The sequence below is a fragment of the Glycine soja genome, chromosome 6 (genome assembly GCF_004193775.1).
Source record: "Glycine soja cultivar W05 chromosome 6, ASM419377v2, whole genome shotgun sequence".
NCBI classification, from domain to species: Eukaryota; Viridiplantae; Streptophyta; class Magnoliopsida; order Fabales; family Fabaceae; genus Glycine; species Glycine soja.
Genome location: NC_041007.1, coordinates 7,657,436 through 7,768,563, shown reverse-complemented (window position 1 = coordinate 7,768,563; position 111,128 = coordinate 7,657,436). Strand labels below are relative to the sequence as shown.

At 32.7% G+C, this 111,128-nt stretch overlaps 14 protein-coding genes and 1 pseudogene across 21 annotated transcripts in view; 7 read left to right on the top strand and 8 right to left on the bottom strand.

Moving 5' to 3' along the window:
• The first annotated feature begins 2,412 nt into the window (after nucleotides 1-2,412).
• On the top strand, nucleotides 2,413-10,355 carry LOC114415268 (annotated as a pseudogene).
• Nucleotides 10,356-12,134: 1,779 nt separating this feature from the next.
• LOC114415267 lies at nucleotides 12,135-13,102 on the top strand. Its single transcript, XM_028379871.1, has one exon. It carries the CDS (start codon nucleotides 12,276-12,278, stop codon nucleotides 12,942-12,944), a length of 669 nt encoding a protein of 222 aa, XP_028235672.1. The 5' UTR covers nucleotides 12,135-12,275; the 3' UTR covers nucleotides 12,945-13,102.
• A 645-nt stretch (nucleotides 13,103-13,747) lies between these two features.
• On the bottom strand, nucleotides 13,748-19,043 carry LOC114415266 (geranylgeranyl transferase type-2 subunit alpha 1-like). Its single transcript, XM_028379870.1, has 8 exons — nucleotides 18,886-19,043; nucleotides 18,642-18,795; nucleotides 18,366-18,526; nucleotides 18,053-18,157; nucleotides 16,329-17,114; nucleotides 16,045-16,225; nucleotides 15,303-15,486; nucleotides 13,748-14,697 (listed from the first exon to the last, which is right to left on the bottom strand). Exons 1-8 carry the CDS (start codon nucleotides 18,999-19,001, stop codon nucleotides 14,309-14,311), a joined length of 2,076 nt encoding a protein of 691 aa, XP_028235671.1. The 5' UTR covers nucleotides 19,002-19,043; the 3' UTR covers nucleotides 13,748-14,308.
• Nucleotides 19,044-20,035: 992 nt separating this feature from the next.
• On the bottom strand, nucleotides 20,036-23,725 carry LOC114415265 (double-stranded RNA-binding protein 1-like). 2 transcript variants are annotated; one of them, XM_028379868.1, is made up of 3 exons: nucleotides 23,531-23,725; nucleotides 22,854-23,116; nucleotides 20,036-21,168 (listed from the first exon to the last, which is right to left on the bottom strand). In XM_028379868.1, the coding sequence occupies exons 1-3, from the start codon at nucleotides 23,553-23,555 to the stop codon at nucleotides 20,365-20,367; spliced, it is 1,092 nt and encodes a 363-aa protein (XP_028235669.1). In that variant the 5' UTR covers nucleotides 23,556-23,725; the 3' UTR covers nucleotides 20,036-20,364. The 2 variants fall into 2 exon arrangements, with proteins under 2 accessions (XP_028235669.1, XP_028235670.1); XM_028379869.1 differs by having other exon boundaries at nucleotides 20,036-21,156; nucleotides 23,531-23,724.
• Nucleotides 23,726-34,895: 11,170 nt separating this feature from the next.
• Nucleotides 34,896-38,809, top strand: LOC114415264 (protein ECERIFERUM 2-like). Its single transcript, XM_028379866.1, has 2 exons — nucleotides 34,896-35,465; nucleotides 37,691-38,809. Exons 1-2 carry the CDS (start codon nucleotides 35,028-35,030, stop codon nucleotides 38,585-38,587), a joined length of 1,335 nt encoding a protein of 444 aa, XP_028235667.1. The 5' UTR covers nucleotides 34,896-35,027; the 3' UTR covers nucleotides 38,588-38,809.
• Nucleotides 38,810-40,733: 1,924 nt separating this feature from the next.
• Nucleotides 40,734-48,344, top strand: LOC114415263 (NADPH--cytochrome P450 reductase). The gene is made up of 18 exons (XM_028379865.1): nucleotides 40,734-41,311; nucleotides 42,205-42,264; nucleotides 42,464-42,540; nucleotides 42,629-42,686; nucleotides 42,808-42,894; nucleotides 42,971-43,007; nucleotides 43,554-43,623; nucleotides 43,779-43,973; nucleotides 44,049-44,141; nucleotides 44,853-45,078; nucleotides 45,237-45,320; nucleotides 45,430-45,581; nucleotides 45,672-45,768; nucleotides 45,932-46,081; nucleotides 46,698-46,775; nucleotides 46,854-46,976; nucleotides 47,055-47,168; nucleotides 47,872-48,344. Exons 1-18 carry the CDS (start codon nucleotides 41,018-41,020, stop codon nucleotides 47,950-47,952), a joined length of 2,076 nt encoding a protein of 691 aa, XP_028235666.1. The 5' UTR covers nucleotides 40,734-41,017; the 3' UTR covers nucleotides 47,953-48,344.
• A 4,622-nt stretch (nucleotides 48,345-52,966) lies between these two features.
• LOC114415262 lies at nucleotides 52,967-61,936 on the top strand. Its single transcript, XM_028379864.1, has 8 exons — nucleotides 52,967-53,285; nucleotides 53,362-53,554; nucleotides 54,834-54,920; nucleotides 56,050-56,436; nucleotides 57,603-57,759; nucleotides 60,621-60,958; nucleotides 61,068-61,193; nucleotides 61,306-61,936. The coding sequence occupies exons 1-8, from the start codon at nucleotides 53,221-53,223 to the stop codon at nucleotides 61,771-61,773; spliced, it is 1,821 nt and encodes a 606-aa protein (XP_028235665.1). The 5' UTR covers nucleotides 52,967-53,220; the 3' UTR covers nucleotides 61,774-61,936.
• Nucleotides 61,937-63,167: 1,231 nt separating this feature from the next.
• Nucleotides 63,168-63,977, bottom strand: LOC114415260. The gene has a single exon (XM_028379863.1). It carries the CDS (start codon nucleotides 63,898-63,900, stop codon nucleotides 63,331-63,333), a length of 570 nt encoding a protein of 189 aa, XP_028235664.1. The 5' UTR covers nucleotides 63,901-63,977; the 3' UTR covers nucleotides 63,168-63,330.
• Nucleotides 63,978-65,768: 1,791 nt separating this feature from the next.
• Nucleotides 65,769-69,342, bottom strand: LOC114414165 (protein NETWORKED 2A-like; the record flags this gene model as incomplete). Its single annotated transcript, XM_028378494.1, has 2 exons — nucleotides 65,769-66,943; nucleotides 67,564-69,342. Coding segments are annotated over 2 exons (2,805 nt in total), but the record flags the coding sequence as incomplete, so codon positions are not given.
• Nucleotides 69,343-70,853: 1,511 nt separating this feature from the next.
• On the bottom strand, nucleotides 70,854-72,846 carry LOC114415259. Its single transcript, XM_028379862.1, has 2 exons — nucleotides 71,729-72,846; nucleotides 70,854-71,274 (listed from the first exon to the last, which is right to left on the bottom strand). The coding sequence occupies exons 1-2, from the start codon at nucleotides 72,207-72,209 to the stop codon at nucleotides 71,222-71,224; spliced, it is 534 nt and encodes a 177-aa protein (XP_028235663.1). The 5' UTR covers nucleotides 72,210-72,846; the 3' UTR covers nucleotides 70,854-71,221.
• Nucleotides 72,847-74,729: 1,883 nt separating this feature from the next.
• LOC114415258 (argininosuccinate lyase, chloroplastic-like) lies at nucleotides 74,730-77,991 on the top strand. The gene is made up of 6 exons (XM_028379861.1): nucleotides 74,730-75,152; nucleotides 75,225-75,605; nucleotides 75,732-75,880; nucleotides 75,985-76,276; nucleotides 76,416-76,580; nucleotides 77,385-77,991. The coding sequence occupies exons 1-6, from the start codon at nucleotides 74,844-74,846 to the stop codon at nucleotides 77,631-77,633; spliced, it is 1,545 nt and encodes a 514-aa protein (XP_028235662.1). The 5' UTR covers nucleotides 74,730-74,843; the 3' UTR covers nucleotides 77,634-77,991.
• A 1,723-nt stretch (nucleotides 77,992-79,714) lies between these two features.
• On the bottom strand, nucleotides 79,715-85,230 carry LOC114415257 (kinesin-like protein KIN-4C). Its single transcript, XM_028379860.1, has 12 exons — nucleotides 84,935-85,230; nucleotides 84,434-84,550; nucleotides 84,228-84,344; nucleotides 84,046-84,126; nucleotides 83,758-83,829; nucleotides 83,545-83,638; nucleotides 83,414-83,445; nucleotides 82,391-82,464; nucleotides 81,325-81,387; nucleotides 81,056-81,200; nucleotides 80,490-80,930; nucleotides 79,715-80,382 (listed from the first exon to the last, which is right to left on the bottom strand). The coding sequence occupies exons 1-12, from the start codon at nucleotides 85,058-85,060 to the stop codon at nucleotides 80,092-80,094; spliced, it is 1,653 nt and encodes a 550-aa protein (XP_028235661.1). The 5' UTR covers nucleotides 85,061-85,230; the 3' UTR covers nucleotides 79,715-80,091.
• Nucleotides 85,231-89,791: 4,561 nt separating this feature from the next.
• On the top strand, nucleotides 89,792-92,845 carry LOC114415256 (axial regulator YABBY 4-like). Its single transcript, XM_028379859.1, has 7 exons — nucleotides 89,792-90,072; nucleotides 90,179-90,313; nucleotides 90,559-90,685; nucleotides 90,802-90,850; nucleotides 90,927-91,002; nucleotides 91,258-91,365; nucleotides 92,464-92,845. The coding sequence occupies exons 1-7, from the start codon at nucleotides 89,992-89,994 to the stop codon at nucleotides 92,539-92,541; spliced, it is 654 nt and encodes a 217-aa protein (XP_028235660.1). The 5' UTR covers nucleotides 89,792-89,991; the 3' UTR covers nucleotides 92,542-92,845.
• A 5,030-nt stretch (nucleotides 92,846-97,875) lies between these two features.
• On the bottom strand, nucleotides 97,876-99,040 carry LOC114415255 (DNA-directed RNA polymerase subunit 10-like protein). 3 transcript variants are annotated; one of them, XM_028379857.1, is made up of 5 exons: nucleotides 98,918-99,040; nucleotides 98,740-98,821; nucleotides 98,545-98,603; nucleotides 98,277-98,371; nucleotides 97,876-98,191 (listed from the first exon to the last, which is right to left on the bottom strand). In XM_028379857.1, the coding sequence occupies exons 2-5, from the start codon at nucleotides 98,773-98,775 to the stop codon at nucleotides 98,166-98,168; spliced, it is 216 nt and encodes a 71-aa protein (XP_028235658.1). In that variant the 5' UTR covers nucleotides 98,776-98,821; nucleotides 98,918-99,040; the 3' UTR covers nucleotides 97,876-98,165. The 3 variants fall into 3 exon arrangements, with proteins under 3 accessions (XP_028235658.1, XP_028235659.1, XP_028235656.1); XM_028379858.1 differs by having other exon boundaries at nucleotides 98,740-98,818; nucleotides 98,918-99,037; XM_028379855.1 differs by having other exon boundaries at nucleotides 98,740-98,937.
• A 4,677-nt stretch (nucleotides 99,041-103,717) lies between these two features.
• The window catches only part of LOC114415253 (phosphatidylinositol 3-kinase, nodule isoform), a 9,361-nt gene continuing 1,950 nt past the window's right edge, over nucleotides 103,718-111,128 (bottom strand). For 2 of the 5 annotated variants that reach the window (XM_028379851.1, XM_028379853.1), the window contains exons 5-18: nucleotides 110,969-111,128; nucleotides 110,320-110,498; nucleotides 109,453-109,600; nucleotides 109,006-109,101; nucleotides 108,304-108,439; nucleotides 108,095-108,216; nucleotides 107,335-107,529; nucleotides 106,994-107,164; nucleotides 106,683-106,820; nucleotides 105,831-105,985; nucleotides 104,892-105,035; nucleotides 104,644-104,791; nucleotides 104,387-104,567; nucleotides 103,718-104,030 (exon numbers count right to left, since the gene is read on the bottom strand). The exon at nucleotides 110,969-111,128 is cut by the window's right edge and continues 50 nt beyond it. In XM_028379851.1, coding sequence (XP_028235652.1) covers nucleotides 104,430-104,567; nucleotides 104,644-104,791; nucleotides 104,892-105,035; nucleotides 105,831-105,985; nucleotides 106,683-106,820; nucleotides 106,994-107,164; nucleotides 107,335-107,529; nucleotides 108,095-108,216; nucleotides 108,304-108,439; nucleotides 109,006-109,101; nucleotides 109,453-109,600; nucleotides 110,320-110,498; nucleotides 110,969-111,128 — 1,930 coding nt within the window. In that variant the 3' untranslated portion in view covers nucleotides 103,718-104,030; nucleotides 104,387-104,429. Of the gene's footprint in view, nucleotides 104,031-104,386; nucleotides 104,568-104,643; nucleotides 104,792-104,891; nucleotides 105,036-105,533; nucleotides 105,742-105,830; nucleotides 105,986-106,682; nucleotides 106,821-106,993; nucleotides 107,165-107,334; nucleotides 107,530-108,094; nucleotides 108,217-108,303; nucleotides 108,440-109,005; nucleotides 109,102-109,452; nucleotides 109,601-110,319; nucleotides 110,499-110,968 lie in introns of those variants that run through there. The other 3 variants (XM_028379852.1, XR_003667337.1, XM_028379854.1) reach the window with 3 other exon arrangements.

Here is a 111,128-nt window from a genome sequence, read left to right as displayed (position 1 = left end):
TGAAAATGTTAGGAGCAATAAAGGCACAAAAATAATGATGATGTTTGAGAATATTTTAAAAAAGTTGCAAAGATTTTTTTTTTTAAAATAACGTGTTCAAAAATATGAAAAAGTTGAAAGGAATAAAAGCTTAAAAATACTAAAAACTTGAAAAGAATAAAGTTTTAAAACATGAAAACAAAAGAGTAATATGTTGAAAAAAATCAAAATGTTAGGAGCAATGAAAAAATGTTAAAAAATGGTTTACATGTGAATAGAATGTTTAAGAATAGAGCAAATTACAACAATTTTTTCTGAGATTTACTTTAATTTCACGTGCATCTTCTCCTTTTTTTTTTTTTCATTCTACATAAACTCCCTAACTTTTGTCTTTCTATTACATAAGCAACCACTACACCCTTAATGACGTTAGTTTCGTTTAATTCAAGGGTCATGTAACATGCATGTGTATTTTCTTTTTCCTAAAATGTCCCATCTGCATGTTCTTCATTGAGCGTCTCTAAAGCAATTTTTTTGTAGTGAGTGAAATTTTTTCTTTCTCACAGGAGTTAAATATTTTTTTCCTCTAAAACAATTAATTCATCCGTGTCGGCGGTAGAAACATAAGACACTCCCTTCTCCTCTATCATTGCAACCTTTCATGGCTACCACAAGGTTCAAATCCCTTTTTCCTTTCTTCGCATTTCGTTCTGCTTTTGTCTTGCGCATGTTATCGCCCTCGTCATCAGGGTTTAATTTAGGGGTGCTACTGTATTAGGAACTAGGAAGACAAAAGTTAGGGGTGCTTCTTTAGGGCGAAAAAAAGAGAGAAGAGAATGTATGTGTAATTAAAATAAATCTCTTAAAAGGTTGTTGTAATCTATTCTTAATAATTAATATTTTTATTAAAAAGTTCAATGAGAAGGGGGAAGTTAGTGATATGGGAATGGCTTGCAAAAAAAAACTTAAAAAGTAAAAAAGTTTTAAAAAATGTGTATATTAAATGGAAATTTCGTTTTAATTACTATCATAGATAATGCATTTTTACTTTTTATTATATTAGATACATTATATCACATTTTCTGTTATAAAAAATATACAAACATTATTTACTAATATACTTTTTCTTTATTTTAGGTGAGTCTGTTAACTATAACTTAACCCCTAACTTAATAGATCTATGGCGGTCAAACTTAAAATTAAAATGCGTAAAAAAAACTTGAAATTAAAACAAGACAGGACAATAATGCAAACTATACAAAAAGGAAAACAAAATCTATGCATGAAAGAGGACATGGTGAGAGGGGGGAAAAGGAAAGCTTTTGATTAAGTAAATATTTAGACAGGATCACGCATGCCAAGTTAAAATAGACCAAAGGAAAAAAAAAATTGAATACTTTACACAAAAAATACCAAGCAATTTGCCTTTACAGCATGTACATGACTTCCATCAATATCACAGTCCAAACTCCAAACTCGAAACTCCCAACAGTCATCACACGCTGTTATATAAATAAATAGTGAAAAAAGTAAGAGCTCTAGAGTCTTGTATTAATTCCAAACAAATGCATCTATTTGTTTAGCCAAGAAATTTATGTCATCACAGTCGCGTTAATTTTTTCAAGGAAAATATGACGCCAGAAAAACATGAGCTGTGTAGGTTCTTTGCTCTTGGTCGCTTCTGTGGATCATTTTGGTCTTGGCACTTTGTTTAGAGGAAGTACGGAATGAAAATAAACAAATGAATAAAATGAGTGAACTATTATCTTGGTTCATGAAAATGTATTACGATAGTTTTTCAAATTTTTAAACAAGTTTTTCAAATTTTTAGTTGTTTTCATCTAAGTTTTTAAAACCATCCAATTGCTATTATTTTGATTTTTCAATATATATTAATATTATCACTTAAATTGCATCTTCAAGATTTTTTTTAAAAATATCTAAGAACTATTGGGACGCTATACATCTAAATATACTTGCCCAAAATAATTACTAATATAACATGATTAAATGGAGTCGTATTACCATTGCATAATAGAAAAAAATATATTAAAATTAAATAAAAACAATTTTTATCTTGTTTTAAAAGGCATAATATTAATTAGGGTCAAAATAAATTAATGAACGAGAGATCCATTACTTTAGGCGAGGTTTTTCTTTTCTTATAGTAGTACTTATTATCTCTCATCTCTAGACTGAGTGCATGAGTCCCAATTTTAGAACCCGCGGGCCCCATAAGCGCTACATTACACCATGTGCGCAGTGCGCAGCTTCCCCCTTCTTCCCTGCGTGTCTAGACATGTTTGGTCATAAATTTGACGTGTCACCTCAGTAATAAGGGTGCGCAACCATTCCCAAGTGTAGGTTAGCATACCAACTTTATATTATTTCCATTTCTCACTCTCCCTTCCAACTTCATGCTGCAGCTACAACTACAACTACAACTACAAACTTCCACTTGTTGCTGCTTAAAACCACAACTAACGTCGCAACTTCATCAAGATCAAAGATTTTTAACTTTCGGCGACCGCAACTTTATCTGCGATATCAACAAACGCACGAAACCGCAACGCGACCGATAGTTAAAAGTTAATACCTAGCTCTCAGCAAATTACTACGCTTCCTCTTCAATTCCACAACGACAAATTCATAGAAACCACCACGCGCGCTGTAGTTAAAATCGTGCATTGAATCCACTACTTTTCAAGTGCCCGATCGCGGTTTCATTTCCAACGTGGTTTTCAGATACGGAAAGAGTTCAGTGCAATTTAACTACCTATACTACTATATCATCCCTGGTTAATCGTGGAATCGGTTGAAGAACGTAGAATTTTTTGCATTGAGGTTGATCGGAAGGTTAATTAGGCGGAGAACGTACGTAAACGGCGAAGGGAAACGGTGAAGACTGAAAGTAGAGTAGTTTTTGCGATTGGCACCTAATTGGTGCGTGCAAATATTATCTGTTAGGTGCGGAAAGCTCGTGACTCGTGAGAGCGTAAATGCCTCACAGAACCACATACATTTTCCCGCGTCAGTTCCCTGAGCGAGTAGGGTTGGATGAATCTTCGAAACAGAAACAGCTATTAGATCACGAGAAAAAAAAGATCGTCAACTCAATCAAACATGACACGTTTACCGCCGAAAGCGACCCTCCCCAAAAGTCATCACTTCCAACTCCAACCAAAGACAACAACGATGTCGTTCTCTCCACCTCCGGCGGCAAACACTCCGCCGTCTCCGACCTCTTCGCCGCCGGCGAAAAGTTCCGAACAAAGCACAAGCAAATCGCCGCGTTCTGCGATTGGCTGATCGACAAGAAAGCAAGCAGCCACTCCAGCCACTACCACCTCCACGACCGCGACCTACTTCTTCCGCCCGAAACCACCGCCAAGGATGCCGCCGTTGACCAGAGCTTCGACCGTCAGGTTTCTTTGCCGCGGCTATCGAGCGGGAGCAGCTATGCTGGAAGCTTGTTTTCGGGGACGACGACGTTGGATTGCAATTTCTCCAGCGACATTAAGGAGGAAACGACGACGTCTCGCACGCTCATTACTATTCCAGCGCCGAGGCACAAGGATGAGGAGGAGGAGGAACATGGCACGGAGAAGTTGGCGAAGAAGTCGAAAGAGAGCTACATCTTGCAACTCACGTTAGCGAAGAGGCTCACTTGCTTGGCTAGCCTCGTCACCGAACCTGTTCTCACTCCCGGAACCGAAACCTGGGATGCCGAATCCGTTTCTTATCGTTTATGGGTAAAACACTCGCCTCATTGTTTAACACAACTTAGATGTAACTTTCTATATGTTTTACTTTGTTGCAGTTTTTTAATCAGAATTAGAGTTTCATTTTCAAAAATCAAAACTATGTTCATATTTAATATTAAAATTTATTACATTAATTATCCAAATGAAATTCTAATTCTAATTTGAGAATAACTTTAAAAGCATATAAGATTGATGCATCTTGTTCGTCCGTAGACAAGCTAATCTTGTTGTTCATTGCTTGACAATAATGGCATCTGTATCTTTTGCTAGTCCACATTCATTTGATTTCAGTCCAGTTTGTATTGAAACTATTATTTTGCATGAAATTATACGAGTTTTATCTTAAAAAAATGCTGCATCTTAAGTTTTGTCCAATGTTGGATTATATTCAAAGCTGAAGTCTAATTGTTATTATGATTCTTTTTTTGTTGTGTTTAGGTGAGTGGGTGTTTATCATATACGGACAAGATATCTGATGGGTTTTATAACATATTGGGAATGAATCCGTATCTGTGGGTGATGTGGAAGAAGGTAGAAGGATACCAACTTTGATGGCGCTAAAAGCGGTTGAGCCCAGCGAGACTTGTACGGAGGTGGTGCTTGTTGATAGACGCGAGGACTCTCGCTTGAAGCTGCTTCAGGATAAAGCGCAAGAGTTGTATTGTGCTTCTGAGGACACGTTGCTGTTGGTGGAGCAACTAGGGAAACTTGTTGCCATTCATATGGGGCAAGAATGAGGTGTAGCACTGTATCTCTTCTTCGAGGGAGTGTGAAGTGCTTTAATATTTGCATTTTTTTCCCGTTTTATTTATTGTGGTTTTTGAATGTGTGAAGGGGTATGTTCCCGGTGGAGCAAGGAGATCTTCACAAGCGCTGGAAGTTGGCTAGTAAGAAGTTGAGGATTTTTCACAAGTGTGTTGTGCTTTCCATTGGCAGCCTGTCTAGTGGGCTTTGTAGGCATCGGGCCGTTCTTTTTAAGGTAAAGTGTTCACGTGTTTCCGGAATTTATTGTTCTCTAGTGTGTGTAGTATCTATTACCAAAGAACGTTTTAGTTGAGTAAGAATATTGTTGAGCGTGCTTGGATGTATGAAGAGGGTGCATTAGTGTTGTCTGGGATTGTTTTGGATTGAGTTGGATGCATTAATGTTTCTTAATAACCTTGTTACAGATTAGTAATTATTTACTGTTACTTGGGTTTTATGACTGAAGAGATTGGCAGATTATATAGGGTTGCCCTGTCGCATAGCTCGAGGTTGCAAGTATTGTGTTGCAGATCACAGGTCTTCTTGCCTAGTCAAAATTAAAGATGACAAGCAGTTCTCAAGGTTAGCACCACACGGGTTTAGGTCCTCTTTTTTGTTCTGTCTTTTACGTTTTGACCGTAATGACAATGTGAATATTTGTGAATCAAAAACATAATTGCGGGTATTCCGTCAGTAGTTTTGACCATTTTTCTTGTTTCCCCCTGAATTTTCTTGTTATTCTTGTTATTGTTTGTATTCATCTTGATTCCAATGTCCTTGGGCATCATCAACAAGTTATGTTTACCCATATTTTGTATAATTGCATCTACCTTTTTGCTTGCATATCAGGACTTTAGCAGGGAACTGATAACTTCTTGTAGATAAGTTTTTTTAACAGAGGCATCTGACATTTATTTCATACCTTCCAATGTATCACGTTATGTTTTATAATTGGACAGGGAATATGTGGTCGACCTGGTTGGGGAACCAGGAAATATCCATGGGCCAGACTCCTCAATTAATGGAGCACATGTTTGGTCAATGCCTTCCCCATTTCAAATTTCTCATTTAAAAGAATCACAATCACCATATTTGGATGGCACAACAAGTTGTATAAGTTCAAATCTCAGACCTATTAATCCTGAGAGTCTTCCATATTCAGGTATGTTGTGTTTTATGGATTAAGATCCTCTGCAGTTTCAAAATGAATTGCAGAATATGCAGTCCTAAATCTCATCCTTAAAATTTCTTAAATTATATTTTAAAAGATAAAATTTCCATTTAATAAATTAAATCAATGGACTAGGTTGATGCAGTTCTTTATAAAACTGTAGATGATCCTAATTCTGTGTTTTACATACCTGGAAAGTTGATCTTCAAATTGCTTGTTAGTATTTTAACTTCAAGGGATGAATCTGTGAAGCCATCAATATATACTTGGAACCTCAAGATGCATATTACTTACTCATTTGAAGTATGGTCTCAATATTTCCACACATTTTATTTCGTATCAATTATTATAGTTTCTATATTGAATTAATTGTTGAAGTACATGCCACAACCATCATGGGTGCTTATATTTCCTTGAGCTATTCAATTCATTGAATCAAGTTTGAGCCAGATATTTCGTTTTTACTTTCACCACAAAACTGGTGTTTTATACCTTACCTCTGTTCAAGTCCTCTCTTTTCATACTCCATAGTAAATACATGTTAAAGTTTCTTTAAGCTTTTTGCCACCTTCTCAAGCTTGTGAAGCATGTATGTCTCTTAAATTTTAAACCTTTGGGGGACAGGGTAACTTATGCTTTTGCAATTCTGTTAATAGTAAATCTTATAACATTAAGAGAGGATTTCTAGTAATCTAGTTTAAAGTTGGTCTTAGCCATTATTCAATGATCTGCAGGCTCTGAACAGAATGATCAACAACTTAAAGAAACTGATTTGCTGAAAAGTCACAAGGGCTCCATTTATGCTTCAGTTGATCAAATCCGTGAAGGAACAGAACCATCTCTAGTTCCTTTTGGTTTAGAAGGGAATGATGAGGAATGTGCAGTTCATAGTTCAGTTTTGCCTACCATCTATGAAGATGTTTCAAAAGTTCTTCATCCAGCCATTGAAGCATCATTACATGAATACCCAATGCTTAGTGAAGATGTAGTACAAGAAACTTCCAACAATGAGATAATTGTAAATGAAAGTTCTGTGGTGAAAAGTACTTTCCAGCAATCTATGCTTGGTTCATTCTGCCAGTCAGAACTGAAACAGGTAGACATCAGAATTGAAAACCAGGGTTGTTTACCTGCTGGGAGTATTCCAAGATATGTGAATCTCGAACCATCACTTGCAATGGATTGGCTTGAGATATCATGGGATGATTTACGAATTAAAGAGCGTGTTGGTGCTGGTACTTTTTCTGCTTCCCCTGATTTTTCTTCTTGAATCCATGTAACTTTGGCATCATCGACTTGTTTCACCATTAGGTGACTCTAAATGCTGCTGCCTTTTTCACTTTGCAGGCTCATTTGGGACAGTGTACCGTGCTGAATGGCATGGATCAGTAAGTGTTATTACACACCTCTTTTTATCATGTTGAGTTTTATGTAGGATATTCCCATTTGAGTATATAAATGTAGCTTTCTGATTCCTACATACTGTTTACTTTCTTACTTCGTCTGGTTGGAATTGGATGAATGGCACTTATCCACCAAAATGAGTTGATTATATAGTATATTTATTTGAAATATTAATGTGTCTTATGTTGGCTCTATGAATATATTTATTTATTTATGTTTTGGAGATTCTATTTATTTTATAAATTGCAGGATGTTGCAGTCAAGGTTTTAACAGTTCAGGATTTCTATGACGATCAGTTGAAGGAGTTTCTGAGAGAGGTATGTATTCATGAGACAAATGTATCAGGGTGCCTCTTCATTGCACATTGTTTATGATTTGGATTATATTAGCTAAATAGTATATAAATATGGTACTGAAGACCAGGCATATATATTAGTTGATCATCAATTATACTCATCAGAATAATGTATTCCTTTGGCTTAGTGTCTTATACTTTGTCATTTGTCCTTTTCTATTTCAAAATAATTTCTCTTTCCTAAAATTACTATTATTTTTTTCGTCTCATGTTGTGCTAGTGTTGACCATATCTCTGCCTTATTGATGATTGTGTACCTTGTGTTTTCAGTTTCCCTATTTGAATGCTTGTTCCAAGTTTTTTCTCCATCTTGATGGGCGGAAATTATTTATATTTTATTAAGGCACTGCCTTGGTTATTGAATGCAAGATTCTTGCACAACTAAATATACACATGTCTTCCACTCGTTCGTGTATGGCAGCATTTCATTTCATTGGGCGCACACCGGCCTCTTGTATTTCTCTTTTCAGTTCAATATGCACACCTCTTTTCAGTCTATCAGATTTTTGGAGTGTAAAAATCACCTGTCTGGTATTTACAGACACCTCATTTCTCCAACTAGAATAATACTGCTGCATGTCATAAATTCTAATTATTCAAGTTGGCTGCATGACCAGTGGGGCACAATAGTGAACTCTCTGTTGCGCTGACATGCTTAAAACTTGTATATGCAATACTAGTTGTGCACAAAAAGATTTAGAACTTGGTCTATCAAAGCCTCTTCTATTTCCTTTCACCATCAATGGGGTAAAGCAGAAGCTAGTTATGTTGAAGTTGTTATTTGCATTGCTTTAGGTTGCAATAATGAAACGAGTTCGCCATCCAAATGTGGTACTCTTCATGGGGTCTGTTACAAAACGCCCCCATCTATCAATAGTGACAGAGTATTTGCCTAGGTAAGACAAGCAACTGCTTATATCCTTAAAACATTTCACATTCTTGCATAAAGAATTGATTGTCTTACTATGCTGTACAATTTTGTGACAGGGGCAGTTTATACCGCCTGATACACAGACCAGCATCTGGTGAAATTCTGGATAAGAGGAGGAGATTACGAATGGCTTTGGATGTGGTATGTGCCGGTTATTATTATTTTTTTACACTGAACAATTATCTTGTGTATAACATATCATGTGTTTGATTGCAGGCTAAAGGGATCAATTATCTCCACTGTTTGAAACCTCCAATTGTGCACTGGGATCTCAAATCCCCAAACTTGTTAGTGGATAAAAATTGGACTGTGAAGGCAGAATGAAACTGATTTAGCAGTTTATATTATGGGATTTTTTAAACATTTTATGCAAGAAGATAATTTCTTTTTTCTTTTCATGTTCAGGTTTGTGATTTTGGATTGTCCAGGTTTAAGGCAAACACTTTCATACCGTCCAAATCTGTTGCTGGAACAGTTAAGTTTCTACCTCCAGTCTCTCACTATAAACTTCATCATATCAATTCTTGTTATAACTCTTCCAATTTATCTTATGAATAAAAAACCACTTCTTTCCTCATCTTTTGGAGTAGCACTTTCAAGTTTGAAATAAAAACTTCAAAACTTGAACTGTTGTAGCTACTTGTGAATGCATGTTCATTCCCCGTCATTTCTAATTAGCCTTTCAGATACATGGTACCGAGATCAATGATACAATCATGTTATGTTGGTCCAATCTTTTGGATGGGAAGTATGCGCAAGTGAACAAGGGACTTGCTTTCCTGTCTTTGCACTTGGGTTTTGGGTCATTCTTCTAATATCTAATAGGTTGAAATTTTAATTCATGCTACCTCTCAATAAGTGTGTAACTCTCTTGATTTTAATTTTAGCCCGAGTGGATGGCTCCAGAATTTCTTCGCGGTGAACCCTCCAATGAGAAATCTGACGTATTCAGTTTTGGAGTTATCGTGTGGGAACTTGTGACCATGCAACAACCATGGAATTGACTTTAGCCCTGCCCAGGTAAACTCGATGAATTTATATGCTCTAAATTTTAAATGTTTGAAGCCAATTATTTTTACTCGTGTTTATTTATACCGTAGTAGGGACCATTTGCAAGAATTTGTTAGTTTAAAAAGGACATATAATGTAAAGGTATACATGCCAACTTGCATATTTCAAACGACTGCTTGGCATAATGTAACCTCCTCAATAGATTGTAAAGTAATTATCATCATCATGTGAACTCTCAGGTGGTTGGAGCTGTTGCTTTCCAGAATAGGAGGCTTGCTATCTCTCCAAACATCTCCCCGGCTTTGGCCTCCCTCATGGAATCTTGTTGGGAAGTGTAAGTGTTATTCATGTAGTTTCTTTGTAAATTGTGAACATCTGTGTGCCACTTAGTCCAATTTTATTAGAATAGTGCATGTATTTTTATTTTTTTTTGGTTTTCTATGAACACTGATATAAGTATTATTAAAATTATTTGAAAATACAATTACCCTATATTCTGATACCATTTCTTAAAAATGGAATTCATAATTTTGGAAAACCTGGCTTTTATGTAGAGTGACGGAGTTTTCATAGCCAACATGAATTTTGGATCTCTATATTCATGCTAAATTGTCAACATCATTGATTTTTCTTTTGCCTTAGAAGGTGGGAATCTTACCAATTTCAGAAAAATCTGCATAATTCACGTGTTCCTAAACGTTGCTTTTATTTCTGATGCTTGCTTTATTTAACTTGGCAATGACCCTAGTGAACGCCCACCTTTTGGTAGCATAGTTGACTCACTAAAGAAGCTGGTAAAATCTCCAGCAGAGGTGATAAAGATGGCGGATACATAGAGATACGCCGCAGCCCAAAATTGGGTTTTCTTGCGCCTGAAACTTCTTGCCCATTTTATGGAAACGATAATTAACAATTAGCAAGTGTTATTTTTTTTTGTCGTACTTGAGCAAAAAGGATTTCTTTTCAATTTTCTTGGGATATATATATAGTGTACAAATTAGAGTGGGAAAAATTATAATTATTATTTGAGCTGTGGTCTCCCCAAAAGGGGTCGAGACATAACAATTGCTAAATAAGCTGTTAAAAATAGAAATTTAACCCACTTTATTTAGTGCATTCAATTTATCTTAGTTAAATAATCTTTTTTTTTCTTTCAAAAATCTTAAAGAAGGTTATGAAATGATTATTTTTTTCTTTCAAATATGGGCTTAGAAAGCGTTAAAGTTGTATTTATTGCTCGACATCGACTTTTCTCTCTCATAAAAAAGGTAAAATCATAATTTTCATTTTATGTTTCAAAATTTCAATTCTGATAATTATTTAATTAAAGATGATATTTTCTTCTATTTTTATTTAATTAAGTTGTTTTTTATATTAACATATTCTTCTATTTTGTTAATTCACCCTTTGTTTGGTAAAGGGGGTTCAGAGTGAAAATAGAGAGGAAAAGTAAGGAAAATTTAAAAATGAGTGAGTCTCATATTTTACCACATTATTTTAATTAAAATATTTCTCTTATTTGTATTTATTCTATTTCTATTATCTCTACCAAACAGAGTATTAGAGGATATTTGATAATTTATGTAGATGTATTTATAATGAAGATAATTAACGACATTTGTTTGGCAAAAATATTTTATAAGATGGTTAAAACTTAAAAGTTTATAAAATAAAGATGTGTGTTATTGTGGAACACCATGGTTTATATTGGATCACAATAGTTGTTGAGTTAATCCATTTTACATTATTAGGATGTATTTTTAACATTGAACTCATTTTTACTCTACTACTATCTCTCCTTTGCTAGTAAAATTCTATGTAATCACTTTGCAACAAGTTGAAAGTTTGCTACTTCGGCACTGCTATCACAAAACTCTATCTTGCTGGCAAAAACATTAAGAGGATTGATTCCTTGGGGTCACACTCTTATGGTTCAACAAAAAATGAAAATCGAATCGAGTTTCTTTCTTCATTCTCAAGATTAGAAATCCTTCACTAGTGGCTCTGCAACATCAACATTGTTGTCGATGAGATGGAGAACTAATAAGGGAAGTGTCATTTGGTATTATACATGAACGTCGTTGATGGTGGAACACAATGGAGATCCATTTCGTTGACTCAACTTGCAATGTTCGCAACAATGGCGGTGGAAAAGGATCTCAAGACGAAGATAAAATTGAATCTCAAATCATTGCTCAAGGCCAAGTGAGTATTGTATTATAAAAAATTCGGTTGGGTGTGGAAGCGAACTTCCTCCTGTATAGTTTCTCTGACACAGGTGTCAAACTTCATTGTCGCGATGGTTTAACTTCCTCTGCTACGATGTGTACGAAATAGATCTCTCGAGGATTCGTTGCGTTTTGAATTTGAAGTTCCTCCTGATGGAAACATTAATGAGGATGATCATCAGCTATGGAGAATCTAGACCAATTTATAGTCAAAGATACTTTTGTTAGCAAGATTGAACTTTGTGCTACCATTCATGAAGTAGCAAATTTCCAGCCTGACACACGATGAGGTTATCATACCTGCTTGATTAATTGAATAAAAATGTAAAACTTTACATGTATAATTTTTTTCTCATATTTATAATAAATATATAAATTATATATCCCTTCATTTACTCCGATCACACCATCCAACTACACCTAGTGGAAATACTTAATATATATATATATTTTGAAGCAGAAATACTTTTATATAAAATCTCTCCTTTTTTACCTCAATTATTATTTCCGTTAACGAGAATAATAATAATGAGAAAAAAGAAGGAGATAAGTCAAAGGAAGCAAGGCGGCTACGGTATGCATAAAGTCTCTGACGGAACAAGAGCTTCACTACACAACTGAGCCCTTCCTCAACACGTCAAAAATTCATCTCATCTATCTGTAGATCGGAGAAACCAAAAAAAAAAAATGGAGTTCGACGAGAAGAAAGCAATGATCCGCGACGTGGCGTTACAAGTCGTTTTCATCTCGCTCACGATTTTCAGCTTCCTCTGGATGCACGGCATCCCTCAAAACCTCTACGCCAAGCTCCGCCACCGTCCCCCGAACCCACGGGCCGTGCAAGCCAAGCGCCATTTCGTCAAAGGCGCGCAGCTCCTCGCCCAAGCCAGAAGATCCAAAAGCGCTTCCTCCGCAACTTCCCTCGCCAAACAAGCCCTAGCCGAGGCCGAGAAGGCCATCGCGCTCGACCCCAAGGACGCCGCCTCGCACCTCCTCAAGTCCATGGCGCTCGACCTCCAGGGCTTCCGCACCAACGCGCTCGATGCGCTCGACGCCGCGTTGTCTCCACTCGCAGCGGGTTCGCTCGCGGAGGACGAGAGAGGTGACGCGCTTCTGAAGAGGGCGGAACTGAAGATCGCGATGAGCGAGCGGCGCGGCGTTGACTCGGTGCTGGCTGATTTGACCGAGTCGGTGAAGCTGAGTCCGCGAAACGCGAAGGCGTGGTGCATGTTGGGGGAAACCTACGAAGGGAACAAGATGGGAGAGGAAGCGAAGAAAGCTTATAAAGAGGCTTTGGAGTTGGAGCCACAGTTGAATGTGGCTCAAGAAGCGCTCAGCAGGTTGGGATCGTCGTAATTTGGTGTTGAGTGATGTGAGCTTTAAGATGTGATCGATCGCTTTGGTTATTGTATGTTTAATTTATAACTGTTGTTTCTAATCTTCGATTATGGAGAGTAATTGAATGTTAAGTTTGAGCAAGCAATAAAATGATTTTCGCCGAAGGATTTTAATTCTACGCTATCTTAAGATGCGAAATCTTAGAAATTGAAAGGGAACAAAATTTCTTACTTGGGGGACCTCCTTCTGCCAAAGATCTAAGAACCACAACCAGTGGATCATGCAGTCCTGCCTTTTATATAACACAAAATTTCTCTTTCTCTTTCAAAATGTAGTATTCCTTTTTCGCTTATGTTTTGTTTTCTTTTTGCCATGGATTTTTCATCTCACAAGTTGTGGTATGTAGAAAGAGAAAGAGAGGATTTCAAAAGAGTGTATATTCTGGATAAAGAGACTCTCTTAGTAACTGCAAAAGGGTGTGTGCTTTTGACTGAAGGAGGTCTCCCTCACTGACACCTTTGCTGAGGATTGGTTCCCTTTGTTTACAAGGCTCACTTTTTGCATGTTCTCTACTTTGGAGAGTGCCATTTTCTAGAACTTCATCAACTGTGACAATCCAACAACCTCCTTCAAATGTCAAGCCAGTTCTGCCCTCATCAAATCCACCAAGGATTCTATCAAACCGCAGCATTTTTCAGCTGTTAAGATTTTTTTTGCAGGTCTTAAGAAGATCAACTCTAAAAGGGATTGGATTTGTTTAAAAAATGACCGAGATTATTTGTGTGTGTTAATAAATTAGAGAGATTATTAGGGTGTAAATATGATTCCTAAACTTGTCTAGTTGTCTTCTCTATTTTAACAAGGCAACAAGTTACAATCACTGTTTCAAGCATGCAATGTTCAAAAATACAAGGTTAAGATCAAGGAAACATGAGAGAGATTGATTACACAAATGATACTTTTGTCCTTCACGAGAGAATGGACTACACCTTAATGTGTCAGTGCACCAGAATTTGAGAGAAATTCAAGCCTAACAAGGCTAATATCAAAGATCGGGTACATGTTTAAGACTTGTAAAATAAACTGCACCTTCTTCATGACTAAGGCGAAGCACTGAGATTTGAACAAGGAGCTTGTATAACTCATCAAGGACGTCATTTGGTATTTTGTATAGACAGTAAAATATGTTACCCACTTTTATTAGCACAATCCATAGTAGCAATCTAGGATCTTATGCCAGTTAGGACCAAATGATAAATGGGTTAAAAATGTCCTTTGTCAAGGACAAGTTTACCCAATGAATGAACAATCTTCTGGATGAGGAAGTATATTTTCACATTATACCGGTAAGATAAAACTGTATCCCTAAAAGCCAGGATAGGTCAAGATAATTCTTCATCATCTAGCCACTTGAGTGTTGGCAAAACTTTGACAAGAAATGACCTGAAGTTCTCATCAGCTACTGCATTCCCTGTTATGTTTAACTCTGTCAATGTCAAGCTTCCAAATATCAAGAAAGCTTCCCAAAATTTTGTGGCATTAATGCTGTCAGTGAGGATTTCAAAACGGTCCCAGGCAAATTCTTCAGCATGTGATACAGGAGAAGAGCATAAGTATCTCGTGGTGTCAATCGAGTGAGAGCCTAACTCATTGTATGAGATATTCAACACTTTAAGTGACTTAAGCAATCTGACAGGCTCCAAAGCAGTAAAACTACCAAATTTATTATGACTCAGGTTTAAGCAAGATAGAAGTTGCATGGCCTCCAACCCTGTCAAAAGATTCAGTATGAGACATTTGATTTCCATTTTTGGATACAACGTCAAAAGCTAAACTTTCCAAAAGAGATTAAAGATACAACCTAAGCTAGAGACAACCTTTCAGGATTCAGTTTCTCTGCATAACAACTTGAAAATCATGTTTGCTATAATTGGGTAAATATATATTGCAAGAAACAAAAAATATTCAAATCATTAACATTAATTTATTAAATTTTATTAAACTATTAACATCAGTAGTCCTGCTGAAGCTATATAGATTCAAAAGGCGGACAGCTTATGCTTCATTAGCATAGGAAAGAATTGGGGTTAGCTAAACATGGATAGAAACAGAAGGGAAGAAGACTAGTGGTTTGTTAATACAAGCAAAACATCCTGATAAGAAAGTTAAAAAGAAAATAGGAGAGCATAATATTATTCAGTTTAATTAAGAATAAGAAAAATTAAGGGTTCATGAATCTATGATACAGGATTAAGCACGATGACATACAAGAATACATGTTGCTGCACCCACTAAGAAGGAATAAGGATAGACTCTTGTATTTTAAGGGAGGGAAAAGCTAAGTTACTGTAAAATAATCAGATATGCAAGTTCTACCTTCAACGGATTGAAGTTCGTTGTGGCTAAGGTCTAGCATTTGCACCCACAATAAATTCTCAATGGATCCCATCCGTGACAATGATAGATTTCGTAATCGTAGACAGACATAACCAGTGATTGTTTCTGTTGCATCTTTATAGTAGTGGCAGTATGGTAGTAAAGAATCCCTAGTTGAAGTTATCTGCAGAATCATCAAAACATAAAAAGAGAAAAATGATTTATGGTGGAAGAAACAGAAAATTTGCACTAGTGTAATGCTAATAGCAAGTATAAAAATACACAAGCATGGCCAAATAAAAGCTTCCAAAGACTAGCACAATTTTATAGGAAAACCAGCATAATGGAAAAAAAAAACAATAGAAATTGGAAGATTCTTGTATTTTCTAAATGCCTTTTCTCCAGTCAACAGATTTGTCTACAAAGTGCAAGTTTGGTTCTGAAAATATTTTCAGCTTCCACTTTTTTCCCACACCTCAAATGGGAATCCAAGGAAATCCTTTTCAGTTAAACACAAATAAATACATTCTTAGTCATGTTTTCAGTTTTCAATTTGGAAACAGAAAAATAAACACGTTCATTCGAGAACAGATACAAGAATGAAAGGTCTTTTTATTCTAGCTGGCATCATATTATTTAATGTATGCTGATAGAGATATTCACATGAGTATTTGTCATCTTTATCAACAAAAGTGAATGGCAAACAGGATCATGTTACAATAGATATTTAATACTGAATTACCCGCTTTAGTGATATTAGACTATGCTCATCTTTGTAGTATAGATAATGTGTTGGATCCAACTTCATCAGATCAGTGTAAAGTTGAAGAACTTCTTCAGTGTTAGATTTTCTTCCATCATATTGAAATGATAACGAATCAAGAGCACTCAAAAGTCTTGCTAGTGTAAGCTTACCAATTTTACTACAAAAAGAAAAGGGCACACATTATTATCTAATAAAACAGGGACAAAAACATGGGAATAACTTTAAATCATAAGATTATCCATTTAAGAAATCAACCTTACCAGTCATACTCGAACAATAAGTCCCGAACTTTAGTTATTTCTTCACCAATTTCCTCAGTGCACCAATTGGAAGTTGTTGGAATATGGTGATTTTGATCAGCAGGAAGAATGGAATCTGATTCCTGAAAATGGTCAATTTTTTGGAAATTTGTATCCTTCCATGTAGTCCTTTTCCCACCCTGTCCTTCAGTAGGTTCACTAGATGCAGTCTGCACAAACACTTTACAGGAAATTTGGGAAGGATCATCAAAGTGATTTCCATTTGAAGATATAATACCCTTAGAATGTCCAATGTTGATCTCTACAGAGTAAGTTTTTGACGGTTGAAGCTCAAAATTTCCAAGGTTTAGATATACAACCCAAAACTGAGCAGTATTTGAATTGTTCATTGAAAGTGGTTTCCAAATAAGTTCCTCCTTTAAAAGTTCAGATTTAATAGCCACTGTGGATGAGTTTATTCCTTCTACGGCTTGATTGAAATAAAGAATGATTGGAAGTGTTCCAGGGTTTGATAGTGTACCATTCAGAAGAGACAAACCACAACCACGAAGATCATTGTCCCCAATTAGAGTTATATTAGATCCATGGGAAGGCCAAGATGAAACAAGTAGAGGAGCATCAATTTTCACTGTTTGTTCAATGAGCCAAAGATGATAAAACCAGCCACTCTGATCATCTGGATCGGTAAAAATAGCATTGTGGACATGCTCAAACTCCTCTTCCAAAACTTTTTCTTTAGGGAAATATCCTTCAGCCTTTCTTTTCAGCAAATTAGACAAAAGCACACTGAAAAATTCGCAATACAATATGTATTAATAAAATTAGTTAATCCGCCTTTCTTGGCCTTTTGCTTTAGATTAATAAATCATGAAGAGTCACATTTTACCCAATGAAACAAAGTCCTAAAGAATGGTGTTGGTTTGAACCCACCCAAAAAGAAACACTGAAGGAAAACCAAAAAGAAAAAAAGGGTTTCCCACTATTCTAATGAAGGGTAGTATTACTACCTGGTGCATACAGTTACACAAACTTTTTACAACAACATAAAAATATCTCTCATGTTCAAATGATAAAAGTCATTGCATCATGTATCATGATCATTTAAGATGTGGGAAATGGGAATGTTTATATTTCGATAGAACATGGCATGTAACCATATCAAGCACCAAAAGGGTGTCATTTTTAAAGTACATGCAATAATATACTTTCAGTTTGTTTATCCATATGAGAATCATGTAGAATGCTTCAAAGTAGAAGCTAATTGATTATTATTGGCAATACTGAAACAAATATTTGCCAAACAACGAGATGGGTGTAAACATGAAATCAAACCACCATTCTCGACCACAATTGATCAAGCATAGATACCAAAGGTACACCTCCAAGATTCACATTGAAAACATTTAAATATGTAAGGTTGATAGATGGCAATGCTTATTTCAAGAAAATAACATAATAATAAAACAAACATAAGTAGACAAATCAATCTTGACTACAAATATGTCAGCAAGATGCGCAATACAACAACACAACATCATTTCTAACATTGCAATTTCATGCCCTTTCAGAGACACATGCACACACAAGGAAAACAGTCTATGGTCGATTCACAAGTTCTGAAAAAACATATTTATGTAACTCAGGCAATAAAATGAGCAAAGCCATACCGAAAAGGTGCCAGAATGTCCCTTTGAATAAGTAAACTTCAAGCTAACTATACCAACCTACGATTGTGCCATGCAGAGTAATTACTGAAATTAGTCGCTATCACTTCCTCTGTGTATTTCAGCTCATCCTCATCTGATCGTTTCATCAGTTCAGCAACAAACCTGGAAGTAAAATCAACACAAAAAAAGGACACCAACTTAGCCAATTCGGTTTAAAGATTGAACTAGAGTTAAATACTGCACTGGAAACATGTGTTTATTTATTTATTTATAAATGCGAGATTTGATTTTTAACTGTAAAAAACACAGTGGTAAAAAAAACTCTCAATTTGCATAATTTTTTTTTCTCTGGTTGAAAAGAGGGATTAACCTTCGGTAATTCCAGGCATGAAAATTCCGAGGATCCATCTTCTGAAAACCATTCAGAAGGCGCATTTCGTTGTCTATGGACGAATGCCCCTTGTTGAGTACCCATTTTCTATGATGCCACGCGCCGTAAGACTTGAAATTCTTCCTCAACGCATTCTCCACCTAAATAAATAACCAAGCATAGTAATTCATTCAATTCATAGAAAAACAAAATCAAGTAATTATTTATTTTCCAAATTATATTGAATTAAATTAACCGACGAGAGTGAAAACGCACGAGTTTGAGCTCGTCATCGAAGATAGAGTGGGGATCGGAATCGGAGTTAGAGAGAAAATGTTGAACGGCGAGCTTTCTGTAATTCCAAGCTGTGTAGCACTCTGGATTCACTTCTAGAAGCTTCGCGCTCAAATCTAGCGCTTCCTTGCTATATCTGCAGCCAACCAGATTTGCGCAATTCTTGAATAAATCGAGAGAGAGAGAGAGAGAGAGAGAGAAGAAAGTTGAAGGAAGAAGAAGCAACATGTGATTGTGGTGATTGGCGAGGAACTGAGCTTGTACAGAACGAAGCTTCTCAGTTTTGGCTGCTGAAGCGGCTTCATCTTCTTGCTTCAACGCTTTGCGAGGCCGACCGTGCATTTTCAAACTTAATTCACACTACCACGCACAAGAGTGAATAGTGTGCTGAGATCACTTTAGTAGTTTCCAAAATCACTTTTTTTCCCCTAAAGAATAGATATTATTTGATGCGATTTATTTTTAAATATTTTTATTATAAAAGTAAAATTAATAGTTAAACTCTATAAAAAAAATATCCAACACCAAAATTGTTTGAAATTATTTCAATAAAAACCAATTTTGCACACAAAATTAGCTCTTATTATGGATAGTCAAATTATATCAAAATTGAACCTAATCCACATGATCAAATTATAAAGATAAATATCATGGAAAAATTGAGAATCCTAATTGAATCAACTCTTTAACATGGAAGGGAACAAGAAAAATTATCTTAAGGATACTTCAATGTAATTCTAAAAAATCTAACATGAAACCAAACAACAAACTCATTAGTAATTAACAATTTTTTAATAAATAAAATGTTAAATCAAAAGAACATTTTTATTCAAATATATGAAATAATAATGTTATTTATTACTTCTATTTTTCTTATTCCCCTAAAGCCATTTTGGGACACCACCAAAGGCGTAGATATAAATCAATTGATTAATTGACTAAGTTTAGGACTGAGTTATTTCGTCCCGCCAATCGTCACATTGTTAATTGTTTAGACATTACCCTTAACTTCTATTAACTTCATATAATAGATTTTTCACACATGAACAACAATTATTATTATCTTATACATTCTGTACTATTATTATCATATACATTCTGTTCTGTAAACAATTAAGAGTTAAGTCGTCAAGTTTTTTAAAAAAAAATACACATGTGTGAATTATCTTTGTAAGACTAAATCTATTATAGTTCTCATCTATTTTTATTCACCCTATTTCTATCTCGGATCTGCTCAAAGACCTACAAGTTTTGGTAAATATCTAATGCCTTACCCGACAGGAGAAGTGATTTTTGGGGGCATTTTTCCTCATCCTACCAAACACACCGTTAAAGTTCTCAACTTCGAATACATGCATTGATTCTTATGAAACACGTTTCAAATGTAACGTTAAACTCTGAAAGGAAACAGCGTTTTTAATATAAACTCAAACCCGTCCAAATCCATGTCCCATGTCGCGGACAAATGGAGCAGATAACTCAAAATATACTAATACAACATAAATAAATGGTGTTAAAACACCCTCATCAGTTAAACGATAAAAATTATCAACATGCTATGAGAATCATCACATCCTGTATTTTACTTTCCTAATTGAGTGACACCCAACAAAGAAAAACAGTTGGAAGCCTCAAGGTTCCTAACACTAATAAATGACTGCCATTGCTTGAATCTTACCTTCCAATTTAAATAATTCAATAAGCCTCAACCCCCCACAACACAATGGTCAGAAACCATTTCTCCATTGTATTGCTGTTTGTTCACCTCCACACCTGTTTCCGGTATGCCTCCATTTGACACAGAAGATAGTTCTGTAACAACAGTCACAAGATTGTTCTCCTTGGAATATAATTCTGTTGACTTCCCATTCTCAAAAATTCCTTCCTGGCTATTGACAGCAAGAGAACTCTCCCCAGCCAATGTTTCTTTCTCTTGATAATTAACTGATACTCCATTCTCAAAATTGTTGGTGGCTTCTGAAGTGAATGTTTCGGATTTCTTTTCAAGGATGCCAGATTCACCATTAACACTTGCATGTGTTTCTACCTCATGATTGATATTTGCTCCAATGCCCAAGTTTTCAGTATGAATTTGGCCCATCTTGTCTCTAGAGGGTTTCCTCTTGGAAGACTTCCTCTTAAACCGCGCTTTCTTAGGCTTTGGGGGATTTGAATTCTCATCAGCTATGGCAACAGATTCTGTTGCCCTTTTTCTGCATGGAAGGACTGTCAACTGTGGATGGCCAACCTGGTCTTGGGAAGCTTGCGATGCACTTGACTGGATAGCTAATAAAGCAGTTCTGGCAGCTTTTATCTCTGCTTCCTTCTTTGTTTTTGCTGCTCCCCCAATATATAGAATCCCCCCAATGTCAACCGTACATGAAAATACTGATGCCCGGCCTGGTGTTTCATCCTTCTTGCACTGATACATAGGCATTGCATAGTTCATTTTCTGAGCATATTCCTGAAGTAAATTCTTGCATAATCCTGTTTCATGCTGGAAGAAACACTACTAACATGGTCAGAGGCAGCAAATATTTAATAACTTGTACAGCTGAAAGAGACTACAATGCTGAAATAAAAGTCTCACATGTCTGAGAGACAATACAATCACGAATGCCTAAGATAAATTGTTCAACAAAGCTATAAGCTCTCAAACATTAAATCTGAAAACTAAGCATATTTCAAGAACTAAATAATGACTAAGGTGGGTGAAAATGTAATCTGCAAAATTTAGTTCTGCGTGGCCAAAAAAGTTACCCAGGAATTGGTGGTTGTTGGATACAATGAAGTGGCAGTGATCAATCATCCATCCAAGAGTAAATAAGCATTCAACTATTCAAGTCATACATTATGGCAAAACAAATGTGGTTATCTACAATTTTCCATGTACAAAACATGCAGCAATTATATTTCTGCTCATAGTCAAAATGGACAAAAACAAGGTTGGTGATGAGTGGCAAGTAGTATGGATGGTCAACTTGGGTTGAGCAAAAACATGAACAAAGTGTTGAAGTTTTTGTTTTCAACCAACTACCCTTCTCTACCATTCCCTTGCACAAAATTATTACGGGGTTAAAGGATGAGGATAATTCCTGTATGAGTGAGAAAGAACAATAGGACTTCAACTACAGTGGGACAAAACTTTAAATCCCAGGGCAGGCAATGCTTCAGCCTTCAAACTGACATTTTCTTTTCACAAAAATCCATGCATTCCAAGTAATTATTCCAACAGTATAAAGAACTAAAAAGTACAGGATTATAAACAAAAACCGGAAAGCAAACAGAAGTATTCATCAGATGAAAATTTAAGACAAAGATCTCCAATATAATGGTAGAAACTCTATTAATAAGACATGGTTATCAATCTCAGATTGGCAGTGTGTAGCAGCCAACATTGAAAATGCTATAGTGAGAAGTGGGATGACTGCTATTATAAATATTATGCAAACTAAATATTTTATACCACACAAATACTAAGAAAACCATAGTTAAAGAAATTCATGATGAACAATAACTAATTAGTCACAGCTTACACATACAGTAACTATCAATCTAGGAGCAGAAAAAAACATAGTAGTGAAGTAAAAAATGAAAGATGGTTGTGAAATTAATAAACTTCGTACCCCATTGCCCGGAGGCTCTTCGCTATGCGAAGGTATGGGGGAGGGATGTTGTACGCAGTCTTACCCTTCGCTATGTGAAATTAATAAAAAAGAAAATAATAAATTAGATCAAATTAGTAGACTGTGAACTTGTAACAGAGATGGGAAAAAATAGTCTTGTAAAGTGTGAAGAAATGAAGTTCAAAACAGGGGTAACTTTTTGCAGAATGGTCAAGGAAGAAGGGTTTCAAATCCTATTATGTTTTTTGACAACACGGTTTCAACTTTCAAGGGTAAAAAAGAGGTTTTGAAACCCATATCATGGTAATGCCGCTATAGCATGTGAAAAGCAGCAACTGTGGCTTCAACGGCTGCTATTGGAAACCACTCCTATATTTCAATCCCATAGCAGGCCGGGGCCAGTCCATTCTGCTGCTCCACTATAGTGCACTATTGACTACTAGAGAAGAGGAGCAGCAAAAGGGTGCAAAGTACAAACAAACGAAGGAAAAGAAGCATTAAAAAAAATCAACTACTCCCAAACCGTGCAAACAACAAAAAAAGTTTATACTCGGTAAAGACTACTTACAACAGGTTGAGTGATGGATTGATTAACTAAATTAGATTTGATCAACTCCACCAAAGCAACTTCGGCGGCCGACTGCTCTGCTGCCTTGCGGTTGAAAAATCCAGGCAAAGAATCATACCGAACGTCGTTCACTATCACTGTTGACCTGAAAGAAGGTTCATGGGAAGGCCCTTCCTTAATAGTTTCATAGACAGGCGTGGGCAGCCCCGCCTTCTGTGCATACTCCTGCAATCGGCTCTTGAACACATAGCAATTTGAAACACCTGACAAAACATACATATAAAAAAAAAACATGTAAAATTGTAAATAATTAGAGCATAAAGCAATATCTCAAAGACTCACTCGAACTATATAAGTAGCGTGACAAATAAGCCTGACCTAATCTATATTCAATTCCATGTTTACCCTATCTTTGATTTATCTAGTAACCAATATCATCAAGAAAGGAATCAAATTTCTCCCGGTCCAAATCAATTGAAACCTTTGGACGAAACCTAATAGTCCACTTATTCCTTCTCAAATTCTCTTTCTTGGGCATAAAACACATTTCTCTTCAACTTACATTTACATTTTTAAAATCTCCCTCCCTCATCCAAAACAATAAAACAATTCAGAAAACGCATTCAAGATTCACTTCAAAGAACACAGAAGCGAGAAATCAATGACAGAATACATACTCTGGAAGTCTTCGTTGGTGGGCATAGCCTCGACGGTGACGGTTTGAGAAGAATCGAGTGAGTGAGTGTTTCTGAGACTTATTAAACAAGTTCGGTGTATTTGATTGATGGTGTGAATGAGTTTTTATACGGTGTGAGAAGAGAAGAGAGAGTTGGCGTGTACTACTGTGGAAGCAATGCCGGAATCTGCGCCGCTCTCGTTCGTTCTATTTAAAGTGGATGGGACGCGTTTCTTTCGGGTGGGGTGCATAGTACCCGATAAAAGGCCCATTCATCAGGTCCATCTGATACAATTCCTCGCTTGTTCATCTTCTTTTCTGCTTCATCATACGGTCCATACTTTAACAACAGGAGTTCTAACTGTTACTACTTATTAGTACTTAACACACTCACACTACTCTCACTACGAACACTTTTTTTTTCTCTCACTACGAACACTTTTTTTTTCATAAAAAAAATAAAATAGTCTAACTTAATATTTCTAATTCACACTTTTTTTATTAGTTAGAATTTTGAAATAATAAAAATTATGAAATCGTTAATAAACTTCATTAAATAAAGAACAAGTTCCACATAATAATATTATGGTTTTCAATCATTTTCCGACAATAATTAAAAATATGTTAAAAGAAATTATGTTGATGATGAAAAAGTTTTAGAGTATGAGTCTCATTAGCATGTGATTACAGTCTCAAGTCAGGCTATAGAGGCAAAAACATCTCTGTAATATATTCCTTCCTTTTGCATGAAACCCTTAGCTACCAATCTGACTTTATATTTTGCAACTGTTCCATCTGATTTGAGTTTAACCTTAAAAATCCACTTGACACCAATAAGAGTCTTGTTCTGAGGTAATTCTACCATTTTCCAGGTTTGGTTTTTCTCGATACTCCTTAATTCTTCTTCCATGGCTGATCTTCATACCTCACTTACAATAGCTTCATCAAGATCAATAGGTTTCGCATCGGCCATGAGTGCAAGGTGTTGAACCAATTCACCATCACTAGAAATGGCATTATTAAGATAGAGTTGATAATCTGAGAGTTTTGAGGGAAAATTTTTGTTTCTTTTAGGTTTGTTGTTTACAATCTACTGCTTAGTATTCAATGTACCCTATGTGGCTTCTTTTCCTAAGTCAATTTCTTCCCAATCAAGCTGCAATCTTGAAATTGTTTCATTTATGGCCTGTAGTTCACTCCATGATTTTGATTCATCAAAATAAACATCTCTGCCAAAGAGAACTTCTCTAGTCTTGGGATTGTACAGCTTGTACGAGCCTGTAGAGTTATAGCATACAAAGATCATTGGTTTACTTTTATCATCAGGTTTTTTTCTCTTTTGTTTTGGAACGTGTCTGTAACACAATGAACCAAAGATTCTGAAATGTTAGACTGAGGGCTTGCTGCTAGACCATGCTTCTTCTGGAACCACTGAGTTCAGTCTCTTGGTGGGACATCTATTAAGGACATGGGCAACAGTCATGGCTGCTTCTCCCCAGAAGCTGTGGAGGAGATTTTTCTGTTTAAGCATACACCTTACCATGTTCAATATAATCCTATTTCTTTTTTCCACTATTCCATTATGTTGGGGAGTGTAGGGGGCAGTAACCTCATGCACAATTCCATGCTCCTTGCAAAAATCTTTTAGCTCACTAGAAGTGAATTCTCCTCCTCCATCAGTCCTCAAAGTCTTCATGCACTTTCCTGATTGCTTTTCTACTAATGCCTTGAATCCCTTAAAGGTATTGAACACTTCACTCTTGACCTTAATCAAGTAAAGCCATAGATTTTTGCTAAAGTCATTCACAAATGAAACAAAATAGTTGTTTCCTCCTAAAGATGGAACATCAAATGATCCACAAACATCAAAGTATATAATGTGTAGAAAATCATTAGCCTTGGACATGGTGTATGAGCTAAAAGATGTTCTGGGTTGCTTGCTGATCAGACAATTGTCACACACTTTCTTTGGAATCACAATTGAGGAGAGACCAATTACCATGTTTTTTGATCTCGATAGGCTTAAATCTTTAAAATTCAAGTGGCCTAGCCTTAGATGCTATAACCATGAGTCATCAGACAATGTAACAATAGAGAAGCATTGAGGTTCAATAGTATTCATATTTACCTTAAACGTTCTATTTTTGGCTAATGGGGCTTTCATAATCATTTCTTTTGCTGTATCATAGACTTCCAATGATCCATTACTCATTTTCATTGAAAATCCCTTCTCTAGGAGCTGACCCATACTTATCAGGTTACTCTTCATCCCAGGAACATAAAGTACATTTGTGATCATTGCTTGTCTTCCATCTAGTCTTCTAATAGCCACATTCCCTACTCCTTCAGCTTGTATAACTCTATTGTCTGCAAACCTTACTTTACTCTTCTTCATTGCATCAAAATTAACAAGTCAATCCTTATGTCCAGTCATATGGTTTAAGCATCCAGAATCTATGTACTAGGTTTCATTATTATGAGATTTTGAATTGGTAATCATCATCAACATCAAGGGTTGTTCTTCAAAGTTTGCTCCATTCTCTTCTTTGGCCATATGTGCTTCATAATCACTGTGTGATTGATTCCCTCTATGATCTATGCTACTTGGTGCGGCTACACACTCTGTTGAAAAATGTCCAATTCGATTGCAATTGAAACATTTGATTATTTTTCCGTCAATCGTCTTTTTCTTTTCTTTTTCTCTCTAGTTACTAAAATTCCCTTTTCTATTAGAGCTTTATGGTTGATCTTCTTCATTCTTTCCTTGTTCTTGATTTTGTGTGTTTCTTTTAAAGTCATTTCTGAAAATTTTCCCACGTCCACGGCCTCTAAAATTACCTTTGGAATTATTGCCTACTCTCTCTTTGATGTATGAGCCTGCAATGCCTGATGATCCTCTGGCTTCTCTACTTTTCTTTCAATGAATCTTTGTTCATGTGCTTCAAGAGAACCTTGAAGTTCTTCTACTGTTATTTCCCCAAGTTTCTTGGATTCTTCAATGGCTACGACAATGTGGTCGAACTTGGGATTAAGAGTTCTCAGGATCTTTTCTATAATTGTTTGGTTTGAAATCTTTTCACCACAGTTCTTCATAGCATTTGTGAGAGTGATGACTCTATTGAAGAAATCAACTATCTTTTCATTGTTCTCCATCTGCATCAATTCATATTGACAACTCATCGTTTCTAGTTTCACCTTCTTCAATTGTTCTACACGCTCATTACATTTCTCCAAGATCTTCCATGTTTCTCGTGAAGTTACAGCGCCTACAATCTTCTCAAAGTATGCATCATCTACACATTGATGAATCAAGACTGTAGCTTTACAGTATTTCTTCTTGTTTTATCTGTAAAGGGCTTTTTGTGCTTCTGTAAAGCCTTCAATGATTGTGGGATAACCTTCCTCAACAATTTCAGCCACTTATTGATAACCCAAAATTGTCTTCATCTGTACACACCATCGATCTCAGTTCTTGCCATTGAGGATGGAAGATTTGCAGAAAAATTTGCACTAGTTGATCCCATTTCTTTTGTCCCTTAACCGAGAACTTGCTCTGATACCACTATGTTAGAGAGAAAGAAGAATGCAACAGAGAAGGATGCAAAAAAGAAATTGTTTTTTGTATTTTGATGAACAGTACTTATACAATATTGATAACTATCTATTTATAACAATAAATTTTTCGTAAAAATAGAAAAAATACAAGTTGTTCTCATTTTCTAATTATAATAGAAAAAATACAAGTTGTTCTCATTTTCTAATTATAACCGTACTCTACATTTAACCCTTTAACTATTTGAATCACTTTCTAACATAGTATCAGTCAATCTCTACATCACACATATGGAATATATAGTTTGTTTCCATCCGCATTTAAAATTCACATATATGATAATTTTCGCATCAAATAAACAAAATCACATAGAAACTAGTTATTGTAACTTGAGACAAATAATCAATTAATTTTATGTGTATCCAACCATCTTATTATATTCATATATTTCAATTTGATAATTATAAACTAACTAACAACTTCTCGTTAAAAAATATATGGTACTAACATTAAGAAAAAATTATCTTCCAACATATACAAAAGATACATACATGTGCACACATTTCTCTCCCCAACACTAACAACACAAGTATTTTTCTTTTCAAGTGTCCTAGCAGCACAAGTATTAAATGAGTGGTTAAATGCACTTTTCGTTTTCAATTGAAGATGATTTTTTTAATTTTTAATAATTATTTTAAAAAAATTCCAACCAAATATGTATTTAATATTTAGTTAAAAAATACTTTTTAGGTCTCTTAATAATTTTGGTTTTATTTTATTATAATTGGTGAATTTTATTCTTTTTTATGGAACTCAGATACTAGGATGAAGAACAAAATCATCACTTATAAAAAAAAAATTCCCCTATGCCAGAATCAAAATCATCATTTTTATCCTTAATTTTTAAAATTACTCTGAATATTTTGTTTTGAACTATTTTAATGTATATTAAGTTAATATGTAGGTGCATTTTTGTTGGTATAGCAGTATTAATCATAGGGATGAATAATTGGAACCCTGATTTTTTTTTCTTATTAAAGTTTTTAGATGTTGCGTATTATTTACTAACTCTCTTAATAGTCTATTGAGTAATACAAAAAATACGTTTAATATTTTGAGAGTACAAAATACATTTATTTTTTCTTTCATTTAATAAGTATTTTTTTTATTTTTTTTGTAAAAACATATTATAAGAAGATTCAGTATCAACTTCTTATTTTGCATCTGTTGACATTGAAAGGTCATAATGTGCATCTTTTTTAGTGTACGGAAATGGATCCCAGTTATTGTTTCGCGCCTACTTTCTCAATGACCTTGTGCAAAATGTAGGGGAAAGCCTAACTAGTAGTGGAATGATATGGGCCTAGCAATGTGGAGTTGAAGGAGGAAAACACTTTGTTGAAAGACAAAGACGTTACAGAGATGCTCAACTATATGAAGGTGAAAAAAGTGCCAATATTGTGTTCTTAGTTGACTTTGTGTGAGCCACATGAACATGATACTCAGACTATGTTCCCATTGTCACGTGATATTCAAAAACTGTGTGAAAAACTTAGCAGGTTTATAAATAATGTTATAAGCATCTATTTTAAAGAATTTAACGGTGTTCCTGTTCATCAACCAATAACAAAACATTTATGGGAACGTATTTCTGTTTTGTGTATTTTTTGCACATCCCCTTATATAACAGAAACATGCATACTTTATACAACGAGTTCTGTTATTTTTGGAATATTTTTTTAATGCACATAGGGGTATGAATAGAAAATTTGAGGTGAGAATAGCAACTGCCTATTGGATTCCAAACTTGGGTGGAGTTGGGCTTATCAGTTATCATTAGCCTGGCACATGAAAGGCTTTCCCATTCTTGGCCTTCAAGGATCTTTGTCCTGATAGTGATATCAAGATTTCTTCATACTTGCTATGAAACAAAATGATCAATAAAAGTGATTGGAGATATTTTTACAACTCTTGGTTGCGTGGTGGTACTATAATTCACCCATTCACAGAGAGTTGGAACATAAAGATCACCCACGTTTATCTGGAATCTATCAGTACTTCCATGCTATATACCAGCCAAACACGGGGGCGATTTAATTCTAACAATCTAAAATCAATTTAAATGTTCACATGAAAATAATCAACTAAGTTCTCAAAACCTCCTTAATGTATTTCTTATGCATACGAATGGAACAACTAAAATTTTGCAACAAATGTGTTATCAGGAACTTACTAGGAGTTGCACAATTTTTTACAACACTAAATGCTAAGTTTTTGTGATCAATTTTTAGGTTATATATTTAAGCATTCTCAAGCAGAGACAAATATACTTGTCTCTTTAGTTATTACATAGATAATCAAAGGCGGAAGTAGAATAGTTTAATTTACGGACCTTGTGCAAGCGACACACACCCCTTCTAATTTTTGCAGCTTGACACGCACCACCCTATCCCAACAGAGGTAGATAAATTTAAATTGAAGTCTTCATCACAACAGATTCACCCTTAGACAAATGATTACATGTCAAACTCAAAGACAAGAGAAAAGAAAAAAAGAAGAAGGTTGAGATAGAGAGTAAAATGAAAATAACAAAAAAAATCTAAATGATAAATGATGTGATAGGTAATAGTTTGAGCTGTTTAAATACATGATAATTGTTTGATTCTTGCTTATACTAATAAAATAATACTTGTAGGTAGAGAAATTGTCCCTTAATCAATACTCTTATACTTTCTTAGAAAATCAGTCTCATATATAATTTTGGACTATAAAGATATCTTATTTTGACGAAAAAAATAAAATAGTAGAATGAAAATAGCAAAAGCATAATGTTATAAATAATAGAAGCAAAATAATAAACTACCATTCACAACATTTTTCAATTGCTTTAAATAACAACAATGTTTTCCCCGTCACGGCCCTCGTCCCTATTGATGCAAACCTATCAACTATTACTGGATATAATTGTCTGAGAAAGGCTTGTGAGAACGAAGAAGATTGATTGTGTCTTTGAAGATGGAAATATATTTAAAGACACACGCTGACTGTGTTTCACAGATGATCACAATCAAATTCCTGGCAAATTTAGAATAAAAAACAGCATCGGAACACATTCCCGTTTTTGCTCGCTTCTTGCAACTAGCATTGAATAGTTTTGTAAAAGAGGTGAAAACGAATAATTCACTCATAACATAATGTAAGGTAAAAGAATTTTCTCAATAAATCCTTTTTCTAGGTGCATGAATAGCCAAACACAGATCTTGATGATGCAAATTAAATCTTTGTTCACCAACATCTCAATGAATGGACAACTTGGATCCCTCTATATGATATATTCCCGCAAAAATACTAATTTAATATTAAGGGAATAGAACATTAATAACTTTATTTTCAGATTATTTTTGGAAGGGGTGAGGTGGTAGACTTGGAATAATTAAAGAGTCAGACTCTAAGAAAAAACATATATTGGAAAACTAAAATAAAAATTGTGTATATTTACATGGATTAAACTAAAAATTATAAAAAGGTGATATGTCATCACATGACAAATTAAAACAGTAGTTAACACTAATTAAGTAATAACAAAAAACAACACCAAAAATTAAATATTGTAAGAATTATTATAAAAAAACTAAAAAGTTATATATGTTACAAAAACTAAAAAAATATAACATTGGGTGATCCCTATCAAAAAGTATAAAGGATTAAAGTACAATACTAAAAAGTCGGTTTCACCTACGGACATTAAAAGCGATCAATGTGACGGTGACCTGTGAGGCTGTGACCATGCTCCTAGTTTTAGCAAATGCTAACTACTTCGAAAAGTAAGTCCTCAATGTTTCTCTCACAGTTGCTATAGCAATATCTCCTATTTGTTCGTGTTAAAAGAATTTTTTTATGTTTCTAATAAAAATATACAGCTTTTTTAATGGAAAAATATACAGTTTCTAATAAAATTTTAGTTATATATTTAATTTAAAAACATATTCTCTAATCTCATCTAATAATTTAAAATGAACTTTATCAAAATCAATTACTCATAGGCTTTTGTGTTGTCCTTTACTTTTGTTTTCTCACATCACCACAAAAAATCAATTCTACCATATTTTAAAATAAATGACTCCATAATTGATCACACATAAGGTTTCACAGGATTTAATTATTCTGGGATAGAAGCATTTATTGCACTGCATACATAGTAACTAGATTATGTTTATTATCATTTAATTCTTAAACTTTTTAACCAGATACGCATAAAAATTTTATACATTCACATATTTTTCTATCTTATTTTAACTTTATTTTATGTTTTGTCTTTTTCTTTTTCTCCTGCTTCCATTCAATCGGACGCTAAAACAGAATATAGGTTCAACATTTTCCTAAAAGTTTTACAGAAACGCATCAAAAACAACTTTTTTTCCCGATCTTTTTATATACTTCTCTTCAACACAAAAGGGAAATAAAAACTAAAAGTAAAATGGAGAAGATACCAAAACTATAAGAACTATCAAAGCCTTATAACTGGTTATGTAGGGGTGTTGAAGGATGAGTGATTCGTGAAATTAAATCGATTTAAATTAATCTAAATAATTTGGATTATATTTTTTTTAGTCAAACTTATTTAAATATTAAATTTTGGGTTGAATTACATATTTTAATATATAAACTTATTGACCTGCTGATCCTTAATTTGTATTAAATTCTTTTTTAATGTAATTTGTATTAAATTATTATTACTATTATTAGTTTCTACGTATAATAGATATTTTAAAATTTTAAAAAATTAATTATTATCATTATCATACTTAGTAATTAGTAATTAAGAATGAGTCATTTTATTTTCACCCCAACTTATAATTACACCTTAATTATGCTTGAGCTCAAAAACAAATCGAACAAGTGTGATTGAGATTAACTAAAAATTTAGCTTATAAAAAATATTAGATTTTAAATGTTTTAACAGATAAATTTAAATATTTTAACCCATTAATTCAAATCATTTTGTTTACAAGCAAATTAGTTTGAGTTAAATTTTAATTATTTTTTTGAAAAAAATAAATATTTATAAATTTGTTTGAGTTAGGTTGTAGGTTTGACTCTCAATTTAAACTGACCCACACCAATCCTAAATACTAAAAAAAAAACTATTGATTTTAATTTTTTCTCATATGTGAAATAAAATAAAATAAAATATTTTAATAATTATTGATAAAAATATTAACTAAAAAAATCAAAACCCAGTTGGTAGCTTTCAACTACTAACTCCGAACTACTACAATTAATTCCTAAATATACTTATTGGTACATGTATACGGCATTTTTAGGTAGAATATATGACACCTGTGCTGGAAACGTCGCTTTTAAGCTAGAAACAACTTACATCAGTTATCATTAATACCCGAAAAGATTATTCCACAATTTGTTTCATGGTTGGGTATAGACGGTAGATTGAATGGCCAAGAAGTTCATTGAATAGAGGCTAGCATGCATGTAGCTCAGTTCGGATATTTATTTTCCGAAAATTATTGTATGATATACCAATAAAGACATATATTCCTTAATAAAAACATATATTCCTTAATCAAAGTAATTTTAACATTCGAATTTTAATTCATCATTTATAATGAAATAAATTATATTAAAAAAATTAAATGTATTTGTTCATAATTCTTAGTAAAAATTAATAATTATTTTTTATAATACCTCAAATGAATCACACTAGAATTAGAGGGATTCAGACACTGTACAGCTTAAAACAACTTAAAAAAATGAATTAATATTATTTATATCAATAAAATATATTTATTTTTCAATAGTCCATTAGTTAAGAATTTTAACTTGAAGTAATTATAGAATAAGTGATTTTCTGTAAAGTTTTTTTAAGAAATATATGAGTAAGGACAAATATACTGAACAGCCAAAAAAGCACCCATCACAAATTGTTAAAATCTCAAAAAAGATTATTTTAAAAAAAATTAACTTAAAGATTCTAACCAACAAAAAATTAATTAAAATATCATAACGTGAAATACCATAATATGAGAACCACCAAAAAATAAAAAATATTACACTGTTGACAAAGATTATTCCATACCAATATTATATTCCAAAATATATGCGACTATAATTCAATTTCACACATATTTGTTAACGAATACTTATTTTTAATAAGTGTGTCAAACATCAAAGTCATAGAAAATTTAAAAAATCTTTGTTTGAAAATAATTAAAGTTGTTTGTTTTTCTAGTTTGGTTAGCAGAGTACTCATTTTATCGTGGCTGGGATGCAGTGTAGCATCTTTTTGTTTGGGGTAGCATCCTCGCATAGAAACTGGTATCGATTGTGGTTCACAGATGTTGAAGAATAGGAAAATAAACTGGTATGGGCCGTACCCGTAGACAACTTGACACGATGTACCCAGTCACATTAATTATTTTCTGTGTTTGTAGAAACTAGAAAGCACCCAAAGTATTTGTTTATGTTTGATAAATAAGTTTAATAATGACGCATTGTGAATAAAAAATAGGTTTATAGTGATATTTAATAACAAATTATTGTTGATATAATTATTGTGTGCAATTCCATTTAGGCAGAACTTTGGGATCTAAAGCAGGAAATTAGTCTGGCAAGGAGTATGAATCTTCGTAATGTCATATTTGAAATGGACTCCTTGGTTGTGGTTTCAGATGATTCAATAAGGAACATCAACTCTTCATTGCTAAAGCCTATGATCGGATAGCTGCCTATTATATATGCTGCGGAATACAGATAGGAGAGTAACCATTACTCAAAGAAGCAATAATTGTGCCGATTATTTGACAAATTTGGGTCATGAATCTGAATTCTTTATGACTATTGTTACTTTTGTCACCCCCTCTTCTTGTCATGCTTGTATTTGCTGATGCTAGATGGTGTACACTTGTCCTTTTCCCTTTGATGGGAGTTTATAATATTGTTTTCTTTTATTTAAAAAATTAAGAATTTTATGAAAATTAAAAAACTTATATAATAAATGATAATTTCTTATTAAATATCAATGTAAAATTATTTTATATTATGTATTATCATTTTTCTCTTTATAAATACATATGTTCAGGAAAATATATAATAAAATAATTCTTATTTTAATAATATGAAAATAATTCATTTATATCGTATAAATATATTTAATATGACCCCATGATTAGGTAAAAATATCGTGTACATTTATTTTTTAATTTTATTATTTAAAATTAGATTTAATAATTAATTTTATTGCTCACATTTGAAACAGTTTATTGTAATTTGAAGACTAAAAAGTTTTTCGTAATTAAACATATTCTTTCAGTTTTGTTATATCAGAATTTATCTTTTTAAAATAATATATATTAAACATAAAATTTAAGGTCTGACAATATAAAATTATTTTATAATATCATCTAATCATAAATTATTATTTGAATTATTTAAAATAATTATTTTTAAAATTAATAAACTTATTATTATAAATTATGACTGTAATTTTATTTTTCCTGTAGGCGTATAATTTTGTCAGTTAAGTATAATCCATTAATCATACAGAATTTGTGGAATCGGCCGAATATGGCTTTCACTTCTTTCTTTTTTTCGACAGGAAGGTATTTCACTTGTTAGTAAGTGGTTTAATTCCATTTTTTTTTGTCGTTTCAAAACTTTATTATCTAAAATATTTTATGGCAAATTCTTAAAAAAATCGTCAAAATCAAGAAATTTATTGTGACAATTTGGAGAGGGAAGTTTGAATAACTTGGCACTAATTGGTTCTTGGGCTTGGTGGTATACTTGCTTCCTCTATAAATGAAAAAGCACTCCCAAGTCCCAACCAATCCAATGTAGAGGACATTCACTCGTATTAATATTGTTCCAAACTCCCAAGTCCCAACCTTCTCTCCCTGTCTTTGCTTCTGCAATTACTCCCACTCTGGAAATGGGTTCGCTACCCGATTTAGACACTCTCCCCCCTCTGAGCTCGAGGATTTCAACGGTGGTTCCAGCAACCCCTCGAGAAGATGAAAACGGTGCGTTTCAACTCAACTACATGGACCTCCTCGTGAAGCTCCATTACATACGACCCGTTTTCTTCTTCACTTCCGAAGCCGTTCAAGGCCTCTCAATCTCCGACTTGAAGAAACCCATGTTCCCGCTTCTCGACCCGTATTACCACGTTTCGGGTCGGGTCAGAAGATCCGAATCCGGACGCCCCTTTATTAAGTGCAACGACGCCGGTGTTCGCATCGCTGAGTCGCACTGCGACAGAACCCTCGAAGAATGGTTCCGTGAAAACGGAAACGGCGCCGTTGAAGGACTTGTCCATGATCACGTGCTTGGACCTGATCTTGCCTTTTCTCCTCTCGTTTTCGTCAAGGTACGTCGTCTACTTTTATTACTACGCCTCTCTTTTGATAACTTCTATCGTTTTTGACATGAAAAAGATTAATGCTATGTATTATTGATTTTAGAGTTTAATTTCTACGTCCACTACTTAAAAACCATCATAAAGTTTAATGTAATTATTATGCATGACAAGTTATAATTTTATGACAATGTAAATACTACCTTTTACATTATTAATATATATTTATTATTATATACTCTTATATTTGTCTTTCATTTAGTCTTTATTCTTTCGATATACACGTCTCAAAATGAAAAATATATCACAAAGTTAAAAAATATAACTTTTCTATTATTCTACATGACATTAAAGAAACACACTTCTATTATTATTAGGTGTTCACTGTTCATGTATAAATGTATAATTATAAATTTTAATCGATTTTTTTTAAAATATGGTTTTTACTAAAAAAAATATATGCGGTTAATAATAGAATAATAGTTATGGAATTATGTTAGACGTACTTTTCTAACCTATAAACATCACGTATCGTCATATACCAGCCACGCGTTTGAACGGACCAAAGTCCAAACGCGAGAAGGAAACTATTTTTTTTTTAAATTTTTCGTTATTTAATTAAAGAGAAAATTTTTAAAAAATGTTGACTTAATAAAAAAATAAATTTTTTATTTTTTATTTCCCGTCAAAATGAAGGTTACTTTCCTTTTTCGCCGTCTCTATTCATTAGCTTTTCGTTTGAACATTAAAATCGCGTGTGTTAACAATTCCATAATACAGGATACATATATTTATATTACTATAATAAAAAAAATCATTTAAATGTAATTTTTAAAATAATTACTATAAATTTAATAATCTTATCATACATAAGAGTCTGTAATTAGATGATATGTTATAAATTAAATTCATAATGTAATAAGAGCTTAATTTTTACGAATTGTTAGTATGAAAATTAAAAGCAAGTAATTTCAATGTTTTAAAAATATAAAATTAAATTAATTTTTCAAAAGAGTTAACCTTCATATATTCATGAAAACAAAGTCTTACATTCGAGTTTAATAAAAAAAATATAAATTTAAATTTATCAAATATTTTATATTTACTTTCGTATATGATTTTTTTTCTTCTTTTCATTGAAAAAGTTAAGTTTACGCATAAGATTCACAAATTTTTAAAAGTTATTCAAATATAATTTTTACTACGTTTATTTTGACGTGTAAATAAAGCATTCACTTTAAGATATTTTAAATATTTTTTTTTTAGTTTTTGAATAAATTATTTCGATTGTAATTCTTTTTTAAATTAATTACAAGAAAATCTAAAATAATAGTTTTTCGGTAAACTTCTCAGGATCAGGTGACTTTGAATTGTCATGTATGAAAAAGGGTGCCCAAAGTGGGCATTTTATTATGATCTATGGTCGATTTAATATGGGCAAATACTAAGTACTGACAGAAGTCAGTGAACTATGATCCAAGATCCAACACTGCCATTTAATACTGAACAAAATTTAATGTAGACTGAGCCAAGAGGCCAGACACTGGAAAGTTGTTAAGAATATAAAATTAAATTTAAGTATATTTTAACCTTATAAATATAATTGATCTATACTTAATTTTTGTTAATCATTTTTTAAAATAATCATGTTATTGCTTGATAATAACTTAACATTCATTTAATAATGTTAGGTGAACAATTATTTTAAGATAATGTATAATATAAAATATTTAAATAGATATTACATTTTTTTTCTATTGTTGATAAAGTCTATGTAAATGTAAATAAAAATTGTTATATTTTTTTTTACAATCTATAAAAAAAATAAATAACTAAAATAAAAATTACCTGCACTTATAAGAATATAAAAAGATATATATATATTTATAATTTTAAATTTAACTATATTTTTAATTTTCAATTTTTTCCAATATTTTTTTATTAAGTTTCTTACTTGCTAATTTTTCTTTTATCTCATTGTTTGCATTTATATCTTGTTATATAAATATAAAACCATTTATTTAAAAGTAATAAACGTATATAACGTCCTTTCTCGTTGCAAATGAGTTTTTCTCAAAATAGGAATTTAGTACTATTTAATAATTTTTTAAAAATATGAAATCTAAACTATTTACTATTTTGATTTTTATTTACTTGAAATATTCCTTAGTTAAGTATTGATGTTGGGCTCAAAGGCACTGAATTTCTGAGATGCTATTATGTTTACCTCTTTTCAGTTCACTTGGTTCAAATGTGGAGGATTATCCGTGGGATTAAGCTGGGCTCACGTTCTTGGAGATGCCTTTTCTGCATTTAATTTCCTGTCCAAGTGGAGTCAAATACTAGCAGGTCAAGCTCCACCAAAATCTCTTCATGTGTCAAGTTTCCCTGAACCCAAAATCTCACATAATTCCATTGTTGATGACCCTCCAGTTTCCATTAAAAAGACAAATATTCTTGGAGAGTATTGGCTCGCTACTAATTACCACGATGTGGCTACTCACTCTTTTCACATCACTTCCAAACAACTTCACCATTTGGTAACAGCCACATTTAATCAAACCAATGACAATACCAATAAGGCCAAGACCACCACCTATTTTGAAATTATTTCAGCATTACTTTGGAAGTGTATAGCAAACATAAGGGGCCAAAAAATTGGACCAAATGTTGTGACTATATGTACTAGTGAATCTAATCGTGCAGAAAACGAATTCCCCACCAATGGCTTCTTAGTGTTAAGCAAAATTGAAGCAGATTTTTCGACTGGGAAATATGAAATTTCAGAATTGGTGAAGCTGATTGCTGAGAACAAGATGGTTGAGAACCATGTAATGGAAAAATTGGTGGAGGCAGATGAAGGGAAAGAGGATTTTATAGTTTATGGGGTAAACTTGACGTTTGTGAATTTGGAAGAAGCTAATATTTATGATGGGATGAATCTGAATGGACAGAAACCAATTATGGCAAATTGTACATTTCGTGGGGTGAGTGATAAAGGGGTTGTTTTGGTTCTTCCAGCACCAGAAGATGACGAAGATGGTGGTAATGGAAGGATTGTTACTGTTTCTTTGCCTCGTGAAGAACTATATCAGCTGAAAGATAAGCTAGGAGGAGAATGGGGCATACACTAATTGTTCGTGTCCGTGTTTTTTTATTTTTGGAAGCAAAACTGGTTTAAGTCGTGTGGATTGTTTTTCATCTATTTGTTATTGCATTTAGTATGTTTGCCGGTAATAAAATACTAATGATTTGGTTATCCACTGTCTTACACGGAATTGGACTGGATAAAAAAAGCATTTGTAAAAATTATATTGATCATTTTTTATGTATTAGCTCAGACAACTATTTACTAATTTTCTTTATATTATTAGTGTAAAGAATTTATTAATTTTATCATGACTAATTTTTTTGTTAGAGAACCTTGTTAATTAAATTAAATATATTCCTTAAAAGATCTGAATGTAAATTCACTCAAACCAGATAATTAACTTAATAAGTATTTTCAAATATTAAATATGTTTGTGTAAGAGACATCGTTTGACAACTTATACTAGTTACGTATTTATTCTACCACACGAGTTGCAATGGGTTCTTCACATGCTTTCATTACCCTTACTTTTGTATGAATGAAACAAAAATTGATTATTGTAATATAATTTTATTTTAAATATATTTTTATTTTTTGTAATTTAATATTTTTTTTTATTTTTGTCCTTATAAAATTATTATTTTTATTTTAATTATTATAAAATATGTTTATTTTATTTTTCGTTATTATAATATTTTAGATAACGTTTTGAACAATAAATCACTCATTTAAATATTTTAAGAATAAAAAACAAAATAAATATATTTTATATAAGAACTAAAACATAATTATTTTAGAAGAATAAAATAAAAATACTAAATTACAAAGAATAAAAATCCTAAAATTTTTAATAGCAATTATATCGTCTAATGATTGATGGTAAGAATTTTTTTTTTTTATAAAAAAACTAGTTATATTTATGGATGTAAATTTGAGTACCAACGACGCTCAAAGAAATAGTCCAATCATTAGAGTTGTACAAAAGTCTCTTGCTCCCAAAATCTATGAATTACTCTTGAACAGATAACTTTCAACTTTGTAAGTTCACTAATTTTGTAGAGAATGGAAGAGGAGGAACGTTTTGACTTTTTATTTTGTTATGGAAGAGGAAGACAACAAGGTCTCCCTTGATTTAGTGGGTTACAAAATTATATATATATATATATATATATATAAGTAAAATATTTTAAAAAAATACTTAAATATAATAAATAAATGCACAAATACCAACATTTTTTTATTATAAAAAACACTGAATTTTTTTATTTCCATAATTAAAAATAATAAGAATGTTTTTTTGTTTTTTGTATTTGACCTTTTAAGTTTAAAAATTATATTCCTAAATATAATAAATAAATCCATACAAATCAACAAAAGAATGTAGAAATTCAAATACTCAATAATAAAATCATTAAAATATATTCTTCTTCTCTCAATAATTATTAAATAAAAATTAAAAATAAAGTATTTTATAAACTGCGCATTAAAAATTACTATCTATGAAATGTCCCGTAATATATAATGTATTAAATAAATAAAAAAGTGAAATTATTAAGAAGGAAATTAATAAAGTGTCTCTAGATGGGGTAGGAAAAATTGAGCGAAAACTTTCTTTCTTTATTATGTAAAACATATGATATTTTTTTTTCAAAAAATTAAATATCATAAATTTAAGAAGGCTTAAATATATTCTCAAATTCCTATAACACGCACATTTTATGCCTTTAGTCTTTATAAATTTAGGACTATTAGGTACTTTTATTTAATTTTTTTTTTCATTAACTCCCTATTATTTAAGAAACATCAGACTTGCATTTTATTCACTGATTTGAACGGATTCGGTGGAAAGGAGAAGATTTATTTTTTATTTTTTTATGGAAGTCATAAAAAAAGCAAAGTATCAATCAATGAAAAACTTTCCTTATATATGCTGCTTTATTCACGTAGTCCAGAGATGGAAGTCATAACATGCTTAAAATGGATCCAAGATACTTAAAAGTTATAACTTGTTTGTTGTGACTTGTGAGTCCTGAGGGTATATTAGGAGAATTTTCTCTCTAGTGTGTTTTTAAAGATAAAATGATAATAAAAGCAAGAGGGAAAGGTAAAAAGAAACACAAAAGCAAGGCTTCAGGGGTAAAAATTGTCAACGCGAACTCGGCGATATCTGGTATTTATTAAATTAAATTATAGCTTGGCAAGTTGCGAAAAGGAAAAAAGGAAATCCATTGACATCGATGGAAAGAAGTGGCCCAATGTTTCTGGTTTAGCTTAGTTAGCTCCCGCTGGGTCCTTCCTTCTTCTCACCACTGCACCAACCCATCCCCTCTCGCGTCGAGTCACGAGTTCACGAGTCACGAGTCACGAGTCACTCACTACAACTACTTCTTTCTCTTTCTGTTAGGTTTCTCTCTCGCACACTTGTCACTGTCTCCTCCTCGCTCCCAATTTTGACCGAGTTGTTGACTCCACGATGCCTTCCAATTCCGATTTGGTCCGCGCCGTTGAGTCGCTCCTCGGCGTCTCGCTCGCCGATTCCGTCTCCGATTCGCTGCTCCTCATCGCCACCACCTCCGCCGCGCTCATAATCGGCCTCCTCGTGTTTCTCTGGAAGAAATCTTCGGATCGGAGCAAGGAGCTAAAGCCGGTGATCGTGCCGAAGGGCTTGCCGAAGGACGACGACGACGAGGTTGATGTTGCCGACGGGAAGACTAAGGTCACTATTTTCTTCGGTACTCAAACCGGTACCGCTGAAGGCTTTGCTAAGGTTGCATTTCCTCTTTCCCCTGTTTTGCTTCTGCTGGATCGAATCGAATCGAATGTTCTGGATCTTTTAATTAGAAGAAGAAATTGATTCGTGTGAAGTATGGTAATTGCAAATTTGAGTTTGGTGAATAAAGATGATATCGTAGTTTTGACTTGTGCCATGACTTGGTTAACCCTAGGTTATGATAGTGATAGGTGATAATAATATTTGTGCTCATGTTGTTATTGGAGATGCCAAGGAATGAGGAATGATTATGCTGTTAGTGTCAATTTGAAAATACTTTATTGTGATAGTCAAAAGGCGTGCCTACGGTGATGAAGTGACAGTGCCTCTAGTTGCTTCGGATGCTTTGCGCGACTTTCTTATTGTTATTAGTACCTGCGAAAAATCAAAAAAGGTTCCGCAATTTGCTCAACTGTGATATTGGATAGGTAAAGTAGTCAAAAAGCTGTAAAAGTGTCGATATTTGAGGGTTTTGTAAATTGAAAATTTTAGTATTTTGTTTTTACCATGGATTTATGCTTTGAGTTGTTAATCAATGTGACAGATGAATTCAAAATAGTCCAACACTATTGTTTTCGTTTTTTACTTTTCCCCCTTCTAATGTTAACGCCTTTTTTGGGTGAAGCTAAGCCTGAACTTTCGTGCCTCTTTCTAGGCTTTCTGTTCCCACTAATGTAACCTGTCTTCATAGTTGGCTTATTGTGAGTATTCTAAATTTAGCTTGAAAATGAGTGCAGCTTATGCGAATATATTTTGTGTAAAGATGATACTAACTTCCCCTTTTCCATAATGCTTGAAATGGCCCCTGGGACAGCTACAACAATCTACAGGCAGTTATGTGCCAGTTTTATATAATTACTGAGTTTTTTTTTATATATTTTTAATTATAGGCATTGGCAGAGGAGATCAAGGCAAGATATGATAAAGCAGCTGTCAAAGTTGTTGACCTGGTAAGTTGGATTGAAATGAAATTTTGGCCATCCCTACATTCTGGTCATAGATTTGTGGGTCAAACATTTTCTTTGAAATATTTGATTCCTCACTAAGAGAGTTCTAGAAGGTTTTTGGTATCATTGTACAGGAAGTCAGGAATTTCAATTTAAAATTTAGGTTTGGCTTAGTGTCTGACATATATTTAATTTGAACTAGGATGACTATGCAGCGGATGATGATCAATATGAGGAGAAGCTCAAGAAAGAGACTCTTGCATTTTTCATGCTGGCAACGTAAGATTTATGTACATAAAAATGGTTGAAATGCATTTATTTATTGAAATGTGTGGTGAATGTGATTCATTTTGATTTGACATGACAGTTATGGAGATGGAGAGCCAACTGATAATGCTGCAAGATTCTACAAATGGTTTACTGAGGTTTGTAGTTACATCACTTTTAAGTAAATCCTACATCTTAGGCCTTGCTCTCTCCTTGCAATTTCATAATTCACATGGCTTACTTTAAATGATTCTAAGTTTTGGTGGGCATTAATTTTAGGGGAAAGATGAGAGGGGCACCTGGCTTCAACATCTCACATATGGAGTTTTTGGCCTGGGTAACAGACAATACGAACACTTTAATAAGGTAATATCAGATGATTTTGTTTTTATTTAACAATAAAAAATCATCATTTGATTCTGATGCTGTTCTTTTGATGCAGATAGGTAAAGTTGTTGATGAAGATCTTAGTGAACAAGGTGTGTAATTCTATCACCTGTATTTTCAAATTATTAAATTGGTTATCTGCCTCATCGCATTTGCACAGAATCATTGTCATTGATCAAAGCTGAAGAGCCTGCTACATCTTTTCATTTTTTGGCATTTGTGCTTTTGATTTTTGTTTTAGTTCGTTTTGCCCACCCCAGCAAAGTTAATCTACAAGTGCAACTTTCATTTTTTGTTTGCTTAGTGGAATGGTGCCTGGCATTGTTAGATCAATGTATTTATTAAGCCTTCCAAAAAGTCTAATGGATGTATAATACTTGAATCAAACTTTCAGAAAGTACTATAAGTCATTTCTGAGGCAATCTACATTATTGAAGTTTGTTTACTATCTAGGAGCATACTGTCTTGTTAAGTTTTATATTTCTGCAGATTTTTATTAATGCTTTGAAGTGAGATGTATACTAAATAAAAACATGTTCTAATATAAGTTCTGAAGTTTGTACATACTTGAGAATGGTATTAAAGTAGTAATTGACTTTTCATAGATATCTTCTTACACAGAGTTGTGTTTGCTGCAGGTGCAAAGCGTCTTGTTACATTTGGATTAGGCGATGATGATCAATCCATTGAAGATGATTTTTCTGCCTGGTAAATATAATCCTCTGATTCCTGTCACCATCGCTATCTATCTACCAATTATATTGTTGTGATAATATGCACTTGGCTGTACATAAAATTGTGTGAAAGGTGCCTTCTATTTTTTTGGCATTTCAATCAATCACGAATTGTCTTTGGCTTTGCAGGAAAGAAACTTTGTGGCCTGAGTTGGATCAGTTGCTCCGAGATGAGGATGATGCAAATACTGTCTCTACCCCATATACAGCTGCTATTCTTGAATATCGAGTAGTGATTCATGACCCGACTTTCACATCATCCTATGATAATCACGTAACCGTGGCAAATGGGAATGCTGTGTTTGATATTCATCATCCTTGCAGGTGCTTGGAATTGTACATACTGACACTGTTTTTCTTACTAAACAAGACTATAAAACAAACCTTTTGTTTTTGAAGGGTGAATGTTGCTGTACAAAGGGAGCTTCACAAACCCGAGTCTGACCGTTCTTGCATACATTTGGAATTTGATATATCAGGGACTGGCTTAACGTAAGTTGGACTATGCTTCCTGAAAAATAACCCATCCTATCATTTTTTCTTGCTAAACAAGAAAACAAAGAACACTGGCATTGGTCAATTATAATTATTTTATTTGTATTAACTTTAGATGCTTTTTGTTAATAATTATTTTTATAATTTTAAACTTATTTTACAGATATTATTTAATTATTATTCGATAATTGAGTCCTGGTGGAATATAGTGTGTTACAGAGTTTTTCTATTAGGGTTTTTACTTGTAATTCTAAGGAAATGATTAAATGTTGGTTTAATAGATAAAAAAGGTTTTAAGTATGAAGCTTGTTAGATATCAAATTTTAAGCTTGTCATAAATTTAAAGGTATGCAATCCTAAAGTATGAATCATAAACACTTGTAAAGTTATCAGCAGTTATTTATGGATAAGGAGTGCTAGCAACACAATCTCTATCATATTCCTTTCAACACTCTTTTATTTGTTAAAATTTATTGAAAACTACAAAATCATGTGTGAGATTCATTAAATAAGGAATGGTATTTGCACAATTTTGTGATTTCTAATGAATTTTAGCCAATAGAAGAGTGTGCTAGAAAGAGTCTGTTGTTAAGTCTTCATAGATTGATGTTTTGTCATACTTTATCAGACGGCAACTAGACATATCCTTCCCCAATTATGTGATAGTATTCAATAAATCTGTTGATGGCTTTTGTCTGATTTTCTCAGATATGAAACTGGAGACCATGTGGGTGTTTATGCTGATAACTGCGACGAAACTGTTGAAGAAACTGGGAAGTTGTTGGGTCAGAATTTAGATCTATTGTTTTCTCTTCACACTGATAAGGAGGATGGCACTTCCCTAGGTGGTTCTCTCCTGCCTCCTTTCCCTGGCCCTTGCACACTGCGTACTGCATTAGCACGCTATGCTGATCTCTTGAACCCCCCACGAAAGGTTTTTATATTATCTTCACTTTATGTGCTTACCATTTCTTTTTTATTTTTGTATTATGTACTTATTTGGTTGTACTGGTTATAAGAGTGTGATTTAATATGGATTTGTGTTTGTTTTATATTAATCAAAAGGAATAAATAGTTACACTTCTCTTTCAGGCTGCTTTAGTTGCTTTAGCTTCTCATGCATCTGAACCTAGCGAAGCAGAAAGATTAAAGTTCCTTTCGTCTCCTCAGGGGAAGGTAAAAAATTCTTAGTCCTATTTCTGTCATTTTTTGCAAGTATGAAAATTTTTTCTTCCCTTTTTTCCCCTTCCTCTTTTGATGATGATTTTCAATTTTTGGTTTCCAGGATGAGTACTCCAAATGGGTGGTTGGAAGCCAGAGAAGTCTCCTTGAGGTGATGGCTGAGTTTCCATCAGCCAAACCTCCACTAGGTGTTTTTTTTGCTGCAGTGGCCCCTCGTTTACAGCCTCGTTATTATTCTATTTCATCCTCTCCTAGGTGGTTATCTTATCTTATTTAAAGTATCCAAATGAAGTTTTTATAAGATAATTGGTGAAAGAGATAATATCATATTACTTGATTGTCCAGGTTTGCTCCGCAAAGGGTACATGTTACTTGTGCCTTGGTGTATGGTCCAACTCCCACTGGTAGAATTCACAAAGGAGTATGTTCAACCTGGATGAAGGTAGCTCTATGCAATTGATACACTTGCAATCTTATGCTCCTGTTTCATTATCTTGGACTCTTTTTTTTCCAACTTGTCATGCTTGCGATTTTCATCTCTCCCCGAGGGGTGCAATACCTAATCAGTTTATGTTGTTTTTAACTTAAATCTCTCTTATGATCAGAATGCTATTCCCTTAGAAAAAAGTCCCGACTGTAGCTGGGCTCCTATTTTTATTAGGCCATCAAATTTCAAGCTACCAGTTGATCATTCAATTCCTATTATTATGGTTGGACCTGGTACTGGTCTTGCACCTTTCAGGGGATTTTTACAGGTATGTGAATATGCTATGGATGTGTGTATGTTTATAATTTTCATAAAAGTTAGTTTGTTAGATAAATATAAAATGACGTAGAAGAGAAATATTGGAACCAAATAGATAATTATATGATAATATAATAATCAATTACAATTGTGAACCAAAATTCAAAGCGCCTAATTTTGATTCTGTCACTATTAGAAAGCTCCAGTTTGCTGTGTTGTGAAGTCAACTAAAGCTACTTATAAGTGCTAAAACAATAACTTATTTTAGTTTTTCAAGATGCATGGCTAAAATTGCTTTCAAGTGACAGAAGGTGAAAATCTGCAGTTAACAAGTGGCAAGAAATTGGTGCTTGTCCAAGGAAGCAAAAGTGGAAGCTGATTCTTTTTTCTGAATCCGAATTGTTTCTTTTTCATAGTGCTTTTCTAAGAAGTGTTTTTTAAGAAATAGAAGTATTTTTTTTAAAATCACTAATTGCACATCATTGTTAAACAGGTATCTAGTTTATTGTAATAGACCAAAAATTTCACAATGGTTAGTCCAATCATGAATGGCATAGTTCAGGTGGTGATAATTATTATAAGCATCTGCTTGTTCTTAATTCTTGCTTTATCTTTGATTTACCCAGGAAAGATTTGCCCTCAAAGAGGCTGGTGTTCAACAAGGCCCTGCAATACTCTTCTTTGGATGTAGGAATCGTCGATTGGTAAATTAATTGATCTTTGTGCTTTAGATCCAAATGGGTTTTCAGAGCAATTTCTGATTTCCCAATATGTTTGTATAGGATTTTATTTATGAGGAGGAGCTAAAGAATTTTGTGGAACAAGGTTCTCTGTCAGAATTGATAGTTGCATTCTCTAGAGAGGGGGCCGAAAAGGAATATGTTCAACACAAGATGATGGATCAAGTAAGTGCAAATAGCAGCCTAGTGGGGATCAAATGTAGCCGGATAAGTTTTTCCCTGCATTAATTTTTTTATGTGCAGGCTGCACAGCTGTGGAGTTTGATTTCTCAAGGAGGTTATCTTTACGTCTGTGGTGATGCCAAGGGTATGGCCAGAGATGTTCATCGAACTCTTCATACCATTGTCCAGCAGCAGGTGCTGATTGTTTTTCATCATCCCTCCCTTTTGCATAATACTTAATTATTGATTTTCAAAGAACGGAACCCAACTAGTATGAGAAAATAAGAGAAGCTTTTCTATCTTCTGCTTGAGTCTCTTCACCAGGAACAAATGCCTAATAATAATATTGCTAAGCTGCGAGTATAATAGTATATTTATGCAATAAAAAAGGTGTGACTGATTTTTAAGCCTTCTCTTTTTGGAGTACAAACCCAGAATTTGCTGTGTTTGTTGAAAATTTCAGCACTAAATTGTTTGACTGTATTTGAGCTTTTGAATAGCACAAAAGGCTATTTTTTTACCTTTAGGTGAAAAATCTTCATGAATTGGCTTAGCAGTATGACTCCCCTACTTTATGCATCAGTTTTTGTTTTTTAGTGCCATTGGAGGAATTCTCTCTTCCAACCAGAAATTGTTTTAAAAAATTAATATGGAAAAAATCATTATCAACTTCGTTTCAATCCTTATGTCTGTTGCGTTTAGTTTTTGAAGGGACACAACAATTAAATTTTCATCTCTAATTATATCTTTTTAAGCCTTTTGCAAAGCATTTAGTTTACAATGCTATAGTTTTCTGATTCACCATTCCAACGTGAATTTTTTAGTTGCAATTGCACATACACTCCATACCTATGGAATGAAACTGACTTAAAGATCTTGTTTCTGCATTCAATTTCAGGAAAATGTGGACTCGACAAAGGCTGAGGCTATAGTGAAAAAACTTCAGATGGATGGACGTTACCTAAGGGATGTGTGGTGATTTTTCTGATCATTCTTCTGCCCAGATTGTGGTATCCTTGCTATTTGATATGCTAAATTCAGGATTGGCTGAAGGATATTCTTGAGATTAGTCACTGCCTTTCCGGAAATTTAGGACACCAACAGTGGAGGTTAAACAGGTTTCCTTGAGAAGAAATGCTTTTCTGGACATTTACCCTTTTTTCTTTTATTTTCTGTTATCTTTATATTCTCTTATTATGATAGGTTGGATCCCTCTGAAGTGGGATTATTTATCGGGGGACTCTGTGATAGTTAGTCTCAGAAATCGGTAAACAAATACCGGTTACAGTGGATGGTCATGTATTATTAAGTGTAGGAATTGGTAACGAATAATTATTTTATTAATGAAACATGTATTTTTTTTAAAAAAAATACAGTGGATGTTCTACACTGTAACTTAGTCTGTGTACTGTTGAAGGACTAATTGAAAGGTGAAGAATTCACATAATGATTCTTCTCCCCCCTTCCTTTTATTTTAAGATAGTTTTCTCAATTGTTAAAACTTGACACAAATTTTTTTACAAGTCTGAACGTAATAACTAATACCTCATAATCTTGATCTTACAGGTGCATATTGTTTTAAGATGTTAACTTTTTGGCTTTTGATGTTGAGGGGCTGAAACTTGGGTTCTGGCCAAGTCAGTTCAAACTTTTTACAAGGTTTACTGTATTGGAAAGCTTAAAATCGGGACACCTTAGAAATAGAACTTCAAAAACTAACTCAAAGGAAACAAGACTGGAAATCTCAAGAGTTAAGCATCTAAACAAAACAAGTTTATATCTTGTAACTTATGTCTAAATTATGTTGTTGAAGTTTCAAATGGGAATTTAACCCGCTAATAGCTTGTGCCATTTGCCGCGTTTCAGTTTTCAAGGCGTTGAAGCCTTCCTTCGACTTTTTTGGTGGCGATACTGTTTTTAAAGTTTTGACCGAAAAAAATTGGTGAAATCTGGATACAGGTTCCTGTCATGGACCCATCAGCTCGAAAACATTGATGCACCCGTCATTTTTGTTCACATTAACTAGTTGCTTAGATTTACATGTAAATTTGTGTCTCACTCGACTCGTCATATATCGCGCGCACACAATAGAGGGGAGTAATGGTTCTAAAGCCTGCATAATTACATATAAACCAAAGAGGATAAGCAAAGTGACTGCTGTGGATCGTAAATGCTAATGAATTTTTCATTAACTAATTTAGGTAAGCAGAGTGAATGCAGTTTTTTAAACATATTCTCAGAAAGAATAGTACTAGTATTACCCAATAAAGAACCGGTAAGAATTAGGTTGATTTGGATGTACAACTGCAGACTATCATAGCCGACAAAAAAATCTCATTTCATTAAAAATATATGCATACAAAGTAGTATAAACACAATATCAAAAGTTGAAGCCGTCATATTATTACGGAAGTTGGTTTGTGATTGTGAACCGTAGAGAACCTCTTCTGAATAATGTTACGCAGAATTAAAAATACAAGTTAAGTGCATCACAGCTAAAAAACGATTCTTAATGTGCCATAGGAATTAGGGTTCAAAGACAAATAATACTACAAGCTAACGAGTAACGACGTTTTCTTCAAACTTCGGTGTTTGACGTGTAGTGCTGTTGGGATCCATGTTTCTCACATGTGCTGGAAGATCAAACTCTTGAGAGCTTAACTCTTGTAGGTTCTTCTCTTATAATGTTTTATGCCATTCTAACGAGTGTCGTAACTCCTCCTAAGGATATAAATAAAAATGTTTTATTATAAAAACTAATTTTCCGTTATAATATTATTTTTAGTTTCTTAATTAATATCCTTTAAATTCATTATCATTTTTCTTATTGTTTTTCATTAAAATATTCTCATATTTTTACATCATGGTATTTGGGCATAAATAAATTGCAACATTCAACTAAGATAAATGAAACATCTCATTTACAAGTCTAGCATCAACATCATGTAATAAACCACTAAATATCACTATAATAATTTTTAACATTTACCTCATCGATCCATATATATACATATAGTCACTTTAGATGGTCAATCTTTGATGTTGGATACCTTTGTAGTCACCATAAGATTAAACTATCACCACATAATTCACCACAAAATTAAATCATTACTCTCATAGTTCATCACACATTCCAATTATCACCTGCATAGTTCACCATGAGACTAAACAAACATCACCCACACAGTTCACCATATAATTAAACTCTCATCCGCATATTTCACCACATTTAAATAAGTCAACTTAATGTTTATGAAACATTTTTCACCACTTCGAAAAACCATCAAAGTTCAAAACTTTGGGCGAGTACTTGAGAAGATATTTACTAAGCAAAACTCTTGGGTCTCTTAGTGGATTAGAGATCCATAAATGATGAATCTCACATTCACCAAGTAGCCATTTCTCAATCCATATGAAGACATAATTGACTCACTTAAATGCTTTTAGATAGGTTCCAAAATAAAAAATTCAACCACAACTTCATATTCTATTATCAACAATAACACACTCACCTCATTAAACATTTTTCACTTCAACAACAATGAACTTATCTTAGCATAATATAAATGTTTCACTTCAATGATCGTCAATTTTAACATCTCAAGTACTCACCATATTATAAATTCATCAAACATTAGTTGAACAAGCATAATAAGACATTTAACATTATGAATTCTTACCATGAAACAAAAAAATTCTCATATAAATATAAATATAAATTATATGATCTTAACTTATAATCCACTTTGCTCATTTCATAAAAGCTCTCGAAGTAAGGTTAATTGCATTTGGATTCCATTTGGAGGCTCATTTAGAAGCATTTTAAAACTTAACTCGCTTATCGTCACGACTTAGGCTGCACAAATCCATGACTCAAGCTTAAGTGCTGACAAAGGTCATTGTACTCTCACAACTTAAGCTATGGATCCCCAAGCTTAGATTTCTTAGAAGAGAATAGAAAGGGGATGACTTGAGCTCAACAAAGAGGTCTCCCATCAACACCTCACAAAATCCATGAGAACATAACCCAAAACAACACCATTGAGAATTTGCACATGTACCCATTATGGGTCAACATAGGGAAGGAAGAAAGAAAGAGAACTCACCGTTCAAAAATAGAATTACAGGCTCAAGAAAATAGAATAACAACTAGCCTTGAAAGGAGATTAAGTCTCATTCGTGAAATTGAGTGAAGGATAAATGAGAGAATGAATGTGCTCTTAAGAGAGGAGAAAACTATTAGGCTTTTGAGGAAAATGAATGATTGCCCCTCTTAACACAAGGGTGACTTGTATGAATATAAAGAATGAAAAAATGTACATTTTTCATTAAAGACCAACCCAACCAAAATCCCACATATTTAGTGTGTGTTTGGTTAAGCGGTGCAATGACCACATTTTGCTATTTTTTTTTCATAGCGCCGACAAAGCAACTTTTGTTGCTTTTGATTTTTAAATTATTCATAGTAATTTTGGGAGCTAAAGTCGATTGTGATTAGTATGCAAATATGCACCTAACCCATATCTCACACATAACATAAAATATCATCCACTTTATTTATATTTTTCAATAACTTAAAAATATATTTAATTATTCCTGTAATTTAATTAACATCACTTAATTATATGATTAAAAAAATCATAATGTTATATGTGGAGCCCACAAAGGGTTGTATTTTCTCTCACTCACTTAAAACATTTGAAAGGAACTAGACTGTCTTTATAAGTGTTTGGGATAATTTATAAAAATCATTTATGTTTGTTTTTTATTTTGTGCACAAATAGTCAATATACATGTAATTAACGCGTGAAAAACATAAACTATGAATATAAGCTTATGCGTAAAGGTGACTTTTAATGATTTTAGTTCTACACTAAACTAAACATATGATATATTTAATTATTTATAAGTTTTTTTTTTATCTATTTCAACAAGTTCTGACTTATAAAAGTAATTTATAATTTACATAAAATTAATTTAATGTTATTTTTTCTTTAATTATAAATTCTTTTATTGACACTTTGTACAATAAATACTTGTTCAATAAATATTTAATTACACTATTTTAGAACCTGGTTAAAGACTTGTGAATAGTTTTTTTTTTTATTAATTAGTATGTTCATTATAAGATATATATTTAGTCTAATATAACTATAATTTGTAATAAATATATATTTTTAAATATAATTATTCTTTAAATTTATAATAAATAATTAAAATTTTAAAATACACTCTTTAGGAATAGAATAGAGAAGATTGGTAATCTCTATTTAAGAAAATAGTAGCTTTAATGTCCAAACAAAAAATTTCATTTTGTATTATATGAATAAATACGAATATTAAAAATAGATAAAAAAAAACACATTATAATAAGCATAAATCAATATCATTAGCAACAGTTGCGATATTCTTCTATAAATAAATATAAAAAACAAGACAATAATTAATATCAATGATTTTGGATTGTTGTTTTCTTCGGTTATATCTCTCATATATCACCAACCATCAAAACAAACTCAACGATAAAAAATAGAATAGTGGACTCCATTTCGTGAAACCGGTCATGCCACCTCCAACAACTCTTCTCTATTGTGCCTCAACTTCCCGAGTCCACGATGCTCGTCGCGCTACCTCCTTTTGGCTATCCTTCCTTGTCACACAATCAACTTTTAACCTTCAATCTTTTCAATAAACATATCCAAATCTAAAATAAACCCCCAATAAAACTTCAAAACACAACAGCCAACAAGCAAATCTCAAAATTCACCAGAAGAAATAAAAAACAGGTGTCCCAGGTTCAGATTTGGAGTTAGGTTTGATTTAGACTAGCACGAGCCGACGACAATAGATTCAAACTATAAATTTGAATCTGTATTATATGAATAAATAAATACAATCAAAATAGATAAAAAAAAGTTATAATAAAATAAATAAATTAATATTCTCCTATAAATAAATAAAGAAAAACAGGACAATAATTACGACCAACAACGATTTTGTATTGTTGTTTTGTCTTCTATAATCTATTCTACCTTATTTAATTGTTGTTTTTTCAATAATTAGATTGGAATAATCTCTATAAGTAATCAATCGGTTGACACCGTCTTAATCCCAATTTCTGACTATACACTTTCTTCAACGGTTAATCCCTCTCTGCACTTCTTCTCTTTTGATTGTTAGGGATTAATTATTTTCCGCGCACCAAACAGCCAAAGCACAATTTTGTTCTCTCTTCTAAGACACACCAATGCCGGAGAAGAAGAGCAAGAAAGTCTCCTTCACCGAAGAAGATGCTGTGACATTCATACAGAGGTATTTTTTTTTGTTTTTGATTTTTTTTTTATTTTAAATTTGTGTCGGGGCTTCAAAGATTTGGGATTTTGCGCAGGTACGACGCAACTACGGTGCTCACTTTACTTCAGGAAGTGGCGCATTACTCTCAACCGAAGATTGATTGGTTCGAGTTGGTGGAGAAAAGTGCGACTGGGATTTCTAACGCCAGGGAGTATCAAATGCTATGGCGGCACTTGGCGTATCGCCATTCTTTGCCTGAAAACTTCGAAGATGGGGCTGAACCTTTGGTCTGTGTAACACTTACCTTATGAAATCTCTTTGTTATGCTAATTTTTTTTAGGTGAAACAGTGCCAAAATGCTTCCAGTGATTCACTTCTGCAGTAGTTCGAAGTTTGAACAACCGAGTGTGACTTCTGTAGTATGGGATTTTTTTTTTGTTTCTCAAATAAGCTCTAGGGTGTGTTTGAAAGAACTCATTTACAACTTTTTTGAACTGATCACTTGAACTCCTGTGTAAGGGTTTGGTGGGGTTTATGAAATGTGCATAAGATGTTTCCGATTTATTTCATTAAGCTCTCTAAGATAATTCATGAAAATAGCTTAGAGCTTGTAAGAAAACGATTTGACGGTCTTTCCTATTTAGGATCGGTTTGGAATAAGAAAATAAAATGAATTAAGCTTCACCCCGTAAGCTAAAATTAGCTTATACTTAAGTTAAAATTGTGTTTCGAAGAAGCTAAATGAGAGCTTCTAAGTTAATTTTAACTCTTGAGAAGCAGATTATATCATTTTACCTGAGAAGTTTGTCCAAACAGGGTTTTATTCAATAAGTGATTAGTTAAGCTGTTTACCCAAACAGGTATGCTCATGCTATTTATATCCATGTCAGTACTATGTATACCCAAACAGATTATATTCATTTGTATATTTTGAAAGGTTTTCCTTCTTGTGCTAGCTTCCAAATTCTTTATGACTGTTTAAGAGTTACTTTAGCAACGTGAAATTCTATTTAATGAAGAGTCGAGTTTTGTTACTTAATATGCAAGACCATCGTGTTTATGATTTTGAAGTCCTGAATGCAACCAAGTTTTATGGTGTGTTTGGTCCAATGTCAAGATGCATGAGATGTGTGAATTTTTGGAAGCAACCTACTGTTGCTTCTACTATTTTTAAAAAATTGTCATGGTTTTACATGTTTGAGACGTGTGTCCAAGCACATTTAGTAAATATTTAAATACATAAAACTTAAGGTTGTGTCTGAAATTTCAATGCATAAATATTTGAATTAGTTCCTTTTAGGTTCAAAGTTTACACTTGTTTAATCTGTTTTCTGATAATGACTGACAACAATTATAGTTGAGTTTGTCAATGACATTAAGATTCACTTCTTGCAGAAAATAAAGAACTTGTCAATATTCTGTATATTATTTTAGTCTTAACAACCTTCACTCTACAAATTGCTATCTCAGATTAGTTTTGCACAAACTGCTGTATTGTCATTTTTTTCACTGGATTCTTGGATTAACATTGAATATGTTCATACTTATGTGGAGTCTCATTTCCAGGATGACGATAGTGACCTAGAGTGTGAGCTAGAAGCATTACCCCCTGTAAGTTTGGAATGTGCATCAGAGGCTGCTGCATGTGTGAAGGTAAATATGCTTGCCTTAATTATTATGCATTCTATCTCAATATGTTATGCCTTAGATAGTTATATGATTATCATTTGATTAGACTCAGCAACAACAAGAAGATATAAGGTGGGTTGGATGGTTAAGGGAGAAGGGAAGAGGGAAAAGGTTGTGGGTTTGATCCCCTCCGCTAACAAAACTAACATTCTAACAAACTAACATTTGCCTATAAAAAAAAAAAGACTCAGCAACAACAAAAACAACAACAAAAGTCTTATGCCACTGGGTGAGGATATGATTAAATTCATTCATATTAAGTAGTATTTGTGGCAGAGTTTTCTAATTTTTGCCTATCTATAACAAATGCCTTTTGTAGAGTCACACGTTTAAATTTTACTAATTTATTTTTTATGGTGGGGGATTTATAATTGCAGTAACAAAAAGATTTTTTTTTGGTATAAAAAGTTTAGGTGAGTTGGGTCCTAGGGGCTTACTAGGGCCAGGACATGTCTCAAGGCTCAATGAGCGCTTAAAAAGGTACTTACAGATTACCCACCAACAAGGTTCTCACATCGGCCGTGAGAATCGAACATACATCCTTGTGGGATATAAATTGGACCAATCTTTGTTGGCTACAAAAATGATTTCTTCAGGTTAATATATGACTGCAAGTTGGCTTGCCTTGACTTGACAAACATAAAGCTAGTCATGCTGTATGGTTGTGAATGCTAGGCACTGAAGTGTCGACAAGAGCAAAAAAATAAGTGTAGTGAAAGTGAGAATAAATATTCAAAAAGAAAAGATGGTATTTGGAATGAAATGATTCTGGGAGGAAGTTGGTGCGACACCTATAAAGAGATGATAGAAACTCTTAAAGGTGGTTAGGTCACTGAGAAGACTAGTGGAGTCTCCATTGAGAAAACTTGAGCTATTTAAAGATTGATTGATTAAATTGGGTTGGGGAAGACCTAATAAAGTATTAGAAGAAACCAATAAAAACACCTTTATAATTTTTATTGAAAATTTGGTATTTGGTAGAACTCATAGATGATCCCATGCAGTGAGGAACAATTGAGTTCTCTTTACGGTAACTGGAACAATTGTGTTTTTTTCTTGTTATTCAATTTTGACCAACCTGTTTATTCATCAGGTAATGATTGCTTCTCGTACACTGAGTGAATCTGCCCCTAGTAGCTCAACAATCGAGGCTCCATTGACTATAAATGTTCCAGTTTGCCATTCATCTAGAACTCGTATTGAAAATTCACAACCCTCTAATTTGATGCAAGGGACAAGCTTTATTTTTCCAGTTACCGTTCAGAGACAGACACTGCCAACTATATCATCGACAGATGGTATAGAAACCAAGGGAATAGTTGGTGGTAATATGGCTTCCAAAAGAAAAAGAAAGGCATGGTCAGAAGAAGAGGACATGCAGCTACGAGCTGCTGTTCAAAGATGGGGCGAAGGGAATTGGGCAACCATGGCAAAAGGAGACGACTTTCCTATTAAGAGAAGTGCTACACAGTTGGCCCAGGTGGTTTTCAAATCCTAAAAATTTATAAATTACATTGCCGTTATCAACTTGTATTATATATTTCCTTAGTGTAGTTATGTGAAAATTTCGTTGGTTGTCCATTTAAGGCAACATGGTTATCATTATCTGTTTTGATCTTTTGATTAATAGCTAGAAGATTTTGCAAATGGTCATGTCCATTGAGGGGGTAAGAAGTGTAAGAAAGAAAAGACAGCAAGGGTTTAAATTCTTTAAAATCACGTTCTCCTTTATTTTAAAACCAGCAACTTTTTTTCTTTCTTTTTCCATTATCTCACTTTTTGTACTTTGTTTTTAGTGTTAGCTTGTTTGGTGGTCATAGCTCTAGACAGCACCCTATGGTAATTGTAAATGATGAAGTGTGACGGTTCTGGCATTCTGATCATATAATCCATCTCAGTTAGTTAGTCCTAGACCTTGTATATCACCAAGATTCATTATACATATGCTATCCATTACATTTGGATACCAGCCTGATTTTCCCTGAAATTCAAAAACAGATAAGTTAAAATTATTGTTTAATCCCTAAGGTTTTAGTCTTGTGCTTCTTCCTTGTAATGAGTTCTTTGAAAGCAGTCAATTTTTGGTCTGATGTAGCAGATCTATACCCATCAACTATAATATTGGAGAGGGTACTTTAGCTTGATTGTGCAGCTGTTGAGTTTGGGCCTGTTGAAAACTGACTGTTTTTGGTGTACAACTGTACATTGTGGGTTAAGTGTGTCATCCCTTGATTCTAAAAGGGTGAAGGGAAAATTGCCAATGGAAAGACAAAAGTGTATTATTGCACACACATGGTGTCATCTTTCTGTGATTATGTTTGATTGTAATATAAGATTGATGGTACTGGGTATATTTTTATTCGTTGTCATTTAGTCAGGTATGATGTCTGGCTATCACCCAGTTTTCCTGGGTTCAAATCCTAACATTGAAAATTTTCATGTCCAACACTTTCAAGAACTTCTCGTATGTGATGGTTTAGGTCATAATGAATGATATTGGGAAAAACTAAGTCCCACATTGGCTAGAGACAGTGTTAAGATAGATTATTTAAGTGGAGGGAAAAATTCTGAGTCCCACATTTTACCTTTATTGTTATTTACTTTTTATTTTACATACTCTCATGGGTTATCTACAAATACTTGCAGAGGTGGAGCATTTTAAGAAAGAAAGATGGTTGTACAAATACAGGAACTGTAACCAGCACACAGTATACTACTGCTGAACAACTGGCAACACGACACTCTTTATCTTTAGCCCTTGACATGCCATTCAAAAAGTTGACTGCTCCTGGAATGACTGATGGTAATTTTCTTTGGACCTTTTTCTATTTTATTTCAATTTATCTTCATATTAATCAAATTCTTGGATTTGCCACACTTGTCCATTGATTTTGTCCCTTTTTTCCACGAATTTCGGTAACCCCTTTGTTCGGATGTGAGAAGTAGGGAGGAAAGAAATTGGAGAGAAAAGAAAAGATAAGTAGAAATAGGTAGATATTTTTAGGTTGTTTGGATTAAGAGAATAAGAAAAATGGTTGAGTTCTTATTCTCCCCTTATTTGGTTTTGATAGAAAAGAAAGAAGAAAAAAAATATACTTTTGTTAAATGACATTTTTACCTTTATTTTAAAATAAAATCAAAATAAGGGTATTTTGGTCATTACATCAAAGCTCTCCCCTTTTCTTCAATATATGGAGATCAGTTTCTTTGCAGTTCCCACATCATTTTCTTTCTTTCTCTTGAATCACTTCATCTTTTCATTGTTCCAAATGAGAACTTTTTCTTGAAGTGTGTTCTCTTCCCAACCCAATTCTCTCTCCTAAATCATTGGTTCCATACAAAGTTTAAGTCCTGAACTATCAACTGAGTCTGCAGGTTCTATGAACTATGATTCTCTATTGTTAAAATAGTAGATAACAAAGGGATAATGAACTGGAAACTGTGTGTTAGAGTACACAACGGATGCATGTTTATATACTTTTTTTCTACTATCTCCCAATACTATCAAATATTTTTTGTTAGGTCTGTTAATATCTGTTAGTTGTCACTTGTTAATATTAGTGAGTGAGTTAGTTGTTGATATATTTTAGTTTGTTGGGCTGAGATAGAGAGGAATTAAGGCAGATTGTCTACGAATAAGCGGGGGAGGTTGAAAGAGAGATCATCTTGTTTGTAAGAGTATTGGAGCCTTTGGGCATTAAGACATATAGATACCAAGTTTGGGAGAAGCCGGTTGTTCTTTCTAATAAGATACCAAGTTTCTATCAACTGGTATTTCGATCTTGGAGCTGTGGTTACTGAGTTTTTGAAGATGATTCCTACATTTGATGGAAAAGAGGCATATTAGTGGTTTGAGCAATATTTTGAATCCATTAGAGCATATGAGGAAGAGAAGCTATCAGAGGCAGTGAAGGCTCTAGGAGGTGATGCTCCCAACTGTTGGCTAACATGGAGATGGCGCAACCTGAGTGCAGCCCAGTGGACATTTGACCAGCCAGTAGCATGGGAAGACAAGAAATGTAACCGAAGATGATGAATCTTGGGTGGAAGAAAACATAACGAAAGAAGATGAAGGTTTGAAGAGAACAGAGCCATTTTTCCCTGTTGCTCAAGAGCAAGAAACAAATATAAGAAATCTACAAGAATTGGGAGAAACCCAACAACATCCTGGACAAAGAATCAGAAAACAGAACTAAAAACAAAGTTATTGAGATCAAGAATCATGGTGACTGAGATGACAAAGATGGGTCTTTTTTGGGGTTGCAAAAGGAGGTTAAAATTGAGGGTAGCCCTATTTTTGATAGGGAGGCGGAAAGCATGGAGCATTATGGGGGAGTAACATACCATGGTGAACCAGAACCATTAACAAATCTAGAGATCAAGAAATCAAGGTGGTGGAGAAAGAAGCAATAGTGAGGAAACAAAAGAAACAGAGAGCAACAACCATTTTGATGATGACAGGGACAAAAAATTTGATTGATTGAGAAGAGTTGTGACTCTGCAGAGAAAGAGGCAACTGAGAATAAGGGAAGCACTGATATGAATATGGGGGAGGAAGAAACTGATTGGCCAATAACAGAGAGAATGAAGGAAAAACAGAGGGCAATATGAGGGATGCCATTGTGGAGACTACCTTTTGAGTTGCGAGATGGAGAAGCAAACTCAGCTTCATAAAATGGAAATGAGGATTGAGATGGAAACCAATTCTATGGGTGGAATGAAGGAGGAGCAGAAAATGTTTGTGGTCCAAGCAAGATGGTCAACCCACCACGATTGCTAGAACCACTAGATTCGGTTTCTCCCATGGAGGCAGATGGGTGTGTGTCCTTAACTGTGCTGAGTTCTGGATCCCAGGCGTGCAGATCAAGCTCAGCTTAATCATCATGGGAACAGTAGTGGGTTGACCCAGGAGGCTATTTTGGTACTGGAGTTGTGGGATTTGGCTTGATCATTATGCTGCTAGCAGCTGAAACCTCAGTGAGACTTGTTCAGTTGCTATAAGTTATTCACCTTGAGGACAAGGTGAACCAGGGGGATGGGGAGTACGGGTCTGTTAATATTAGTGAGAGTTAGTTAATTGTTGATATCTGTTAGTTTGTTGGGCTTAGAGAGAAGAATTAAGGCAGATTATTTATAAATAAGAGGGGTGGTTGAGAGAGAGATAATTTTTTCATTTGTGAGAGTTCAGGCCTTAGGGCATTGAGATGTACAGAATCTTAGGGCATTGATATGTACAGAACCTTGAAGTTTTGCAAGTTACGTATTGAATGGAAAATTCCCATATTCTTTCTAATAAGATACCTAGTGCCTATCACTTTTCAATTATAATGTATGTTCTCTTGCTCAAGATTATTAATTTATCATATATTATGTGATGGGTTTTATTTATTTATTTTGAATTTTTTATGGCTTTTAAACTTCGATATTGATAATGAAGTGTTTGATTATTTAATTTATTTAATTGCTAGTTAGAGAAGTGTATTATTGAGTGACAAAAGTACAAGGTGGTATGCTCATGAATCTTTTAGAAAATGTTTTTATAGCTCCCTGTTGTAGTAAGATTACCACTTCAAAGAAAATTCATTATTTATAGTTCATTGTTCTAGTAATGTTATTTCAATCGTATGTAAGGCATTTGAATAACTTCTATTTAAATGGTTGCAGTTAAGCCATCCACATCAGTTAAAAATCAAGTGCAGATTAGAAATACTACAGAGAAGGTTGCCAGTAGTTTTGTACCACCTCAACAAGCTTTGTTGGGATCTTCTGATTTGCATGCAAAATCCAAATTAGCAGATGAAAAACCAGTCTTGAAGGGTAATCTAATTTCAGATCCTGTGGTAAAATCTGCCACAGCAACTTTGGGGACACGAATTGATCCCCTTTCAAATACTATATCACAAATTAAAGTTGCTCAAGTAAAAAATGCCATAGATACCAAGCCAGCAGTCAGCTCTTTGACAAAGCCATCCATTTCTACCAATTTGCCTTCTGATCCAAAGGTTCATTCAAATATAACTTGTGTATCTCTTGCATTGTGCACTAGTTAGATAAAATCTGCTTAACCTAAAATGGAAAATTCACTCACTGTTTTGTTTATTTTGTCAACAGAACAAACATGTTACCCCTTTGGCTGATAAAGGTGCTCAAGTAAAAAATGCCGTGGATACTACTGAGCCTGCTGTTAGCTCTTTGACAAAGCCATCTATTTCTACCAATTTGCCTTCTGACCCAAAGGTTCGTTCAAAGATAACTTATGTATCTCTTGCATTGTGCATAAGTTCAATAAAAGCTGCTTCAGCTGAAATGGAAAATTCACTCACTATTTTTTTTTATATTGTCTCAACAGAACAAACATGCTACCCCTTTGGCTGATAAAGTTCCATTGAAGCAAGATGTTAATCCCACAAAAGAGTTACAAGTTTCTAATCCGAGCACCATACCAAAAGAGAAGTTACAAGAAAATGAGCCTCCTAAAGTTACCACTGGAAGCCAGGTTGATAGCAACCCAGAGAAGGGAAGATTAGAAAAAGGTCAAGAGACGAGCATACCTCTTGTTAAAATTAGTGGTGGTGAGGAAGTTTCAAAAGATAAAGCAAATCAAGGAGTAGTGTGTGAAGAGCAAGGAAGTGTTAAGAAGGCTACTGAGAAAAACAACATTGACAAGGGGAGTCAAAGTTTAGAGCAAGACAAGAAGATAAATTCAATTAATCAAAGTTCAAATGATCAAAACGGGAATGATAAACATGTAAATTTGCCAGTACAAGATGAACTCAGCCAAAGTGCCAAGGTAGTAAAAAATGATGGGGAATGTTGAGTGATTTAGTTTGTGAAGATGAGTAGATTATTTATTGAATTCTAACTTAAAAGTTTGGATGAAATTTTAAGTTATTTTAGGAATCTGTAGCACATTAATGTGTTGTAATATTTTATTAAATTCTTCTTTAGTGGTAAATATATTTTGATGACTTGCATATTTCTATAAGACTAGTAGTGAAATGATTGATACGCAATGTCTTTTTATCGGGTTGCTTTAGTTTTTTTTTATAAAAATAATAGGTTGATAATATAAGTATCATTCTCAATAGAAATGTTTATATTCCTTTTTAAAAAAAAGATGTTTATATTTTTTCAGCATTTCTTTAAATGTTTGCGAAATAATATTTGCCCTAACACATTGGAAATTAAAGTTTCTAATTTTAAAACTTTGTAAATAATTTTATATGGATATTTAAATAGTTTTTGTTGTAAATTTTCCTAGAACACCTAATAGTAGTTCTTTTTTGTAGGTTTATGTTGGGGTGTTCTAAAACTTTTCTCACCTAATTTTTAAAATATGAAGACATTTATGTATTAACATTTTTTTGACACTATGCCCACCACTTAGTAAAAAAAATGTTCAGTTTCTTGTTTTGAAAATGAATTATAAGAAAATGATATGAAAAACTTCAGAATGATGAGTTATTTTTAAAAGTAAACTTCAAATTTAATATACAAGGGTGAATTATTGTAAAAAGTTAATTATATCTATGAACATATGCTATCCATTTATTTGGAGTTTCTTTAGGGTTCATCTTTCATGATAGAATTTTACTTGTGCGAGTTTTCAACAAATTATCTCTGACTTATTTGTCTGCTCTTCCTGGTGTAATATTTGTCTAAATTTCATATGATTCTGATTTCATTCTCTTTACCAAGCCACTAAGCCAGTCTAAGAGTTGACAAGCTCATCATCAATCCTCCTTGAAATTTCTGTCAAACTGAGGTAGTTGCCTCAATCCTTCCCATATTCCACTCTCTTCACATAGTAATAATTCTCATTTATCTCTTCCCTCTATGCTTTTTTATTCTGTTCAATCTTCATCCAACACTTGTAAATATTCTGAATGCATGCATGCAAAATTACTGCACAAATTCTTGTCTAATCTCAACGTCAAGATTTTTGAAGTCACTGTAATTTATTCTCAATTTTCCACAGCATCAAACGAAACCGCGGCAATTTAACACCCTGCCTAAGTGAAGGAAAATACATAAATTTAGTTCAGAAGACCGTCATAAAAGGACCTTGAATTTAAATTTCTTAGTGGGTGTTTGTTTTTCCGCTAAACAAGATCCAAACGTATTTTCAAGGAAAAATAACAATTTATTATTTCTCATAAAATGGTGCATCCTGCCAGTGGATTGAAACGGTAAAACAACCACACCCTGAACTCTCTCAATCTGAAACAATAATGAGTAGTATCTTATCATATCATATCCAAAAAGCAACATTCATTTCAACAGAATAATAATTTACAATATATTAGCCAAAAATAGAAGCACGTTTAGCTCCACAAGCTATAACAAGTAAACTCGGTAGTTGAAAGTGATTTCATTATTTGTTAGTTGAAGAATCAGTTTGGGGCCAAACGCTGATCTTCTCCTTCTCATACTTAACAAAGACAGCTCCAACCGCGGCCACGAAATAGATCTGAATCAGAATAATAGCCGGCGAGTGGTAGTTAATGACACCCTTCCCGGTGGCGAGCTCCACCAGCAACAGCGCCGTGAGACCTAAAATCGCAATGCGACCGTTCAATCGCTCGCTGTACTGGCTGAACCCTAGCTCCACCTTTACGCCGCCGGAGACCGGTTCCTTCAGCGGCACCGGTGGCAGGAACACGCCCGAACCGGATCCGGAGGTTCCTTTCTTTGATTTTTTGTTCTTTCGGAGCTCCGCCTTCTTCCCCGTGCCGCTGCGGTAACGGAGGCGGAGCTGGTTGATGCGGTCGTCGAAGGTGTCGTCGGAGGGGTCCGGTTCGGCCTGGGATTGGTCCGAACCGGAGGGTGGGGTTTCGGGCTCGGCGGCTCGGATGGTGAAGAGTCTGCGAGGGTTGGGTTTGGAAGCTGACAGGGGGAATGAGAGCGAGAGTTTCACAGATGGTGGTGATGCTAACATCGCCATTTTTGCTTCTGTCGGTTCCTTCTTTCTTTCTTTCTTTCGGTGTTTGTTTCGGATAGCTTGTTCTTTTTTTATTTTTTATTTTGTGTGGTGCGATTCTCACTTCACTTCTGAACCATAAAATCAACGTGAGTAATACATATATTTTGAATATTACATGAAAATTGAAATATTCATATTTAATAAATTACTTCTAGAATATTAATAACTTCATATTAAGACATAATTGTTCAAGTTTGATTAAAAAATAATGAAAATTGTTCAATTTTTTCCCAATAAAAACACATGCTAAATAGCCAAATTCACTCTTGAAAATATAATATAATGATAAATTGATCTGAAAAAATATAAATTTAGTTTGTAAATGTATAAGAAATATTATAAAATTAATTTGTGGTGCTTTTTTGTATATTCAAAATTAAATTAAATTTTTTTATCTTTTATAAATTAATTTCACATATTTTCATAAACAAATTTAATTATTTATCCCGAAATATATGCAACATGAATTTTGAATGTAATAGGAATTTGAGCCAAACAAATCCAACACTATATTTGTTCGGTTTGCTAGTTTGTTAATTTATTTTTATATTACTTTCAATAGTATAACTAAATGAGTTGTGACTAGGGTTGAAAATGAGTAAAACCTTATTAGACTTGAGTTGAATACGTAAAAGCTGACTTGGCCTATCAGCTTATTTAAAAGTTTGCTTAAAGACGTATTTAACTAGTTAATTATTTTAAAACCTAGTGAAATACTAACTAAAAAAAGAAACTTATAAAATTTCGTATAAGTAATGTACAAATCCAAAAATAATCGATAAACAAAATCATATTGAATTCAAGTTATTAAAACACAAAAAGAGAGCATAATATTAAAAAATATATGGATTAGAGATGATTTATACTAATATAGCCAAATAAAAATATTTAAATTGTTTGAAAATGTCCTTACAAAACATTCTTCTCTTTGTAAGTATTAATCTGGTTGCATTATCCTTTCAACTCTTTTTTTGTTTGAAAATTTTTCACATGCAAGTGAACTCTCTAAACACTTTATATTATTATTATTATTATTATTTAAACAAGCCGACCTGTCAAGCTTAACAAACTTTTTTTATAATTTGGCTTTAATCTTTTTATCTAATTTTTTTTTAAAAGCTTGAGCTTGACATTTATAGTAAACAAGTCAAGCCTAGCTTAGCCTTAGATAGATCTAAACATAAGCCCTTGATAAGCAACTCGGCTCATTGTTATCCCTAGTTATGACTAATTCTTTGAAATAGTATTTACATAATTATAAGTAATAGAACAACAACACAAAATAATCAGATGATAATAATTATATTACAAATTTCTTATAAGAATATATTATAATTCATAATTAATTAGTCATGCATCGTGAATGCCAATTTGTCATCAATCCTTATATTATCATTATAAAAATTGAATCTTTGACTTAGATAAGGTTAGAAGTATATGCTGGTTGATTCGATTTTATTCTATTATAACAATAGAAACTGATAATCGAACCAAAATATAATAAAAAAATTATGTTTTTTTAATTATTGACTTTCGGTTTAACCCGTCTTCACTTAAACAAAACATAAGTGATAGATAGATACTACATATTAACAACCAAACGTGCGGATACGGAATTGTTGCAACTTAATATCCAGTAACTCGGTAAGAATACTTCTAGGTTATACTCAAAAAAAAATATAGATAGTAGCATGCATATTAACAACGCAACTTGAATCATAATGAAGTGATTATAATTTTTTTTATAATATTATGCGTATTGGATGGATAGGTTAAAATCTAGAGAGAATCTTTAAATTTCCGTGTAAGTATATATACACATACGCAAATGCTGATCACATACCATAATGGTAAATATCTCAAAATAGTTTGTACGAGAAAACTTCAAAATCATAATCAGACTAACAAACCTTCGAAAAACACTAAACAGAATGTAGAGTTTACCCATCATATACTCAAACAGAAGATGAAAGTGTGTCTATATAGGGGCATCTTCTTCAGCCAATGCTAGATCCCTGTGTTGTTTCTTTGTTGGAGTTACACATGAGAGGACCGTTTGCTTTTGCTTCCTTAACTTGATTCCAAACAGAAAAGACTTCAAGGGTATTCTAGGACGACTTGTGGAGTGTTTCATATGGTCATGATTGTTAACTCCAACTTCCTGACTCAGTTCTTCTACCATCTTCTCAACTTCACCTTTTAGTTCCTTCACAAAACTCACACATGCTTGCAGTTCACTAGAAACCTTTATACTCTCCTGTTTCATGTTGAGAATCTCACCTTGAAACTTTGCAGCCTGATATCCACTTAGTTTTGCCATGTTATTTGATGATGCAGAGTTTGGATTGGCTGCTCTTGCTATTTCATCTTGTAAGGTGCACAATGATGGATGCCTACATTGCAACTCTTCATGCAACTCTTCACTGTGTTCCAGCCATAGCGATAACTCGGTTCTTATCTCTCTCAGGTGTCTAAATATTGGTTTTATCTCAGATTGTATAGAACTTGAGTTCTCTTGGGACATGTTGTCCCTTATTGTTTTAAGCTCAAATTTTAAGTCCTGTATGGAACTTTGGAACTTTTGAACCTGGTGCACTGAGGTGCTAAACCTCAACCAGAACTCCAAGTTCTCCTCTAGCAAGTCATCCATGTTGGAACGAAATTTCTTTTCCAAGGTTGAAAGTGAGTGGGTCCTATCAAGCTGGTTTGATCTCACCTTCATCAATATGCCAATCCTTGCTTTGTTTTCAACATATTTTTGGTGTTGCCCTGCATAAGAAGTAGTAACTGCACTTGCATTTGTGTTTGAAGATGGATTTTCAGGGTCCTGAGGGTCTGTTCCTTGAGCTGCAGTTCCAAGAAGTGCTTCTTGTGGTGTATGTTTATAATCTGTGAGAGGCGTGGAAGGACTTTCATCTGGATTTGTTTTTGAGCAGGTCAGCATCTGTTGCAAAATGTTTATCTCTTGATCTTTAGTTTCTACAGTATCCCTCAATTCCCTCACCTGCAAGTGTAGATCTACATTCTCAGAACTGGAGGTAATGTAGTGCCAAGTATACAACTTCTAAATGTAAAAAATTGATCATAACCATTACTACACATACAATTTTCTTAACTTGGTATGAAACAATTTCAAAGTAATTATAATTAGTTTATTGACTAAAGTCCAATTATGAAAATAAGTGAAACTTTTCTTCTGGTTTGTTCACGTTAACAAGATTAGGGCCTTTAGGCAAATGCTAACAAATATTCTTAGGAAGGACCTTGCTGCTACTAATTACAAAATGAAAAGTTAATCTTGTAGCGTTCTAATAATGTATTTAATGTTGTACTAGTTTTTTTTTTCTTAATAAAGTGAATTAATCTACTTGTTAGCAGGACCCATAAAATTGTACTTTTAGCAGATTTTTGTTGTGAAATTATATTTTACTTAATGTGATGAGTTATTCTGTATAATGATTATTAAAAGTATATCCATATATCAAATTTGTTGAAATTATTGTTCTTGCAATTTGGCTTTAACATTCTTAACAATGAAGTTCATCACAAGCTGAATTTTTTTTATCTAATTATGCATTAATTTTATTGGTTCACAGTAAAGTATATAGATTGATTTCTGTGTACCTGAAGTGCCAACTGGAAAATGCTGTCCTGGTTTTTCTTCACCACATCATTGAGCTCGTCCTTTACATCCTCGTAGTTCTTTAAAACTGATGTGAATTCCGTCAGAATCTTTTCTCCGTCATCTAGTCCACTTGCCATCATCTGACTCCTGTTGGATTGATTTTCTTCCTCACCAGTCCCCTGATCAAGTGATTCAGTGTCAAGATTACTCCTTGCCTCAGACAAATCATCCTTATTCTGCAGCATTTGCTCTGGAATCTCTTCAGTCCTAAAATCAATATTTTCTTTCGAATTGGACTTGTTATCTTCATTTTCAACATCACCAAAATTTACACTGCAATCTTCCTTTGCTGTCTCAACATCTTTCATGTGTTCTGTGTTATCACCTGATTTTTCAAACTCCACTTTTATTTCTCCATCATGTGCACTTTTGTTTTTGTGAAGTTGCAAGTTCTCCCCCTCCTCATCTAGCTTCACATCGTTCAATTTTCCTGAAAGATGTTCAAGATCACAACTAGCTTCAGCAAAATGTGTTTGGAGACTGTTGTCTTGCCTATTGGCACTTTGATAGAGAATTTTAACTCTCCTCAACTCCTCCTCCACTTCTTCCAACTTCTTTTTGGTTCCTTCTGAATCTTCTGTCAGCACTTCCTTGTCCTCTTCCAAGCTCAGTATGTTTTTTTGAAGTTTATCTGCTTCTGATCCTAGTCTTTTTACCAAGCCAGTCTGAGAAGAGACCGCGATTTCCAGGGTAATCACCTTATTTACAAGCTCATCAATCTTCTCTGTCATTTCTGTCATAGAGAGGGAGCTACCTGAATCTTTCTCAAGCTTTTCCTTAATCGTGTCTCTCAACAACTCCACATCAGGCTCATGCCTTTCTTCTTCCAAGCTAGACATGTCTTCTTCCTCTATGCTTTTTGGTTCAGTTCCTTGGTCTTCTTGACTATTAAGTTTAGAAATGAATTGGCCTCTAATGGTTTCAAACATGTCACGAGCTTCCTTAACCCTTTGGTAGGATTCTTTAGCCTCTTCAGATGATTGTGCCTGTGTCTCTTGCAACTTAGCAAGGGTCTCTTTGCAAGAATTTAAAGCTGTTGCAGCCATCAAAGCTCGTGCATCGTTATCTTCTATCATTGTATTAATGCCAAACTCATCTTGCAAGCTGCAAACCCTTTTCTGCATTTCTGTAATCCGGTCTTCAATCTCCCAATGCTTTTCATAGGAATTTTCATACAAGCTCCTTACAAACTCTTTCTCAGTCTGCAGTGCCAATATTTCTTTCTGAAGCTTGTCAACTTTTGCTAGTGCTTCAGCCTTACTCAAACCTGAACTAGGACTAGAAGAAGGAGATTTTGCAGAACTAGCAACCCTCTTAAGTGGACCCTTCTTAGAAAGCAACATTGATGGGCTTCTTAAGTCCTTATTTGGGAAATTTGGAGCTTTAGGAATGCCTGGTTTTGGTGTTTGATTGTTGTGGTCTTGAGATGATGAATTTGTTCCTGGGAAACTTTCTTCAACATCATCCTCATCAATTCTACAACGGACTTGTTCTGGGAAAACAATGGCAATAGTGCGGTTGGCGCTTTGGAGCTCTTTTGATAGAAGATCATATCTATCTGCTAATGCTCTATATGAGCGAAAGACTTCTTCCACATAACCTACCAGCTGTGGCCTCTTCCTGTAGTACATTTCTGCCCTTTGGGAAAATGACTCTCCTTCATTATGAATGATGTTGAGGGTTTCAGCCATTACATCCTCCATATCTGTTAAATTTTTGTTTGCATGTCATTGACAATTGAGTTATTTTTCCAACCCAGATTTATTATTATTCAGCTGGAAACTTTATGCTACAAGAAAAGTGGGTTGGAGTTGTGAACCAAATGAAACTGGTAGAACTACAATATACCATTATCTGGTTTTCGGGTCATTGTAATATGTTATCTTTTGTTCTACATTACAATCATTTGGCTTTTCTAAACTTATCAGAAAAAAGGTGAATAAATAAAAAAAAAGGGTAAGTATTTATATCTATATGGAAGGGAATACATCTTGTTTAAGCAAGCATACCTCCCTGCCATCTTAGGACAAATCAAGAAATATTCATCATTCCTAAATAATTAAGTGTTTGTGAAATCAAGAGAAAATGAAAAAGTTAATCATTCTAAATTTGCCTGTGAATTGAGGCCTACTATTTTGTTGAAATTAATGGCAAAATGATAAAGCGTTCTGATGGAATTAATGATAGATAATGGAAAACTAAGAGAGAAAAGTATCAAGCTATATATTAAGAGAGAGATATTATATGCCTTGGAGACTTTGTTCTAGCCATTTGGATTGCTTTGTCCTGATATGGCTTGCCCACCACCATGAATATGCATTGGTTGCTGCTCTTCCCAACATTTTTTATGTTGTGTAACAATCAAACACATTCAACCCATTGAGGTAAGACCTTGATGATGAAGATAAATGAAATCAACAAGGTGGTGCAAAGATGAACAAATTAAGGCTCACAAAATGTGCAGTAATTTTATTAATGATATTGGTGGTTTAAGAAAGCTTGGGAAAAAGAGAAACAAATGCTGTCGAAAATGCCTTCTTACGGGGCAGACATGAAGAGGAGGATACTTCTCCACAATCATTGGTGTCTAATGTATTGGATCTCTGAAGAGCGAATTTTTTGGAGGGCTTTGTTATAATATTTTCCCAACTCACGGAGTTTGAAGTGTGGTACTATAATATAATCTTGTAGGGAGATTTTTTTTAATTAAAAAATATTTTTCAAAAGAGTGGATTACTAAAAAAATTATAGAAAAAATGATTGAAAAATCAGTACTAAAAAAAATTGAATTGTACTTTTTGTCAAAAAAAATTGGTCAACATTTAGATATATAATTTTCTCTACTCTCTAAATTCTAAAAGGAACTTTTAGAATTTTTTGTTAATAAGATTAGATTTTCTTAGAATAAGTAATGAATAAGTCCGAATAGAATGGGTGAAACCAAAAGACTAATTTCTTCATCTTAATAACTATAGGAAATTGGATTGTACTAAACGGACTATGTATGGACACATTGATTTACTGTAATTGAGTAATAAATTATTAAAAAACTAGCATTGGTGAATCATATGAGTAATATTAAATTTTAAGTATAATTTTAAAAGTATAAATTATAATTACCTAAGAAAAACATTTAAATTATTATAAAAGAGTATCTGTAATTGCCTTTCAAAAAAAAAAGGAATATGACTAATTAATTTGTGAGAAAATTTAAGAACATATTACAATAAAAAATATTTAACCCTACTTCTAAAAAGAAGTTGAATGCAACCACGTTATACATATCTTACTTTTAATTGATACTTAAATCTGAGTAAGGTTTAACATACATGATACAACCAATTTCACATGTACATAAATATTTACAACAAAGAATTGAAAGCTCGGTCCATTCAAGATGCATTCATCCATATCATTTTCTTCTCTTTCCAATGTTTTGATTAATTTTCAACAGTTGAGAGTGGAATAACAGCTGCACATCGATCATTCTCAATCTCAAACAGTGCTAAAGCATCATAACTACCTTATTATTGACCACACCTTCTCCTTATAACTATTGAGGCTGTTCTATACTGCAGAAACATCACTAATTGCTAATCAGGTATGTCGTCGATGAGAAGAGATCCAATTTTCTACATATTTCTTGCTCTCTGGAGAAAGCAAAAGAAGCATAAACGTTAACTTTAGCCACCCACGAAAAAACGAACTAAGAAAAGAGAAAAATTATGACAAACAAATAAACCAAAAATCATCACTCAGCAGGTTCATCCTCCAAATTAAAACTAAATGGAAACTCCCTCTCCTGGCCTCTTGGAAAAAAATATCTTTCCAAGAGTCAAAAGATCATAAATTATTGATAGGGAAAGATAAAACCAAGTTCTCCAAAATCGGTATTCCATGCACAAACTCCATCAGCAATTTAAAGGCAGCCAACATTTGAATAGCTCATACATTTTATCCTAATTTCAACTCTGAACTAATGCATTCAACAATTCAAATGTCAATGACCCCTCAAATAGAACATAGTGTGTAAAACTCAGTTGACAACTATACAAACAAAGCAAACTCTCATAGATGTTAACAAAACTGCTCTTAGTCTCTTACCATCAGAATAACTATTTGGAAAGTATCCAAAGTGGGTCAATAAGTTGCTTTTAGTATCCTCCTCAACCATGGCAATATAGTTGCTTCCATAACAGGGAACAAGCACAGCGAAACTGTTATCCGTTTCACGAGCTTCAACATCATCGTCACTTGAAAACCCAGTTCCATGAGGCTCCAACCAGCCAATAGACCAATCAGAACCATCAGATTCAGAGCCAGAAACACATCCACCATCAGATGAAACTATAACAACATCATGTTCCCTATCTATTTCTTCCTTGCTATGCCCCTTGTGCTTCACCTTCTTTGAAGAGGAAGGCACGTTTGCCTGCATAACAAGAGGAAATCTCAAACCATCCAATTCCCACATAACAGAATCAGCAGAAGAATTTATGGTAGACCCATTTGAGATTCTTGGCTTATGATATTTCCCATTCCACAACCACCATGAGAGATGGGAAAAAGCCACATTCATTCTCATATAGTGTCGAATACAAAGCTTGTCACGAGAGAAGAGAAAAAAGTACAAGTTCTTTTAGGATTCAAAATCACAAAATATTAGAGTTACTTGGATTTCAAGCTGAAAGAAAAATAGAGTTTATTGTGTTAATATGAGGCGTGGCTTTGTTGAGTTTGTTCTTCAGGTTCTTGTGTACACGCCAAAGCATAGATTGATTCACAGGTTATAGAAAACGCAAACTTTTAAAATAAACATCTCTCCTGAAATTTGTATATGCACTGAACATACATACCCATTTTCACATAATCTAGAATCAAGAGGAATAAACGTAAGTTGGTACAAAATTGACTTAATGATAGATTCAAAACAGAAAACCAGTTCTAAAATCAAGAACCTAGAACAACTACCTAATACTAACTGCTGTTATGCATAAATATAAATCGATTTCTCCTCTTAATGGAATACTAATATAAAATTTATAACAACAAAAATTATCAAGAGAATCGGATCCAATATTCCTATCCTTGCAGTTTGATATGCTTCGTCAACTGAAGCAATGACTTGAAGTAAAAGAAACTGAAAAGGTGAACGACAAAGCCTGGATTCCTGCCTTGTTTTGAAAAATGGAATGTTGGATGAAAATTGGAAGCTGCATATTAATAAAGTAGATGATTGCTACCTTTTAAAAACCCATAAAGTTTGCTTTCTAAAGGGTTGCTATATCCAAAGAATCTTACTAGAAATCATAGTTTTCATCTCACGTGAAGATATAATATGACCTTCAGGACAAAACAGAGGGAGAGCACGATTATAGTATCAATATTACATGTTCAATTTGTACAAGACTTTCGGATCAAGTAAACGTGTAAAGTGGTGAAATAAACGTGTAAATTTGGTTGATATAGAATAAGTTAAGAAATTAATTTTGGAATGTACCACCTATTTAGGGCCAGCACTCGAGGCCCAAACTTCTCCGGATCAAAACCTGATTAGCAGCCCATAAAACTCAAGTAACCCAACCAACCTAAAAAGAGTAGAGACCATCAAACAATTAACTATACTTGAACTCACAAATTTATAATAAGAATATTTTAATTCAAATTAACAGTAAATACATTTTTATTTTTAAATAATTTTAGATAAATTAAATCAAAAACTTTCTTGTAACTTTAGACTTCGGTAAAAAAAGTAACGAAGATGATGATAACCTAATAAAGAAAAAGAGATATACAAAAAATATATAAAAATATATTTAACTCTAAAATAAAATGTCAAACTCAATTGAATAATAATAATAATAAGGATAAATAATCACTTTTGTCTCTGAACATGTAATTCGCTAACAAATACATCCCTGAACGATAAAAATATAAAATTTAGTCTCCGAAAATGTAAAAAGTGCAACAAATATATATGACCATTAGTTTCTGGTTGTCACCCTTAATAAAATAGCCTACGTGACCCAGAAGAATGAATTTGTCTCTCAAATGATTGTCGGCGTGACCATATCTCATTGTCAACATAAGGACATATTTGTTATACACTATTTTCTTGACTTTTCGTCTTCCCACTCCCTAGAAATAAGAATGGGTAAATAATCGTATCTGAATGTGTAATCTGCTAACAAATGCGTCCTTGAAAGATTAAAATACAAAATTTAATCACCGAAAGTGTAAAAAGTGCGACAAATATATTCAACTTTTAACTTTTATCTGTCACCGTTAATAAATAGTCAAGATTTGAAGAAATGAAATAGATATATTTATCTTTTATTTATAGTAGATTGTGACTATTTATTAGAATTTTAAAAAAAATTGTAATGATTAGAATACTGTTACAAATGTTTATTTTGGTAAACTGGTGCAAAGTTTATTTTGGATGATTTTTATTGTAACAGATAAATTATGATTGATAATTGATATTATCGTTATTAGTATGTTTATTTTAAATTATATTTATCAATATATTTTTTTAAGTGATTATAATAATGTTATGTTTGTAACGATGAAAAATGATAAAAATTTATCCTAAAATTATATTTTACTTTTAAATGAAATAAAATTTTGAATCTAATAAGTTAATCCAATAGAAACACACTAATATTTATGTTCAACAAAAAAATTACTGACATTTATGTCCAAAAATAATATTTTGCTTGCATTTTCATCCAATCTAGTCATTAGTTATTATTTCAGTGACAAATTCGTTCCTCGATATTACCTGGACTATTTTATTATTGGTGTCTGACTGACCAGACTTAACGGTTCAATATATTTGTTTCATCTTTTACACTTTTAGAGATTAAATTTCAAAGTTAATTTGTCAGAAAATTAAATTTATATTTATTTTTATACTCACAAACAAACGACTAAATTTATATTTTTATACTCACAAACAAACGCGTTTACACATATGTGGATTCTCGGCAGCATTAATCATAATCATTAATTTAAATACAATGGAGACTTTGGCTACACCATTTCCCAAACAAACCCACCACCTGACCGGAGCCTAGTCAAAATATATAACAATACAAAGTAACTAAAGAGGCTTTAACATAATAAGAGAGCTAAAGACAATACAAAATTAAACGAAGCCCACAGTGGCGCAGTGGCTCAGTTACTTTTTCAAAACCCTGAAAATCCAAAATCAGCCATGGTTTCAAATGGTAGGATGCTGTGTTCAAGCTTGATTACAGCACCTCCGTCATCCTCCCTCTCCAGAGCTACTCCATCCTACTGCTGCTCATTTCCTTCTCGTAGAATCATCTTCACGCCAAGAATTGGATCATCTCCGGCCCAGGCCCAGGCCCAGCCCAAGGAAGCCAAGCTCTGGGGTGGCAGGTTCGAGGAGGGCGTAACCGACGTTGTGGAGAGGTTCACCGAGTCGATCTCCTTCGACAAGAAGCTCTACAAACAAGACATCACGGGAAGCAGAGCACACGCTTCAATGCTCGCTCACCAGGTTCGGTAACCTCGAAAGCATTCAGTCTACTAATTCGAACATGAATACTTAATATTATTCTTTGTTTGTTAGGGTTTGATAAGCGAGATTGACAGAGACTCTATTCTCCAAGGATTGGATGAAATAGAGAGGCGCATTGAGAATGGAGAGTTCAATTGGAGAGCTGACAGGGAGGATGTGCACATGAACATCGAGGCCGCGCTCACCGACTTGATCGGTGAGCCTGCCAAGAAGCTTCACACTGCGCGGAGCCGGAACGATCAGGTCTTGACGGATTTTCGCCTCTGGTGTCGGGACGCCATTGACAAGATCCTCCTGAGCATGAAGCAGCTCCAGGTCTCGCTGATCACCCTGGCTTTGAACAATCAGGGCCTCATTGTTCCTGGCTATACTCACTTGCAGCGCGCGCAGCCGGTTTTGCTGCAGCATCTTCTCTTGGCTTATGTTGAGGAGGTTTGCTCATCATTTAGTCTTTGTTTTTGTTTTCTAAAAATTATTGTTCTTGTTAAAAGTATGTACTATCCAATTTATTCATTCATGCATCTGGTTTTTTGACTTTAGACATTATTTATTATCCAGATTGAGCGTGATGCTGGACGTTTGGTAGATTGTAGGGCTAGGATGAATTTCTGCCCCTTAGGAGCTTGTGCCTTGGCTGGTACAGGGCTTCCTATTGATCGATTCATGACTTCCGAAGCTTTAGGGTTTACGGCTCCTTTGAGGAATAGGTATCTCACTTCATTTTATTTTGTGTGTGATTATGCCTGGCATGGTATTTGGTTTTAGATCTTCATTTTACTTGCTAACTGCTTTTATATTGTTATGTAAATAGTATAGATGCTGTTTCAGACCGAGATTTTGTACTGGAGTTTCTTTCTGCTAATGCCATCACAGCTGTGCATCTTTCTCGACTTGGTGAAGAGTGGGTATTGTGGGCTTCAGAGGAATTTGGATTCATCACACCAAGTGACTCTGTTTCAACTGGAAGTAGTATAATGCCTCAGAAAAAGAATCCAGATCCAATGGAACTTGTTCGTGGGAAGTCTGCCAGAGTCATAGGGGATCTGGTTACTCTTCTCACATTGTGCAAAGGACTTCCTCATGCTTACAACCGCGATTTGCAGGTGGCTAAAGAATAAAAAAATAGTTTACCTTTTCTCATTTTGCATGTCTTGTTTGTCCGTGTGTTCCTGCATTCATTTGTTTTCTTTCTGCACTATTTTATCTTTGAGATTCATTAAAAACGTTTCTTTCTGGAAGTAGGAAGATAAAGAACCAGTATTTGACAGCGTTAAAACAATTTTGGGGATGCTTGAGGTATCAGCAGAATTCGCTCTAAAAATTACTTTCAATTGGGAAAGAATACAAAAGACATTACCTGCTGGTCATCTTGATGCAACCACACTTGCTGATTATCTTGTTAATAAGGTAAGTCACATTCGCTGATCTGCCTTCTCTCAATAAGCATTCTGTTTGTAATAAAAAATTGTGAGACTGAAAGCAAAACAGTCCATCTGGTGGAAAATTAATAGCAATCTGCATGTCACTGTCCATGATTGGATTTGAACTCATCTCAATTCCCACTCCATGTGGCCCCGAGCTTCAACTGAAAGCAAAATCAAGCACATTACTCCCTCCCCATCCCCAAAATCCAATTGAGTGAAAAGGAAATAAATGTTTACCAAGTTTAGATCCTAACATGTTTCAGACGCCGAATGCAATAATAAACTACTTTGTGAAATGCTTTTCATGTTCATAATGGTCAGTACTCAGCTGTTGTGTTTGGTACATGCTCCTATTACCAACCTATCCAGTTTTCTTCTTTTAAAGATATAATACCCCTCCTCTTCCCCTAAAAAAGGACTCATGCATCTCTACATCTACATCATCAGGATTCTGTTGTAGGTCCATCTGCCTCTCTTTCTCTGTATGGAAATTGTAAGGCCTTTGGCAGGCTCAATCTGGTCTTCTACATTTTAGTACGAAACATGTATAGATGTTTTAGTTTGGCAAGTGTTGACATGTGGGTGCAAATATAGACATGCTGCATTTTTCATTGTTCATAGTGACTGTCGTGACAAAACCTTGTATATCATAAAATCATAATATGTCTGGACTCGTTGCTCATTGGTGTAGCTTTTATGTTCCGACTGTATCAGATGATTCTTTCTCTTCTACTAAGAACTTCTAATTTTTGAACTATATCTTTCCTGTTCTCCTTTCTCCTTCCAGGGCGTGCCATTTAGAACGTCTCACGATATCGCTGGAAAATCTGTTGCTTTATGTACATCGAAGAACTGCCAACTGCTAGACTTAAGTCTTGATGAGCTGAGAAGTATAAATCCAGTCTTTGAGGAGGATGTGTATGAATTTCTTGGAGTAGAAAATGCAATTAAGAAATTTGTCTCTTACGGCTCCACCGGGTCAGCATGTGTTGCCAGCCAACTTGATTATTGGCTGAGAAAACTTGAAATGAAGTGAAGGTTTCTTTAATTGTCATGAAATTCTCATCGTGCTTGGGAAACCAATTCCTAAAACTTGAATGATAACTCACTGCATTGCGAAAGATCCTGCAACACGTAATTCTGGAATCAACCAAGATGATACCTTTGAGTATTTGAAGTCTGCGAGAACATCAGTTGTTATATGCAAATTAGTCAGGGTTACTGAATAGGTAGTTTCAGAATCAAATGTGCCATGCCTTAAGCTATGAGCTTTTTGCATTTTACATTACCACCAGTTCGACTGTAATTTTCAGCGTGCCGAATGAATTTTGTGTAGCTTTTAACCAAATAAAGTTATCTTTAGCCACCAGACGGCAAGAGCTTTTTTCATTTTACATTACCACCCGTTCGACTTTGATGTGCTGATTGAAAAAAAAAAGGTTAATTATATATAATCGAGCGGAAAGGTAAATTATACCCATGATTTGCATTGTTATCAATATCATAATCAGCATTTTTGCATGATATGCGCTCATTAAATTTGCCGCTTTTATTTATATTATATTCTTGAATTATGATTTATAAGCAATAACTAAACATAAAATTGCAGGGGGGCATAAGACAATTTAGATTTTTTTTTTTTTTTTCATTTTGTCTTGTGGTTTAAATTTGGAAAGGGGCAAAGCTTGACTTGTGTTGAAGTAATGTTAAAATGGAAAAGTTACAGGTAGGTGAAGTGAGTTTGGATCATCTTCAATTTTTTTTCTCTATTTCTTTTATTATATTTTGGAGAAAATAAATGTTATTATCCATAAAGTGTACATTATCTTCATTTTATTTATTTTTCTAAATGCTTGTAAAATGAAAATGAAAGAAATGGAGATTCCGGTGAAGTGTGGTTGTATTAGCCTTTCTTTTTTTGTTCAAATATTAGCCTATATGTAAGCAACCACGAATGCTGACTTATGATATAAAATGGGCCTTACTTTTGATTGTGAGATAATTTGTTATTACTTTTAGAGTTTAATTAAAACTCATTGACAGTGTTAACAATTTTTTTTACATATATTCAATAATAGATTATCATGCTAATTTGTTGATTTTTGTAATAATTATTTTTTTGTTTTATATTTGTAATAATTAATGTATAATACTTTGTCATTTTTAATTCTTTGACAATGTAAATTATATTTATATTTATAGTTTATGCAAATTAAACTTGTAGTTTTGCTATAATGTTTTCTCTTCAAGATGAAGGATTTTAGTGTTTTAAAATTTATAATCACTTTCTCTTTAAAGAAAGGTTGTTGTGTTAATAGTAAAAAAATATAAATTAAAATATGCAAACATAATGGGCATATTATTTGGATGCACGTGTTAAGTGAGGCTAATTACTAATCATGTAGTGGATAACTTCGCTATGTATGGATTACATGCGAAAAAAATTCACATTTTTGTAGGTTCTGATTTTACTTGTAACGCCTTGAGGGCAGATTTGTCTAAGATTAGCTTTGTAGAGGTTTCTAATTTGTTTGTATTGTATTTCTAGTCACACAAAAACAATTATTTGATCTTGTCTAATTTTCTTGTTTATTTTTTCCTTTTATTTCTAATTTATCACAATATATAATGACAAGTTCTTATCATTTTCACTTTTCTTTAGATATCTTTATTTCAAGCAATCATACATTATTCTTCCCATATCATAATTAAAGTTTTACTCTTCAATTGCACACTCTTATTTTTTATTTAACTTCCTGCTGTTTATTTTATATTTTATTTTCAAAGAAATATAAAGAAACATGAAGTGTCTCTCCTTTTCCCAGTTAAAAAAATATAAGAAATGAATCCCAATAATATATTACCTTCCGTCGTAACTAAAACTTGTTTCTTATAATATACTAAAACGTATTTCTTATAAAAAGGACAGGAGGAGTACCTTCTTTTTTTTTAATCCTTAAAAAAATATTTTTCGAAATGATCCCAGCACTTAATATAAGCAAACTAACAAGAACCATAACAAAATATTTTACAGGTATCATATAGAAAGATAAAAAAAACAAGTTAGCCTTTAAAACATGATTAGGCCTGTGTAAAAAATGTAAATACAAATTAAGATATCGAGGAATAATTGGTATGTAAACCAAAATTAGGTACTTCCGAGTTCCGACACTGATATCAAAAGGTTTTTGATCATTACACTCGCCGTTTCAAGCGATGGAAAGCAAATAATGAAATGCCCGTATTTCAAATATAAGGGCGTTAGAAGAGAGGGGAAACAAGAAAAAGACAAGTAACTGAGTATTAATTTATCTTTTATGACTCCTCTTATGAAAACCACGCTATGGAGTTAATGAGATCCAAATCAACAACCTAAACACACTCGACAATTCAGCATAGGCATGAATTTTCAACACCCAGGAAGAACAAAGGGGAATGCTTGCAGCTGCTTATGGTATTCCCCTTAAAAAAAGAGACTTCACACTCAAGTCTTGTTAAATGAGACAGTTATCTTTCTCGACAACGGATTTTGCTTGTCGGGTTGGATTTCTTAGACGACGAAATCCAGGTGCGTCACTAATGGATGTGGCAAATTCATTTGTTTGGCCAGAATTATTCTCTGTAGTTGATTTTGTCACCTTGTCCAACCCCGTTGGATTATTTTCCTGAGTTTCAATACTGCTGCTATTTTCTGGAGAGGAAGATATTGGGTCATTGGTAATTAGCTGAATTACTGGTTTCCGCGCTTTCTTTTTCTTACCTTGCTTTTGATCATCCAATTTAGCCTGCAATCAAATTTGTCCCTTGGATTAGTAAGCTAATTGGAAAACTGTACACATTAACAGAATTATGTGGGGTTAAATGCAGTGAGAGCTTTGGGAATGTAGAATACCATTGAGTTCTGAATGTCACGTAATGGCTTCTTTTTGGGAACCAGATTGTCCTTGCAACTAGCAGGTTTCTGAACAAGTGCACTCTGGAGTAGTTTAGCACATTCAGAAGCAATCACACTTCCATCTTTGTCTTCAGCGGAAGCCTCTTGAGTACATTCTGTATTACCTGATTTTAGCGGTTCACTTCCTTCTAATTGGTTTGGTTCCCTATTTGTGCACTTTAAACGTGTGCAGCCACATGATGCTCCGCAGCTCCCTCCACTGGATCGACACTTGCATTTATTAGTTTTGCACAAGGACTTCTTACTGCATGAGCAGCAAATCCCTTCACTTGTTCTCTCCCTCTTAACACTATTCTCACTTGCACTGCCCATTTCGGGTGTATTCATTTTTATCTTGTCATTGCTCTCTTCAGAGAGAAGAAACAGACCCAGGTCCCCCTGATTAGAAGATGACAGTGTTATTTAATAATTTTTAAAAGAGAATTGTTCATACTAAATATTGTTTTAATTTTGAAACATGCTATTCCTAATACAGATCCAATTTGATGTCAATGGCCCAAAACCTGCTTCTTATCCTTGAAATCAAGCTTCTCCTTCCTCGATTGTAATTCTCTAAGTAGAGAACCAAGGCTGTTCATTTGTTCCTTTAAATCTTGGATATCAGAATCTTTCTCCTGACTGTCACAGTCTACCTCCTGTAGCTGAGACCTTGAAGTAACAAAGAACAGAGTTGAAACAAAATATTAAATTAGTGAGTGAGCTATATGGTACTGCAAGCTGATAGAATTCAAGTATTCAACATTGCAAAAGGAAATTGAGTAACAGTTTTCACCCTAATTTTTCCTGCCTAAGGATCTCATTTTCTTCCTTCAGCTGTGAAATCTCTCCAGCCATCCTGGTCATGCCAAATTGTTAGAATTGGAGAACTTAATATGCATTTCACAAAACATATTGACAGTGACAAGGATACTCTAGCAAGCAAGCTGTTATATTGTGCGACATAACCAAATTATACAGTTTTGTTAACATCAATCCAAAATCCTCATGTTCAATACTGCCCATGCAATGCATACACTAATAAAACACTCAATAGATACTGGAATGCTTGGAAAAATTAGACATGAAAAAGATTGTCTCACAAATCATATAATCAGAAAACTTTGAACTATTGATGCATTATTATATGGCTCAGAGAAATAGGAAGGAACAGCATAGAGTTAGGAATATTTATTAATGGATGCTCCTCCCCCAAACTGAAATCACAAGGACTCGGTGTTGGAAAAGTGGACTGGATGAATACAATGTTGATCCCTCATCAATCACCTTGTTTCAAATTTTCAATTGGATAAAAAATCAAATGGGCAAGAAACTAATACCTCAAATCTAAGAAGAGAGAAATACGGAGCCACATAATGAAATAGAAGATTAAAAAAATGGCACCTCCAACCGAGTTGCTGCAAGTCTATAATACACTTGACATTTCAAAGCAAAATATATGCCAACATTAGTGTCATAGGATCAAATTCCAGGCTTGTAAAATCTGACACACTTATGGTAGCCTTCAAGCAGTTCTAAAAGCTACTGTTGCTCAGTTTTTAGTGTCTCAAAGTAAACATTCCTACCATAGCATGAATTATAGAAAAAGATGCATTTCCACATTAGAAGAAACATACATATAAGTACATACCATTATTATTAGCTTTCAGACAGTATTTAGTAATGAATTGTTCCAGATTAAAAGTGCATTTCATTTCATTCTCACTAAATATAAACAAATACAAGTGAGGGAAGTTAATAAAATATGAAATGAACAACAGAGTTGAACATTTAAAAGACCCATGAAAAAGGGCCATAAGCATAAGCCAAGGAAGAGAAGATAGGAATGACATCAGACTTACTTTTCCATTTTGGATTCATATTGAGAACATAACTTGTGTAACTGAGTTGTGGCTTCTAGTTCTTGCTCAGCATCCTGCACCAGCCACATTTTAGTATTGTTTTTGTATGTTAGGACAACATATAAATTAGACCATTGCTACAAAACAGTAATCAAACCCATTCAATATACATTTTCAATGGAAGCAACCCCTGATTAAGTTCAAACAATAAAAAATAAAAAAATAAAAATCTGCACTAGACCATAAACAGTACAAATTCAGAGCACCAAATCTATATGAAAGTGAAGGACATATTGATACAATCTCCAACATGGATAACATCAAATTTAGAGCATGGTGAAAATAGCATTATTGATACAATCTCCAACACAAGCCATGAACCCATTACAGGAGAGATGCATTCAATCCAGGCTTGGCCTATCTCTATCCAATCTCGGATTTACTTTAAATTATTTAAGGTAGCTAGGTCGTTCCTAAGTTAGGAGTTAGAGTTGTAGTGGATAACAGATCTGAAATCTTATAAAGCTCCTCTTTCCTTGCTTCTTAGTTTGTCTAGGGGAAGGAGTAAGAAGTCATAACTAGTGGTAACTCAATTGAACCTTAATAACAGATCAAATAAAGACGTCGTAGTAAAGGATCTATGAGCAAGATTCAACCTAAGGGAATAAGTAGGAGGCAAAAAGTCATAATTCAGCACAACTTATGAAACACATAGCACTCAGTCAAATACAATCCTAGAAAATGACCCATGAACAAGCTTCAGGAAAACTAATAATGTGCCTCTTGTAAGGTTCTATGAGCAAGATTAAGCCAAAGTTGTAAGGAAATGAGTAGGAGGTAAAAGATGTCATTATTCAGCACAACTTATGAACCATATAGCACTCATTCAACAGATATCCTAGAAATGGACCCATGAACAAGCTTCAGGAAAACTAGTAAAGTGGGTGTCAAATTTAAATAATACCAAAATCTAAAAAATTTAATCTACAAGCAATCAACAATTTTGAATTGATTTAAAATTACCAGAATTAATTGACCATTTCTACTTCTAGCACCTGCATGAGAACCAGCAGAAAGAAGTGGCAATAAAATGTAGTGGGGCAAACACAAATCAAATAAAAATTCAAATGTAACAGGTATTCGGGTCTTCTAACCAGTTGATCTATGTGATACAGCTTTTCGTGCTGTTATCATGTCTTGTAGACGTTTAGTAGCAGCAGAAGCTTCCTCTGTCTTCCGCTGTAAAACCTGATGCAAAGAAATAGAGAGAAAAGTGGTCACGCTGTGAGAAAAACAATAGGCAGATAGCTACAACCAAAAGAAATAAAAGGACATGGAACGCATTGAGGAAAATACAATGAACCAACCATTTTAAGCCTATCATTTGAAGCCAGCAAACTTTGGGTCTTGACTTCATTCCTCCTTCCCTCTTTCTTAAGCTAATGTTACATGAACAAATATTCCATAAGATAAAAATGCTAACAGGAAAGGAGATTTATACTATAAACAGCAGCTAGATCTGTAAACAACAATTGCTATGTTTACCAAATATATACCTCACCGGTCTTCCACTTAAAAAACAAACAATTATTTTCATCAATGAAATCATAATCATTCAAAATCTTAGACACAAGAGAGTGTAACTAAGTGGATACCTGAAGAACCTCTTTTTCAAGTAGGGCCTTGCATAATCGAAATTGCACAGATTCTAATTTGATCTTACATTGCAGTTGAACCTGTATAGAAACACAAAAGTTTATTTGATACCCAAAGCAAAAGAGGGACGGATAAGAACTAAAACAGCACTAAAAAAAATCATCCACACAAGTAATGCCACCTTTTGAGCCTTCAAATTTTGAATCTCGAATTGCAACTGTTTAGTTGATTCATCGACTTTTTTCCTTTGAGTTGAAAACTGGGACCGAGTACCAAGTTTCATCTTCAATTCAGTAACCTGCAACAGCATGATATTGAAACAAGTCATGGCCTCACCAACTAAAAAGAATCAATTTCATTCTACTGACACCACAAACAAATGTTTACCTGATCTTCGAGCAAGTTCAGCTTCTGAAGATACTCCTTCTTAAGCTTTTCAACTCCATTCCTAGTAGCCGATGAATCACTCCCCTGTCTTTGCTGCCTTAGTTCAGCAATCTCCGTCTGCAAATCACACAACATCCAAAGTAAGCAGCAACGACTACTTCCTCTCAATATAACAGCAGTATGCATGCAGCAATAATGATAACTGGTTCATCAAAATCTTCTCACATCAACATACTCAATCAGTGCAAAAAATTGTCAAAAAATCATTTGAACAATAACTTCCCAAAGCTCCAAATATTTTAAAATTAGTGAAATGCTTTTTCCCTTCTGATAGATTATTCCATTTCAAAATTCAGAACCCTAAACCTATTCTGATATAAACGCTATACCAAACTAAATAAATGCAAACACTGAATTTAAACTCGATCAACTTCTCATGAATAAATATCTACGAAATCAGATCCTATAACCAGCAAAAAGTTGATAAAATTCAAAACTAACCTTATATGCTTTATTTTCCGCCTCGAGCTCGCGAATCCTCTCCTCGTAGATTTGCTTTTCGTTCGAGTCCGACGCTGAGGCATGGATTGGGCTCGATTGCTTGGATCGGCGATTCGTCTTCTTCATGATCCTCTCTTTCGAAATCGAAGATGAGAAAGAATGAAGATTGAAAAGAAAGAGCGAAATCGAACAAGTATCGAATCATACACACCCCTCGCTGCGACTATTATAACGTTACTGCGTTGAGTAAACAACCAATCACGATGTGCCACGTAAGCAACGCAATTGAAGCAGTTCGGAGGGAAACGAAACCTGCTTGATTCAAATTTTCTTTGTCCGAAATCTGCATTATACCCTTTCGTATATTTGTGCTATTTTCTGTAAACACCAGTATTTTGTTGAAGTACAATGTGTCTTAAGAATAAAATCTGAAAAGGGAAAATGCCTTTTAAATTAATATATTAACTATATTATTATTTTTTCTAAAATGATGAATATCTTGTCTTAGTATGGTATAGTACTATTACTATAGTGTATAATTAATATATTTTCTTAAACTTTTTTTCAAAAAAGTAAAATGCTTTTTAAAATAAATATATAAAAAAGTGTTTTTTACATTTATTTTTACTAATTTTATATTTTAAATGAAAATTTTCATTATTTTTAATTTAATTTGATAAGAGCTTAATTTATATACATATTAATAGTGTAAAATATTTTCATACAAATCTCTAATAAGATTAAACTATTTTACTATGTCATCATATTTTTTGCGGCTGATATTTTTATTTTTTTTTGTTGCTGCAGTTACTATGTCATCATATCCATCAATGTGATGTAGTCATGAGGTAAATTTTTATTAAATCTTTTGAAATAACTCGTTTAGTTTACACACAAAAAAAGCTCCCATCTTTTTTTAAAAAAAAAACTAAAAAGACATGAAAATTCATCCCTCCTCTCTTTTTATTTATTTTTCTTTACAGTAGAAAGTCCATTTCTTTTCTTCACTTCATCTTCCTCTTCCTCTCCTTGCTCTATTCTCTCCATTGTCCTAAAACTCACCAAGCTCCTTACACGCATGAGTTACACAAGCACAAGGAAGGTACTTTGAGTTGAAAGAAGCAATATTTATCTCTTTAAAAATCTATTTGAAGATCAATGGGATGTGAATTGGGTCAAATATGACTCATTTTGCTTTTTTTTACTAAATTTATATGATTTTTTTTAAAATAACATGTTAAAATAGGTCTCCTTAAATTTAAGTCTATATATGATTTGACTTGTGCAATACGTTAAATTAGATCATATTAACTAAGTTTTGTAAGATCATTTTTTTTAGTCCAACTATTAGGTTTATCTTGTTTTATCAGTTTTAATATTAGTTGATTCACGCGCTAGCTGGATTATATCAAGAGCATCTTTATGTTTAAAATAGTTAAAATTTTAAGATTTCAACTGTTTTTTTAGGGGGGGAATTGTTTGAGAGTGTTTATCTTCTCTTTTTTTTTAATTTCAAGTTCAATGATACTTTTGGTTTTGAATTTAAATTATGTGTGATTTTGATTCTTCAATTTTTTAAACCAATCATTTTCTTGATTTTTGAATTTAAACAAATTCAATTTCTTCATTATTTTTTATTTAAATCCCTTGAATTATCTTTCTACTCAACGTTTTCATGATTGTTCTCAATTAAAATCTCTTAATACTTTTGGTGAAAGCTCATTAATGAAAATATTAAATTTCACTAAAAATATATTAAAAAAAAACACTCAATTTTCCCTCCTGAAATGGTATTTTACAAATTTGTTTAAAGTTTTTCAAATTTCTATAAATTTCCGAGTTCTAAACTTTAAAGTCTTTTCATATAGAAAATCATAAAATCTCAAATGCTTGATAAAAAGGAAATTGAAAGTACTAGATGGGTAAAAAATGGGGGAACCAATTTTATTTGATTTTGTATATATATAACTAGGAGGTGTGATTCCCCTCCCACTCTATGTCCAAGCCAGAGATTTAACCGTAAATTTTGGTTAAGTGATTTAATTATTGAACTACTCGTGCTTATAATTTTTGGTAAATTTATTTGATTTTAAAAATTAATAGACTTAACTTACTAAAAAGAGGCTTAGAAGATTAAAATGTATATAGTCAAAATTAAAAAGGTTAAAATTATAGTTAAACCTTAATTTTGTAATCAATATTTATAAGTGTATTTTGTCTTCTAAAATGTATCTCTCGCTTTAAAAGAGACAAATTATAATTTTAAAGGATAAAATTGATTCTAATAACATTTTTAACCATTTATAAGTGTATTTGGTAAGTCAATTTTAATTAATTTATAATTTATTTAAGAAATTTATAAGGTTGTCTAACTAAAATAAAAAGTATTTTCTGTAAAAAAAAAACGAAATAAACTATTCAGTAACAAATTTACCTCACTAACTTATAATATTTTTTCATATGTTACCTAAGTATATATAGCTTATAAATTATTGTTACTTTCTTTTCTATAAATTTTTACTCTTAACACTTAAACAAAATCCCTCATTTATTACTTTATTTAATAGTATACTATTTATTTTAATAAAATTTATCTTTTATTATCACATTATTATTTTTAAATTGTTTCGGTATTTATACTATTTATTTAAATTTTTATACAAAAATATTTTATTTTTTAGCAGAAATTAAAAGATTTTATATTTTTCAAATAAAAACCTAAAACTATTATTATCCTAATTTTGTGGGGATGTGAATTGTGAGAATCTTTTGCCGTAAATAAGATAGTAGTATTAATTTACAGCATTGTCCATGTATATTCTAACCCGTCTAAAGCACAACCACACTATCATTGAACCAAATCTCTTTCTGAATGAAAGTAAGGAGTAGGTGGAAACTTTCGATCCGACTTCAATGGACAACAATGACACCTCATCGTATCACTACAAGGTTTAATGATCTGATATTTGACTCACTCATTTTAGTTCAAATTTCAAGACTTCAAATACTTGGTCCCTTTCTTGATGTTTAACTACTACATCCCCACAATTATGAGATACCCTTTTCGGTTCTGATGCATGTGTGCGCATGCTAAAAAGCTCAATTTACTCTCTTGCTTTCATGCTATGAAAATGGTGCATAGCTTTACGCTTAATTAGTTTTCACTGCAGGTTCATTTAGAAAGTAAAAGTTTCCGTGTGTCAAGGGCTCCAAGCATTCCTTATGCGCAATAATGAACTAGTACAAAATAAAAGGCAACCTTGATAGCAAAATATTGCTGCTTTTTTGGGAAATCAGAACCCCAAACTTTTCATGAGATGTATAATTAAATCATTTTATTCTGTGGATTCGTTCCATTTCCACGAAAAAGGTTTTCCAAAACTCATAGTGGTGAGTTACAAATCAACTTAAAGTTAGAGTGAGTGCGTGTAAATGCAATCAATGAACAGAAAACAAACAAGATTGCCTTGAGACAAAATCTTTAAGGCAGAAAAGGCCAAAAAGTAAACTATAGAGGGTAGGGTGCTAAGAAAAAATGAGACTATAATTACAAGGAGACAAAAACATCTCCATAGGTTAATTAAAAAATTGGCTTAAAAAATAATGCAGCTATTGCTATATATAAGAGAAGCATATCTTCATTCTTCCTACCTACCACACAGCTTCCGTTCATTTTGCTTGTAGAACATGGCCATTGATGACTACATATAAAGATTTTCAAAAAGTCTGTTCTTTGTGGAAAAAAAAAAAAAAAAACTAGTCCTTGTCACCCCACATGTAAGACTAGGCCTACAGGAATAGGTTTACCAAAGTTAGTTGTCTGCAATAACGTTGTAAGGGCAATTTTCTTATTAAAATGCATTGAATTTCATGAAACAAAATCTAATCCATTTTGAGATATGTTGAATCAATTCTTTGTCAATCTCCTATTTACCAAAAAAATCTTTGTCAATATCCTGATAATTAGTTTTCCACCTTGCACTTCCAAAGTCTATTGATATTTCAAGGTATATAGTATACAGTATTTATTAAAGTTTTTAAAAACTGGTCTCCGACTATAATTTTGGCTGCAACTTTAAGGTTTTTAGGTTGTCCACAATCGCAATGCAATTGTGATTGTGACCATATTTGTCTACAATTTTCTACAATATCAAATAATGTAATGAAAAAGCAATTGCGACTGCTATTTAAAACCTCGTTAATATTAGTGTTTCATTTTGGTGAATGACTACTTGACCCTTTATTCTAGGAAACTCTAAGTTAAATTCATGTGCTGTCACATGGAAGGGAGTTAAAGAAACAGCAGAAAAAGCTTGAATGAAATCAATACGTGGTTAATACAGAATCTTAGCTCAAAGTGAAACAAAAATAGATGGGAAGTGACAAATGCCAAGAGAGAGCACAGAAAGAGGGGAGCATCCTCTTTCATTGGTCAATTTCTTTTGCTGTCATTCAGGAAAGACAAATCCATAAGATGCCTCATTGCCCTCTCTTTGTGCCTTTGTGGAAACTCACACTTCCCTCAACAATGGAAACTTTTTCTGCACTTTCATTTTCATCTTGGACAGAGAGAGGGCTTGGAGAGGTATAGCAGTGTCAATAAAAGAGAAAACAACACTTGAAACAAACTAGTACTTTTGTCATTCTGCAAAGCACCATGAGAACTTTGGGCCACTGCAACCCTTTGGAGAAGAAATTGCCAGTGATAACTAATGTTCATGCAAATAGGTAAAATTATCATAAACCCTCTTCTGAAGGGTGTGGCTGTAATTTGACGCCCTAGACAAGACTTGAAAAAAAAATAATTAAACTCTCCCCATCCTTAACGTCAATGTTGTTGGAGTGCTATCCGGCAATGAAAACCACCTTAAGCACCCCATTCCACAAATCATTAAAGTAAGATGATGATTGATTATGAGTGTCCATCTTCAACTATATATAAATGCTTCCTAGCTTGTGTCAAAAGAGCTACTACACCTTCATCTCTCTATCTCTTCTTTTTCTTCCACTATAACACACACACACACTCACAAATTAATTCAGACATATAGACACCAATGTCTACACTGACCCGTCTTTTTGATCTTCCGGAACAGATATGTTACATACAATGTGGATTCTGTAACACTATTTTAATGGTAATGAACTCTTTGCACTTGTTTGAGTTCATGTGGTTTCTATTTTTTAATTCCACTTTCCGTATTTCATTTTTTTTTCTGTTTTCAATTCAACTATGAGATGCAGGTAAGTGTTCCATGCAGCAGTTTGTCAATGGTGGTGACTGTAAGATGCGGGCACTGCACAAACCTCCTTTCTGTTAATATGTTGAAAGCTTCTTTTATCCCTTTCCACCTCTTAGCATCTCTTAGTCATCTTGAGGTGATAAGTTATTACCTTTCAATTTCTATGTTTATTTCCTTTGTGTTGTTCAAGTGAGTCCAATGACCCACATACTTATTTTTAGTTAGTTTATTTTTAATTTTATCCACAAATGTTAATGGTTAATTTCTCTTAATCACCCAATTAACCTTGTATGTCCTTATTTTTAATTAGGTAGCTAGGTGTTTTTATCATTTATTGGATTTTTAACTCAAAATGCATTTGTGATTGTCTCCGCTCTCCAGCCAAAAGAAAGTAGTCCAGAAGAAGATGCTAACAAGACTTTGAACAGTCACAGTGCATCCATGATGACCTATTCTGATTGTGAGGAAGAGGATATAATTCCAATGAGTCATCATGTTGTGAATAAACGTATGTAAGGCAATAGTTACTTTAAGAATGAGATGAGTTATTATTGAGTTTGAAGCAAGTTTTGTGCACTCATACAGTTTCCTCATAATTTTTTTTTATGCATGGATTGTATACAGCCCCAGAGAAGAGACAGCGAACACCATCAGCTTATAACTGCTTCATCAAGTAATGATTCAATAAACAGGTTTGTATAGAACTAATTAAACTTTTTTGAATTTTAATGAGTATTAGTTTACTGCAGGGAGGAGATTAAAAGGCTAAAGGCTGAAAATCCTGAAATGAGCCACAAGGAAGCTTTTAGTACAGCTGCAAAAAATGTAAAGTCCAATTTTTTAAGTTATTAATTCAACTTATTTACAAATTAGACGGTCTTTAAACTTGTTTGGATACAAGATTAGAAGTGTTCTTGAGAACTTCTCCACTAAAAAAAGTTTTATATTTTTAAGAGAGGAACTCTCAAAAGCACATCTAGCTTATATTCAAATAGACCTTTTATAAGATTGGTAAAATTATTGGATAAAGAAGAAGGTAATTTTCTTAAGTTTTATCTTGAAAATTTTTGTCATTTTCAGTGGGCCAATTTCCCCCAAACTCAGTGGTGCAAAGGAGATGAAGAGAGGTGTAGCCAGACAGAACAACTTGTTGATCTTGACTCACTAGTGGACCCTGCTGATGCTGAGGTAAGAGCATAATTATTTGAATAATTCGGAAATTTCTTTATTTAAGACAGAAGGTTATCTTATAACACAAACAGATTACTGATTAAAACTTGTTATTAGTAGGAGATTCTTTGGTTTGGCACAATTGGAAGATTTAGATATTTTTTTAGACAAAAAATAATCTAATATTTTCTCAAACAAAAAATTATATAAGTTTTATTGAAAATGATAATAACAAATTAAAAATAGTAAAATTTAAAAGGATAAGTAGGTAAAATTAATATCAATTTATTCTTTTTTTATCTTTTACAGTTATTCATATTCATCTTATTAAAAAAATTATCTTGTGGAGACAATATTTATTTTTTATGAGAATAAAAAAATATTTATTCAATATATTCAAATAAAAAAAATTACTTTGTGGAGAAAATTTCCCCCATTACACATAATGTACATCCGCCATTGTTTGGCACCGTGTGCATCTATCTTTAGTATTGCATGTCCCTTTCTTTATATCACAGGAAAAATAGAAGTAGGCTTCATTCATTCAATGGCAAAGACTTATCCTCGTGGTCATGGCCAATCAATGTGACATTGAGACATTAAACCATTATTAGAAATTATTGTAGATTCTAAAAAAATTTAAATTTATAGTCAGTAATAGTATTGCATGTCCCTTTCTTTTATATCACGAGAAAAATAGAAGTAGGCTCCATTCATTAAACCATTATTAGAAATTAGTGTAGATTCTCAAAAAATTATAATCAGTATTTGATGTTGATTAACATGGTGTTCTCAAAAAATGTAGAGCTCCCATTAAAGATTTACTACGTGCTAGAATAATGAGACAAGATGAAATTTGACAAAAGAGGACCTAAAGTAGCAATGACACTAAAAGTAAATAAGACAACCCGGTAACACTAACACAAAATTACAATCTTGGTATTCTTGTAATGTAATGTCTGTAGCTAGTCAATTTCCTGGCACTGCCCTTAATTTGTGTCAACTTTTCTGGAGTAATGTAGATGTACTTCCCATACTACTTTAAGCCTACTCTTCTTTCTATAGTAATTCACCATTGTAATGAGTGTGTCACTTCATGTGTAAAACTTTTTTCAGGTCAATGAAGAAGTTCAAGGTTTCCGTGGAAGAAAGGTGCCAAGAAATTCCATCTTGGAAACGACACAGTTTGAATGAAGAAAGCTCAGCATATGTGACATAACTAGCTATATTACTATTTTCTGTCTTTATGGTTTCCACTAAATCATTTTCCTAATTAAGAAAAGATGCTCTTGGTAATGAAAACGAATTAAGTAGGGTTGAGACTTGAGAGCTGACAATTTGAGACTTTAGGAAGTGCTTTACAATTGATACTTTTATCTGACACCTTTCCTTTCCAGCATACCAGTTCCTTTAACTAGTCTTCAGGACCACAAATGTTCTTTCTTTTGTTTTTATGTTTTTGGTTTTCATAAATGTTCATTTGTTAAGTGTTCCTTGATGTTAATTCTCAAACTCTGTGCATGTTATTAAGGGCAAGGTAACAGATGATGGCTACAGATTTTCGTGATAGATAAACATGCATCACATCATATTACTACAGAATCTGATTTTCTAGTGATTTTAATTCCCTCGAAATTAGGTTCAACCTACTCCTAATTATTAATTTAGGAGCAAGATTATCTTTATCTGTAGTCGCTAGTCACGTAATAGTACACAAAATGCGTTTGGGACAAGTGGAGTAACAATCAATGCATGTGGGATATCAGTTGAAATATGAAAATTTAAGACTTTCTATTATAAATTATGTTCAATGATATGTTACATCAACAACTTTGAGCTGGAAATTTAAGGCTTATAATTTATGGGATATCAATTGAAATTGGTAAATAAAAAAAATCCTTTTATTCAAATTTCTCAACAACTTTTCCTTTCAGCCTTTTCCTCAACAACTTATACAATTAGACTTTGAATGTGCGTTGCACGAGTTTTTTAAAATTATATATATATATTTAGTTTTTTATATAAATAAATACAATAATTTCTAAATATTTTATACAATAATTTGATTAATTATATTTTTAATTGAGTTAATTTTATCTTAAAAATTAAGTATATTAAAATTTATTGTTTTGTTCATTCAAGTAATTATGATAATGCAATATATTTTGAAAAATAAATGTACATAAATAAAATATTCATTTAAATGTTTTTAGTAGTGAAGCAAATATGTAAATATTAAAATTAAAAAATAATGTTAAATACTATATTTTTAATGAACACATGTTTTCTTTAAATTTATTAAGTCTTTTGAATTTCATTATAATTTTTTTTTCTCCAAGTAATAATAGTAATGCAATATCAATATGAAACATAGAAGTTAAAGAATAATAAATTTTATATATATAATATACAATATGTATTTAAATTAGAGTGTACATTTATGATAAAAATTAAAATATTTTTTAAATTTGTTGAAATAGTATGAATTGTATTAAATAGATATGATCGTTGATTATTTTTAAAACTATAATTTTAATTATTTTAAATATATTAGTTTTGTGTAATATTTTTAAAGTTTTGAAATTTTAATTAATTAACCTCACTTTGACATAATATAAATTAAATAATCTCAATTTAATAATAATAATAATAAATATTATTATTATTATTATTATTTATTTTTCCTTAGTTTTAGTTTTATTTTCATTGCATACTAATTTTCAAGTTATTTATAAAAGTAATTATATGTTTCAAATTTTCACCATTCTTTTTGACATATTTAATAACTTATGAAAGATGTCACCAATTATTTTTATTTATTATTAATTTTTAATATGTTATTAACTATTACATTTTATCTTTTTCTTTGTAATAATAATTATATTGTTGCATACATTACCTCTCTCAAATTAATAATATTTAATTGATGTTTATTATCTTTAATGGTTTAAGTGTATAAGGATATTAAATTGTAATTTCTTATGATTGACCTTTATAAATAACGGTTGTATTATTACTATTATTATTGTTATTATTATTATTAATATTATGTAATATTTATTATCAATTTAATTAATTAAATTATTTATTTTAATTTTTAGCATATATTTCAAAACTAAAAAGATTATTATGAAATTGACTGAGTTAATGATAATTATTAAATTATTTACACTGATAGCATGTATTTTAAATAAAATAAATTAGTCAATTGATAGTTAAAAATTATCATTCGACAATTGATTTGAGTAGGAAAAATAAAAATTTGTAAAAGAATTATTTAAAATATGATTGATACAAAAAATAAAAATTATCATAATAATAGAATCTCTTTGTGACTTCTTGAACAAATATAATGTAAAACTAAGATTTCTAATAAGTACAATAGTTACAAAGGAAAAAACATGAAACATATATAGTTACAAAGGAAAAAATATGAAACATATATAAAAAACCTGAACAATAATAATAATTAAAACTTATAATAGCATAACACTAAAACGAAGAAGAAGAAAAAAAACAAACGATTCTTGCAAAGAAAAAAGAAAAAATAATGAAAGATAAAATGAAAGATGATTGATGTAAGAACCTTCTAATAAAAACATGATATTAATTTAAATATTTATTCAATTTCACAAAAATTATTTAAAGAAAAAATTAGACCTAAAATCAAAATATAAATATAAAAAACACTAAAAATAAAAATTTAAACAAACTTAATTTTTTTTATCAATGATGAATATGGATCCACATTATACCTTTCCAATCTAAAAGAGTTAAATTTTTTGTCTTGATGATGGTCGATAACATGTTCAAAGTATCCTTTCATACATAAACATGAAGAATAAAATAAATAATATTATATCAAAGCATATAATAACATAATAATAAAATGAAGAAAAAAAATAGTAGAGTGATACTTGCAAAAAAAATAATGATAAAAGACAAAAAGTAAGATAATATGGTCTTCAATTTTCACTCGTCATTCCTCATAAAATATAATGGATAAATGATTTATATAAAAACTTTTTAATAAAAACATGACATTGATTTAAATGTTTATTCAATCTCACAAAAATCATTCAAAGAAACAGTTAGACATAAAATTAAAATATAAATATAAGTAATATTAAAAAAAATTTAAACACATAAATTTTCATCAATTATGAATATAGATAGAAAGCACACTGGAAAGAAATTGAGCGGATGTTTACAATTCTTTGAAATAAATTTTATATAGAAAATGAAATCACCAATTTGATAATAAATGTGAAAACGGTAATATAGCTTTAATCATAATCAATTACTATAAATATTATTAATTTTAAAAATAATTTTATTATTAAAAGCTTTAAATGATAGTAAATTTTTATAAAGAACCAATTAAAAAAGGCAAGAAATAAATAATATATTATACTATTTTAATATATAATAGTAATAATGTCTACTAATTTATTATATACAATAATAATGTCTTAGACAATTTTAATATATATTATTTTACTGTATATAATATTATAAATATTTTTAGTTATTTTGTGAAATATATATTTTAATGTACCTTATTTTTCAAAAAAATAAAATTAAGCATAGTCAAATATTATTTAATTTACTATTGATGTGAAAATTATTATTTAAAATAATATCAAAATTATATAATTATGGTTAATATATTTAAAAGACTATGGATGAATTTAATTGAAAATTATATTTCACAATTAAGTTAACTTGAAATTTAGATTTATTTATTTGTTTATTTATTTTACATAAAATTCAATCTTAAAACTCATTCATGTATATATAATGAATTCCTATCCATCTTTTTTAATATGCCCTTAAATCTTATTGGTATTCATTGTGTAACTTCAATGTGGTATTAGAATAATCTAAAATATAATTAATTTTTTTAATCATTGAACAAAGAATTATTTTAGAAAATATAATTTAAAATTGAAAATAATTTTAACTTTATCATACCATAAATTTTGTAACATATTTTTACATGTAGCTATTTTTATATAAAAGAGAAGTTAGTAATATTTATTATTTAATTATTACATTTATATATTTTTTTAAAAATATTTTATAAAATAAAATTTACAATAAAAATAATATAAAAATTCTTATATTTATATTAACTATTAGTCTTCTATAATTAATTTATATTTATCTAATTAGTTCTAATTTAAGTAATTAACATTGAATATAACTATTAATAGTTTTTTTAATTATATATATATATCTAATTTGTATATTTTTTTATTTTCATATTATTTTATAAATTTAAAGTCGTCAATTTAATTTATTATTTTTTCATAAATATATTTTAAAATAACTAATTATAAAAATAAATAAATTTGTGCATAAATAATAATATTAAATTAGTGTAAATTTTTATATTTATTTTAATTAATAATTTTTCCTTCATATTAATTGAATATGTAAAATTAAATATTACAAATTATTTAAATTATTATTAATGTGAAAAATTATTGATTTTATTAAAATATATCAACGACTATTAATTACACCACTTTGAATTAATATAGTGACATAAAATTTAAAATCCTTTCATTTTTTCAAATAATTAATTGACATGATAATATAATATTAAAAAAGTCAACTTATGCTCTTTTTCAAAATTTTACTAAAGTAACAGCATGATATTGACGAGTTCAACTTTTATATATTATAAATAGATAGATATTTTTTTGGTAATTTATTATGCAAATGCAAATTCTCTAATCCTATTAGTTTGAGAATAAAACCCACATATTTAATGAAAGTCACATAAGCTTCATCCAATGAAAATATATAAAAATGAATGTGTTACGTAAACTTCCAAGAATGTGAAGATGGTTTTTTAACATGGAGAAACTAGTGTAAAACACGAAAGGACGATAAACCAAAAGTGGGGAATAACCGTGAATTTTTTATGTGCCAATTGAACAGTATAAAATTGCTAACTTGTATGTATCACTTTTTATAGGCTTTAGAAATCAGCGTTGTCAATGATGGATGGCGTAATAATGAAATATGGCAACAGGCTAAAATTCCATTACAGCCTATGACACCGCATATGGCAACAGGCTAAAATTCCATTACAGCCTATGACACCGCCATAGCAGGCCTCCCTTCACAAATTGCCTATGGCAGTTGGCAAATAATCTGCCATGCCGAATCATGCTAAATCTTAATTAATATTTAATGATGACATTTAATTTTAAAAATCATGAAAATTATATAATTTAAAAAGAACAGCAAAGAAACAGCATGACAAGGGATAACAGAAAAGTCATATCCCTATATCCTCCTATTACCTTTTATGATAAATATTAAATAAAAAGTAAAAACATTTATTGTCCTGGAAGTATAAAACATATTTAAAACTTACCATAAAAAGTAGGAGGAGGATTTGCAGGAAAATATAGTAGAAGGATTAAGAATTATTCATATGCATTGTACAATTTAAATTACAACAAGCAGAGTAAGTCAGGTAGCAATATTCCTAATATAAATTAAGGACATGCATTGGTGTCAATGTCGACATTCTAAAACAATCAGATTTTTAAAAATACCAGTCAGATTATTCAAAAGTTTGGTCTGTCATATCATATCATTATATGAGATATTAACATAAGCTGTGTCTTTTCATAGCTCCTCAGAACTGATAACAAACACACTTGACCTGAACCAGCACACAAACATGACCTGCTTGTACCAAAGCAATTCATAAAAGAAAAGAAAAATTGATGCATTGCCATAGGGCATGGAATACAACAGAAGCATCTTGGTCATCTGTTATTCCTCAAGCCTTCTTCTTAATTGAGATCAGACTTGTCCAAAGCTGCAACCAAAAGTATAATTAGTTAAGACAGAATGATATTAGAAAATTCACACAGAAAAAGAACAATAGAAAGAACAAAACTTACTATTGTAATTGAGCAACTTCTCAATGAGATCAACGTGGGTCATAAGCATGCGCCTACAACAATACCGAACCAGTCCCAATGCATCCAGTGCATCTCTGGAATCCATTATTATGTTAATACACCAATATTAAAACTGATATTAGGGAATCAAGTGTATACACAAAATAGTAGCCTATATCCCATAAGAATTGAAAATATTTTATTAATCTTAAAAAAATAATTGAAAAAAGAAACCAAAAGAGACAGAGAGAGGGTTTAGGGTACAGACCCTTCACTGTAATCTGCCTGGAGAAGGTCCAAATAGGTATCCCATTTGTTTCCAATTACCTAAATCGGAGAAAAGGAATGAAATTAAGAACTAATTCAACAAAACCCTAAAAGTGTAAAAGAGGCCCAAACTTATTTATTTATAATTCAGCGCGAATAGAGTGAAAAGAGGAAGAAAGAGAGTAAATGGGAATACCTTTCCACAGGTAAAACAACGAACGGGGATGATCATCTTCTCCCTCTTCTCAGCTCAGTACTCACAACAAAACCACGCCCTTCTTTATATTGTTTTTTAAGATGTAAGAAAAGAATTAACAGAGAAGAAGAAAGAAGCGAAGAAAATGACGAAATAGAAAGAAGATAACCGAACTCACTCTAATAAATGTGCTTGCGGCCGTTGAGGTTATTTCATGAACAAACCGGCTTTGAAGATCTTTGCTATTCACAACTAAATGGGCCGCTTCATGACCCCAGGGTAGCCCACAGTAGGCAGCTTAACTTTTTTGGACTCTTCCATAAGGGGATTAGTCTTCCATTCTGCACTGCACTAAGCAATTAAAGTCAAATAACTAAATTATCCTTCACTTAAAATTGAATACACCCGTCCCATTCCCTCTCCCAACTAAATTATCCTTCACTTAAAATTGAATACACCCTTCTCATTCCCTCTCTCATAACACAACATTCATTTATGGATTCCTGTTGTGCCACTACAAGTCTCTCTTTAGTTCATCTTCACCATTATATGATGTTGCATCTCGTTGTTGTCGTCATTATTCCTATCTCTCCAAATGTATGTTTGTTTTTTAATACGTTAAACCTATATGGATTACTAATCCGTATAATCCATATGAAACATGGATTGTCAATTCGTACCATCCTTACGGATTGTCAATCTATATAAGTTATATGAATTCTCAATCCTTATTTTTGTTTATTTTCAATTATTTAATAGTTTTTTATTATTTAAAAATCAATATTTAAATTTTGTTGTTATTTAATTATTTTATAAATAAGTATTGTTGTTTATTTTAAATATTTTTTATTTAATTAACTATTTTTGTTTAGTTTAATTTATTTTTTAAAAAAATTGTTATTTAATAAATAATTCATTTAATAATTTTGTTTATTTAAAAATGAATGTATAATTTTTTTGTTATTTTATTATTTTATAAATAACTATTTTAATACATTTATATATTTAAAATAGTTATTTATAAAAATTTTAAATAACAAAAATTCCAAATTTGCATAATGTATGTATTTTAGAATTTAGTTAAATAAAAAAGGTAATCTTGTATATGACAAATGTCTTTATTAATATATTTTTATAAATATTATTACATTAATAGTATTAAATATTTATATAAATAGTGTTTGGAATTATAAAAATGAATTTCTTCATTTATTTATAAATATTTAAAAGTATTAAACTAGTTATTTATAAAATAATGAAATAGTTATTTATTAGAAAAAAAATATATACTTTCATTTTGATCATATATTTTAGTTTGTTAGAATTTGTGATGTGAAGTATAAAAATTTTTAAAAAATGAATTTCTACATTGGTTTATGAATATATAAAAGTATTAAATTAGTTATTTATAAAGTAATTAAATATTTATTTATAAATTATTTTAAATTAAATTGTAGTTTGATTTTGATGATGCATTTTACTTTGCTACATTAATCATTTAATGTTAATTTAAATTTTTTTATTACATTTGTTAAAATATACTACATTTAATAATACTGTAGGATTTTAAAAGATTTATTAGTGAGTTTGTTAGTTAGTTTTTGAGTAATATAATAAAAAAGATTGTTATGAAATATGAAACTCAATTACTTGAATGATGACATTAATTGATATTAATGCGTAAATTTGTAGATTATGGTTAGAATGAGAGAATTGCATCGGGCTTTAGGTAGAATTTTAGGAAGAACCTTAGGTAGACAGCTTGTTAATGATGAGGAAGAAGCCCTTCAGTATCGAAGGCCGACAACATCTGCACGTAGACAACGAGCAACTGTAGTTGTTACTGAAGATGTTGAGCATATGAATTATGTTGCTGATGAGATTCATAAAGAGTCATATGAGTTAGTTACGGATCATGTAGGTGCTGATACAGAGGATTTTCCAGGTAGGTCACATGATACATCAGTGTTGACGTCATATGTTGATAATGTGACAGCCAAAGTTTGGGCATGAGAAATAGTTATTTGTTTAATTATATCATATTTGAGCATTTATTTATCATTTTAATTTAACTAATTAATTTTAATTATTTGCAGGAACGTATTGAGCTGAAGTTAGTCTCCTATGAAAGGAAGGTAACAAAAATTTGGAAGGCTTGCACCTAAGATTGAAGGCATAATGGCTACTACAGGATTAAGTTCTATGATTATATGTTTGTTGGAGACAAATGATAGGGGACTTTTATTTGCTTTTGTGTAAAGGTGGTACAAAGAAACTAGTAGTTTTCATCTACCAATAGGAGAGTTGACTGTAACCCTCGATGATGTGACATCCTTATTACATTTGTCCATTACAGGTGCCTTCCATACCTTTGATGCTATTGATGTAGAGGAAGTTATTGACTTCTTAGTTGAGTTGCTTGAAGTCAGTAGAAAAGGAGCTAAAGATGAGACTGAGCAATGCAGAGGGGCATATGTTCGCCTAGCATGGTTGCGAGACAATTATCATATCAAATGTGACGTAAGACAGTGGACTGTAGCAGCTTGCGCATATTTATTGCATCTAGTAGGTTGCACACTCTTTGCTAACAAGAGTGCCACACACATCAATGTGGCATTCTTGAATGCATTTCGTGACCTTAACCAAACTTAAGGCTATTCATGGGGAGCGGCTGTACTGATCCATATGTATGACAATCTAAATGTTGCGTCTAAGCATATGACAAAACATTTTGCAAGATATATCACTCTGTTACAGGTAATTATAATTATTTTTGTCATTGTTATATGTGTTAAACTTTATATGTACTATTGATTAGAATTTTTATTTATATTTTTTAATATGTAGAGTCTTCAATCTACGAGCATTCCCCTACAATTGTGTCTATTATTGTTGATGAGGATTACCATGAAAGGAAATCACGTGTTTGTCGTTGGAAGTTTGGGAAGACATTACCAGTGATGACCTATCGTAAGCGCTTGGATAAGTTGATGCTAGATGTTGTGTGGTAGATACCTTATGGTGACCATTGTGCATTCAGAGAATTTGAACTCATTTCATTATTTTTTGGACATATCAGTTGGGGTTCATCTAGTGTTAGACGCCAACCAGAGAGGGTAGTGCAACAATTTGATTGTGTTCAGATCATTCCTCCACTCCCTATTGCTCCACCCTTATCCACAGAGGAGATTGGCAATAGATAACTTCAATTTTTAGAAAACCTTGTATCGGTTAGATAGATTTGTAGTTTTCTTTGTTAATGAGCTGCAGACTACATGGAGTGATTCTATAGGATATCTCACCCATTCATGAGTCTACCACAGCTTAGGGAGCCTCCTAGACATCCACTTGTGGTGCATGATGATACATTAATTGTACTATATCCATTTGTGTTGCTCATTCACTCAGCAACTATGCTTCAACCACCTACACTTGCAGCTACCGATGCAGACATGTCTCAACATGCAATGTTATAATATATTTTCAATTCACTATTAGTGATTTTTTGTGTCCTACTTCCAATGATTATTTTTTACTTTGTTGTCAATGTCATAGGTCGCTTGCCAAAAGATAGTAGAAAGTTTGGAACACATTATCAACATGAAGATGGTCATTGTTGAAACTGATGCATACACTCTAACTGAGCACTGTCTAAGATTAGCCAAGGGTGTCACTGACCAAGGAAATGTTTATCTTTGATCCAGACAAAGGAGGGATACATAAGACATAGATGATGGTGGACGACGATGAAGATAGTTGCAATTCACTGAGTACTATAGGATATTTGTATAATATGACTAAGCAATGTTTATTATTTGATTAACTATGTATATTATCATTGTGGGTTTCATTTGCATTTATGTGGTATTTTGCTATTATGATTTTTACGGATTGTCAATTCGTATGAAACTTATGAATTGTCAATCCGTAAGTTTATTACAAATTTGCACAAATCCAACTTCAAATTGCAAACGAAAAAAAACTTACCTCCTTCGTTGTTGCACCACAACACCTACCACGACGATAACCATGAACTACAAATGAACCATCACGACAATGCACCTCAACCAAACTAACAACAACAATGGACGAGGAGCTCAACCAAAACGGAGAATGGTGTATGAAGAAAGAAAAACAACAAACCAAAGAAGAAGAAATAAATAGGGGTAAGGTTAAAATTTTAATAATTATGTTAGGTGTAGAAGAATTTGTGTTAGGTGCAAGAAAAAAAAAACCCTTCATAAGGTTATCTAATCACGTAATTTTTTTCATCTTATAGTTACATGACTATAGAACAAAAAATATGGTTTGTATTTTGCTGAATATATGAATGGTTTTATTTCAAATATTAAACTTTATTTTTTTAATTATATATATATATATATATATATGAATTTTAAAGTAGAATATGATAATTTTTTATAAAATTTTAGTATAAAATTTATAAATTATATTTTTTTAATATATATATATAGCAATTTACACTGTTTAACTAACTATTTCACCTATGACCTATTAACCTAGAGGGAGGCATTCTTCAGTTTGAGTATGATATTATTTATTTTGTACTTATTTTATTTTATTTAACATAATTAAATTGAATGTTTATTGGCTAAAATCTATTATATATATAAAAAATTATCCATAAAAATTGAACATGATACCAACTAAATTAGATTCTTTTTACAACTTACACACCCTAGTCACTGAACTATATTATCTTGGTTCTATGTTTGAAAAAAAATTCTCAAATAATCTATTGTAGTATGCGTATAAATCATCTTTTAAAAAAATCATATAAATCATCAAGAAACTAATATAATTTAACGTTATTTGTTGTATGCTTTTAGCAAGTGTTAAGATGTCATTAATGCTTTCATCCAAGCATAACATAAACTTGCAATTCAGGGTGGGGAAAAAACAACAGTTCGTGCAGATACAGTTTTGATCATTTACCCTTGTAAACTGGCCAAACATCATAGCAAAAGTTATTTACATATATATCAAACTGCAGATTATGACCAGGTAAGAGTTATTTACAAAAATGAAATAGGATGATTTAAACCAAACAACCATTAGTCTGTGTATGATAACGATTTTTTAAGTTATGCTGCTGTCTTGAGGCCAATGTCATTGTTGCCGCCAATGTCACTAAGTGGCCTTCAGGATAAATAGTTCAGAAATTAAAAGTGCATACAGCTGCAGTGGTGTCTCTGATTGAGGAGTTACAAGAGAAGATAAAACCACATACATTATAAGCTTCTTAGAAGCCTAAAAGACAGCATGAGATGCTGGAAACAAGAGAGAGGATGTGAGAAAGAAACCAAAAATAACTTTCATTTCAAGTTGTCTATCATGCAGAGGTTTTCAGCAGATGAAATCGCTCTGTTAGACAGAAAATGCTGCAGATTCAGCAAAAGGAATGAAAAATGCAGGTACTATGATGTTCCATTTTTAAGAGCCAAGGGCAGGTGCTCTGGAGCGGTTATGATTTTATTTGAAAGCTTAAAAGTCATGCTGACAAAATTGTATTTGCAAAAAAAAATAAAAAAATCAAAACTTATAGTTGTATGGTAAAACCTATCTCAGTCAAAATACAAATTGGGTGGTTCTACCTGTTTTTACTCAGAACAGAATTAAAAATTACCTGGTTAATTACTTGGTGCAGTAACACCCAATAAATATTGGGGTTACCGCCAATATTGAGCCCAACGATGGATAGTCTCAACCATCTGAGGGAATAATGCACTCACACTCTCATTGATAAGATCCTGGAAGAAATGTATACTGGCTTCATCATCCAAGTCCAACCGAAACTTTTCCTGAAGCTGCACAGCCACAATGCCTTGGTATAAGAACAAATGAACAGTTTTCACCTATTTATTGAAACACAAGGGAGCTTACCTTAAGAATCCCCTTTTCAGGATCAGAAGCTATATCAGGAATATTGGAACCCGCCATTAAGTAAAATAGATTTAAAATTAGGTTACTGGATTTGCGAAGAATGTTGTATGCTTCACAACAATAGGACTTGAACCTTGTATAATATTGGCTGCATAGGGACAAAGAAATCAACCACTATTTCACAATTTAAGCTACAGATCGCACAACCACTCTTGAATCTAAAGTGAATCATCCAATGAGAACTGTACCTTTCAGCTCCACCCATAGCCTCAACCATTTCCTTGCAAAGCTTCATTGGTGGTGGAAATGGCTTAGGATCTCGCCCAAGAATAAAACCAAAATCAACATGGAAAAGACCTCCGTCATTTCTAAGGAGGAGATTGTCTAAGTGCCTGCCAAAGAAAAAAAAAACACACTCTAAATATGGACAAAATATAAATTCAATGAACAATTTAACATTTCTACAGTCTACGTGTGTGCTTGGGAGCATTTGAAAAATTGGTTTCGAATGAAATTGTTTTTGCAAAATTGACTTTGGTTAAAATTGGTTTTGAGTGAAGTGCTTTATGTTTAGATGTTTTTATTCTAAAAACAAGTAGTAAAATTTAATATAATATTTTTTATCAAAAGCAAAAAATATCTATAGGATTTTAACATGAAACCAAACATGTGAATATTTATCTAAAATCACATTAGTTTGTATTTCAACATAATTTTGGATAATCCAACGTGTGAACTATAATGTTTGGTTCCATGTGAGTTATATGCAGTATAAATTCAAAAATTCAAGACAGTTAAGTTAGACAAATGTTAGCAACACTTAATAACCAAATATTAAGATTAAGTTTCGTTTAGAAATTGGTTGAGAGCCTAGTTCATTTATTTTCAACCTCCTTTCTTCCCCCTTTTAGCCTTCATCTTCTTTAATTGATGGAATGAGTGGGGAGTTGTTCAATAGAAACCTAGATTGTCAATAGCACACTATATGGCAGATCAGCAAGTGGCCACTGTATAAGCAATGTAGCATCGTGGTTTAAAACCCTCTGCCTCCTATGTGTAATCCAGTCTCCTGATCTGTGTTTTCCAGCTCTGTGTTTTCTGGCCAGCATGTGGCAGTTTCTGGTGAACCCAGTCTCTATTGTTTATTAGATATAAAATGACATGTTACAAATAAAATCAACAATCACCTGTCTCCGATACCAAGTATATATGTTATAACAGAGTAGCCAGCACAGCTTTTTATAAATGTTTCAAGGCAGGTGGCTGTAATTCCAAAAGGTCCATGGTCATCAGGATGAAACTTTTGCAAATAGCTTATGATGCTACGATTCTCGGATAAAATCTAGACATGAAAAAATTATATGTAAGTCTTTTTTTTTGTGAAAATATTATATATTAGTCTACCAATTGCAAGATTGTGTATCCTACAATACAACCAAGATGATAGTTTACTAAATGTCAAAAAATAAAGAGCTAAATATACAATTTATATATGCAATTAATAAATTTCAATAGCAAATATCAAAGGAACCACATAAAGCAATTAGCAACCTGACAGGCATTTGAATTCCTATTGTGAACAATTTTGAAAAACACTATCTGAAGAAATAAAATAGAAAAATCTTTCACAAAAATATTAGCAACTAAACATATAAACTTAGACAAAAATTGTGCTTATACATAAGTCAAGTGTGCATGCTAAAACACAGCAACAAAATTCCAGATATTTTAAATATTTTCTACTGTCATGATGCTTAAATATTTTAATCATTTTTAACTCCTTCAACTGATAACACCAAATTATTCACAATGTGTTAGCAGATACGAAAGTAAAGACAAAACAAGATTCATAAAACTCAGACCAAAGCATTAGATTAACAAAGGTAAGTATTTTATAACTTTGTGTTGAAAAAATCACGATGGGTCATAATTAAACTCTCACTATACATCAATTTAGAATAAACCTTCAGTCACAAAAAGAAACATTGACTACATGCTAATACAAGAAACAGCTTTTAAAAAAAAGTATATCAGCATACTTGTGCCAATGAGCGGGATGGAATAAATTCCAACATGCCTTCATCTTGTCCAGTTGCTAGCACCTTGTATGGTGTTAGGTGTAGATCAAGATTTTCTAACTTAAGCAATCGATCCATTAGTGATACCATTTGAACAACCTACATAAGACCAACATTTATGTAATTGAACTCATGTCTTCTAAATATCCATCAGGAGTGTGTGTGTGTGAGCACATGGACAGGCATGTGTTTTTCGGTGCATCAATGCACATGTGTACAGGTATTCATTTGCATGCATAACAGGGTGACAGAAGAAGGATTGGTTGGAATACCAACTGGTCCTGCCGAATATCGTCGCCCTTTTTAAATATGATTTTACAAGTTCCACCATTTGCTGCTCTAAAAGTAAGGCGCAAAGGATGCAATGCACTTTTAAATATTGATGACTCTGAAGGTACAATTCCAGTAATGAGGACACCTGGTGCCAAAGGTGATCGTATTGGCTACAAGTGAAACATAGCAACAATAAGCATACAGTTGAAGAACCTTCTAAGAATTTGCTAGATATAATTGTTGGAAATAAATAGTTTCTTCAAGATGCATCATTAATTAAAGTAAAAGAGTAAACAAAAAGAACAATAAACTACAATACAGCTTCATGTGAGATTGATACCTCATCAAAATAGGTAAGTTCACTAAGAAGACCAGAAAGTAGTTGTCTAAGCTTTTCAATCTTCTTCTGTGTATTACCACGAACATTACTTACTTCTCTAGTGATTGAACACAACTGAGCAGTCAATTCTGTCTGGCGTACCAAGCTCTGCCACTGTTTAAACCCATCTTCCTCTCCATTAACACCAGCTGCCATCTGAATGAATTCCAGAATGAATTAATCCAACTAGCTCTCTAGTTTCTATCACGTTAAATTTATTAATGAACTTAATATGTTGGAATACTTTTGTCAGTTAGATTCCTTTATCAAAATTTTGTTGCATGATGTAGGATATAAAAAATTATGCCACACAAATGAAATCATTATGCATAATTACATATGCCAGCTTACACCTGCAATTTTTTTGTTCAAGAATAAAATTATTACATTGTCTACTAATTATAGATCTAGTAGGCTTCTTCAAGGTGTACATTATGGAAACATAAATTATTAAAGAAATCTACTTACTCCTAGAGGGAGGCAAATTTCAAATATGGTGAAATATGGAAAGATTTTCTAATGTAGGAGTACAGTTACCAATGATGCAGAAATGGATTAGGTATTAGGCTAAATAATGAAAAAAAAATGTATAGCATCTTGAAAAACTTTTCAAATGCAGAGAACTAAGACAAGAGACAAAAGTATTTATCACAACAATAAGCATCACAGAAGCAGAACTTACTGAGCAAATGCTCAGGTATTAAGAAATCTGAGTTCAAACCTTCATCATATTCTCCTCCAGAATCTCGTAAGTGCAGTAAAATCGTTTGGCATATGCAGGATCATAAAGTTCAACAGCCACATACCAGCGAAGAAAGCTTGCCAATTCAATATTGCGTAAAGCTGTCAAAATTTAGGTTTCTTTCAGAAAAGAGCCAAATATAACTAGAATCAGCACCTGAAATAGCTCTTCAACTCTCATGCACATACCACACTGGATAAGGAAATGAGAAAGGCGAGATTTGGCAGAACGCTCAAACCGAAGAGCCTGAACCAATTGAAGCAAATAACACTGAAGCTCTTCATCATCAGCTCTTTCAAGAACACTAACTGCATAAGCACGGACCTGGAATAAAGCAGTTGAGAAACGGCCTTGAAAGATGTATAAATTTCTACTATTGAGTGAAAAATAATAATTGCAATATTAAGTGATACATGTGCAATGGCATCTTTGCTCCTACATTTGCCTTTCTTCGGTGTTCAACTCATGGCTGTATCAGGGGAATCACACTTTCTGATATATAGCGATTGGGGTGATTTACTATATTCATTTGCTCTCTGTTAAATCCAGTTCTGTCTGTTGTGGAGGATATACTATTCTCTCCCCTAGTCCCTAGTTGTAATTTTCCACTTTTCTATCAGATAATTCTTTTTACTATTTCTTTTTCAAACTAACAAGTAATATGTAGGAAAACTAAAAAGAAACTTTCTTACTTCTTACCAATATGTCTGTTGATAGTTAAGTGTATTACTTATGTGATTAATGTGTCAAGGGCATTAAATATATGATTAATGCGTAGAGTGTTCTCTGCACTATATTGCACTACATTGTACTGCAAACCTAATTAATATAAACACAAAGACCTACACCCATATTGGGTAGAATTTCCACACAAAACTCTGCAAAATTACCTCTTCACTTTCAAAAACAGGCGACAAAAGTTCCAGTGCATCACAAACATCAATCATTTCCCACTTGCCCATCAATTCTAATGCTTGTTTGGCTTCCTGTAGAAAAACAGCATTGGACAAAGATAATTTCTACCAGTGTTTTTTTAGCAATAAGAATTCAAGAAAAAAAATATAGAGATAAGATAATTATTCAAGAAACAAAAAATCAAATATCAATTAAAAAAACTAAAGTAAAGTTTTTTCCCCATGTCCCACTAGTGGGGTTTGGCTACATGAAAGAAATGACGCTGTTGTGTTACAGCAAAAGCCACTACAGAGGTCATTTAGACCTAATTCCTTTTTAATGGTTTCACTTAGGACCACTCTTACATTTAAGTACCAGTCCTATAGCATACCTGAAATCATATATAATATCTACTACTAGTTTCCAAGATAATAAAGGCCAACCTGAACATCACTCCATTCAACACAACGCAGGAACTTTGTAAGAGCCCTCTTTTCAGACATCAAAGAGAAGCGGAATTTCCACAAGAGCTGCCTCTCATCTCCACTCAAAGTCCTTGTTGGTGGATATTTTAGTATTCTCTGAATGGACCTTGACATAAAGGAGCAAATAAAACAGTTGAAGTGTTAAGCAATCATTTATATCTTAAAAAAGATAAAGAAGCACAATATTATTATTATAGAGGGAAGAAAACATTGTTCATAACAGAACTAAAGAGAAAACTAACTAGGAAAAAGAAAAAAAAAAGTTTTATGTTAAAAGAGCTACTAGTAACACTTGATAAAATTTTCCAGTCTTTGCAGCTAAGATAAACAACAATGCAATCCCAAAATTTTCTTCAACTGATATTTTGATGGTTTATTTGCTTTCAATTATCTCAAAGAAAATGGTCTAAATCCCTTCAAAAAGTAAGGACAACGTGGTCCTAAAGTAAATACATTACTTCAATTATTTCACATTAATAAATTTTCCTTTTTAAAATCATTTAGTTTAGAACCACCTGCCATTAAAATGTGGCAATCTAAGAAGTATGGCCATTGACACTGACATTGTTACACTTTGAAGTGTACCCGTGTAGTTTGAAGTGTTGCATTAACTCTGATATGAACATATCCCCTTTCTTAAAGTGTACATTCTTCATAGGTGGAACTGAAACTTCATTAGCATGTTAATTGTGTTCACTTCTCCTTGATTATATATGTCAGTGAGCAAATTAACCATTTCAAGTACTGAAGAGGTAAATCATTCCTACTAATCAGATCATAGATATAACAAGGAAATTATATTTGGACACAAAAGCTTAAGCTTACTTTCTCTCATTTGAGCTTGGCTTCAGATCTCTGTCTATGACACCTCGGGTCAAACTCCTGGCCAGCTTTAACTGTTTGTGCTCAGAGGGATTTATCTTTCCCACTTCAGGATCCCAGACAACAACAATATCATTGGTGGAGGCTATAGGTGATGGAAACAAGAAATTTGCACCTGATTCCTACATTTTCTAACAAATATGAGTTAATGCACATGTAGGATCTGTATCAGTATTTATTATATTATTGAAGAAGAAAAAATCTGCATCAATAACTTCAGGGGTTGCTTCGTAAAGGTAAACTGGCAACTTCACACCAGTATGCAGGGTAAGATACCTCAATAACTTAGATGGTATATGCATGAAATGTTAATAGTCTTAGTCAGAAATGTAGGATGCTTGTGAACCCAAGAGGCCAAGATTACATTCTAGGAATCCCATGTACATTTGAATTTACTTTAAATTGTTAAACTTAATATGATCATCCTAAATACAAAAGCATTTGATGCAGGAATATATCACATACTAGGAGGGGGAAACCAGTACATCATTTTAACATTTTGCACAATTTTTTTGTTATTTGACTGAATATCCCCACAGGCATTGTTGAAACTAATCCTTTGGGCAATGTCACAACTAGGAGGCAAGAATACCTGAAAAACAACTCGATGCTCAAAACTACAGAAGTCTACAACAAGGTACATATGAGAACTTCCATTTTTCAAGCTTTCACGCTCCTTGATTCTCTCCATAGTTTTAAATGTGAGGCGATCCAGCCAGTCCACCCGTTGAATTTGACCTCGTTCATACTTA

Excerpts from the sequence above, each read along its gene's own strand:
- LOC114415262 (XM_028379864.1), top strand. The coding sequence starts at position 53,221 with ATGCCGGAGAAGAAGAGCAAGAAAGTCTCCTTCACCGAAGAAGATGCT. Across the intron at positions 53,286-53,361 it reads GCTGTGACATTCATACAGAG|GTACGACGCAACTACGGTGC; the intron begins GTATTTTTTTTT and ends GATTTTGCGCAG. Across the intron at positions 56,437-57,602 it reads GTGCTACACAGTTGGCCCAG|AGGTGGAGCATTTTAAGAAA; the intron begins GTGGTTTTCAAA and ends AAATACTTGCAG.
- LOC114415265 (XM_028379868.1), bottom strand. The coding sequence starts at position 23,555 with ATGCCCACCAACGAAGACTTCCAGA. Across the intron at positions 23,117-23,530 it reads CACCAACGAAGACTTCCAGA|GTGTTTCAAATTGCTATGTG; the intron begins GTATGTATTCTG and ends ATGTTTTGTCAG. Across the intron at positions 21,169-22,853 it reads AATCCATCACTCAACCTGTT|TGTTTCTTCCAGCATGAAAC; the intron begins GTAAGTAGTCTT and ends CCATGTTAGTAG.
- LOC114415257 (XM_028379860.1), bottom strand. The coding sequence starts at position 85,060 with ATGAAGAAGACGAATCGCCGATCCAAGCAATCGAGCCCAATCCATGCC. Across the intron at positions 82,465-83,413 it reads GAAATGGTCAATTAATTCTG|GATGCTGAGCAAGAACTAGA; the intron begins GTAATTTTAAAT and ends TGGCTGGTGCAG. Across the intron at positions 80,931-81,055 it reads ATTTCAAGGATAAGAAGCAG|GGGGACCTGGGTCTGTTTCT; the intron begins GTTTTGGGCCAT and ends TCTTCTAATCAG.
- LOC114415260 (XM_028379863.1), bottom strand. The coding sequence starts at position 63,900 with ATGGCGATGTTAGCATCACCACCATCTGTGAAACTCTCGCTCTCATTC.
- LOC114415263 (XM_028379865.1), top strand. The coding sequence starts at position 41,018 with ATGCCTTCCAATTCCGATTTGGTCCGCGCCGTTGAGTCGCTCCTCGGC. Across the intron at positions 42,895-42,970 it reads AATACGAACACTTTAATAAG|ATAGGTAAAGTTGTTGATGA; the intron begins GTAATATCAGAT and ends CTTTTGATGCAG. Across the intron at positions 43,974-44,048 it reads GATATTCATCATCCTTGCAG|GGTGAATGTTGCTGTACAAA; the intron begins GTGCTTGGAATT and ends TTGTTTTTGAAG.
- LOC114415256 (XM_028379859.1), top strand. The coding sequence starts at position 89,992 with ATGTCTACACTGACCCGTCTTTTTGATCTTCCGGAACAGATATGTTAC. Across the intron at positions 90,073-90,178 it reads TCTGTAACACTATTTTAATG|GTAAGTGTTCCATGCAGCAG; the intron begins GTAATGAACTCT and ends TATGAGATGCAG. Across the intron at positions 91,366-92,463 it reads TGGACCCTGCTGATGCTGAG|GTCAATGAAGAAGTTCAAGG; the intron begins GTAAGAGCATAA and ends AACTTTTTTCAG.
- LOC114415255 (XM_028379857.1), bottom strand. The coding sequence starts at position 98,775 with ATGATCATCCCCGTTCGTTGTTTTACCTGTGGAAAG. Across the intron at positions 98,604-98,739 it reads GTTGTTTTACCTGTGGAAAG|GTAATTGGAAACAAATGGGA; the intron begins GTATTCCCATTT and ends TCTCCGATTTAG. Across the intron at positions 98,372-98,544 it reads CAGGCAGATTACAGTGAAGG|AGATGCACTGGATGCATTGG; the intron begins GTCTGTACCCTA and ends AATGGATTCCAG.
- LOC114415258 (XM_028379861.1), top strand. The coding sequence starts at position 74,844 with ATGGTTTCAAATGGTAGGATGCTGTGTTCAAGCTTGATTACAGCACCT. Across the intron at positions 75,153-75,224 it reads CTTCAATGCTCGCTCACCAG|GGTTTGATAAGCGAGATTGA; the intron begins GTTCGGTAACCT and ends TTTGTTTGTTAG. Across the intron at positions 75,606-75,731 it reads TCTTGGCTTATGTTGAGGAG|ATTGAGCGTGATGCTGGACG; the intron begins GTTTGCTCATCA and ends TTTATTATCCAG.
- LOC114415259 (XM_028379862.1), bottom strand. The coding sequence starts at position 72,209 with ATGAGAATGAATGTGGCTTTTTCCCATCTCTCATGGTGGTTGTGGAAT. Across the intron at positions 71,275-71,728 it reads TCCAAATAGTTATTCTGATG|AGAGCAAGAAATATGTAGAA; the intron begins GTAAGAGACTAA and ends TGCTTTCTCCAG.
- LOC114415267 (XM_028379871.1), top strand. The coding sequence starts at position 12,276 with ATGGAGTTCGACGAGAAGAAAGCAATGATCCGCGACGTGGCGTTACAA.
- LOC114415264 (XM_028379866.1), top strand. The coding sequence starts at position 35,028 with ATGGGTTCGCTACCCGATTTAGACACTCTCCCCCCTCTGAGCTCGAGG. Across the intron at positions 35,466-37,690 it reads CTCCTCTCGTTTTCGTCAAG|TTCACTTGGTTCAAATGTGG; the intron begins GTACGTCGTCTA and ends ACCTCTTTTCAG.
- LOC114415266 (XM_028379870.1), bottom strand. The coding sequence starts at position 19,001 with ATGCACGGTCGGCCTCGCAAAGCGTTGAAGCAAGAAGATGAAGCCGCT. Across the intron at positions 18,527-18,641 it reads TCGATGACGAGCTCAAACTC|GTGGAGAATGCGTTGAGGAA; the intron begins GTGCGTTTTCAC and ends TTATTTATTTAG. Across the intron at positions 18,158-18,365 it reads CATGCCTGGAATTACCGAAG|GTTTGTTGCTGAACTGATGA; the intron begins GTTAATCCCTCT and ends TTTTACTTCCAG.